At 38.4% G+C, this 109,401-nt stretch overlaps 3 protein-coding genes, 2 long non-coding RNA genes and 1 pseudogene across 16 annotated transcripts; 3 read left to right on the top strand and 3 right to left on the bottom strand.

Moving 5' to 3' along the window:
• Positions 1-878: 878 nt before the first annotated feature.
• LOC139979763 (uncharacterized) lies at positions 879-21,046 on the top strand. Of its 4 annotated transcripts, none has more exons than XM_071990848.1 (7): positions 879-1,109; positions 2,504-2,643; positions 14,200-14,321; positions 15,618-15,749; positions 16,986-17,070; positions 17,692-17,812; positions 20,403-21,046. In XM_071990848.1, the coding sequence occupies exons 5-7, from the start codon at positions 16,993-16,995 to the stop codon at positions 20,852-20,854; spliced, it is 651 nt and encodes a 216-aa protein (XP_071846949.1). In that variant the 5' UTR covers positions 879-1,109; positions 2,504-2,643; positions 14,200-14,321; positions 15,618-15,749; positions 16,986-16,992; the 3' UTR covers positions 20,855-21,046. The 4 variants fall into 4 exon arrangements, with proteins under 4 accessions (XP_071846949.1, XP_071846951.1, XP_071846950.1 ...); XM_071990850.1 differs by having other exon boundaries at positions 16,942-17,070; XM_071990849.1 differs by lacking the exon at positions 14,200-14,321.
• On the top strand, positions 5,785-8,319 carry LOC139979762 (uncharacterized). Its single transcript, XM_071990846.1, has 2 exons — positions 5,785-5,938; positions 6,648-8,319. Exon 2 carries the CDS (start codon positions 6,790-6,792, stop codon positions 7,852-7,854), a length of 1,065 nt encoding a protein of 354 aa, XP_071846947.1. The 5' UTR covers positions 5,785-5,938; positions 6,648-6,789; the 3' UTR covers positions 7,855-8,319.
• Positions 21,047-24,486: 3,440 nt separating the features above from the next.
• LOC139979810 (uncharacterized) lies at positions 24,487-28,926 on the top strand. Its single transcript, XM_071990936.1, has 3 exons — positions 24,487-25,091; positions 27,465-27,565; positions 28,424-28,926. The coding sequence occupies exons 1-3, from the start codon at positions 25,000-25,002 to the stop codon at positions 28,624-28,626; spliced, it is 396 nt and encodes a 131-aa protein (XP_071847037.1). The 5' UTR covers positions 24,487-24,999; the 3' UTR covers positions 28,627-28,926.
• Positions 28,927-39,965: 11,039 nt separating this feature from the next.
• LOC139979828 (uncharacterized) lies at positions 39,966-56,759 on the bottom strand. Of its 5 annotated transcripts, none has more exons than XR_011797350.1 (7): positions 55,556-56,759; positions 54,345-54,448; positions 53,920-54,088; positions 52,358-52,508; positions 51,386-51,599; positions 41,978-42,056; positions 39,966-40,778 (listed from the first exon to the last, which is right to left on the bottom strand). It is a non-coding gene; the product is annotated as an uncharacterized lncRNA (long non-coding RNA). The 5 variants fall into 5 exon arrangements; XR_011797346.1 differs by having other exon boundaries at positions 53,894-54,088; positions 55,556-56,755; XR_011797347.1 differs by having other exon boundaries at positions 53,894-54,088; positions 55,939-56,755.
• A 117-nt stretch (positions 56,760-56,876) lies between these two features.
• LOC139980040 (uncharacterized) lies at positions 56,877-61,601 on the bottom strand. Of its 5 annotated transcripts, XR_011797435.1 has the most exons (4): positions 59,745-60,551; positions 59,281-59,341; positions 57,687-57,790; positions 56,877-57,430 (listed from the first exon to the last, which is right to left on the bottom strand). It is a non-coding gene; the product is annotated as an uncharacterized lncRNA (long non-coding RNA). The 5 variants fall into 5 exon arrangements; XR_011797437.1 differs by lacking the exons at positions 59,281-59,341; positions 59,745-60,551 and adding an exon at positions 60,558-61,601; XR_011797434.1 differs by lacking the exons at positions 59,281-59,341; positions 59,745-60,551 and adding an exon at positions 60,616-61,601.
• Positions 61,602-62,525: 924 nt separating this feature from the next.
• LOC139980037 (uncharacterized) lies at positions 62,526-98,154 on the bottom strand (annotated as a pseudogene).
• Between the last annotated feature and the right edge of the window lie 11,247 nt (positions 98,155-109,401).

The following is a 109,401-nucleotide window of genomic DNA, read 5'->3' as shown; positions in this document are numbered from 1 at the left end:
ATTCGGTGACGAAATAGCTTTACCCAATGGCAATGCCTGAATAGTTCATGATATTTGGCCACTCCTACGACGTTCTAATGTTTTTTGGAATATCCGCCAGTTTGAGCACTTTGGGCGGTCATAACTTTCGATTGTGGGGTTGTACTTTGACTATGAATCCTGGGATGAATCCTGGGTGAATCCTGGATGAATCTGAATCCTGTGATGAATCTGAATACTGGAATGAATCTTGTGATGAATCCTGGGATAGCTTCAGGTTGGTGCCAAAAGTTTTTGATTTAGGGTGGCATACTCCTAATAGAATCAATATCCATCCGCCCGATTGTTATTCTATCTCAGGAAAAGTTCCAAAAAGCAGCAGGAGAATATTCTTTTTGACCCGTTATCAATCATGATCTGGGTTTTTCTGTGGCTTGCATGTTGAAGAGCATAAATGAAGATACATATGGAGCCAAAATTGGGTCAATTTAAAGGCATTGAAGAGTCGCCCCAAACCGCGTGCGGCCATCTGAAAAAGTTAACTTTCCGTGGCTTGCAAGTGACGATTTGTTCGTGTCGCTACAAAGAGCAGACAGTACAGTAATGAACGTGATACTTTGTTACCTTTAGCTGGACCTGAGATGTCCATCGTTGTATTGTCTGTACACTGTGCTGTAGGTATTGACCGCAGCTGTACAGTTATCCAAACTTTCTTAAACACACGGCGATACACTGTGTCAGCATCCTTCATATACCAATTTCTATGCACGAAGTAGGAAGAATGACGTCATACGACATCGACTGAAGCCACTCATCAAACTGGTGGCGCTTTGCTTGTACGACAAGCAGAGCCGTATATCTCTATATACGGCTCTGACGACAAGCAGAGACCCTCTCTAACGACAAGAAAGTACCAGCGCGAAGTACAAACACTATGTCTTAATTTGACATAACTAAAGTGATAAAGTTTACATAAATCACTCCAAATGGTGATATCGTGTGCCGCATTTCGCCAGAAATGTGGCAGTGGACTACAGCTTCCACAGGCAATTCTTAAGAAGCGATAGCAGAAGCATTTACATATGAATAAAATTACTTAAGTGTCGTCTGCCAATGCATCTAATGATCTAGTGAGTATATTGTGCTGTATTGTTATTCACTGGACCTAGTTGGAGAGTTGGATGTAGGCTAGTATTAGTAGCCTACTGTAGGCCCCTAGGCCTAGACCTGCTATACGGCTGTCCTTTTGGATGCGAAATGACTTAAGCCTAATGACAGCAATTACCACCACCTCATTTTACTTAAAACGTTATCCCTAACGATAGATTCACATGCCAGAATAACTGAAGATGACATTTACATAGCCTACCTTGCCCTTGGTCTACTGAAGAGTAAGACTCTAACGTATAGGTTCGCCTAGGCCTAGGTCATAACAAAGCCTACAATATTTCAGTCTTTTAATATATCTACCAGAATTGTACAAATATTCGAACACATTCTCCATTTGCAACATATTCCCAACAATGTTCAAGTAAGTGTGGCAAAAGGGTATATGGCCTACTGTAAGCAGTAAGGCAGGCTAAAGGCCTAGCCAGTAGCCTAATCTGAGTCTTGAGGTAGGCTAGGCCAAAGCCTATAGCCAGGTATGTTCTAATTACAGGCAATTTGCATAAATTTACTCAACTATGATTTAAAGGCCTAATGATATTCACTTACCATGTTTGGACAAAGCTTTGTAGGCAATACAACACACTCAAGCCACTACTCGTGATAACATCTCATCAATTGATGACAATATGTGACTGAATGTAGATATGCATCAAACTGTTTGCACTCTCATTCATAAGGTGGGATCTGTTATCCTGCATAATCTACTACCCACTTTGTAACATTAACATTTAACTGAAAGCTGAATGCACAGACTAATATGGAAATATTACACAAAAGTAGGTGTGTGGAAAGGGGGAGGGGAGTGGGGTGGAAGGTGGAGAGAGGGTTGCTTCTTCACTGCATTTCCCTGGGACAACTATGACACTATCTAAGTGGAGCACTAATATAATAAAAGCAAGAAAATGTTTGCCATACTGTATGTTTCTCTGATACCGGAAATGACACTTTCCAGACATTAAAAGTTGCATAAAGCACTTCACTTGCTCATAAGAGGCAAGAAAATGTTTCAAAGTTGGTTCTCATAAGTCAGAAGTATAGTACTTACTACTCTGATCTGGTCACCATAACATGTCTCTCTTGTGAAAAGTACACCTACTCTTTTGGAAAAATGGGTAAAATCAAATTCCGTTTTCAAAGTCGAATGGACAATGTATGTATGACGACTTATAAATGATCTGGCTCTTTGCCTCACTTTTCTCAAGGCTTCACGGCTTCAACACACGATTACTTAATTTATGTCACATTGAGATACTTTTCTTGACTCACAGGCAAAATGTTTATGGATCCTTTCATACAGAATCTCATATAATCTTTGATACAGCAATCTTTTTTATTCTCGTATATTCTCCTATAGGCAAATATGGAGAATAGATGTGCAATACAGTGTGTCAGTTGTGAGAAGCATGTCCTGTACCTTGCACACCATGTAGCCAGGCAACACCAGGTGAAGGACAAAGGCCAAAGATTGCGGCTTAAGTACTAGTGAGGACAAATGTAAGTAGCAAATGTTTGTGTAAAGTATCATATTCACACAATGAAATAGAAGTAAATTTCTAATATTTTGACAAGTAAAATTACTGCCTTGTTTTATGAAGGAACTCACATTCTTCTTCCAATTTGAATGACAGCATCTAGCTCTCTCCTTTTCTGCTCGATCAGCATGAAATTGTATTAGCATCCTGTACTTCTGCCCTTAATCAAAAGTACTTTTATTCCAAGGTACTTTCAGATATAAACCTTCACGGTTCAAAAGGTCTCATGTTAGAAATAACCCTTCACAGTTCACAAGGTCTCTCCTGTTAGATCTAAATATGCAGTACTTTAAGTGGCTAGACCATGTTTCATATTGTGTGATGTGACTCCAGTCAGTCAGTAACTTTATTCGGCAGTGGATAACTTTGATTTGTCCAGTGGAAAATCCTGGAAAAGTAAAGAAATTTCAGTTTCAACCCTGATAGTTATTAAAATCTTTGATAGCCAAGTACTGTAACAAATTTGTGTTGAGATAATACTAATAGTATGAAATGTTATAAAAAGGTGAAGCTAATATGTATAAGGGTCAGATCCAAACCTCTGCCAATGTTATGGACGGAATTTACAGAGATAAAGTCCCATCAAAAATAGTGTGAGAGTTAGTATTTGGTGAGGTATGCATGATTGATCTAAGTTGGGATACCTCTAACATATAATGGAAAAAAAATTAATTGGGTGGTGCAACATTAGTCTGAATATGCAAATTAGGTGTTCGTTATGGATGGAATCAGAAAAATGATCAATTCCCACCAACCTTCATAGTAGGTCAAAACTCTGTGAAGTTTTCAGGATTTCAAAGTATAAGGTACTGTACATCACAGGCCTGGTACCTAAGCTTTATCATACTCCCACTCATACCCACTTGTACCTCCATTAACCCACTACCCCAAGCCAAAATTCTGTGTTATGGACGGAATGTACAATGTTATGGACGGAATGTTTCGTCCTGATTTAGGATCAACTCTTGAATTGTGAAGTGTGTGTTATAAGTTAATACTTATGGCTAACATGTGTAATAATATCAAATAAAATTGAATTTATTATAAGAAGGGAAAGAGCTAGTCCTGAAATAGGAATTGATATGGATGGAATGTTATGGACGGAAAGTATTGAATTAGCCTAAAATGAATTGCTATTGCTATTGTTGCAATTCCCACTTTGCTACTTGAAATTTGAAGGACAGGCTGTTCTAGTTTCCCCATGATATTTCCTAGTGGGATCCAAGATTTGACTTCAGGTGATGGCCAGAAGAAAGTATTGGTAGGGCCCTTAGGGTGTAGGAAGGAGACATAGACATCATTATTGTCAACTGATATTTTGTCCACCTTTGCCAACCACCAGTCTCCTTCATACACAACAACCACATTGCATGAGGATGACAACTTGGATATATCAGAAATTGCTGTTAGAAGTGTAGGTTCATTTCATTCATGAAGTCAAACCTCATCAGTCAGGTCAGTTGCAACTGTTTGCTTTTTGCTGACTGTGCCACTGTCATACATCAACTACCGGAATGTTCTGTCACGTTCTGCACCATACTGGCTATTTTTGTAGAAATTTAAAGTAGTTTCTGACTTTTCTGTGGGCTGCACTAGGTGTTCTACTTAATGAACCTGCTGAGTGCCTGAGACTCCTTTACTGTCACTTATGTCAAGTGCAGGCAGTGCTTCCTTCCCAAGGTAAAGTACTTGATATTTCAGATTGTTTGGTCAGCATATTCAGCAAAATGCTTGGCATCTCTGATAACAACTTTGCTTGCCTTCACATCCCTGTAAACACTCATTTCACATGACCCCCCACACCATCCACAGGGCCCTTCCCATGATGAGACTCAAAGTAATTCCATATCACCTTTAGGTCTGATGGATACATTGTAAGTAGGTAGAAACAGTATTGACTTTTTAACTGCTTAGCACATCCGTCAGACCAAAAGTTAACAGTATGCAACTCAGGGACATGATGTCTAAGAAGAAGCACCTTCCATATCATGAATAAAACTAACTACTGTAAGTGGGACAAAGTATCCCTGTTCTACGGTACAGTTTAGTTTAAATCCTATATGTTACTAGTAGTATGCATACTTATGATGTGTACCAGTTCCACTACTGTTGCTCTTGATTGTAGTTTTGGTGAACTGGTTCCCCATCAAACTGACTCTTTAGCTACGTGTATGATTTTTTTTTTGTCTCTCCTGCAACAAACTCAACTAAAATACACCACATTGCTCCAAAATAGAAAACAGATTCAAGCATGTCTTGCTCTGTGTTCACCAGGACATGACACACTGCACAAGGCATTTAACGATGACTCATCACAGTGGATGGACCAGTGCACTTTGCAGTATGAAAAGGCACACATGAAAAAAAAACGTTTCTCAGACGGGTAGGGTAGAGGTTAGGGTGGGGTGAGGGTGGGGTTAGGGTTGAAGTTAGGGTGGGGGTTAGGTTAGGGGTTAGTTTAAGGCAGCGATAATTTCTTCTTTTCTTTTCTTTTTAATTTAGGGTAAACATCACCTGAAAGCCTAGAAAAATACTGTAATATACATGTAAAAAAAAGGTTTTCCATCCTAAATAGTATTCATTCACATTTGATGTCTTTGGGGCAACATATTAAAAAACATTCTGCATAGTTTTTCCAAATATAGTAATTTCCATCCATAACATTCACATTCCGTCTAAAATGTTTTCCTAATTCCATCCATAACACAGATGTTTCATTGAACCCCAGTTATCTATGTGCAAGAATCTGGTAATTTTTCACATCATCCTTAATGGCATTGATAACCTTTAGAAGATTACATGCAAGTTTTATCACTGAAGTGAACTTTAAAATTGCCAGGAGATTAATGACATCAGGTAGCGTTATGGACGGAATTAATGATTTTCTTCTCGATTAGCATCTTAATTAGGGATGCCCTACTTAATTTTTCAGTAAGATCAGTTAAGATCAGTACCATAAACAATTATTCAGGTGCAGATTCATGTGAATTCCATCATTCCTTGCAGTCCAGTGGCACAAATCACTGTTTCCGTCAATATATAATGCTGGCTTAAGTGCATTGTCGATATAATTGTAACAGTGGTAACCCTTACCGAAGGACTTGGTAAAAGGCGACGAGCGCCATCTATTTTACTTTACTACTTTTTATGAGAATCATTTGTTACGACTACTACTACTATTACAACTTTTTGTGAATGGTCTTCTTTCCATTTTGCGGAGCCATTCTTTTACATGACAAGATTATATTATATTCAGGGTAAGCTTTAATTCATGATTGTGTGATAGGATTTAATTGCAGAGTGATGAAGAGTGTATTTGATTTCGAAATTGCTGTCAATTAAATAACTTAAGTAACTTAGCTGTCACGGTAGATCGCTGTACACCACCGTGCTATCCTAACGCACGTGTGTTGTGGGGCCTTGGCCTTGACATTATAAGATCTTTGTCACAATGTGCGCTACCTCATGTTATTGCTAAGTTGTATACTATTAAGCTTATACTTATCCCTTTCGTCATTATCATAATCAGTGATGGATGATCAAACTTATAATTAGTAACCATGTTTCCTGGAGATTGGTGAAGCTGTAAATTAGTATTAAAATGTAACATCAGACCTCACATCATCATCAGAGAGTTCCATAATCTCCTTAGCAACCCAATTGTTTAAATGAAGTTGGTCACATGACATGTCACCTGATATATTATTCTTTTTATTTCTAAAGTGATTTGTTTTAATTCTTTTTGTTGAAGTAATTGAGATTGTTGGATTCATTTAGTGCTTTGCTATGACCAACATCTGAGAAAATAATGAAACAATATTCAATTAAGTAAGAACAATACTCAATGTTTATGACTCCTCGTCACTCATGTATTGGTTCTCAGTGCACAATTAATTTACATTAATTATCCATGATAAGTAATTACCTTAATCTTGTATTTATGATCCTTTTGTTTTGTCTTTGCAGGGTTTTTCATTGCTTATTGTTGTTGAATAAATACCATACAGTAGCAACATGAACCTGTGTTTCGGTCATTACAAATTGGCGTAGTCGGCAGGATAATGGAAACCCCAGAATATTAGAGACCAAAACCCCTGAATATAATACAATGTCTGAAGTGGAAGAGATGCGGCTTGAGCTGAAGTCCTTGCGGGATGCACTGGAAAGGGAGAAGCTGGTTTCGAAGAAGGCTAAAGCTGACATCGAGGCACTCCAGAAGTTATCTGTTGGGTCTGAAGCTGACTCAGATAAGGAAGGTGATGAAGATGTCCATAGTACCGGTGAGGAGGGTGAGAAGCAGCCGTCTGTAGTATACCTCTCACAGGGTCAACGAATTGATCGATTTTGTGACCGACCTACAAAGCCAGGAGATCCGTCTGTACAGGAATGGATCAGAGACGTAAGGAGTCAACTGGAGGTCCGACGACTAGGACCTAAGGACCAAGCCAGTCTTATTCTCAACCATCTAGGTGGGAAGGCGAGGAAGGAGATAGCAGGAAGAGGGGATGAAGTTCAGAGGGACCCCAGTAAGATTTTTGCTATTTTGAGTAAAGTCTTTGGTGACGGTGACACTCTCTCACAACTACAACAACGTTTCTTCTCTTATAGACAGAGGGATGGTGAAGATCTTGTAGCTTGCTCCTTAGAACTGGTTGATCTCTTTGACCGTATTTGTCAATTAGACTCATCGTTTCAGTCATGCAGAGAGAAAAGTTTAAGGGGAAGACTGGCAGAGGCGGCGAAAGATGAGGGGGTACGGAGAGAGTTACGAAGGCTGAACTTGGAGAATCCAAACATGACGTTCTTCGATGCACGAGATCAAGTGATGGAGTGGATTGGGGTACCAAAGAGCCTGACACAAGGAAAATTCACTGTTCATAAACTTGAGGCAGACAGTGAATACCATCACCTAATTAAACAACAGGGCGACCAGATAAAGGCACAACAACAACAGATTGATGACCTAATTCAAGCTCTGAAGACTAATGCTGAGAAGTCCTCAAGGCCCAATTACACTCATGGAGGAAAACCATCTGGTACTAGACGATGTTACCAGTGTGACTCTAAGTTTCATTTCAAGCGAGATTGTCCTGACAATCCTATGAATAGGCAACCACAGAGTGGGGCAAGCACAGAAACCGTCTTTACAACCACCAAGGAACCTTTAAACTAGGGAAGCCTGTCGTTGGCAACCAGGAATCGACAGGTGTAGTTTTGAATAACCCTGGTCATGACACTCTTGTAACCAAAGCAGTAGGAGAATGCCCGAAGATTACAGTTCAGTCTGGATCACTGAGTATCAGGTGCCTTCTTGATACAGGTGCCGAGGTTTCTACGATCACTGAGTCGTTTTTCCTAGAGCACATTACCCAGAGTGGCGAGCTGGTAGATGTAAGTGCTTTTCTGAAGATATCTGGTGCTACTGGTGTAAATGTCCCATACATTGGATATGTGGAGTTACCCATTACTGTGTTGGGTTATGTGTTTCCAGGCATGGGTTTCTTGGTAGTCAAAGACTCTTGTGACCCCCAGTTTGTAGAAAAGAAGAGGATGGTGCCTGGTGTTCTTGGATGTAATATTTTCAGAGCAATGCAGAGGTTGCTGGAGAACAAATGGGGAAGTGATTTTCAAGATAAACTTGTTCTGAAATCTGGCACCATAGAAGACCAGAGGTTGGCTCATGTTATTGCTGCCTTTCAGGATAAGGAGGAAGATTTGAATAACCGAGGTGTGGATCATAGTATTGCTCGTGTATGTGCTGAAAAATTGGTACTGGTGGCTGCAAACACCATTACGTCCATACAGGTATCAGTCCAACCCTCGACTGGTTCAAAACCATATGTTGCCATGATTGCACAGTTGAATGCTGAGGACAGGACACACCTACCCACTGGCTTGCAGGTTGCACCAACACTTGTTTCTGTTGATCGAAGTGGTGTTGCTCCGTTGCAGGTAGCTAATTTTTCGAATCATGACATTTATCTCCAACCAAGGGCTCCTGTTGGGATTGCTGAAGGTGCATCATTAGGGTCGATGGTCCAGGTGAAACAAGTTGATGTCAATGAAATACAAGTGCAGACAGTTGATGCGAATGAACTCCAGACTGTATCAGAACCACCTGAACAAGTATCAACAAGGGCTATTCCACTGGAATCCAAGATGACTATTGGTGACAAGTTAAATGTATCTCAAAGGGAGGAGCTAAGAGCTCTGCTCCACAGGTATGATGATGTTTTCAGCCAGCACGAGGATGACCTTGGCTTCTGCGATAAGGTGGAACACCGCATTATCCTATTGGACGATAAACCAGTTAAGGTACCACATAGGAGAATTCCACCTCACCGATGGAAGGAAGTTCGTGACCACCTGCAACAACTTTTGTCTCGACAGATTATCAGAGAATCATCTAGCCCATATGCGTCACCAGTGGTACTAGTTCAAAAGAAGGATAACAGCCTGAGAATGTGCGTAGACTACAGAGCTCTCAACGCAAAGACACACCGTGATGCCTACCCCATTCCCAGAATTGAGGAAGCCTTAGATGCACTTAAAGGAGCTAACTACTTCTGTAGTCTTGATTTAGCTCACGGTTACCACCAGGTCCCGGTTTCTGAGAGTGATATAGAAAAGACCGCTTTCCGAGTTGGTACAGGAGGTCTCTACGAGTTCACACGAATGCCGTTTGGACTAACAAACGCCCCAGCGACATTCATGCGATTGATGGATAAAGTTTTTGGTGATGAGAACTTCCAAACAGTCCTTATCTATTTGGACGATATTTTAGTATTTGGGCGAACTTTCCAGGAAACACAACAACGTTTAGAGATGGTTCTGAGTAGGCTGCGATCATACAATTTGAAAGTCAAGCCAGAGAAGTGTTACTTGTATGAGGAACGATTGAGATACCTTGGCCATATTGTTAGCAAGGATGGTATTCTCCCTGATCCTGAGAAAACGAGAGCCATTCAGAATTGGAAAAGACCTGAAACTGAAAGAGAGTTGCGGAGCTTTATGGGGCTCGCAAGTTATTACCGACGTTTTGTTGCAAACTTTTCCAAGATAGCAGCACCCCTCCATGCTCTGACAGGTGGCCAGAGATGTAAAGCAAAACGTCCTCACAACCCAACCAGATCAGTTGCAGACAGATGGGAGGCAAAACATGAGGAAGCTTTCCTTGAGCTGAAATCAAAGCTTACCACCGCACCGGTATTGGGCTACCCTGACTTTCAGCGCCCATACATTCTTGAAGTAGACGCAAGCTTACTTGGTTTCGGAGCAGTACTCTCCCAACAACAGGAGACTGGACGAGTTGTTATAGCTTATGCAAGCCGAGGACTGAAGCTCGATGAGAAGCAGATGAGTAACTACAGTAGTATGAAGCTTGAACTGATGGCGCTTCACTGGGCCATCACAGTGAAGTTCAGAGATTTACTGCTGGGGGCAGAATTTGTCGTATACACTGACAATAACCCATTGAGCTATTTAAAGACATCTGCCAAGTTGGGGGCAGTGGAAACACGTTGGGCAGCTGAGTTGTCCCAGTTCCATTTTGACATTGCATACCGATCAGGGAAGTCCAATGTGAATGCTGACTCATTGAGCAGAAAGGAATTCCATGGCGAAGAACCCGTCTCTGCTCGATTTGGGGAAATTGTTGCTGTTGCTGGTGACCTTCACACAATGTCCACTTCGGGCATAACTCTTCCAAATGAGGTGAAAGAAAGGATACAGGAACGTACCCAGGAGGTGTGGCAGCAAGAATTACATAGTCTGCCAGAGAGAGTTCAACCATCGTCCACCTTTCCTCTACCCTCCATGTCCACTGAAGGGATAGCTCGACTGCAGTCTACTGATCCAGTTGTAAGTAGATTACGACATTACTGGGATCTGAAACAGAAACCAACTATCTGTAAACTAATGAAGGAATCCAGAGAAGCACGAAAATTGCTTCGAGAATGGGAGCGTATATCAGAGAAAGATGGTATACTGTACCGTACAATCACTTTAAAGGGACAGAGGGTACAGCAGATTTGCCTACCATTGCAACTAAAAGATACCGTCCTCAACTGTGTTCACGACCAGACTGGTCACCAGGGATCAGAGAAAACGTTTAAATTGGCAAGGTTAAGATGTCATTGGATTGGCATGGCTAATGACATTGTGGAGTACTGTAGGAGATGTCCGAGGTGTACACTTGCCAAAAGTGGACCAAAGATCAAGACATCCATGGGTTCAGTGGTTGCCAAAAGGCCACTGGAAATTGTAGCAATTGACTTTACAATGTTAGAGCCCAGTTGTGGAGGTGTAGAAAATGTGCTAGTCCTTACAGACGTGTTTACAAAATTTACGCAGGCTGTTCCTACAAGAGATCAGAAAGCATCAACAGTAGCTCAGGTTCTATTCAGAGAGTGGTTCATCAAGTTTGGTATCCCAGAGAGAATCCACAGCGACCAAGGTCGGAACTTCGAGAGCCGATTAGTCCAGGAGTTGTGTAATTTGTACAACATCAAGAAAACACACACCACCCCCTACCACCCGGAGGGCAATGCACAATGCGAACGTTTTAACAGGACAATGCATGACCGCTTGAGAACATTGTCTATGGATAAGAAGAGAAAATGGCATAAGTATCTTCCTGAATTGGTGTATGCATATAATATTACACCACATACCACCACTGGATACTCCCCTCATTATCTATTTTTTGGAAGAGAACCAACATTACCCATTGATCATTTGTTGGGTATTGAGAGTGACGAGACGTGGATGGCAGATCACCACCAGAGGCTAAGGACAGCTCTTGATATTGCTGCATCCAATATTGAGAAGGAAGCACAACGACGTCAGGAAAAACATGGCCAGCCAGCTCCCAATACTAGTTTACCAATTGGCGCCAGAGTATATACCAGGAACAGGAAAGTAAAGGGTAGAAACAAGATACAAGATTTCTGGGACGATATCCCACATAAAGTTATTTACCGTCCCTATCCTGATGGTAACGTTTATGTCATTGAACCCCTTAACGGAAATGGCACAACAAAGACATTGCACCGAAGAGACATACTTGATTCAAAGGAATTGGTTCAAACTTTGGAACCTGCAGGGCCAAGTGAGGAAGTACCTGCTGTTGAAGCCCTAAGCCAGAACTCAGATGACGAAGTAATCGACTCAGCTTGGTGGGTAGAGAATGTCAACCCCGACGCCCAACAGCCTTGCAGCCGTAACGATAGCAATAAGTCAATTGAAATTGCTACAGCGCCTATGCCCGATGCTGATGAAGCTAACACTACAGCAGACGTAGACCATGAAGTTCCCAGTGACTCTGTTGATATGAACTCATACGTAAACGAAAAGGATTTAGGGAACAACACCTTGAGGCGTTCATCCCGAAGTAATGCTGGTGTGCACTCGAACCCTAGTAAACTTCCCAGGTCTGCAATTCAGCAAGAGGTTCGAACTAGTTTTGTTGACCCAACTGTTTTAGCTAATATATCTCAAACTCAGCTCCTGTTGGCACAGATGCTTGCCAAGTGTTAGTGTTGATTCCTACAGTTATATGCTTCTGTGTGTTCGTTAGATTTAGGTTGGTTTGGAAAGAATTCTTTTCAATTTAATTTTATTGTATATATGTTGTTGTCACCACTCAAGCGCTGCGTAGATGTTTTAGCAAATGTATATGTATTCAACCTTCCAGGTAATGCCTATACTTAGCAGAGCTTCGTCTATCACATTCTGCATGCAGCATTGTGCAGAATAATTCATTCGGATTATGTATTATTGCTGGGATATATTTCAAGATTTGCATGTAACTGTATTATCTCGATCAGTGGTAGTCAGTCTATCTTGTCATTTTGTAACATTTGCTCATTGGTACTCAGTTTAAGAAAGGGTTAGCAATTGCAATTATGTATTTTGTCTTGAAATACTTGGTTAGAGTACATGAGAGTGTTGAAATGTAGAATGATATGTTACAACCAATCTTATAGTTTTAAGTCACACCGACTACCATATGTATTGGACTTACTGGACAGCTTACTGAAGCAGGTTAGAAAGGCTTGCTTGTTTTTTTTGTAAATATGTTGAAGTTTTATTTTTCTGTCTTGTTCTTCTGATTAATGTCAGGGACGACATTGTTTAAAGGAAGGGGAGGTGTAACAGTGGTAACCCTTACCGAAGGACTTGGTAAAAGGCGACGAGCGCCATCTATTTTACTTTACTACTTTTTATGAGAATCATTTGTTACGACTACTACTACTATTACAACTTTTTGTGAATGGTCTTCTTTCCATTTTGCGGAGCCATTCTTTTACATGACAAGATTATATTATATTCAGGGTAAGCTTTAATTCATGATTGTGTGATAGGATTTAATTGCAGAGTGATGAAGAGTGTATTTGATTTCGAAATTGCTGTCAATTAAATAACTTAAGTAACTTAGCTGTCACGGTAGATCGCTGTACACCACCGTGCTATCCTAACGCACGTGTGTTGTGGGGCCTTGGCCTTGACATTATAAGATCTTTGTCACAATGTGCGCTACCTCATGTTATTGCTAAGTTGTATACTATTAAGCTTATACTTATCCCTTTCGTCATTATCATAATCAGTGATGGATGATCAAACTTATAATTAGTAACCATGTTTCCTGGAGATTGGTGAAGCTGTAAATTAGTATTAAAATGTAACATCAGACCTCACATCATCATCAGAGAGTTCCATAATCTCCTTAGCAACCCAATTGTTTAAATGAAGTTGGTCACATGACATGTCACCTGATATATTATTCTTTTTATTTCTAAAGTGATTTGTTTTAATTCTTTTTGTTGAAGTAATTGAGATTGTTGGATTCATTTAGTGCTTTGCTATGACCAACATCTGAGAAAATAATGAAACAATATTCAATTAAGTAAGAACAATACTCAATGTTTATGACTCCTCGTCACTCATGTATTGGTTCTCAGTGCACAATTAATTTACATTAATTATCCATGATAAGTAATTACCTTAATCTTGTATTTATGATCCTTTTGTTTTGTCTTTGCAGGGTTTTTCATTGCTTATTGTTGTTGAATAAATACCATACAGTAGCAACATGAACCTGTGTTTCGGTCATTACATAATTAAGCAGTACTCGTAACAAAGAAACATACATATTTAATTTATTTGCCAAGCAAGCTTAAATTGTTCTTGTTTTGGACAAAACTATCAAAATTGATAATTATGATCATCTAAATGTTAGCCCTGAGGTTGACAGGTTTTGGATCTTAGTAATAATCAAACCAGGTTTTGAGACTGAAGACTTTTATTAACTTGGAGATAGTGAGCTTGGTGTCTTGGTAGCACATGCAATAAAAATACTATTTTTGTGTCATAATATTTAATCACAGTACTTTTGTTAAATTTTGAAAGTAAATATTTTATCAAAATGCCACACTTTTGGACCCATAATGTATTGAATAACCCATCATGTAAGTTTCTAAGATAGTAACCATGTTTTAATTTATTTGTATCTTCACAGAGGGGCAATCCTATACTGTACACAGTGTACAGTAGTTACTCAGATTTTGATGGCAACTAGAGTAAAGAATTTAAGTGATGACACACTGGAAGGAAAACCTGCAACGATAGAAATAGATGGAAGTATGTTGAAATAAAGTATTCAGAGAATGAATTGTGACCTGAATATATGGCATATTGCAGTGATTTTGTCATGGACAGGAGAGTTTGCAGCTAATCAATTCATTTTGCTGCCATCTTAAAGTGTTTAAATGATTACCTGCTTAAATATTGATATCGTACAACATGGTGGATACCAAATCAAATTCATCAGTTGCGCTATTATGCCTTGGTTAAATATTTTGTAAAAAGTGTCATGAATGTTGACATAATTTTCAAATTCATCTTCGTCTGGACAAACATCATATTTCTTTCCGCAGGTAGGCGTAGTCCCTCCATATATGATGGGCTGTAATTGTTGTACTCCCTAATCCTTACTCCTGTGAGTCCTGTCACTGTACCTATCCCAAATCCCTACTGTACCTTTCTCACCCCTCTGGAATCCATTTAACATAACATTCAACTGTTAGACCACACTGCTTCTACTGTAGTTGAACATTATGGTGGAGTAATCGCACACAAGAATAATCAAAACAGAATATTTTGGAAAACAAAAGTCGATAATAAGTAGTTTATTATATAAACAGTATCAGTAAATGGAGCAACAATAAGCTGTTACAGAAACCAACAGGGTAGGATGCAGAGATATTTATATATTGAAAGCTTTTATTTAATGCAGTTTGGTGCCTTGAATCAGCAATTGTAGTTTTTACCTAAGTACCCAGTTTATTAATGTACTCTCATTAAGAATCCGGAGGGGCACAGCCACTATTTCGAGGGAGAAAATTAGAAATTGTCTTTGATTTTCATTGAGATAGCAGGGGCACTACGGCAACTTTGTAGTTTTAGTAGGAAAACAAGGCTATTTACATACACTTGTGAAAAGGCACCAAGGGGCATGGTTTCCAGAGTGAGAAAAAACATATAGAATTGACAGAATTTTAAGAGCAACTTTTTTTTCAGTGGTTTTTTGAAAACTGTACATCAAAACCTTAACATTTCCTGCAGCTGCTCAATATTTACTGGCTCTTGGCACAAATTTCGCTGGAGTTTTGGACAATCTTAGAGCCCTGACTTAGATGATAAAGTTGTAGGATGATCAACAGGACACCTAGGGATTGAAAGGGTTAAAAGGCATACCGCAGTTGTTGCTATCATTGATGGATGATTTTTAAGCTCATTACCGCAAGAGGTATTTTGCCATCGACCTGCTTCCTGACGTACATATTCTTACGTTCATTGAGTGTGTTTTGTTTTTTCTTCTTTCACCCTCTGTCTGTCTACATTGTTGGTTCTCTTTTCTTTCATCTTCCGCTGCAGTTTATTCTCCCCACAAAAGGTCGCTATAGAAAATTTAGGAGATACGGCTCAGTCCGAGTACAAGCATGGCTCATCTCTGAACACGGAGTCCAGTGGTAGCGATAGCTACAGGGACATTTTAACCAGTCATAAGTAAGTTTCACTCTCTAAACATGTTTTATTTGAAGCAAGGTTTTGTCAGCTGGCAACATATTATCTATGTTTTATGTTTTTTGTAAAACAATTCAAAAATAAGAAACTGACTGGGAAAAGTAAATGCAATGTATTGAGACAATTGTAGTTATTGGATAATCCCAAACTGAATGTTTACTTACCATAAATGTAACTGGTTGAAAGGTAACGATGTGTCTTGGTAACAACATTTTAAACTATCTCAAGTTGTAAAGGATTGGGAAGGTAAATAGAAGTCTATTTGGGGTGGGGGTGAGTGGAGGAGGGGTGGGCGGCTAAAATAAGCTGCTTAAACAATATGATTTTTAAATTTACACTCTAAACAGTTGACTGTACTGAAAACTGCACAGTGCATTTTAACGTAGACCACTATCTATTTCTTGCTGTAAAGCAGAACTGTTTGTGACCTTGTGTTGAGTTTGTTTTGATCTCATCTCCCTTCATGTAATGAATAGGGAGATGAGATATTGTACTTCACCCTACATCAAAAATGTGAGTGCGTGTGCGTGGGTGTGTGCGTGAGTGAGTGAGCAAAATTAAGTATGTCGCAAACTCCTCCTAGACCCCAAGTCCTGTCGAGTTCAAGCTTGGTGAGTGGGTGCCTGACCATGTTAACTCATGCCTGCGTGATTGATGACGTCAAAGAGGTCGAAGGTCAAGAAATCTAAAAATAGGTTTTTAGCCATTTTCTGCATACCAACTTGTTGGACAAAGGCATTAAACCACATTATATGTAGAGAATGAAGAGACAAAGTTTAAAACAAGACAGATTTAGCTGTTTAGGCTTGTAGTTAACAGGTCAATTAGTTAAAATTGGTCTAAATTGTGCAAAAGAGTGTGTCCTAGACTGTTAGTCCGATCATGGTTAAAACTTGGTGGGTAGGTGCCTGACCATGTACTTTAAACTTGATCTTGGGTGATTGTCTAAATGTCATAGGTTAAATACCCAGAAAGTGTAGCTATTTTCTGCTCGTCAATATGTTGGAAAAAGTCATTAAACCACAAAATATGTAGACTATAATGGGACAAATTTTAAATTAGAACTTATACAGTTGTTAAGGGTCAAGGTCAAAGTTCATTGTAGATCCATTCCATCATAAAAGAGATGAGTACCATAGATTGCCATCTTTGTCTTATGTTTTTATCGTAATAGATGCTAAGATCCCATAACAAGGGAGTGTATTAGGCAAGTTTCAGGAGAGATATGATTGATAAAGATGGCTACCTTCAAGGTATGCAAGGAATTAAGATGACTAATGAAGCAATCCATGACAGAATGAAGGTGAGATGACAAAACTATTACTTAATGGATCATTCAACTGTCAATTTGAGTATAGTTTCATTAGTTTAATGTATGTTTAATTGCTTTGTTCAAGGGCTGTCTTAACATGTTAGTGTTTAATATCATCAGATGCAAGGTTAAATTGCGACTAACATGCAGCATCATGTAACATGTTGAAAATTTCAAGTTTCGTTGCTTACACTACATTTCGTGTTTAATAGAATGCTGAGTGAAACTACCCACTGCTGTAGGTGATGAAACATTTGGTGTTTAATCCACAAGCTCCAGCTCATCTATTGGGACTTAAATTCAACTCCTACCCAGATCTCAACGAAGAGAGTAAGTGACGTCTGCTCCTGTAACGCGACAATAGCATAAGAGACGGTGGTATGAACAGACCTTATGGGGAAAAAGTTAACACGTCATTTAATGAAAGTGAAGATATTCCCATCTTGGTGGGGTGGAATTCATTTACCCTGTGGGTTGTATTACAAAAGAGAAATCTGTAAGCAACAATGATTATTAATGCATCTTTGCGTGATTGATTACTAATCCATCTTTGCGTGATTGACTATTAATCCATATTTGCATGATTGATTATTAATCCATCTTTCTGCTTAGACGTTGAAGGACAGCGTAGTAAACTCAGAGGATTCCGTGAAGAGACTAGTAGCAGAGATCAAGATGCTAGGTCAAAGGGTCGTTCAATCTCATAAAGCCGTACAGAAGGAGGAAGAGCCAGGTACATTTTCAAGTTTCTTCCATTTGGGTTTGGTACGTTGAGAGTACAAGATGGATATGATGCTCGCATTGTATAAAATTATTGGTAGCAGTATGCTGGAAAAAGGTTGTAGGACTATTGTTTGTGAGCGGGTCACAGATATGGTCATGTGGGAAGAAAGTTGGAATGAATTTCAAAACTAACCAATGAGTCTGTCTTGCGTACAAAGATTTACTTCGCTGCTAAATAAACCCGAGCGCGTTTAGCAGGAGTGTCAAGCATGGTAGTTCGCAAGCGAAGATGTTACCTAACTTATTTGGAATTTATACCAAGTTTTTGTATTGAATGAGTGCAGTTGTTAAATTTGTTTTCCAGCCAACCCCACCCCACCCCTGGAAAGAAGTATCCCTAACTGTGATGGAATATTACTTAGTAATATTCAGTCTTACCGAAGGCGATGGAGTACAACAGAGTTGAGGAGAGTGGAATTTTCCGAACATTAAAGAATTCATCAAGTTTATTTCCTTCGTCCTCAGATTTAGTGTAAAGTATTTTTTTTTGGTGAATATTGTAAGGATAACAAGCTCGTTCCTTTTTTCCTAGAACTGAATAAGTATTCAAGCAAAGCAAATTGCTCTTTTTACCCATCATCAAAGTAGTGTGCAGTTACTAGTGTATTGGAAACAATATTATACCTGCCATTAGTTTTGCCATATGCAACTGTGCATTATTTTTTGGGGGGAGGGGGTTTCCCTTAAATTGTATGTGCATTGTGTCATGTTTGTTTTGACAAATAAGGCTTTGTTCTGTGCAGTGATAATCTTTTCCTATAATCCCAGAGATATAAATATAAATATATTTAGAGGAAAATCTTGAATAGGATGTAACAAAATTAACGCCGGGTCAGGTCAGATCTTTCTGGAAACCCTACATGTAGTGAGACTAGGAGAGAATTGATCTGGGAGGATGGGAGGGGGGGGTAGGTCTTAGTGGAATATTTAGGAACATTGCAGTTATTGTGTGTTGTTCTCCATAAAGACCTGTTATTTATGTGTAAATTAACACCTAGTTACTTAGTATTTTGCTGTTTGGATGCAGCCAGGGGTGGGACCTAGATTCCCCATCTCTTAGATTTTGTCTGTAACCCCACCAAAACACATATCCAGTACCACTAAACCCACTCCGAACTCTGTTGCTCCATTTACCCGAGAGAATCTAGCTATGAAATTGGCTGACTTGTTACACAAGTGCAAAGATACTGTTCTTTTTTTTCCATTAACAGAAACTCTAGTGTTATCATCAATATAATGATAAACAAAATGGAGAAACTTTCAGCACATGTATTCAAAATAGTAAACACTTACTTATTGCCTCCACTCCACCCTCCACTTTAATATTCTGGCTTTGCTTTCTGATTATGTGCAGGTTTGAGATGTAGTACATTTCTCCATCCATGTTATTGTCAGATAATGAAATGAGAATAAGAATTAATAAAATTGTAAAAGATATGTTTCCTTCCTCGACAGCATGACTTCATATCCGCCACTTCTTCAGTATCTACCTAAATGACAAATGTAGGCTGAATTTAGGCACAATAATGTCGTAGTCCACCAGAACAAGGTCAATTTGAGATTTTACACTCACACACTGCTGATCCAGTTCCAAGCTATTCACCGTTAAAATATGCTAAACCTCAGGTATGTTCCTTTAAAGGCTAACTTGATGATGTTATCAGCTCTTCTAGTACGGGCTTTAATGTTAATGTTAACCCATTGCTTTACATAAATTCTAATAACTCACTCAACCAAAGCATGTTCCTTTAACTTGATATTAAAACAACAACACCCTTGCACCCATTGAATGAAAATTAAATATCTATCCAAAAGTTGACAAATTTGTACTACCACTGTAAACATGTCATTTGAGACAGGTAAATATCTTTTTGTAATTTTTTGTTGGATCTGAGGAACTCAGCTAAATGGTTAAAGTATTAGACTAAATAGTCTTGTCACTCTAAACCGATGAACCTCGGCAAATTAATGGGTCGTTCCCTTACAAATTAAAAGTGGCATAAAAAATCCAGCCTGGCCTGATAGCGCTGTTTTTCAACCGTTCACAACAAATTAACTGAGGTTTGTTAAACTTTGTTTCTAAAGTCATCTTTTTTATGAATTTTTCCTTATGTCTTTCCATTGTAATATAGCTTGTAAATCTATTGCAATCAAAAACTTTTACGTTTTTTTTACATTTTATAATAATATTCTGTAACTACTGTAGTTGATACAACAATACTATACATTTTACTAGTAGATGGGTTATAAATGAAAAAAAATATTTGACATTTCTGACATTACGTAAGTTAGGGAAATCATTAAATGTTCTTAGATCTCTGTCTGTGGCTCGGACTCCCTCCCACCAAGAAAGTGTTAATCCCCCACCCTCTCCTATCACCCAAAGCAATCCGTTTTCGCCCTTAAAATTATTGGCTTTCGTTGACTCATTTGAGTCTTCAAATGTAACATGCATGATCTACACTTTATGCAGAGTTCTTACGTCTACATGGCTTGTGTATTCCTATCTAGTAATTTTTTTCATACTCTTTTATGGACAGAACCACCTATGGTGTCCACCATGGAACAGCTCCCCAAGAGACCTTCAGAAGACTTAAATTTGGAAGAGACTTGGGAAGATGACGAAACATCAGACAGAGACAATAAATTGGAATCCCAAGCCCCTGTAGCCGATTCAGATCCCTTCTCTAGTCTCATTATGGACATGAAAGCCTCCATCTCATCTCCGAGTAAAGTACGGTCTAACTTAGACCAGATCAGGAAAGGCTTACAAGACAATAACCTCCTGAAGGCAGAAGAAGACAGAAAAGTTTGTTCCAATTCTGGTAGCGACGTGCCGAACGCTTCATCAATCCAAAGAGACAAGCTGATGGAAGTTTCCCCCGAAGGGATTAGAAATATTACTAAAGTTGAAGAAGAATCGGAAAGTGATTTGATCCTGCTACCAGATAGTCCTGCCTGTCTCGAACTTTCAGGATCACAAACTTTTTGAGCCACCGATGTTGCAGCTTGTTAAAAGATATATTTATTATTATTATTTGTTTCATCACATAGTATTACAAGGTGAACAAGACAATATAAGTACAAATAAGTAAAAAATGTGAAAGGAAGTCAACTAAGAAACCCTTTTGGGCTTAATCGAATAGAGTACTCCCTATCTATATGTACATATATATATATGTATATATATATATATATATATATATATGTACTGTATATATATATGTATATATACATATGTACTGTATATGTATATATATATATATATATGTACTGTATATATATATATACATATATATACATATGTACTGTATATATATATATGTACTGTATATATATATATATATATATATATATATATATATATATATATATGTACTGTATGTATATGTAAGCTTTGTAACTGTATATATGTAACTATATATATATATGTAAGCTTTTCTACTTCTTTTTTTTGTATCACCATGTGTGTAAATATTGAAGCACTAAGATATGCAGTTTTTTTTTCCTTGAAATAGCAAGAGATATAATGGAGAACACTGTTATGAAAGCTCTACTTAAAACACTTGAAAAAACTGCTCTCCTAAATTTTAAGGAACAGTTTGGCAGAATTTTTTTATGGGGAAATCTATCTTAATATCATGCATAGTCTTGAATACTTCTGCAATACCATAAGACCATCTCTGCCCTGCACCTAAAAATACTGGGTTTTTTTTTCTCTCTTGCATGTTTTCAAAGGTGCCCTTCTCAAGGGTATCATGTTGAAATTTTCTCAGATTTACAGATGGAAATTATGAAATTATGTCAATTGAGGTCATCAAAATACAAAAACCTTGTAGTCTAGTTTAGTGAATATCTATAGCATCGGTAAAATGTCATAATTAGGTGGTAGGTCCCCCTCACTGAGCATTACACTCTGAGCAGTTCTGTTAAGAGGTCAAATGTAAATTGGAGTCATCAGCTGCCAAAAGCCTGAAATCCTTGTCGACATCAAAATCAAAGCTGCGATTATCCTCATGCTCAGAAATGTACAAGAACTGAATGTTCTATGAAGAGGTCAAAGGTCACTTAGGGTCAAATTCTGACCACCTTGATCAGGCGCGTATCCAGGGGGGGTGTTGGGGGCGCGCGTATCCAGGGGGGCGTTGGGGGCGTGCGCCCCCCAGGTAAGAAATAGAGGAGAGAAAAAAAAGAGAAGAAAAAAGGGGAAAAAGAGGGGAAAGAAGGGGAGGAAGGAAGGGAAAAGAAAAAGAAGAAATAGAGGAAGTGGAGGAAAGGAGGGAGTAGAAAAAAGAGCAAGCAACTGGGAAGAGAAAAAAGAACAGTGACATAATTACAGGGCTGATCCCTATTATACACTTAGGTTAGCCAGTGACGGATCGATGATTTTGGAAGGGGTGTGCTCCTCACCCTACCCCTTACACCGACAACTCCATTTTGACGTTTTCATATTTCCTCTCTCACTAATATATATATATATAAACAATTGTACAATTGTGCTATGAAACCAACTGTGGCTGGTCTCGAACTCGACCGAGTCGTCGGGAACATGATGCATTTCGGTATTAGACCAGGATCTATATGCGAACTGCACTAGACATATGTCCTTCGATGCAACACTGCCATCCAGAGATAAAATGTTATACTCCGACCTGAATGCTAATTGTTACCCTAAACCTTGTACCGTAACTCATACAATGAATCTAAAAATAAATTCCGCATGTGATTGGAGAATTGAGCACATCTCCTGTGAATATCATGTAGTGCATGGGGGGGGGGGGCAGGCCGACGCACCTATCACTTCTTGAGATTGTTCCAATCTGCGTGAAAACGCCCCACCACCCACCCCCCACAACCCCTACGCCCCACCCCTCTTATCGCTTCCCGATGGGTTACAAAACTTAAACAATAACCTTCGCCCGTAGTACCAAAACCTTGACAAAATCCGGCAACACACCACTTCATCGATAGATAACGAGTCTAGTGATCGGGCTGTGTATTAGTGATGCTAGAGGTCGTGCATATGGCAAGCCCTATTAACATTTACCTCGCAATTAGACCTCGCAATTAGACCTCGCAATTAGACAAAGTCGAATACATTTCACTTAAGTGGAATACATTCTACTTAAGTGAAATGTTATTCCACTTAAGTAAAATGTATTCCACTTAAGTGGAATTCCATATCCCTTAAGTTGAATTCCATTTCTCTTAAGTGGAAATGGACATTTCTATTTCACTGAAGTGGAAATGCCTCCCACTTAAGTGGAATTGTATTTCACTTTAGTGGAAATGCATTCCACGTAAGTGGAATTGTATTTCACTTAAGTGGAATACATTTCCACTTAAGTGGAATAACATTTCACTTAAGCTAAATAGCCCATCTATTTCACTTAAGTGGAATACAATTCCACTTAAGTGAAATGCATTTCCACTTAAGTGAAATACAATTCCACTTAAGTGGAATTGTATTCCACTTTAGTGGAATACAATTTCACTTAAGTGGAATAATATCTTTTTGGCGTCAATTTCACTTAAGTGGAATTCTATTCTGCTTAAGTAAAATACAATTCCACTTAAGTGGAAGTGTTGATATGTGGCTTATATATAAATACAATTTAGGGTAATGTTCGTCATAACGCATTCAATTGCTCATCACATATGATGATGTAGTCGATCCTCGTTGCACGTGTACATCATGGCTATGGCTAATCATTCACATCTAACATTGCTGGAATGCGATCAAATAATTGTTGTTGTTAGAGACAATTCGAAGTGTTGTTTCCTCACTTGCACAGGGGAACAATCAGTATGATGCACAACAGAGGCGACTTACATCTTGTTAAAGTAACATAGGCAGTATTCGTAACTTTTTAGATAGTGAAACTTTTGACGAAATAAAAGATTCCATCCAAAATCCAAAAAAAGTAATACGTTCTCTTGCCCTTGTCAATGCGTTTTCGGCTGTAGCTCCAACCACTTGTAATGTATTTGCCATGGCTTTATTTTGGTAATGGTATTCGTCAGGTACCAGGTCAGGTACATACGTACTCACCTTGCACGGATGTTGCTTGCTAGCTGGATCCCGATGGACAGCCGATATTGTTCACATATCGACACCACGTACGTACACGTATCGCGGCAAGTTGTTTATAATGGCGCGCAAAGGCATGGGCAAAGTTTGGCGTTGAATGTACTAGCCAATCACATTCCACTTAAGTGGAATAGACTAGCCAATCACATTCCACTTAAGTGAAATAGACTATCCAATCACATTTCACTTAAATGGAATGCATTTCCACTTAAGTGTAATTGCATTCCACTTAAGTGTAATTGTATTCCACTTAAGTGAAATAGACAGGACATTCCACTTAAGTGGAATTGAATTCCACTTAAGTAGAATACAATTCCACTTAAGTGAAATGCATTTCCACTTAAGTGAAATACAATTCCACTTAAGTGAAATAGATTTAGCTTAAGTAAAATGCAGTGACAAGTTGATGAATTCAGCTTAAGTAAAATACAATTAAGCTTAATTGGAATGGTATTCCAATTAAGTGAAATAGAATTCCACGTAAGTTAAATAGTATTCTGCTTAAGTGATATTGAATTCCACTTAAGTGAAATGTATTCGACTTAAAGGCGATATCGCTCGTAGACTTTTTTTTGAGGGCGCTGGCATTATCGAGGTTTCAGCGAGGTTTAATGGGACCCCTAAAACTCACGTGACCTCGGTGGCAAATTTAGATCAGTGAATAGCACAGGCAAGCGTATGCGTAACAAGCCCGTACCCATGCACACATAATGTTATAGCACAGCATTTCAGATTATTGTACTGTTTACCGCAAAGGATTTTTGCACGCGATAGTGTTGTTTGTGTGCCTTTTGAGTAAAGAATACTGTACGATTTTCGTACAAATACATTCGATTAGACTAGAGTATAGTGACAATCATGGAAAAGGGATCAGGGCAAGGAGAATCGGGCGAAAGAAAACGACCTTATCCTGGAACGAGCGTATAGGTTCAAGTGGAGGAAAGCCATTGTTGCATGGACCTGACAAAAACAGCAGTGCAAAGGAACAACAGCGACGAAGAGATGCCACGAAGATCTATCTTCTACGTTCCTACGTAAACTGGCAAATGGAGAAAGAACTCTACAAACATGTCCACGATTTGACTTCTGTTAGCAACGCAGATTTCGCAGAACATTTGCTTCAGGATCACACAAAAAGGTAATGATTTGCTAAGCTAGGCTAAAACTGTATAGGGTAATACTAGTACATAGTAGTACTACAGGGTATTGTCCTAGGTAACTGTCAGTATTGCGAAGTACAGAAAACTGCAAAGTTCGGACACCCCTAAGAAATACACGATTTCACCATGATAACCTACAAGCGAAAGCCAATATCACTAAAAACTAGGAAGCTACAGTTATTTCCTCTCCAAAATGACCCGTGCGCAAGTATGTACGTACATATCTGTCAATAAAATGAAGATAGTTTTGGGGGTATTTTAAGGCTTAGGTGTTCGAACTTCGCAGTGTCTATGCTATTGTATTTGTAACATACATGATTTGATGAGCCTAGGCTTTGTAACTAGGCCTATCATTCATTATTTTTCCAATGGACCTAGCGTATGCTAACCTTATCATACTTATCCTAGCACAAAATAGCAGTAAGTTGTATTACTGAGTCATCATCATCACTGTTTGTGAATGCTTGTCATGAGGATACTGTATAGGCCGTTTCTTACGACTAGTCGTAACAATTATAAACTATTCTTACGACAAAGGCAAATTCAAGTGCAGTAAATAAAGCAACTGCGCATGTAGTAGAGGTAACCCTAAACATAACCCTAACCGGAAGTTATTGTTACTCATCGTCGTAAAATTAGTACTCCTAACCATAAAAATAGCAACTGCCCATGCGTAGTCGGAAATTATTCTTACGACTAGTTGTAAGAATAGCCACTTTGTACTGTATACAGTTAAAAATTAAAATATCCTTCCTAAAGAAGACTGACAGGGACTGGGGGTCTTTAGTTTCACTCCTCATATTTATGCCATGGAAAGCTGGGCCTTCTCATCACCAAAAAGTAAACTGTTTTTGCCTCAACAAATTGATGGAAATATATTTTCTAACCACTAGGCCTAGGTGATCTGTTCATCCCCACCCCCTCCAGGTTCTAAATTGTTATCAGCTGTCCTTGTTTGAAGAATAATTCTTGTGAATGAGCATTTGAAAGAAAAGCCTCACCTATGCCCAGTCATAATTAACTGGGCATACTGTATAACATAGGACTAAGGCCTATAGTATTAGTAATAAGTATCAGAATTTAGTGTTCATAGTAACTGTATTCCCTAATTTTGTAATATACACCAGTGAGGAAGGCCTACTGTGCTGTACAAGTACAACCACATGGACCTGCAATTTTTCCTATAAAAATAATGCATCTACATAAATAATTTAGAATCACTCCTAACTGATTCACATGTTTTCACACCGCTGCGTATGCAACTAGACCTTAGGTTTTTCTAAGGTCAGCCACAGCCAGCATATATGCAATCAAGTTTTAATGGTTCATTTGGGCAACAGGGTGTTATACTGTTATCTACTGACTGTCTGTCCAATATTCCAGCAATCATGTGTACATGTCTGTGTTTGGGATTTTTGAAGGAACCCAACTGCTCTGCAAGAAGTTAGGCAAATTAGCCTCACAAATTGAGGGACCATAGTACATATAGCTATACCTATATAAACCTTTATATAGCCATGCCTGGGGGTAAGAAAGTACCAGTGTTTTTTTGCGTGTAGGCCTGATGCTCATACTTTATGATGCTGTGCTAAGTTATCATATTTTTTATATATAGTCAGTATATACTATGCTTGTTTTTGTTCAGCTTCTTGTGAATGATCTGATGTTTAGTGTTCAAAAATTATAATATCTATTAAATTTGGTGGCCGAAACTATCTCTTGTGGAGAGTAATCTAGCGTTAAATTAATGGTAGTCTGAAATCAAGCTATTCATGTAAACAGGAATTTTTCACAATGGTGGGCTTATGTCATGGTGTAAGCTACAGTAGCATCTCAATTCTCACTCATGAAACCAACTGCTCACATAAACAGGAAGTTTACACAGTAGGTAAATAATGAGTGTACATCAAACTCTCATCAAAAGACTGGACATCTTTTAGCGATATGAAACCAATCAGTTCACTAAGACAGGAAGTTTACATAGTAAATTTTACATTGACATGTGAGCTCAAGTTGTTGGGCAAGCAGTTGGGCAACACAAAATTATCCTTACAATTCTTGAAAGGTACCGCGGTTTATGGATATGTTGAAGAAGAGTATGAAAGAATATCTCATCCTTATCTGGGTTTAAATCAATGTGGGTTAACAATATGTTATTATTGAAATAAGTGTTTGTTTGTTACTTTTCTCTTTCATATTTTTTCTTGGGTAGGTATGATAAAAACATGTATGTTTGTAATGATTTGGTCATTACCAGATTCATTATGCATACAATTAAGCTTGGGGTGTACAGTAAAATTACTATTTCAGTTATATGATTTACGAACAATTTTTTTGGTTTCATTGTATAGGTTTCAAATGCATCTTTTCCGGAAAGATGCTGAAAGTCAAACAGAGGCATTCTCAGCAGCTGTCACCACAGAAAGATCAGTTGACACTCAGAAAGGAGAAGGTAAATTTATATGTTTATCCTTGCATGAATTACAGACTGGAAGAGCAGTGCTAATCTTATCTGATCTGATCAGAAAAATAATACAATTTCATTCTCATTTAATTCCAAAAGAAAAGAAAAAATGGTAGCATATTGCTCATCCACTAAAAAGCATACATGTGTATGAAAATTTATAAAAGTAAGTGGGCCTGATATTATCAGGATCTTCTTTAGAGGCAAACTGACTAGTAACAGTAAATTCAAGAGACACAATAGAGCCTGGAACAGAGAGGACATGGTGAACACAAAGAAAGAAGTTAATGGTGTATTGAACAAAAGGAGTCAGTGAAAGCAGAGGTATTTAGATAAACTGTGGAGTACAAAGCGAGGATTAAGTAAGGAGAGAGGGCGAATAAACTATAGCAGAATACAGAGATGGAGCAGGATAAAGTTAGGCATGTCCTTCCTGTATATTGAGCCTATTCAGTTGAATGGTGCTAGGGCATTCCGTCCGCTCTCTCTATCTCTGCTGTGGTGTACTATGTCTGAGATGGTTAGTCTACGAATTCAGTTACCTGTTGGGACATGTCTTTAATGGTATGATTGGGCAGCTGAAAGTGTTCCCCTACTGGAGTCTCCATTTTCATGGTATTGACTTGTGACTAGAACTGCTTCTTGAGGGTGGTCTTGGTTTCACCAACATACTTGTAACTTCAATGTCCTCTAAACTCAATGACACCATTTAAATTGAAATATCAGTTTCCAGTGCTGCATAAGTGTGATAAGTTCTAAACAAAAGGTATATTTTTAGTCACAGCCATAGAAGCTATAGCAGGATACTTGCAATCTAGTAACTCTTGTTTTATGTAATCTCTACAGATACTCCTGATCCAGTTACTTCAACACCTCTCAAGAAGCCATCTGCCAATGTTCTGTCCAATGTTACCAGTAGGATAAGATATGGAGCAGCATGGGAGAAAAACCTCAGACTATACGAATACACATTGCCACATTTACATGATCCTGAACAAAAGAGATCATACATATGGCAGGGGCAAGCACTTTTCCCAGACTTTTGTTGACAGGTTGTGCGACATTCACAAACGTTGGATTAGCAGCTAATGATACATCTGCATCACCAGATTGAGATAAATTGCTTTCGTCCATTTTGTTCGATAGTAGCTATGACTGTGAATCAGGAGCTTGGCCACCCTCTAAGTCAAGGTGGGCAAGGTTGGGGAAATTCAATCAAGGAGTAACAACCAGAGAATGGCCAGCTTTATATTATTGTATATAGGCCTACACGCACAGCGTGTATAAAAATCTGTATCGGTTTATTTATACTGGTGTTCATTTCCGTTGCCAGGAGGGGATATGATTTGAACGTGGGGGAGGGTGTGGGGGGGGGGGGGTGGGGAGGGGGTCCCATTTGAAGTGTCCAAACGATGCTAATCTTTACATCTATCTTCTTGAATCACATGTACCCCTATCGACACGACCAATCAGTCCTGTCTCTCACCTCCTCTCATGCACTGGTGTATTTATTTCCTGGCAAGATAACAGTTAGGCATAGTAAGGGTCAGAGGTCATCACAACTTAAAGAGTTGTGCGAGTCCCTGTGGTCTCTTACATCCTGGTAGCAGTAGAGAGAAGAAGCCTAATAGATCAGAAACCATAATCATCTTCTGTTGTGTCTTATTTTCCAGCATCCTTGAAACATTATATCCTTCCCCTTTGATTTGTTGATGTCATAAAGCTGTATTTATGTTGTGCATTATTTAATTCCAGTATTTAGATTGTATATTCTTCTTGTGTATTTGACAGTATCCCAGTGATCTCCATTTTTCTGCTCTTGGTTTTTTTCTCTCTGTACTTTCATATCATATCTATCTCTACCCCTAGCCTCCATCTCCACATTTTCTTTACTTTCTTCCTCCATCCCTTCATCTGTCTTTCACGCTTTCTTTCTTGACCTCTTTCCTCCCCTCTGTTTACCCTGTATGTTTTAGTTTGCCGACTCCCCCCCCCCCCCCCGCATCTCACCCCCAAAAAAGTTCACAAGGTTGACAAGTCTCCCCGTGCTAGTCCCAAGCTATACACCCTTGTTGTGGTGACCTTTCAATATACTTGCGGATCAAATGGAAAGCCCCACCCCCCCCCCACCCCTTACTTCCCAGTGTCATGAATCGGCAAATGGAAGATTATTCGGAGTTGTTCGTGATGGTTCAATGATCTTATAGTCAGGCATAGGCCTATATGGTTCTCTTTGTCCTTCATTGCCGTCGAAGTTTGAAATGAATTAATCGTGCTAGGAACTTCCGGGCAATGTTTAATTTTCTGTGGCAAGAAAAAAAGCTTCCCCCCAGTCTCTCCTGGTTGACTATATAGAGCCCGTACGCCTATATGGTCACACAATAGTATAGATAAGTATGATCCATGCAGACATCTAGTATATATTTTTTTAAATTCAATCCAATTTCAGTTAAAGTTTCGAGTTGTAATTCGAGTCAGTCGTGATGAGGTGCCCCATGGTGGAGCTGGGTAACCCACCCCAACCCCGTTGCCGACTTTTTGGCATTTCGTTGGGAGCCGTTCGGAACAAGAAACAGGATAGTCAATTCTGGGAGTACAGTACGCTGGAAAGCAATACACTGACGTGATTTAGAAAAAAAAAGTTTTTTGCTTTGACGGCCGATGCTCAGCGAGACACTTTTCAATGGAAATAACTATTAGTTTATTGTTCATGTACTTATTCCCTTTTTGCCAATCCTTTCTAAAGAGGGTGGAGCCGCCCCTTATGGCAACGTATTTTCCTTTCCTTTTCCGTTCAAGTTTCGTTATTTTTTAATTCGGGTCAAAGGGGTGCAAGGACAGGGTTTACGTGCACCGGTTAGGAGGACGGGGTGCAGCTAGGGCAAGTGCTCTGTGATCGCCTAAAGGGCCCGTTGCCAGGAGTCCAAAAATAATTAAATATACATATTTATCTGTATATGGTATATGACATAAAATGCTTTGTCTTTCCCTCCTGATATATAACTAAAATTAATATATAAAATACAATGTAAGCTGTGACTCAGTCTATGTATAATTAATACCTAAATTGGCTGAAATACCAATTGTTCACACATGACGGACTTGACTTTACGTTTGATACCCAATAGTTTGTAATCACTTCAGTCAATTTTTTCACTCATTCGCGTTTGTCTTTTTGTGACACCAGTCAGCGTGAATCAGACATAAAGTTCATAACTATTAGTTTCTTGAGCTGTTTCTTGACTTCGACTGCTCACCATGTAGGCCTAAAAGAGTAAAAGCAGGGAACTGCTAGAGTAGCAGCTCCCTGGTCGAACTATTACGCCTGATGCAAAGCTCGACCGTAACCTATACTGTACAGCCCATTAGTTGTGAAAAGTTCTGAACGTAAAACAAAGCACTGAGTTTTGTATCACACAACACACACGAAAACGCGGCGTAATACCGCATACTACTGACCAGGGAGTTGTTCCATAACAACTCCCTGTACTGCCACAGACAAACTATGCAGGAATTTCGCCAAGGCCACCGTTCAAGTAACCGAACCCGTTTATTGCTTACTAGCCGTAAATACGGGATTGCTGAGAAATTACGAGACAACAGCGACGATCCGATAGAGGGTAGTATTGATATTATTTTTGAATCGGGTGGTGTGAAGGACAGAATTTACGAGGAAATTACGAGCGATCCCACCTTTAAGTCGAATTGCGAGGTAAATGTTAAAACGGCTTGCCATACGTGCACTGACCTAAATGGAGTGTAACCACTCCCGATTTTGCAATTTCCCAAGATCAGGCCCGAAAAATCCCAAGAAATACCAAGAAGACTGTGCTGTATGGATTTCTAGCAATATCCAGCGATATCTAGGGATGAATATCCCAAGATCTTACCTAAACTGAAGGCAGATAGAGAATCGAAACCTTCAGTGTACTGAACTTGAAACTGTGCGTCTTTCGAAATGAAAAGAATGTGGGGAATTGCACAATAAACAGATCAAAGTTATTTATTTCAGTCTCATTTCAATTATTTGAATTTGTTAAGCAAACAGCAGATATCATATCATATAAGTGAGCATGAAAATGGCGTTCCAGGATGAACAGCCTTCAAACCATGGGCGCAGATCCTGGTGCGGACAGCGGGACGCGTCCCCATCAACTTTTTCAGTAGTGGGGACATGATATACCGTGTCCCCACCAATTTGTCTTGACCAATAGCTGCATTTCAAGTTCCCCTGTATTGAACTTTGGCGCAGTTAGATCCAGCCCAGCCCCTCGGTTCCTACGCCCTTGCTAACCACTGCGTCACAGCAACTGTTGAGAAATAATGCTAATTTTTTCTTCAAAATGGAACGGAGGGTGATGTTCAAAATGCTGTACTTGTAAACAGGATAACTCAACACGAACACCTTTATTGAACTTCATATTTCAAATGGTCTTAAAATTGGCATTATTTTCAGTGATTAATACTACATGACTCTAGGTTTGGCAGTAACTTGTGAAAATGTTTCATAGTGAAAATAAAACAATGTCATGTAACTCATTATTAAAGGGGTGGCAGAGCTGCTTTTCTTGCTCAAATTGATCAAAGAATATGTCCATGTGCTCATACATAGAGCATCTGTATGTCTTTATATCACACAGGAAGACTGTTCTCTCTGGGTATTGAAACATTTTGGAATATAAATTCTACATTTTGAGTCCTTAAAAGATCTTAATTCTTTTGATTGCCTTGTTGCTAAGGTAATGGTCAAGGCAACGTTTCCTGAATCTGCATAGCTCATGTCGCGGAGCGGTTGAAAACTATTAATATACAACAACCAGTTAAAACAACAGTATGGCAGTATTTTATCACCCTCCGTTCCATTTTTGAAGAAAAAATTCCGATTAAAACATTGAACACTTCAATCGCTTAGCATACAATTTCCGAGGAAACAACACCCTGAAACTGGAGAACATTTATGAATAAGAAAGGTTTGATTTGACTGCTTTGAAATAACTTATGACTGGTAAGATGCGTCGAGCGCTCTCTATCGGCCTCTTTTTTGGTCAATTTGCAACTTCAGAGGAACAATAGAAACCCGAAAAAACTTTTAGAACGAACAAAGGATTCTCAAACCTTTGTTCTGCCTAAAAGATAAGCAGAATGAAAATAAAACTGCTAGCAAACTGCTTATCCATTAGAGAGCCTGTGTAATAGAATGTGTAAAAGTAGGTTGGCCTGACGTTTCGATCCTAGCAGGATCTTCTTCAGAGGCTAAAAAAATAAGATAAGCAGAAAGTTTGGTTTATTGTAGATTTGTGTGCCCGGAATTAGCCCGATTGATTCGGGGAAAGGTGATTAATTTGCTCTAGGTGGGCTCTGGTGCTGTTATCTATAATTCTTTCGAAAATCTTACCTAAGGCTGGGAGGAGACTTTTGACTTGGTGCGGTCTTTACTTAGTTTCGGTATTAAAATCTTTTTGGCGGATTTCCATGGGGTTGGGAAATAACCCAGTCTAAGGAGTTCGTTAAATAGTGGGAAAATATGAGAGTTAATGAATATCGGAGGGGAGTTTTTAAGCAGTTGGTCATTTATGTCGTCAGGACCAGTGGAGGATGCATGTTTAGTGGCACTTTACCAATTGTTTATATCTATTTTATTGAGCAGAGGGATGTTTTTGTTGAGATATCCTAGGGTTGGTGTTAAAGCTGGTTGCATTACTGATAATTGTACGGTCTATTTCGTGTTTACAGCTGATATCGTATGGGGGGCCATCGTAGATATTGAATATACTTTTAAAGTACGATTCAATTAGCTTTTTTTGGTCTTGAGTTTTTGTGATGAGGTTACCTACGTTATCTCTAAGGCCTTGGACTGTTTTACCCAGTGGCGTAGGAAGGTACTTTTGAGTGGGGGGCTGAAGACTGATGGCCGGCCTGGGGGAGGGGTCTAAGGGGAGGGGGTGTCCCCCTCCTCTTTGGAATTTTTTGCATTTCCAGGTAGCCTCAGATGCAATTTGGTGCAATATAGCACACTTCAACCCACCCACTCCATTTTGTAAACTTAATTTTGTATTTTCACCAGGCCTTAGATGCAATTTGGTGCTCCAAATGAGATTTTTTTTTCATTTGGAAATGAAAAAGGGGTTTTCTGACCTGCGAAGCGGGGGGGGGGGGCGGAATGATACTTCCGCCCCTCCACATTTTTCACTGGGGGGGCTGGCGCCCCCCAGCCCCCCGGTTCCTACGCCCTTGGTTTTACCTGTGTTTGGGGTTATAATGGGGTTAATGATTTTTTTTTTTAATTTTCCAAAAGTGTTTCGGGTTTTTATCATTAATGATTAAATCGCAGTTGTTTTGGACGCGGTTTTGTTCATCCGCCAATATTTGTCTGTTTATTGCTATTTAAATTGGTTAATTTGGGTTTTTATAGTTGGGTCTCGGGAGATGATATAAGTTATACGTAGGCGACGTCTGAGTTTCATAAGTGTAAGAATATTCTTATTTAGTTTTCGTTTTCTGTTTTGTTTTTAAGGGACAGTGTCTTTTGAAAGTATAGAAGATATGATGGGCAACGCTGTCACAGTAATTGTCGATGTGATTTAGCTCGTTGTTTTGGTTGTTGTATTTTGGGAGTCTGTTTTATTGTAATTATACGTCAATTCGTTATTTGGTATGCAGTTGAGGTTTATGTCTAGCTCAAAAACGAGTGGAAAATGGTCACTGATTTAGTCATCTTCTAGGATTTGTATCGAATGTGTTTTAGTTGCGAGGTGATTTGAGGTTATATGGGTAGTCAAGTAGTTCTGTAATATTGTTTATTGGGTTCATCCTAGGTTTGGTATTTTGGTTAATTATCGTTAAGTTGCATTTATGACATATTTCTAAGAGAGACTTGCCTTTTTCAGAAAAAATAATGTGGTGGGCATTTACTAGGAGTTTTTTATTTTTATTAGAACATTTTTTTTATTATATCGGTGGATATGGACTCATTTGGGGGACTATAATCATACCACGAAAGTGTCCATTAGCTATAGGTTGCAATGAGGGTGTGTTATTCTTGCGTCAAATGGCGTACCATGGAGGGGGGGGGGGTTGGGGTGGTCTATCTGGCAGTGGCGGAGCGTCTATACAGTCAGGGGGCGGATGCCCCCCCCCCCCTGACGGACTCAAATGGACTGCTGGCGCCCTTTTCACCTTTTTACCACTTTTTATTTATATGCGATTATTGACGTTTTTAATGCGCTCTCATCTACCTATTGACATTTGTCACATTTTTTTGGCGATGACACCTATTTATTCTTCATTTATCTGCATATTAGCAAGGCCCGAAAAGGGTCATTTCCGGCAATCTAGGGAGCATCTTTATTCAAATATTTCTGTACGCTCCGCGCCAACCCGTGGTGGCGCTCCGCTTAGAAAGTGTCGAAAGCGCCCCTACAGACCATCCTCGCCCCCCTCGACCAATACCCCTAGCTCCGACACTGCAAAAGACCCCGATAGAAATACGTATTCTTTATAAGTGCACAATTTTGAAAAACCCCTCTTTTCAGCCCCCTCTCTTGTCCTCTCTGAAACACCCATCAACATTGAAATAAGACGTGGAGTAGAAGACACCCTTGTCTTTGTTATACACAAATTTCGTGTAATTATCTGACCGGGAAAGTCTTGTTGTTTATAGGCCTATGATTTATATTTTTTTCATAAATGATATATCAGGTTTTTTTTGCCCCCCCCCCCCGCACGCCCCCACACAACACCCAATTCCAAAATAAACTTCAGATTCGTAATCAGCGTGTCGCGAACTACCAGAAAAGATACACATTTATCGCCTTTGCGACAAAAAGTTTTTTCACCTAAAAAACCGTACCTCTTGCATTTTTTTGCCAAAATTGACCCATTTATTCATAAATGTCAAAATAAAACTCAAGATAACAAACAAAGGTTTGATTTGACTGCTTTGAAATCACGTATCACTGGCAAGATGCGTCGAGCACCCTCTTATGACACTTATTTCGCTCAGTTTGCAACTTCAGGGGAACAATAGAAAACCGAAAAACTTTTAAGGACAACAAAAGGTTTGCTAACCTTTGTTCGTCGTAAAAGTTTTTTGGTGTCTTACTTTTCTTTGAGGTGAAATTTTTTTGGTCGCAAAAGCAATAAATGTGTATCTTTTCTGGTAGTTCGCGACACGCTGATTACGAATCTGAAGTTTATTTTGGAATTAGGTGTTGTGTGGGGGCATGGGGGGCAAAAAACCTGATTTGCAGTTTTGCCAAAACTGACCAAAAATCGATCCAAAATCGATTTCGCCCAAATGACGTAACAGGGGGTAACCGATGCTCAGGAGCCCAAATTTGCAACTCCCAGGTCCATATCTGCTTCCGTGCGGGAGATACGTGGTCCCAAAGGAATCTGCATAGCCCTCCAAAAGATTTTATTGATAAGATCCAAAGTACTTTTTTGATTTATTTCGAACGGGAAAACTGATAAAGTAAGGAAAATTACTATGTATAACCCCATGGAAAAGGGGGGGTTTAAAAATAATAGTATATGTTCACAGCTTTGTTGGTGCTCTCAAAACCTCTTGGGTCAAGCATTATTGTAATAATGCCAACACGGGGTATTGGAAGCTCTTTTATTTCGCCGTCCGGTAAAGAGTTACTTTTTAATTATAATTTTCATGACCAGGATATTTCCTGTATTTAAAAATACCTTCATTGGACAAATTTGTATGGTTTTGAGTAAGCTTAGCTACCTTTAAGAAACCATCGGAAATTGGGTGTGCAAATCCCTAATAATTTTATTGGAATTGATAATACCATTGTTTATGAAAAAAAGCTTTTACGACGCCGGTTTACTGTTTGTTAGGGATATGTTTTTGCTAGATGGGAAGCAATTGTCCAAATAATGCTTTTCTGACCAGTCTTCTACATTGTTAAGCTATTGTATGCTTTATAGAAGACTTCCTTTCACATTTTATATTTGCACGTGAAAAAACAAAATAAATCAAATCAAATAACTAATAATTATTTCTAAACAGTTACAGTTACAGTGGTTAGTGTTATGTATTTAGAAAGTAAGACAAACTCTCTGTCTAGAATTCAACTCCCAGAGGATGTATTGTTTTGGTATTTCTTTTCCTCATTTTGCAGTTAAAATATTAGAAAGCCTATCATTTCTCAATTAACAGTTACTGTGGCGAAGTTGTTATGTTGTATAATTTTGCATATTTATTATTGTTTTGTACAATGAAATTGTCAATAAACTGAGAAAAATGAGACATACTCCTTGTCTTGAATTCAAACACCAGAGGATGCATTTGATTTTCTATTTATTTGCCTTCTAATGTTGTGAAGATTAAATATTAGAAACGAGTATTAAATCTCAACAGTTCTCGTGGCGCAGTTGGTAGTGCTCTGGACTGGAGAGACAGACAAATTCCATGTCTCCGGTTCGAACCCCAGACAGAGTATTTTATATTTTTGCTCTTTTACTGATTCCATTCTGGACTCTGAAGTTTAAATATTAGAAACGAGCATTAATTCTCAACAGTTCTCGTGGCGCAGTTGGTAGTGCTCTGGACTGGAGAGACAGACAAACTCCATGTCTCCGGTTCGAACCCCAGACAGAGCATTTTATATTTTTGCTCTTGTACTGATTCCATTCTGGACTATGAAGTTTAAATATTAGAAACGAGCATTAATTCTCAACAGTTCTAGTGGCGCAGTTGGTAGTGCTCTGGACTGGAGAGACAGACAAACTCCATGTCTCCGGTTCGAACCCCAGACAGAGCATTTTATATTTTTGCTCTTTTACTGATTCCATTCTGGACTCTGAAGTTTAAGTATTAGAAACGAGCATTAATTCTCAACAGTTCTAGTGGCGCAGTTGGTAGTGCTCTGGACTGGAGAGACAGACAAACTCCATGTCTCCGGTTCGAACCCCAGACAGAGCATTTTATATTTTGCTCTTTTACTGATTCCATTCTGGACTCTGAAGTTTAAATATTAGAAACGAGCATTAATTCTCAACAGTTCTAGTGGCGCAGTTGGTAGTGCTCTGGACTGGAGAGACAGACAAACTCCATGTCTCCGGTTCGAACCCCAGACAGAGCATTTTATATTTTTGCTCTTTTACTGATTCCATTCTGGACTCTGAAGTTTAAGTATTAGAAACGAGCATTAATTCTCAACAGTTCTAGTGGCGCAGTTGGTAGTGCTCTGGACTGGAGAGACAGACAAACTCCATGTCTCTGGTTCGAACCCCAGACAGAGCATTATATATTTTTGCTCTTTTACTGATTCCATTCTGGACTCTGAAGTTTAAGTATTAGAAACGAGCATTAATTCTCAACAGTTCTAGTGGCGCAGTTGGTAGTGCTCTGGACTGGAGAGACAGACAAACTCCATGTCTCCGGTTCGAACCCCAGACAGAGCATTTTATATTTTTGCTCTTTTACTGATTCCATTCTGGACTCTGAAGTTTAAGTATTAGAAACGAGCATTAATTCTCAACAGTTCTAGTGGCGCAGTTGGTAGTGCTCTGGACTGGAGAGACAGACAAACTCCATGTCTCCGGTTCGAACCCCAGACAGAGCATTTTATATTTTTGCTCTTTTACTGATTCCATTCTGGACACTGAAGTTTAAATATTAGAAACGAGCATTAATTCTCAACAGTTCTAGTGGCGCAGTTGGTAGTGCTCTGGACTGGAGAGACAGACAAACTCCATGTCTCCGGTTCGATTCCCAGACAGAGCATCATGTCTGCGGTTCATGTCCAGACAGAGCCTTTTACTTTTCTACCCTCTGGAGGGAGTGGAAGTATAAATATAAGAAACGAAGTTTCTCCAGAGGGAACCGAAATGGTGTAATTGGTTATTCCATCGTTCAGTAAGCGATTGGTTTGGATTGCATCGGTTCAAGTCCCAGGTGAGTATTTGCAAAAGGAGTTCTGACAAGTGGATAAGGCGAATCCCGAAGGCGGGCGGCCCCCCTCCTTCTGACAGGTGGGTAAGGTGAGTACCAAGGTGAGAGGGTGAGAGGGGGTGAAGGTGCGGACAAGGTGAGGTCGCCGCCCCCTCCCCCTGACAAGGTAAAGGCGCGGACAAGTGGAGTTCGCCGCCACCCCTCCCCCTGACAAGGTTCACGCGCGGACAAGTGGAGTTCGCCGCCACCCCTCCCCCCTGACTAGCTAGTCGGGGGAGGAGTAGTGGAGAAAATGTTTTATAAAAACGACTAAGTCCAAACAGCAGGATCTTTAAATATTTGTAAAGACTTAGAAACCAGAGGCCCACCTAATGGTCTAGTGGTAAAGACTTTTGCTTTTGCATCTCAAGGTACCTGGCTCAAATTCAACCTCTGCTTTTCCTTTTACAATACTCATGTAAAAGGAAGAGAAGAAAGGAAAAAAAAATAAGAAAAAAGTGTGATACTTTGAAATGACTTCTTTTTTTTAATTAAAAATCAGTTCATGGACAGGATATACCTTCATCCCTCCCACCACAGTTAATACCCTTCAACTACCTGTCCAGAAACAGGTTATCCCTTATCAAATTATTATGCAAATACTAATCAAAACATGCAATACATATTTCATAAACATTCTTAGTGATACCTGCATCTACTATTGAGATGGTTGGGTGACAACAGACAGTTATTTTCTATATTGTTTCTATTATTTATAATATCAGCCTGGAGGGCAGTTATTTAATGATACTAAGCAGTCACATGTACATATGGGATAAGCCTATGGCCTTTTTACTTCACACTAGGTGGCTATCCAATTCACACCAGTACATTCTTTTTGGACATTTTTTTTAAAAACATTTGGAAGACCATTTCAACATGAGGGGAAAAAGAATTGATTTCTCCTAGATAAAAATAATAACCCCATCTTACTTTAGCCAGACAGGGCTTGAATCCATAGGTTTGCTTGAAGACAAGTTCCCAACAAAAAGGAGTTGACCTTCCATGGCTGATTGATGATTCAGTTTACAATAATACAATGGCACCCCTGCTACCATCAATAAAATTGTCTTTAACTTTCATTTATTAACTAAACCTGATTTTGAATTAATTTTAGATAACTTAATTTTTACATTTTTTGCCCTCCAGTTTGAAAAAGGAAACGATACTACCATAGCACAAACAACATATATGTGGAAAGGTTGCTCCGTTTCATTGCTGTCTTAATCACCCCCCCCCCCCCCCCGGCTCCGACTACCACACCCCAAATTATATACACGAAGAGTGCATTATTGAAAGTTTCTTTAAATATAGCCTTATCATGCAGTAAACCTGTGCTACTGCAAACTGAAAATGCAATTCAAAGATTCTCCCTCTTCACTTTCAACACTTTCATTTCTCCTTCTCTATCCTTCGCCTCACCACCCACCCACCCCCCCCACCCCTGGTCCTTCCAACTATCATCCATAACTCCTGCCAATATCAAATTCAGTCACCTTAACATCCCCCCATAAAGTGTCAGTCAGTCAAGCACCACAATGTTTGTAGACCAAGAAATCAACAACCGAAACCCATTTTTAAAACTTTAAAGCCCCATCAAATAAAGATGCTGTTTTTTTCTTCTTTTTCTCTTAACAAGATAAACACACAAACACCAAATCCAAAATATACAAATTCCAATTCCCATTTTGAATATTCTTCAAATTTTGTTTGCCAAGCCACATTAAAAAAGGGAGTGTTATTCTTTTTGGCCTTCCCCCATCTTTGTGTTTGCATTGCAACAAGGTGTAGTTTTCTATACTAAAAAAACCAAATGAAATCAAATAAAACTTAAATAAAAGATGATTACAGCACATGCAGGAGAAGAGTGAGAGCCCTCCCAAATACTACCGGCTTATGTATACAAAAGACTTTTTTTCCGAAATCCTTTTTCCGACATCGTGGCAAATCGAGAGTTACTTTTCACCCCCGCTCCACCATCCACGCAGGAACCCACCCAGACCCCCCTGCGGGGACGATTTATTCTGTTCCAGTTTCTCGTCCAAGGAGGGTAACTCTATATGGTTCAGAGCTATGTCAAAGAAGAGCGGTTTGCACGGTGACGGCTTAAAGTCCAGTGGAAATGTGGTGAAGTTGGGCTTGGCGGCCAGGTCCTGCTGGTTGGCGTTGTACTAGCTAAGCCATTCCGCCAGCGGTCGATTGTCCTTCAGACCGAGTTGCGCCATTCTTTGCTGATGGAAGGTTCATTGGAATCTGAAAAATGAACGCAGAGAGGTTCTTGGTAAGCCATGTTTTTTTTTTAAGTATTCTTGGGTGGAGGGTATTTTCTATGGGTGAGGATAATCCGGAGGGTGGGGGAAGTCAATTCAATTAACTGTGAGAAACGTCATTGAATTAGGAACCACCTAAGGCCTATTCTCATCTTTGTAGTAAGTTTGTCACCTTGAGCTACGTGACAGTTCATAAGTAGGGGGGGTATATTCGAGTGGAATTTGGGATTCGAATCCCTGAATAGAGAAAGTTTACAAAAACTTGTTAATTTGCAGTCATTTTTTGTTATTGCTGTCACAAACAGAAATGGATACCCACTTTCTATTATTTGTAGATGACAGAGACTGGTTCAATCACAGTCTACAAGGCCAGATAAACTCTTTATATTTTGGCTTTCAATTTCTTTATTCTGACAAATTTCGATAGTACAAAAAACGGCAGTTTTGATCGGGCTTTTGATACTTCCTTGTGATCCCTGGACATCATACATTCAGCTACAAGCAAAAATAACTGTTGTCTGTCCTGTCCACCAAAATAATCCTATTGTAATATTTTCAGACCCTAAGGGCTAATAGGTCTCTTCCCCCCCCCCCCCAAAAAAAAAGGTGTGAAAAGGGGCGGTGCTGCTTCCAACCGAATGAATCTTTTCACTCATTGTTTAACCAAAGAGAAAAATTTGGGAAAGAAAACAACAGATTATTAATATAAAGGCTATACTTCTCTGAATCATTGTCTATGCTCTGATGGAATACATTTGTTCCAGTAGCAGGGTTCAATTCCAAGGTTCCAAATGGACACGGCAGTTTAATCTGCATTTTCCTGACGATCAGACCCAAAAGAGAACATCAATATGTCTTTCCACCGTTATCCCAAAGAAGAAACCTTTCAGAAACTCAAGGGTACTAAAGGGATTTCTTCCTTTTAAATTAACCAGGGTCCTACACAAAATTAACAGGGTAGTAACATGATGGTCTCTGCCTGATTCCCCCTCCCCCCCATCCAATTTCTTTTCTTAATTTTTTGGTATTCATCCTTTCATATATAGTCCATCTTGCATTTTGCCTTTTGAAAAACAAGAATCCTTAATCTTCATCCAAAGCAGCAAAAAGTTTCTTTCCAAACACAGTAAATTGATTATTATTATTATTATGATTATTATTATATTATTATTAAGTACATACCTAGAATGGAGGCCACCTGAGCAGAGTACTTCAAGCCGTTGATATCTTGTGCAAGAGTGTCCAATTTCTCTACCTCCACCTATTGATTAAATGAAACCAAAATCTAATCATGATGTCTTCCACATCATTTAGGGAGTGTCACTACCCGACAAGCCCTATAGGGTTTTTTAGTACACTTCCTTTCACAAGTTTTGTTTCTTATCTCCTTCTATGTCATATGTCATACTTATGTTAAAATAGAACAAAAATAAATAAATGAAATGAAATAAATGAAATTAGTTACCTTTTTTTTAATTTGAGAAAAAGTTTTGTTTTTGTTGTTGTTGATATCATATCAAAAGGAGTTTAACCCCTGGTCGACCTGGCGAGAGGTCCTTACGGGGGATAATAAGTTTGTTTTTATAGAATAGACATTTTTTTCTTTTTTCTTGGAAAGGTTGTCTATGTTCAGTCAGGGAATTGCTGGTAAATGAAGTCTTATATATTTACATTGGACAGGATAGAGCCATAATCATACACGAGGTCAGAGTCGAAGAGCCAATTAGGGAGGGATTTCTAAAGGAGAGGAATTTTTTTAAGTACTGAGAATTGTGCAGACGGAGTGGTTTCTATTGTTTGGGTAGGGAGTGGCTGTGGTTTCTATTGTTTGGTAACAATATAATCTGTATATATAAGTATACTTGGGCCTAGACCCATTTAGGAAAGGATTTTTTTAATGGAATGAGACTTTAAGTAGTAACAATTGTGAATACAGAAATGGTTTGGTTTTTGGGTAGTGAGTTGTTGCGACTTTGTATTTCAGGGGGAGGTCTTCAATCAAAGGGTCGTTCTCGAGGTTGCTTTTGTATAACTTGGTGTTGAATTCTTCAAGTCGGGTGAAAGTAGATTTTGTGTTTCCTGCACGGAGAACGTACAAAGTAGCAATATAGGTAAGGATTTTGAGTGCGAGTCGATAAGCTGTGGTGTGGATTCTGTTTAAAATTTGTTTATTGGGATTAGAAATTGTTATATATCAGTATCACGCCATCTATTTTGGTAAAGTTGTTGTGACCTGCATGTGACCTGATGAAAATAAACAGTTCAATATGGCCGCATGTGCTGTAAACACTTAGCATTTGTCTTCTTGTTATATCGCTAGGAATCAGGATAATCCTCCATTAATCCAGGGTATAACAAACTGGCGACGAACTAAGGAAGAACCTATAATTTAACCCAGAATATTTCTGTATTGTAAACATGGCAGTTTACGGGAATATCGGGCCGTTTGACAACACAGTCGAAAGCTTCGAAGATTACGCAGATCGCTGCGATGCCTTTATAGTGGCAAACGATATTGCCGAGGCGAGACAGGCTAATTTTTTTCTCGCTATGGTGGGCGCTGACACTTTCAAGCTCTTGAAAACGGTATGTAGCCCAGACAAGCCGTGTACACAGACGTACGCGCATCTGAAAACCATCCTGAAAGGACATTTTTCACCGAAACCGATCGTGATCGCTGAACGTTTTAAATTTTGGGCTGCTTCACAGTCTGAAACCGAGTCAGTTGCAGACTTTATTGTTCGCTTGAAGAACTTAGCAACCCATTGCGATTTCAACGCATTTCTACTGGAGGCACTGCGAGACAGACTGGTCTCGGGGCTGCACACAAGATTTGTGAAAACTCAAACGCAGCTACTCTCAACCGCTGATCTGACGTTTGAAAAAGCTAAAACCAAGTGTCTTGCAGACGAAATGGCTGGCATAGCAACAAGGGAACATATCGATGCAGGAAGTTCTGTGAGTACAAACAGATTGAATTGGCGGAGCCCTCAAGGTCAAGGACGAAGGGGTCAGGGGACTAGAAACAACAACAAGCACAATAGGCCTAATCAGCAACCCTGGCAAGCTAACAGTGCACAATCATGCTATCGCTGCGGGGGAAGCAACCACAAGCCCGATGATTGCAGGTTTCGCGAGGTAAACTGTCATTCGTGCGGGAAGAAGGGTCATATTCAAAGAGCTTGCCGATCTGGGGCTAAGGGACCTCAAAGCCAGAACAGTTCGCAGAATCAGACGAGGACAGGGGGTCACCGCAACCACTCCATCTCAACTAGCTATAGGCCTATGGAGGATGGTGAGCCTAACGTTAGTTCTAGTAATAAGGACACTAATGAACAGTATGTAGATAGTGTTAATACTGATGAAAGTGATTTACATTATGGTTTATATCATACATTATCAGGTGTAAAGACCAATAAGCCGTATTTGATTACGTTAGTGGTAGGGGACACTAATGTTCCAATAACCATGGAAATTGACACCGGTGCGGCTCGTTCCACCATTTCGGAGCATGTGTACAAGTCCAGTTTGGCCCATTACCCCATAAAGGATACCAATATAACCCTACGTGGCTATTCAGGTGAAAAGGTGCCTGTGATAGGGAGTATTGTAGTCACGACAAAGTATGGAGATTCTAGTTGTAGGATGGATTTATTGGTTGTCAAGGGAAGCCGTCCATCCCTTTTCGGCAGAGACCACTTGAGTAAAATCAAACTAGACTGGGAGAATATTTTTGTGGTATCTGAGCCAAAACCAGCAAAGGTTGGAATCCAAAATTTGGGGAATCCTGTGTCACCAACCTTGGAAAATTTGTTGAGTCATAATCAGAAAATATTCTCATCAAGGGAAATGGGTATTAAGGGATTCTCTGCTAGGTTGAGGGTGAAAGCAAAAAGTAGACCCAAATACCAAAAGAGTAGGCCAGTGCCTTACTCATTGTTGTCAAAGGTGGAAAATGAATATGAGAAACTTATCAAGAATGATATAGTTACCCAAATCAACTATAGTGAATGGGCCTCACCAGTTGTGCATGTACAGAAGGGAAACGGTGAAATAAGAGTATGTGGAGACTACAAAGCTTTGAATGATTGTATTGAAGATGAGGGATACAAATTACCAAATACTAATGATTTATTTGCAAAACTGGCACAGGGAGGTACACACCCTAAGGTATTTTCAGTGCTTGATTTATCTGGTGCTTTCAATCAGCTGTTTCTTGATGACGAATCAGCTAGGCTCCTAGTAATGAATACACATAAGGGGTTACTGTCACCAAAACGTTTGTGTTATGGGGTGAAAACTGCACCAGCTATTTTCCAGGAAACGATGGACAAAATATTATCTGGATTAGACAATGTATTTTGTTACATAGATGATATCTTGATTGCAACTGAGAATGAGAATAGTCACCTTAAGGCCCTCGAAGCAGTGTTTGCGAGGTTAAACATGCACAATGTTCGGCTGAATGGCACAAAATGTCAATTCATGAAATCAAAGATAAGGTATCTTGGTCATGAGCTCACCAGTGAAGGTGTGAGCCCTTTGCAGGACAAAATCGAGGCCATACAAAAGGCACCTCGACCAACCAATGTATCTGAATTGAAGTCCTTTCTGGGCATGGTGAACTATTATGGCAAATTTGTAAGGAATCTCTCTTCTCAGATGCAACCATTGTATGCCCTACTGCAACACAACATTAATTGGGTCTGGAGTGATGACTGTGAGCAAGCTTTTGTTAATGCAAAGAATGCTTTAGCTAGTAATCAGGTGCTCACCCATTTTGATCCAAATAAACCTCTAGTGTTGAGTGTGGATGCTAGTCCATGTGGACTTGGAGCTGTTTTGGGCCATCGATATCCAGATGGTTCAGATCGCCCCATAGCATATGCCTCTAGGACATTGAGTCAGACCGAGAAGAATTATGCCCAAATCGAAAAAGAGGCGCTTGCCATTATTTTTGGGATCAAGAAATTCCACTTGTATTTGTATGGCACTAATTTCACACTTATCACAGATCACCAACCGTTGACTAAGATCTTCGGACCAAAACATGGCATCCCGGCTTTGGCGGCAGCTCGGATGCAGAGATGGGCAGTGTTATTGTCCGCATATCAGTACAATATTGAGTACCGCTCTTCCGCAAAGAATGCAAATGCAGATTTGCTCAGCAGACTCCCAGTTGGGGAAGCCTCTAGTGGTGACCCAGAGGAGTATTTTGTTTTTGAGACAGTCCTAATGGAAACCCCTATTACTGCGACTGAAATTTCAAAACATACAGACAAGGACCCAGTTTTAGCCAAAGTTTTAGAGTTTACTCTATCTGGCTGGCCAAATCATTGTGTGGACCCTGCCATACAACCATACTTCACACGCAGAGATGAGCTATCCCTGGAGGATGGATGCCTTATTTGGGGGCGTAGAGTAATTATTCCATCCAAATTGCATGAGATTATCCTGAGTGAACTTCATGAATGTCATCCGGGCATGAGTCGGATGAAGGCACTTGCTAGGTGTTATGTATGGTGGCCAGGTTTAGATAAGGATATTGAGGATAAAGTTAGGCTGTGCACGCAATGTATACAAGTGCAGAAGGCGCCTAACCCTGAACCATTGCTGTTATGGCCATGGGCCACACAGCCGTGGCAGCGGGTTCACATAGACTATGCAGAGGTCAAAGGTCAGAATTTCTTGCTAGTGGTGGATAGCCATTCAAGGTGGTTGGAGGTATTACCAATGAATACCACAACAAGTACTGCCACGATTAATGTGTTGAGAACACTTTTTGCATGTTATGGGTTACCCATTCAGCTAGTAAGTGATAATGGTCCTCAGTTTAGATCTGAGGAATTTCAGAACTTTCTGAAGTCCAATGGTGTGGACCATACTCTCACTCCTCCATACCATCCAGCTACGAATGGGCTTGCAGAACGCAATGTTCAAACTTTCAAGAATGCTTTTGCTAAGTCAAGTGGGGAGACATTGGGTCACAAGGTAGCTAATGTTTTATTTAGTCTTAGAAATACCCCGAACACAACTACCGGGAAAACTCCATCAGAGTTATTTCTTAAAAGATCCCCAAGGACTAGGCTCTCTTTAGTGAAACCTAGCCTGCAGAGGAAGGTGGAAAAGAGACAGGATGCTGCAAAACAGCAAAGGGACCGCAGTTCATCAGTGCGGCAGTTCGACCTTTATCAACCAGTGAGGGTGCGAAATGTTAGAGGGAGGAAGGATCGATGGATTCCTGGTACCATAGTGAAAGTCAAGGGGCCTCGTACATATATTGTTAGGATCCCTGGCAATAACCGTAGGTTTGTACACTCAGATCATCTTATCCCTGACGATACTGGTGCAAATGCTATGGCTGGAAAACCAAACATCAACTCCCCTATGGATGATGATGTTGTGCCAGTTCCAGTTAATGTACCTCAGACAACTAGGGAATTAGGGCAGAGCTCTAACTTGGATCAGCCAGGACCTTCCACCACATCCCCAGTAGTATCTGGTAGTCCTGTCCACACAGGTCAAACCCCAGTTGTGGTAGCAGAGTCACCTGCACCATCAGCTACAGTAACCAGGTCAGGCAGAGTTGTCAGACCACCCAAGAGGTTAGAGATCTAATTATACCCTCAAGTTGTTAGTTTTGTTTGTTTGATTTGATAAAAGATTGATTGATTTAATAAAAGTTGGGTTGTTTAATGAGGAAAAATATTTGATTGTTTCATCATCTGGTAGGAAGGAGTGTTATATATCAGTATCACGCCATCTATTTTGGTAAAGTTGTTGTGACCTGCATGTGACCTGATGAAAATAAACAGTTCAATATGGCCGCATGTGCTGTAAACACTTAGCATTTGTCTTCTTGTTATATCGCTAGGAATCAGGATAATCCTCCATTAATCCAGGGTATAACAGAAATGGTAAGCAGGGAGATGCTCCCGTAACTGAGAATCATTTTTACTTTGGATTTATAGATTTGGATAATTGTTTTCGGAGGGAAGTTATATTTGTGTGAGAGGATTTGAATGGATTTAAGGTGGAACCAGCAGCGTGATGCAGTTCTGTTACAAAGTAGATTAAACGATAATTTGCTATCGAAAGTGGTACCGAGGAAGGTTGCATTAGGAGTAGCTGTGATTGAGGTGTTGAAAGATTAATTTTGGAAATATGGTTATGGTATTTTGAGTTTATTATGGAGAAATTGGCTAGGTTAGATTTTGAGGGATATATTTTTGTTCTCCACATCGACCACCAATTTTCGAGATGTGTAATTGCTCTTTTAATATTAGTTCCGTCATATAGATATTTTTACTGGTGCTCCAAATGGCTATGTTGTCAGTGTACTGACTATAGTTGCATTTAGATATAGGGGGGATGTTCAAATCATTAACAAATAGGGTGCAGGGGAGGGGGCTGAGAACAGCGCCCTGTGGAGTACCTGCACCAAGTGGAATAGGTTTTGATTGTTGGTTGTTTTAGCATATTTTGGCATTGCGCTCACTAAGGAAAGAGGAAAGAAGTCTGGTGTAACTGGAGGGGAGATTAAAGTTAAGTAGTTAAATTCTTATGCCGTTGTGCCAAGTTTTGTCGAACGCCTTTTCGGCATCAAGGAAGAGGGCAGTGGTATCATGTTTTTTTATGAAGCCGATGCGAATTTCTTTGGAAAGGTGGAAAGTTTGGTTTATTGTAGATTCGTGTGCGCAGAATTAGCCTGATTGATACGGGCAAAGTGATTAATTTGCTCAAGGTGGTTTCTGGTGCGGTTATCTATAATTCTTTTGAAAATCTTACCTAAGGCTGGTAGGAGACTAATTGGTTGATAGTTTTGAATTTTGGTGTGTCTTTACTTAGTTTCGGTATTAAAATCATTTTGGCAGATTTCCACAGGGTTGGGAAATGACCCAGTCTAAGGAGTTCGTTAAATAATGGGAAAATATGAGAGTTAATGAATATCGGAGGCCCACGGAGGGGAATCTTTTAGCATTAGGTCATTTATGTTGTCAATGACAAGACCAGGGGAGGAGGCATTTTTGCATATTTAGTAGCACTATACCAATCGTTTATATCTATTTCTTTGAGTAGAGGGATGTTTTGTTGAGACATCCATAGAAGTCGGGGATAAAGCTGGTTGCATTACAGATAATTGTACGGTCTATTTTGTGTTGGAATCTGTTATCGTAGGGAGGGCCATCTAAGATATTGAATATAGTTTTCAAGTATGATTCAATAAGCTTTATTTGGTCTTGAGTTTTTGTGATCAGGTTACCTACTTTATCTCTAAGGCATTGGTCTGTATTACCTGTGTTTGGGTTGTAATGGGTTTATGATATTTTTTTAATTTTTCCAAAAGTGTTTTGGGTTTTTGTCATTAATGATTGAATCGCATTTGTTTCGGATTCGGTTTTGGTCGACCGCCGATATTTGTCTATTTATTTGTTTTTTAGGTTGGTTAATTTAGGTTTTTAGAGTTGGATCTGGGGAGATCATATAGGTTCTATGTAGGCGACGTCTGAGTTATTTAGTGTAAGAATATTCCTATTTAGTTTTGGATTTCTGTTTTGTTTTTAAGGGGCAGTGTTTTTTGAAGGTATTAAAGATATGTTGGGCAATGCTGTCACAATATATGCCGATGTAATTTAGCTTGTTGTTGTGGTAATTGGCAATAGTGTTGTTTGTTATGATCCCTTTTTAAATGATGTCCAGTCTGTTTTATTGTTATTATACGTTAATTCGTTATTTTGGATGCGACTGAGGTTTATGTCTAGCTCAAAAAGGAGTGGAAAATGGTCACTGATTAGGTCATCTTCTAGGATTTGAATCGAATGAGTTTTAGTTGCAAGGTGGTTTGAGGTTATGGCATAGTCAAGTAGTTCAGTATTATTGTTTATTGGGTTTATCCTAGTTTTGGTATTTTGGTTAATTATTGTTAAGTTGTGTTTATCACATATTTCTAAGAGGAATATGCCTTTTGCAGATATTTTGGTGCTACCAAAAATGATGTGGTGGGCATTTAAATCTCCTAGTAGTATTGTATTTTTATTAGAACTTTTTTATTGTGGATATGGGCTCATTTGGGGACTATAATAGCTAATAATGTGGAGAGGTTTATTGTCTCTTTCGAGTACAATTTCAATTGTTTGATTGGGTTGGGTTTGGGAGGAGGGTGGCTTTGAGGTTGTTTTTTTCAGCAATAAGTACTCCTCCCATAGAGCGAGAGATATCGTGTCTGAAAGTTTAGTAACCAGGGATGCTAAGGTGGGAATTTGTATTTAGTTTAGTTTAACAAAATGATATCCGGGGAGTGGTTGGCGAATATACTAAGTAGGAGGCTTAATTTTGGAAGGATACTGTTGATGTTTAGGTGGAGGAACTTGACCGAAGGAGGGAGTGTGCTTGTCATGTAGGTGATTGAGGAGGGCTAAATATTGAAGGTTGGTGGAGACGTTCCATAATTACAGTTTCTGGGATATTTAAGTTTAGGTGTTTTAGTGCTAACACGGTGGCGTAACTGGCAAGGTCGTCAGATTTAATATTAATGTCGGCTTTTTGGAAGGTTTATTGTACTAATTCAATTACAAAGGTTGCGATATTAAGTTTTTCTTCAGTGACGATTTTATTCGTTATTTCAATTTTAGGGGTAAAATTGGTTACATTCGCGTAGGTTCTTTGTTCTTGTTGTTTGTTATTAGCTTCAGTTTTAGCTTCTTTAAATTTTGGGCATCCTTTGTAAAGGGCGGCATGAGTCCCTGAGCAATTGGCACATTTTGGGTTTTCTTTTGGTTTGGGACAGTCTTTAACTCTGTGGTTTTCGCCACATCTGAGACATCTGGTTTGATTTTTGCAAGTATGGTGGGTGTGTTCAAAAAGTTGACATTTGAAACATTGAGTGATTTGTGGGGGTTCGTGGTATTCTTCTGTTTTGTGTTTAGAGTATCCTAAGTAGAAAACTTGTTTGATTAGGGATTGTTGAGGCTCTTGTTCTTCAAATGTCATTTTTACTTTCCAAGTTGTATTGTTTGTGGCATGACTAATGAGTCTTTTAGTTTGTATTGGGGTGTATTCTTGGTCTTTGAGTTCTTGTTCAATATCTTTGATTTGAATTTCAGGGTTTATGCCACAGGCTACTATGGAGAAGTTTCTTTGTCATACTTTTTGGGGGATCCTTGGTTTCAGGAGGATATTTGCAGATTTAGGGTCATGGGGGTGATTAGGATGTCGTTGCTACGAAGACGGTTTATATTTGAGATCATGGCATTTGGTTTTTCTTCATTGATTAGTTTAGCAAGGGTTATTGGGTTTTTTGATAGTTCTGGTAAGATTCCTGATACAATAATTGTTTGAGCGGACTTTTTGGTGGTTGGTTTGGAGTTAGGAGATGGGTTTATTTCAACGTAGATTGGACGTTGTCTTTTTCTGCTATTTTTGTACAGGGATCCAGTCATTAATGTCTATGTCAAAATCAGAGAGGTTTAGGTTTTCGACTAGGGGGGCGGTTATAGGTGGGTAAGGGGTTGTCATATTGGCAAAACAGCCCTCTCCCTACGGGTTTTAAATGGCTTCTATACAATGAAATTGATCATAAACTTCACTTACCAGAAAGAATTAGCCTCCAGCCTAAGACGGCGGACGTAAAGAATAGGAACTCCTTTTGAAGAGACACACTATGAATAGAACGTGTACTCGACAGCGTTGTGTTGGTATCCTTGACGCGTACGTTTTGTAAATGGCGGGTAAGTCATAGAGTGAAGGATGATGGGGTGGTGCTATGTCAAAAAGCTAACTGTTGACCAACATAATCCTCAGATCCCTAATGAAAGGAGAGGAATGCAAAAGAAATTAGCCAGTTTTCTTCAAAGTAAGTTTCGTACACTTAGCACAAAACACTAATTAGCAAGTAATTCCAACAAACATAATTAAATATATATAACATTTTTATGAACCTTTCTTTCTTATGACTAACCTTGACTGTATATTGCAGCTTTCCAGCTTAGCTGGTGTTTTTCCATCAAATCAGCTCATCTTTGAGTTTTCTGATCTTGACAACAATCAACTGTCTTTTTAATTTACCACAACCCAGACCACACTAATTGGCAACTCTTTCCAACAATCTAAGGCAACAATCATCAATTTAAGACAACCAAATTACTAATTACAAAATGATTCCAACAAACTAAGGCACCGGGTCTCACTAATTTAGCACAAAACAGACCACACTAGTTAGCAACTCATATCAATAAACTAAGGCAAAACTTATAAATTTAATACAAACACACCACACTAACTACCAACAAATTATCACAGTACTCCTCTTCAATTTAGCACAAACAGACCACACTAATTAGCTACTCATTCCACCAAACTAAGGCACAATGTCTCTTTAATTTATCACGAAACAGACCACACCAAAGTACCGACTGGTTCCAACAGGCTAAGGCACCGTGTCTCGTACATTTAGCACTGATCTTGACAAGCAACTGTTGAGAGGACAAGACTGATGTTCATGATACTGGCTTACACTGATGTTTCCCTTGAAACTTAATTTTTCTCCAATTTCTGTTAAATCACCTCCAGATAACACTTCCAGATCTTTCTGTAGAGGACAGGCTTGAAGGATCTTCTCATATTTGGTGGAGTTGAGATCTTTACCAAACAGAACGTTTCCTCTCACAGTATCATTTTGGATCCAAGCTTGTTGAGCAACATAGGCCAGAGATCTCTGATGAAAGGAGAGGAATACAAAACAAATTAGTCACTTTTCTTCAAAGTAACAGCAAAAGTAAAAAAGTCAAACCCTGTTAACAACCAAACTGTCAGCCGTGAGACAAAACATGTATACTCTTCTAGAGGGGCAATTTGTGAAAGAAATGGAATTTTATGGTCAGATCAAAGTTATTGGACACTGGTTTGAACAACTCTCAAAAAAGACCTCACTAAATACCAACTCGTTCCATCAAACTAGGTACAATGTCTTATTAATTTTAGACAACCAAAATACTTATTACAAATTCATTCCAACAAACTAAGGCAACGGGTTTCATTAATTTAGCACAAACCAGACCACACTAATTAGCAACTCATATCAATAAACTAAGGCAGAACTTATCAATTTAATACAAACACACCACACCAATTACCGACTGGTTCCAATAGGCTAAGGCTGAGGTCTTATACATTTAGCACAAAAATGTCTCCTACATTTCTAATTAAAAACTAATACCAATAAACTAAGGCACCATGTCTCAATAATTTAGCACAAAAACAGACTACATTAATTAGCATCTCATGCCAATAAACTAAGAAACCAGTTAGCTTCATTTTGATGTTGTCATGGTTGCTTGGAATGAGTGGAATGTGTCACTCTGTACAAACTATATCATGGAACTTGTTCAGCCTTTCTGTAAGAATAGTAGTTTAGCACAAAAAAAACAACATCAAATACCGACTGGTTCCAACAGGCTAAGGCACCATGTCTCATACATTTAGTACAAAAACAAGAACACACCAAATACCCACTGGTTCCAACAGGCTAAGGCACTGTGTCTCGTACACTTAGCACAAAAACAGACAACACCAAATACCGACTGGTTCCAACAGGCTAAGGCACCGTGTCTCCTACATTAAGCACACCAAATACCCACTGGTTCCAACACGCAAAGGAACCATGTCTCGTACATTTAGCACAAAAACAGACCACACCAAATACCAACTGGTTCCAACAGGCTAAGGCACCGTGTCTCCTACATTTAGCACAAAAACTGACCACACCAAATACCAACTGGTTCCAACAGGCTAAGGCACTGTGTCTCATACGATTAGCACAAAAACACACCAATTACCGACTTTTTTCAATAGGCTAAGGCACCGTGTCTCGTACATTTAGCACAAAAACAGACCACACCAAATACCGACTGGTTCCAACAGGCTAAGGCACCGTGTCTCATTCAATTAGCACAAAAACAGACCACACCAAATACCGACTGGTTCCAACAGGCTAAGGCACCGTGTCTCCTACATTTAGCAATGATCTTGACAACAATCAACTGTTGAGAGGACAAGATGTTCATGATACTGGCTCACACTGATGTTTTCCTTGAATCTTACTTTTTCTCCAATTTCTGTTAAATCACCTCCAGATAGCACTTCCAGATATCTCTGTAGAGGACAGGCTTGAAGGATCTTCTCGTATTTGGTGGAGTTTATGATCTTTCAACCACTTGTTCTAAACCTGATCCAGCTTCATTACAGACATCCAAGACTCACAATTTTCCTTCAATTTTCCTCATCTTCTTCTTTCACCTGAGACAGTATTGTAAAAGATAAGAAGATTTCATATATTGGAAAGCAGATAGACATTGCAACTAGACTCATTTTTATACACTCCCTCCCTCCCTTCCTCCCCTCCCTCCCCCTGACTACCTAAACAACCCTGACTGCTGCCTCATTGATATAACTATGTATAAACAAATGTATATGATTGTGGTTTAATGGCAGAAATAAACGAAACAAATACCAGAGCTTAAATATTTCTGTGTTACTATAGTAAACTGCATACCCAAACGGAAGCATTACAGAATCTTCAATGTCTCAGACCTCCAGCAGGATGTTACAGTCACAGTTCATGGAGTCTCCTTGTGAATCAGTGTGGCCAATGCAATGCTGTAAAGACAAATATCAAAGCAATATGTATATATATACCTTTGGTGTGAATTAAATTTTAGTATTTTTTTTTTAAGTAGTTTTACATAAGATCATCTTCCAGTTTGCGTATGCAGATACCTTTTTGATGAATGTTTACAAACATGAATAAACTGTACCTCTTTTTGTTACTAAGTGCCTGTTTATTTTTAATACTTGCAATATGACTCTTTAATGAACCTTACTAGACATTGCTATCAAACCTATGGAGTACTTTGTAAAATGCCAAAACTTCCTTTGATGTATATTGTTCACTATAATGGTCAAGCTGATTGAAAGGAATGAATTCAATACAATTTGAGAACATTTCATCAGCCAAACAATTTGGAGAGCATGTACTAGTTTAAACAAACTTAGCAAGCACATTTCAAGAGGAACTGGAAAATTGAAAAATGTCTGAAATAAACATCATTCTTGAAACGAGAAATTTGACAAGTGAAATAAGGACCGACACTTAAGCTACAACATGTACACTTAGCAAAGATGAAAACTGGCTTTTCAGCCATTACACAAGTACCAACAACATATTAGTATATTCATGGTAAACCCTCATGTGCTCCCATGACTTCTAGCACCTGTGTAATAATATTCTATATCAACAAGGACAGAGATACTATATATTGTACTTATCTCTCAATACTATTAATATGTGTTTACCATGAGTTGTGTTCCTCACAACTTTCAATCAATGTTTTCAAATTAAAAACCAAATTAAAGACAATTACTCAACAATGAGAGGTCGACTTAGCAAAGTTTGAATTTGGTTTAAAAATAATCAAAGTTTCAGTGAAACAGTTCTGCAGACCATAAAATCATGCCTTAGGCATCAAAAGAAGGCTATGATCTGATAAAGATATGCCGAGAGTCGGACCAATACTGTTAAGCCTAGCTTCAGGTCAAAATTATGCTAGTTGATCAAATTAATACATGTATATCAATTTAGTTGCCTACGCTAGGTAACATCAGCTTGCATGGAGAGTTTTCTCCATACTTGAACCATCACTAACATTTAACAACTAGACCACAGAGCTAGGCCTAATTGCTTGAGAATTTCATTTTACAAAGTACCGTTGCTTGTATAAGAAGCCTAGGATAGGCTAGTTCGTCCTCATCTCTATCTAGCCTTCGCTTTGGTAGGCTAGCCTAGGTTTCCCATTTATATTTGGTGGTAGGCCTAGCCTGGGGCCATTTGTTCCCTCCCCTAACAACATTATTTTCCTCCCACTTAAAAGTTGAGTAACTTACCTCCCCTACATCATAGGGGAGTCAAGTACGTTTTCAATGGAAACTAACATTTTCAGGGGAGTTAACTAAGGTTTTTCATGTTGGCATATTGGCTAGGCTATGTGGAAAGAATAGATGTTGTAAGTGGAATAACTGTAAGAAAAGATTTAAAGGGAGAAAGGTAAAGTTAAGGTTGAAAAATAACATGGTTAAGGAAACTAACATACTATTTTCAAGGGAGGAGACTGTTGTTCTGTAGGCTCTGACTGCATATTCTTGTAGAGTAAGCTAAAGAAAATTGTGATAGTATGAAAATAGAAAATGTGACCAGGTATCTTCCTTGTGTAACTGTTCAGTGATTGGAAGATAAAAAGTGTTTGTGAATAGGCCGGATTGTTTGCATAGGATTGTATGCGAACATGGGGTAATTTACATGCGTGGAATTCATAGTGGTAATGGGTCGTTTGCTTGTAATGGCATTCATTGTGGGAATGAAATAACATAGACAATTTAGCCTATAGGTATGCCCTCCTTGGTTCCTCTCCTTGTTTTCCTATTTACCAGTTTCTTCAATTACTACAAGTACAAGTGTCTCTTTGAAATATGTTCCTTTCTTTCACCAAACTCTCCTAAATCACAAGACACATTTACTACGTACAGTTGCTTCACTACCTAAATTCTGCTTCACTACCTAATGGTTAACGCCGGCGTCTCCCAGTCATGAGATCCCCGGTTCGATTCCCCGCCGACAGCAATGTGTGTCGTCTGGCAAGGGTGTTGTTCAATAACAACTTCCTGACATGGACGTTAAATGGATGTGTGCCGAGAGATTGGCTTCGGTCAGCTTGCGAGTCTACAAGCCTCCATGGCTTCTTTCGCGAGTTCCTGCTTGCGGGAAGATCACATATACATACATACATACAAATTAATTCTTTCCACAGCCAAGCCGTCTTTCTTTCCTCCCCTGAAAAACGTTGGTTTCAACCCCGAAATATAATTTCAGGGAGGAAACTATTGTTTTTATTCTTGGAAGTTGGAGAAGAAACCAACGGCCTTGCCAGTCATGATGGAAAAAAAAAGGAAAGAGACTCGTACATTTAGCACAAAAACAGACCACACCAAATACCAACTGGTTCCAACAGGCTAAGGCACCGTGTCTCCTACATTTAGCACAAAAACTGACCACACCAAATACCAACTGGTTCCAACAGGCTAAGGCACTGTGTCTCATACGATTAGCACAAAAACACACCAATTACCGACTTTTTTCAATAGGCTAAGGCACCGTGTCTCGTACATTTAGCACAAAAACAGACCACACCAAATACCGACTGGTTCCAACAGGCTAAGGCACCGTGTCTCATTCAATTAGCACAAAAACAGACCACACCAAATACCGACTGGTTCCAACAGGCTAAGGCACCGTGTCTCCTACATTTAGCAATGATCTTGACAACAATCAACTGTTGAGAGGACAAGATGTTCATGATACTGGCTCACACTGATGTTTTCCTTGAATCTTACTTTTTCTCCAATTTCTGTTAAATCACCTCCAGATAGCACTTCCAGATATCTCTGTAGAGGACAGGCTTGAAGGATCTTCTCGTATTTGGTGGAGTTTATGATCTTTCAACCACTTGTTCTAAACCTGATCCAGCTTCATTACAGACATCCAAGACTCACAATTTTCCTTCAATTTTCCTCATCTTCTTCTTTCACCTGAGACAGTATTGTAAAAGATAAGAAGATTTCATATATTGGAAAGCAGATAGACATTGCAACTAGACTCATTTTTATACACTCCCTCCCTCCCTTCCTCCCCTCCCTCCCCCTGACTACCTAAACAACCCTGACTGCTGCCTCATTGATATAACTATGTATAAACAAATGTATATGATTGTGGTTTAATGGCAGAAATAAACGAAACAAATACCAGAGCTTAAATATTTCTGTGTTACTATAGTAAACTGCATACCCAAACGGAAGCATTACAGAATCTTCAATGTCTCAGACCTCCAGCAGGATGTTACAGTCACAGTTCATGGAGTCTCCTTGTGAATCAGTGTGGCCAATGCAATGCTGTAAAGACAAATATCAAAGCAATATGTATATATATACCTTTGGTGTGAATTAAATTTTAGTATTTTTTTTTTAAGTAGTTTTACATAAGATCATCTTCCAGTTTGCGTATGCAGATACCTTTTTGATGAATGTTTACAAACATGAATAAACTGTACCTCTTTTTGTTACTAAGTGCCTGTTTATTTTTAATACTTGCAATATGACTCTTTAATGAACCTTACTAGACATTGCTATCAAACCTATGGAGTACTTTGTAAAATGCCAAAACTTCCTTTGATGTATATTGTTCACTATAATGGTCAAGCTGATTGAAAGGAATGAATTCAATACAATTTGAGAACATTTCATCAGCCAAACAATTTGGAGAGCATGTACTAGTTTAAACAAACTTAGCAAGCACATTTCAAGAGGAACTGGAAAATTGAAAAATGTCTGAAATAAACATCATTCTTGAAACGAGAAATTTGACAAGTGAAATAAGGACCGACACTTAAGCTACAACATGTACACTTAGCAAAGATGAAAACTGGCTTTTCAGCCATTACACAAGTACCAACAACATATTAGTATATTCATGGTAAACCCTCATGTGCTCCCATGACTTCTAGCACCTGTGTAATAATATTCTATATCAACAAGGACAGAGATACTATATATTGTACTTATCTCTCAATACTATTAATATGTGTTTACCATGAGTTGTGTTCCTCACAACTTTCAATCAATGTTTTCAAATTAAAAACCAAATTAAAGACAATTACTCAACAATGAGAGGTCGACTTAGCAAAGTTTGAATTTGGTTTAAAAATAATCAAAGTTTCAGTGAAACAGTTCTGCAGACCATAAAATCATGCCTTAGGCATCAAAAGAAGGCTATGATCTGATAAAGATATGCCGAGAGTCGGACCAATACTGTTAAGCCTAGCTTCAGGTCAAAATTATGCTAGTTGATCAAATTAATACATGTATATCAATTTAGTTGCCTACGCTAGGTAACATCAGCTTGCATGGAGAGTTTTCTCCATACTTGAACCATCACTAACATTTAACAACTAGACCACAGAGCTAGGCCTAATTGCTTGAGAATTTCATTTTACAAAGTACCGTTGCTTGTATAAGAAGCCTAGGATAGGCTAGTTCGTCCTCATCTCTATCTAGCCTTCGCTTTGGTAGGCTAGCCTAGGTTTCCCATTTATATTTGGTGGTAGGCCTAGCCTGGGGCCATTTGTTCCCTCCCCTAACAACATTATTTTCCTCCCACTTAAAAGTTGAGTAACTTACCTCCCCTACATCATAGGGGAGTCAAGTACGTTTTCAATGGAAACTAACATTTTCAGGGGAGTTAACTAAGGTTTTTCATGTTGGCATATTGGCTAGGCTATGTGGAAAGAATAGATGTTGTAAGTGGAATAACTGTAAGAAAAGATTTAAAGGGAGAAAGGTAAAGTTAAGGTTGAAAAATAACATGGTTAAGGAAACTAACATACTATTTTCAAGGGAGGAGACTGTTGTTCTGTAGGCTCTGACTGCATATTCTTGTAGAGTAAGCTAAAGAAAATTGTGATAGTATGAAAATAGAAAATGTGACCAGGTATCTTCCTTGTGTAACTGTTCAGTGATTGGAAGATAAAAAGTGTTTGTGAATAGGCCGGATTGTTTGCATAGGATTGTATGCGAACATGGGGTAATTTACATGCGTGGAATTCATAGTGGTAATGGGTCGTTTGCTTGTAATGGCATTCATTGTGGGAATGAAATAACATAGACAATTTAGCCTATAGGTATGCCCTCCTTGGTTCCTCTCCTTGTTTTCCTATTTACCAGTTTCTTCAATTACTACAAGTACAAGTGTCTCTTTGAAATATGTTCCTTTCTTTCACCAAACTCTCCTAAATCACAAGACACATTTACTACGTACAGTTGCTTCACTACCTAAATTCTGCTTCACTACCTAATGGTTAACGCCGGCGTCTCCCAGTCATGAGATCCCCGGTTCGATTCCCCGCCGACAGCAATGTGTGTCGTCTGGCAAGGGTGTTGTTCAATAACAACTTCCTGACATGGACGTTAAATGGATGTGTGCCGAGAGATTGGCTTCGGTCAGCTTGCGAGTCTACAAGCCTCCATGGCTTCTTTCGCGAGTTCCTGCTTGCGGGAAGATCACATATACATACATACATACAAATTAATTCTTTCCACAGCCAAGCCGTCTTTCTTTCCTCCCCTGAAAAACGTTGGTTTCAACCCCGAAATATAATTTCAGGGAGGAAACTATTGTTTTTATTCTTGGAAGTTGGAGAAGAAACCAACGGCCTTGCCAGTCATGATGGAAAAAAAAAGGAAAGAGAGAGAGCTTTCATCCTAAGCTAATTTGTCCGGCTGCAAGTTAGATTCTTGAGGATGTGTTACTGTTAGTGTTAAGTGCTAGATGGCATAGCCTAGGCTACAGTATGGTAGGCTACTCTGGTAGGAATTTAAAGACATTTAGGCTAATTAAGTTAGGTCTAGCCTAACTGTACTAGGCCTAGCCTTAACCAGAAAGTATTTATGCCTTAACCAGAAAGTAATTAGGCCCAACCAGCTAGGTCTAGTATTTTGTCGGAAGATATAAAGTGACTTACTTTACTTACGTTAATTGTCTAGTGAATATCATATTAGGCCTAGATTAGCATTCCAACTAGTATAGACGCCAGTGCCTACGTGAGCTAGCCTATCGTTAGGCCTAAGCGATACTATTATATGATAGGCTAGCGTAATTTCTCACGCTCGCTGACTCAAAACAATGTGAAGTACTATCTTGCTCCACAAAACTAATACACAACCTTCGAGCTGGCGAATATATCTGCCATTCACATTCTTTGGCAGTTACCCCCCATACAGAATAGGCTACAAATTACAATTACGTATGAATTGTTAGCCAACGGCTGCCAGGAAGCGTGCTGCACTGCTCGTGTAACCTTTCGTGAGCTTTATATACAGATCATAATTCGCGCTCCGTTGCTTAACCTTTGACCACGACCGTGTGCGTCTATGGCAAGCCATGTGGGACAAACACCGCATAATATATCAACGTATTAATTGAAAAAAAAAAAAATAAACTAGCAATGACATGCTAGATGCATATCCATTTGAAATCATTACATTTACAACGAAACAATTCAACTGGTCTCATAACATAGGCCTAAGGTCATTAAACATGTTGGTCTAAATTATCTTGAGTTCGCTGCGAATCTCGTCACAAAAGTTGTTTTAATGACCAATATATCATTACCCGAATGGGTTGGTCTGGCATTAGGCCTAGGCGGGACAGTAGGCCTACTGTCATGATCAACCCGGGGGGGCCGGGGGGGGGGCGATGGTGTAGGTCTGGCGTATCCATGGGACAGACATTCTAAAGATAATAATTTACAATTTTTGAGGGGGCCGGACTCTTGACATAAAAATGTCAGCCTAAAATTGTTTAGCTAGCTGCATGAACATTTTCAGATACAACGAATTTTGGCAAAAACTGCTGGAATTTTGTGATAAAATGTCACATTTGAGATTTTTTAGATAAATTGTCTGAATTTTTAACCCATTCCCCAATATAAATGAAGGTATTAAATGAAATTCACTGTTTCTCTGATCCATGTAGAGGTTTTGTTCTTAAAGTACAGTCTTACCTTTTTGTGCAGAGTTCTAGAGCATCTGTTCCTTATGCATGTCTTGAAGTAGAGGTTGGGTAAAGTAGAGGTTTGCTAAATTTTAATAGAATCAATAGTTATATCTACTTCAGTTGCTGTAACTGTATCTTAGGTGTCCCCCCCCCCCCCCGCCCTCTGCCAGGTTTCATCTAGGATGAACCACTGGTGCTGTGATCGAGTGGATAAAGGCAATGGCATTTGAAGCAATGAGGTTTGGCAATCAGGAGGTTCTATGTAAGGTGGGTTTATCATCTAAGAGCAGTCTACAGTTTTCCCATCTGAAATGAGTTTCTAAATTTTATATAAAATGTTGAATTGGAAGCCACCCGTAGTGTAAGTTGTGATCCATACGCCTGTGCGGGCTTCTCCCACATTTGTGTTTGGTTAAGCTTTGTAAAAATAACTGCTCATTATTATTATTACAAGGGCCGTGTAACCCCATTCTTATCTTTGGAGTGGGGGGAGGGGGTATCTGCACTTGTTGGATGTGTAGTGCAATTGGACGCCAAGATTAAGAAACAGAAAACCACATATACATAATGTTACAGCTCTGATATAAATCTTAGCTTTATAAGAAACTCAAAGGACAGCCATTTATTTTACCACTCCGTGGAAGCTGGAATCCTTTTTATTTCAACAGTATATATACACACCATAATTGAATGATAATTAAACAGTAACATGAAAGATAAAAGTACTAAAACTGAAAACATGATAAGAAAATGACATCCCTTGATGAAAGTACGGTGAACTGGAGCCTCTGGAGAGAGATGTATACTAATACAAGCCTTTTAATTAGGTTGTGATATTGTGTGTACAATCACATCTATAATAATCAACAATGTGGGTAATCATTAATAAGTACTCATTTGAGTGTGAAAATAAAGCCTACAGGTTGTCAAATAATTCATTGTTAACAGTTAGATCATATAGCAAACATAACAAGCTCTACAAAGGAACGTACTTCCTTCATAAAATATCGCCCCAAGTGTCTTGCAGCATATATTATGTAACTTAATTATACTCAACTATCAGAGTGAACAATAGAGTAAACAACTCTACAGTAAAGGCCACCATTTGAATACTGCACTATCTTCTAAATGAATGGAAACAGTTAAAAAGATAGTTCATACTGTTCCAGTCTTTGATACACTGTGTATGAAACAGGCACGTAGCCAAGGGGGGGGGCGAAGGGGGCAGCCGCCCCCCTTGAGCATATTTTTTACAAAATTTTTAAAGGTTTTTATGATATCGCTAGTATTTTCAAACGAGAAAATGCTAAGATGCAACTTACAAGGCATGGGAAGTGCCATTTCCGGCGATCTGGGAGGCATTTACAGCCAAAATTTTCTTGTACGCTTCGCGCCAACCATGGTGGCGCTATAGTTTGCAATGCCGAATCTACAGTTTCGCCCCTCCCTTGGCAAATTCCTGGCTACGCGCCTGATATGAAACCGGTGGGGATTATAAAGGTAGGTTTTACACGCTTCACCATGATATAAGAAATATAAGGGTAATAAAAGGAATATCATACCATCAAAGAATATATAACATTAACTCAAAGGTCACTGTACATCTTGTCCTTTGATGTTAAAGTCTCACTATGCATTCCATCCGGACGGTCTGAATAATAATGTTTTGGAGGTTTCTATTTTTGCTCGTTCTCTCAGATTCGGCCAAAATATTTGGCAAACGATGCACCTACAAGATTGTCTGCTTATTAACTACACAATGGTACCAAAATAGGGTTAGGGAACAGTTTGTTCGTGTTTATAATGGAAAGCATAATGGGGCTTTATACCTAAATATCACATGAAAATAAGTACAAACAATGAAGGATATTCATAAGAGCACAACTACGAGGCAAGATATAAAACCAACCAATTTACTCAGTTTTGAAATGTAAGTAAAAACAGAGGAGCTGTGTGCTATTCATGACCAACATTTTTGTTAGTGTTTATACTTCATATGAAAAACTCAAAATACCCATATCTGAATGGATTTAAAGAAAAAATTGAAACCATAGAAAATAAGTTGACAGTTAAAGACATACAAAAGTTGAAAATGAATATTGGGACAAAAATATAAAAGCAAAGTTTAAAAAACAAAATAGGTTTAAAAAACATAGAAAGACAAACCCTAACCCTAACCTGCAATCAGTAGAGTGGCTGGTAGCAATTCACTACTTGTTTAAATAACCTGTATTGGGTCAAGTAGCTACTGGATAGTTCCCTAAAAACACTTTAATGAGTTTTACTTCAGCACCGTCGAAATGGGTGCAATAAGTCCGTAAATATATGATGCTTGGCATGGCAAAACATGGATGGGACAGATATTGAGACTTTCATATTTAGAGAGGACAGAAACAAACAAACAAGCAGAGACTTAAAGTTGAATCCAGATGTCCTTTTATCACTGAATGGAGAATCGGTTGAGAGAGCATTTCAGAGACGAAGCCTGAATTGAAAGCTAAAAGATCAATCAATTTTGTGAAGTAGCATTTAACGTACGACACTTTTTATTCAATTCCAATTACCACCAGGTGAAGGCAATATTATGCAATATTTCTGTACGAAACCCTTGGTGTATTTCTCCCCCTCCAACCCACGCCCAAAGAGGTGCAACTTCACATGGCTAATTAGCCTGATCACCTCTGTCCCTTCTGCTATATGAAAAGTAAAGTAAGACATCTTGATCCTCTCTTACATTTGATCTTTCTGTGGTTTTAAGAATTTTGCATATTTTAAATATTCAGGGTGGAATTTAACCCACCACTTCCCCAAACCCATCACCCATCACCACCAAGAAAAATGAAAATGGATGAAGTAAACAGGGTGAGAGAGAACTTCAGTTTCTACTGATGTTTGTTCTAATCATGTCCTCATAGATAATACAGAAACCTCAAGTCTGCAATATAAATCCACCGTGACAAAATGATGATATTTCGGTTGCTTTTATTCCCAAGATGCGCTTTTGTTTTAGTTTTGTTATTTAATTTATTTCCTATACCTGTTGGCCCGGTTCCATACCGTCACGAGAATCCGACAGCGGTGCATCCTGGTCGACCGAGTGGGGAAGAAAAACCAAAACTTGCAACAACATCAACGACAACGACAGAGTAAATACAGACTTGTGACACGTTGTGACAAGTTACTCCCTCTGCCTAATACAAATACCAAGGTATTTAATTTAAAAAATAGTGAATTGCACATAAAGCACCTAAGGCGACATCTTTGTGAGTTGTAAATTTAACTCTTTTCACAACACTTAGGACGACATAGCATAAACTGACCACTTAGGGCGACAATGGTGATTTAGTGTAATTTTGTCACACTGGACCATTGTTCTCCAGTATGTGCACTATTTATGATAATCCCTTTGCAAAGTACATATAGCAAAGAATTCAAACTCGTTAATTAATTACATGAAAATACATGAAGCAAGGAATTTAATAAACTAATTAATAAAATTAATTCCACATATACATGTTGCCCTATATGAATTTAACTCTTTCCACAACACTTAGGGCGACATTTGGGACTTAATGTGATTACGTCGCACTTCTTATTTATATTAACTACTTTGCTTTCTAACTTGTCAATTCTGTCAGCTTCCCCAAGTGGAAGCTGACAGAAATGACAAGTTAGGAAGCAAAGTAGTTACTATAAATATGTAAAGGCAAGTAGGCCATGTAAGAAATGTTATACTATTGCAAAAGGAAAGGAAAATATGAAATTTCAACAACAAAAAAAAGGATGAAATGGAAGAATTGTTATAATACAATATAATGTATGGCTCTTGTTATACTGTTGTCTGGGAAATATTTTAATTTTAGTGCATGTTTCCCTCAGTTCTATATAGATTTCTATGAAATTTTGAAAACTTATTGAATAAACATAAAGATTGTAAAGGGTATGAGGGAGTAATGCAATTATTTCATGCAGACAGAAATGAATATGTTATGAGTTATCGTAACTGATATGATTTAATGCATAGTAGTTTGGCAATGGCGAAAGTTGTAATTGCTTTTCTGTGTATATTAAATATTTGTTGTAATGTAACGGATGGTGGCCTTTTGGACAATGTTTGAACTTTGAAGGCTAGAGGTGCATATATTTTTGTTGGTTTTTAGGTTAAAGACAATAAAAAGTGTAAAAAGAATGAATAATGAAGCATTATTTCAAAAAGTGTTGGTGTTGTGTAATGAGTTAATTTTCTGTTTACTAGGGGAGAAATATAATTTCTTACAATTGCAGATATTATAAAGAAATAAAAAAGTTTAATAAAGAAGTAAAAAATATGGAAAATGCCGACAAGTACACAAAAAATTGCAAGAAATGTAGAAAATATGGAGAAAATATCAATGTAGAAAAATATAGTTAGAACAGGTTTTTTGGTCAAGGTCAAGGTTTTGGGTGAAAGGTTTTAGGGCTGTTCTTTTTGTTATTTATATTTCCTTGACTGAAGTAATTTTGTTGTTTTTAAGTTTTAGTTTGCACATTATTGGAAGGTTTGCACTTAGGTAGTTGGGCAGGTCTTCTGAACAGATGTCCAAACTGGTAGACATCACTGTGGCACTCACTTCACACGTACGGTATGTAGGGTTCTCATCACATGTAAGAAGAAAAGTACCATCTTCTTGCATCTCTTCATAGCCGATAATTGCTGTTGTTTTTGTAGTCTCTGGCAGTTCTCTTGGCTGAATTTGAAAAAAGAATACCAGGTGATTTATCATTGCTTTTTAATAGGGAATAATTTCAAGTATTAAATAAGTCAGTGGCAAAATACTGTTACATAACCAGTGATGTAACATTACTGAACCAATAATCCATAGCAGCAAAAACCAATAATTATAATGCATAATTTTTGTCAAGATTGATTTACAAGAGTGGGAGAAAACTTTCTTTAGATGGTCTCAAGTATCCCATACAGTAAATGCTTTTTTCGCTCCTGGAGTAAGGATGATTGCATTAATTTTACACTAAATAATGTATCACTTGGTTAAAATAGCCCACTTTTGAAAGGTAGACCTTCCAGTAATACGAAAGTTGCATTTTTTTAATGACAAAACCCAAAGTGTTTAGTGATTTGTTGCTTAATTCCTAGCTATTGAATTACTTTCAGTTCATGGAATGATTATTCATGATCAAGGCTAACAGAAAGAATACACAAATTGGGTTAGTTTGCATAATGAAATGAATTTACTTGTTGCAAAATCACTAACATGTTTCAGTATTGATAAGTGAAGTGTCAGGTGTGTTTATGACAGAGTCACTTTCCTAGTTTCATATGATATAATAATTTTTGTGAAAGACCTGGATAATGCATATATACAAATTGTACTTAAACATGTTAACAAAATGGAAGGTAATATATATTGGGAAAAAACACTTAAAACATTTAAAGAAATGCAAATGACATTTATAATTGCAAAGTTTATTTGTACATTTTGCATTGTTTTAATATGTGCAATGTATTATTTTGTTTTATGTATTCTTTTGATACTTTTAATTGTAGTTTTATGACTATTTGGACATATGGTTGTCAAATTTTGCAACATTGTGTGCACTTTGGCAAGATATGTGAATGTATTATTAACATATATGTGGGCGGCCTGAGATGTGGGAGGTTGGGAGTGTGGGAGGCAAGATCTGATTAGAGTGTGGTAAATGGCTGAATGTGGTAACAAATGGTTTGAAATGAATTTATGCTACTTATCACTCACCACCAATGCAGTTTGTTTTGGTGAAATAACATTATGGAAATAACATTATGATAAACACCATAATAAATTTATAGTAACATAATTATATATCCAATTTTAATTTGATGGGATATCCAATTATTAACTTACAGAAATCGTTGTTCTTGATGTTGTGGAAAGTTTCCCCCTGGAAGTAGTGACTGCATTGTTATTTCTATGTAGTCTCCTACATACAATTTCTTTCTGCCTGGTCTCTCCAAAGTGTAACCCTGCAAGTCCCAGTTGCATGTTGCAGAGAATTATTTCTTATTTTAACAGGCGATGCTTTGACTTGCACAGTGCGTACAAGTTCTTGCTGTATTGGGAAATGTAAAAAAAGGTTAAGCATTTTTACTGAATTAAATTTTTTTTGGGGGGGGGGCGGTGAGAGATAGTAATGTGGAAATTAGAGAAGTTAAAGTGTGTATCACTTTATTATACTATTTTATTTTTTTGTAGAATATAATGTAAAAAATGATATAACAAATTTAATATGATTGGTGGTAATGGAAAGCAGATTTAGAACTCAGGGTTATAGGTCAAGTTAGGATAGGTGGTTACACCTATTTAGTAATGCAAAATTTAGGGGATTTTAAAGGAATTGGATTTACTTGAATGTATCTGTTTTCCATTTGATAAGAGTGGTATTGATAATATACAATTTGAATTTCCTATTGAAATTGGTGTGCTCAAGTTTTTTTGTATGAATCAAGGTATCTTTGCAATTGTAATGGTTGGGAAATTGTTGGGGGGCAATTGTTGTACACCAAGCTTGGCATGCTAGGTTTATAACAGGGCAATTCCATGATAACAGTGTGACAAAAATGACACATTTAGTCAGTTTATTTTGTTTTTCTCAGAATATTTAAGGAATCACTTCAGAATAGGTTATCAGTGAAAAAGTGTTAACAATGACACTTTTGAAACATGCACAATTTGGGGGATAGTTCAAATAAATAATGGGGGATGGTAACAGTGTGACGACACTGTTACCGAAGCATATTTTCAAGGTATTTTTCATGTCAACATGAAAAAATTCCTTAGTTTTTTACCCTATACCTATTCTCAAAACTCTCTGAAATTAAAAGTTTGCCACATTTTATCCAACATAGTGTTAACTCTCATGTGGAAATAAACAAATTGACTGACAAAACCATTACAACCTGAAATATTATTTCATAACTATAACAATGCATGGTAACAGTGTGACAGTAACATTGTGACGGTAACAGTGTGACGGTAACAGTGTGACAGAAGTTGCAATCCAATGTGTATGACACAAAGGTATGCAACATCAAGTTATATCTTCCCTAGCAACAAATGTGAGGTTGTAACAATGATTAAATTGAAAGATAACCTAAAGTTTGTTCAATAAAGAAGTACTACTAATATTAATTTTAAGAAAAAACAACAAGAAATGTGAACCATTAAAAACAATGAACGTAAGCTTGAGCAGCAATTTGTCCTCAATATTGGGTGGGGGGCATGACCAAGTCAATGGGGACATTCTCTGATATTGGGGAGGGGGGTATGTCCTATGGTCACTCTATGATTGCTGCCCATTCCCATGAAGTTTATAACATTTTTGTAGATGTATTTTACCAATGATCAATTAATATTAACATTTAGCAATTTGAAGTCAAAGTAAAGAATTGAAGGGAAATTCCTTTAACGTGGATGAGATATCCTCTTTTTCAAATTACCTAACATGTAATTTTTTATGATGACAGATTCTTTTAGTCTTTTTTATAGTTTGTCTACTTGTTGCCTTTTTTTATCTTATGTGATAGACATGTTGTTTTTAATAAGAAATTGCATTACAAATTGCGTGTTATTTTCAAGATTGCAATGTTGTAATGGTAGAAATAACCAAATTATTGAAATAATTTGATACAATCTAGATATGAAAAAAAAAAAAAAATTACAAATGGATTTTTATTTATTGTTGCTCATAAGGGTTATTTGAAGAAAAAAAATGTTTTGAAATGATGATATTCTATTTATAACTTACTGAAATGATTTGTCCCTCTACACTGACAATTTTCTTTGCTGGAGAGATGTGTTTTTTTTGTAGATTCACATGTTCAGCTGGTGGTGGATTAGCAAGTCGCTCTGCCTGGGGTTATAATTCTTCATCTACCGAAATTGATGAAGTTTTTATTACTTTGGTTTGCTTTGTAATAACAATGCACTTGTCAGTTTGGGTTTTTATACCTTGATTAATGATGAGAATATTGCTTCCCACTATGAAGTTGACAAGTTTTTCGTCGTCGTACACCAGCGCTTTGGCCGCTGACGAATTGTCAGCAACTTCAAACTCTGTCAATTTGGAAGAACTTCCAGAGTCTGTATTTAAGTTGCTCTGAAATTGAGCTTTGGCACAGACTTTCAGTGGTTTGGAATATGGCCCAGTTCGCCCTTTCTGTGCAAAGATTTCTTTGAGGTTGGCCATCTGAAAATAGAGAAGTGTTGAAAGACAATTAATGAACAAATTTGGGTGTGTTATTTATATAGTACTTGTAATTGTTTAGTAGCAAATAAAAGGGTGTTTTATTTGTTGATATTTTACTGTTGAATAGGTTGATCTGCTCAGTGCCAGTTTACCTCCAAATATTTACCAGTGAAATAAGAAAACTTGTGTAGCAATTTCTTGTGAACATACTATTGGGTAAAAGAGCAAATTCCACTAACTGCATAGTGTTAATTAAATATAGGTTTTTGGCACTTAAATAGCTGTTTTAAATCAGGAAGGTTCTTGTTTATTTATTAGGTTTTCAGTATATATTTATTTCTTCCATTATATTTAAACGGGAATTTCTTTAGAATGGTAGGTTTCTACAATCCAATGTGACTAACCTATGACTTGTCACAACGGTCGTGACCAAATAATAAAGAGACAGAAGTGATGTTATAGTGTTTTTTTCAGATATATTGTCAGGTTTCCAAGCTCTGAGGCAACTACTGAACATTACTTAAAATTCTTCATACTTAACATAATACTAAACATTCACCTTAAATACTTGAAACCTGTGTTGACCTCCCTCAGAGATTCGCCCAAAAAAGCAATGGTGCACGATCTTTTGCCTATTTTGCACCTGAGCTATGGAATTCACTCCCCAATGACATCAGGGCAGCTCCATCATTAAATGTTTTTAAGGCAATCCTTAAAACTTACCTTTTTCAAAAGTATTTTTCTTTTAAACCTCCAGACATATTGTTTGTGTTACCATCTTGCCATCTTTTGATTGTTGTATATTAAGATATATTTTCTATTTATATTTTGATAGTCTTATTGTTTACTAATTTTCGGCTGTAATAGTTTAGTATATTAGTTTATTGTATGCTGTCATATTTTATTGCTTCGTCTTTAATTTCTGAATTTTTATTGTTTTTAATCATTACTGTTCAGTTATTTATTTCTGTAATTCTTAGGATGCAATATTTTTAGGCTGTAATATTTTTAAGCTGTAATATTTTAAGTTGTATTATTTTATTCTGTGAAGTGCTTTGAGATCATTCTTTTGATGTAAAGCGCTATATAAGAATAAATTATTTATTATTTATTTATTTATTTATTTATTTATTTATTTATTTATTTATTTATTTATTTATTTATTTATTTATTTATTTATTTATTTATTTATTTATGTATAAGCACCAGTATACCTCTTTTAGCCCTAATTTAAAACATCAAGAACATGAAAACCACTCCAACTGGTCCCAATTACAAACAGAAATACCTGTATAAATCTAACCATTTCACAAGATACAAGTAATTTCAGAAGCACTTAATATCTGGCATGTAAAATATACTACGTAACCAACGCCAGTAGTCCTTTTTTCGTGTGTGCCCAATTTATGAACACTGGAAAGGACTAATTACGTAACACAAATCACAAGGGTTCAACAAGCCAATCACGTAAGGATGTCGTTCAGACGTGGACGAATAAATAAGTAGCTGAAGCTGAACAATTTGAAGTATGGCAAAACAAAGTTACACCAAATATTATGTAATAGATAATACCACTGAAACTCATAAAGTACATTTTACTAGAAGTGATACAATAACAATTTTAAGGAACCAAACATAGGTTTTTTTCGGTAATATATACATATAGTTTCAGGTTAAAGAATGACAACATATAATCATGGGAATCAACTTTACTCTTTGTCCAAATCTTTCACACATGCCACCAGATAATAACTATAGTATAGGGAATGTTTGGGATCTGGATTCTCAGCCACTTATGATACATAAAGGCCTATGTACTCACCAAACCAACAAGACCATTACAGCAGCAAATCCTGTACCTGGGATGACAGTGGACCACAGTACCAAGTGAAATGACACAGAACCTATAATAATAATAATAATAATAATACCAATCCACCTTCAATTGGCAGCAAAGAACCTTGGCAGACATTACTGACATAATAGTCATACTGGTTACACATGATAGTATAATATGAAACAATGTACAGTGCATGTTCTTCTGTAGAGTAAACTTCCATAACAAATTATGCAACAGAATAAATCAAACTGGAAACAACATTAATAATCAGTAATTAAATCCTCAACTCCATTATAACTCTTAACATTGGAAGAGTATGCAGCTAAGTTCTTCATATTAATACAATCATTTGTTCCTATTTTAGAGGACCTGAGAACTTCCTCCTTTTAGTAGAAACTCCAACCATATAACCCAGCAAATGACCTGAGTGTGTGAGCAACCAGTTTCACTACCCATGCTGCTGCAGCTCCCTATATGTACCAGAGCATGTGCATCAGTTCAGTTGCGGGCTTAAAGGGTGTGAAGACTCGCAAACAAAGACCATCCCATGCCGGTAATCTGACCTAGTTTCGATTGAGGTGTAACAGAAAAGTTAGACACCACCATCGATCCCAGAGAATACACACACAGCTTGCTACCGTCGGTAATTAGACACTAGTGTACAGTCAATATATACAGCTACGGTCAATACCCACAACACAGTGTACATAGCAGCGATGGACATCTCAGGTCAAGATAAAAGATAACAAGGTATCACGTTTCAATATTGTCTGCATTTTGTAGCGACAAGAAAACTTCACTTTCAAGCAACGGAAAGTTAACTTTTTCAGAGCGTGGCATGCGGTTTATTTTTTCAATGCCTTTAAACTATTCAGTATTGGCCCCAAATTATAGCATGTTATAATTGTTAGAAGTTTTTAAAAAAGTACTTTGCTGAAATTCGTAATTTCCAAATTAACCTCAAAATGTGTACATGAGCACATGAGACGAGGTAAATTTCTCTCAGGGTGGTTAGAAAAACATTTTAAATATTATAAAAAAAATCTGGCATATTTGGGGCTAATACAGCATAAATTTAATTGTACCAATCCAGCAGACCGTTTGTTTAGAATAATTTGCCAAATATCGTTTTAAATACTCAGCAACATGATATCCACAACAATCAATACAGGCCTGCTCATGGACAGGGTGATTATACCATCTTTGTGCCGTATTTTTTTTTTCTTTTTTTGCAGCCAAGTTAAATACTATGTATGACCATGGCAGCCATCTTAGAAAGAATTTGAATTAGGTCTCTGCGTGGATTTCTGAGGATACAAGTTTCAACTAATAGCCTTATCTGAAAGGCCTATCATAATAAGTAACACATACAGGCCATTTCTTAGAATATGTGTGGTCTTGGTCAAGATGTTTGTAATATTCTTTTCTCATGTGGGTACAATATATGCCTCAGAGTCCATCTATGCCCATCACGAAAGTCATCCACTGAATTTTGCATGCCTGAGGACCTGTCTGTTATCAATTGCAAGCGTTGCCGGGGACGTTCTCTGGACAGTACAGCATAATAGTTATATAGGGAAATAGATGTGCGAAGGAAGGTGCACTAGGCTACAGGTTAGGGTCTTAACAAGACTATCGTACGATGTAAAGTAAGCAGATGTTCAATGAATTGTACAAACTTTCTAGAACTTTACAAAGCAACATGACCTTGAAGGCTAATTTCTCCCCTAGTTGTCCAGTTGACATGTATGGCTACATCATTTAAGATTAATTCTTGCAGTATCCTCCTTACTGCAACAGACAAGAGCTGCCCACACATTGATGACAGGGTCAAAATCTGGATGTAAACAGTTGTGAATTTATGATCTTTTGCATTTCATGGAAGCCAGCATTTCAGCATGTCATAGAGAATCTAACCTGAATACTGTGATGAATTTTTCAGGCAATTGGTAAATAATTGACATCATGCATGCCCTCATGAAAACAATCAATTGCCCTGTCTATAACTCTTTAGAGGTCAATCAAAAGAACAGTACTGAAAAAAACTATTATACAATGTTTTTCTTTTTCTATTTACGTTTTCTAACATAGCAGATAACAGCTCTGCACTAACTTTGATCTAAAGTTTCTGCAAGTTAGCTATTTTACAGTACTGTAATCTGTAGCGTGAAGAGTAAAGTACCGAAAAACCATACAGTACTGGTCAGTTCTACTTTCATAAAGTAAAACCTACCTAGCTGCTTATAGTGTATGTCATATTTTTACTTACATACGACAAAGTATGAGCATTTACCAAACGTTTCTCCACATTTACATCAGTCCGGGCACGTTCATCCAGAGCAGTGAGAAAAGGAACTGATGCAAGTGGCTAGTGAATGTCATCTGGCAGCTCTTCCAAATCCAAGCCAGAGATCTAAAGGAAAGGGAGTGTATAAGATGGGAATTTAAGACTGTTTGTCCGGGGCTCCAGGCCTTATTCCTATGTGTATTTTGCGGTCCATGACAGAGGTTGTGTGATAATAATGATAGAATTAGGGATAAATTTACATTATTGGTAGTCTGTATTTTGCCCCGAATTATTGCATGCTAATTGATGGCAGTTTTCAGAAAGGGTTCTTTCCTTGAGGGCTTTATTTTCAAATTGTTCTCAGACATTCTCAATGAACACACACGATGAATGGTTACGATCACCATGTTCTTGTAAACAACTCACTGTAATAAACACTGCTACGAATCAACCAATATTCTCCGTGTACTTTTACTTCAGCATCTGCTCTTCAAAGTATTGTGCAAAGAAATTAACTTCTAAGTATCAAATCATTTCACATCTCCCACATATGTGTGGAGGTGTCACATCTCTCAGCAGCATCTTGCCGTGTTAACAACAGCAGAAGGCCTTGCAAGTTCGATGGCACTTGTCGAGGTCATGGTCATCAGCTTAATTGCTTGCTTCCCTGACTGAGTGATACTGTTTTAACTCATCACAGTGAGTGTGGATAGACTCATATAGGTGTACGAGGCGGGGGGGCAGACTGCCCCCCCAAATTTCCAGAGGACAAGAAATTCGGGCAAAAGTCCTGAAAAATTCGGGTAGCCTAAGAGGAATATATATATATATATATATATATATATAAATATATATTTTTTTTTAGGCTGCCCGAATTTTTCAGGACTTTTGCCCAAATTTCTTGTCATCTGGAAATATATATATATAAATATGCAGTAGCTTGCCCGAATCTTTTTCAAATTTTTGCCCGACAATTCCATGATTTTCTTTATTTAGCATCATGATGCCCGAATATTTCTGTGTAGCACCACCGTAAGCGCAGTTTATCTGGGCTACCACGCTTTTTGCATGATCAATTTTTTATTAACTAATCAATTGTATCCCTGGACCAAGGGCGGCGAAACCGGGGGAGGCACAGGGGGCACGTGCCCCCCACTTTTCCTCAAGTTAAAAATGTGCCTTTTTTCTACATAAAAATTGAGGTGCCTCAAGTTAGCAAGAGGCCAGGGAACCAGAATGAACACTCGGGAAGGGCCGTTTCCGGCCATCTGAGGGGTTTGTAAAACCAAAAACTTTATAGTACGCTCCGCGCCAACCAATGGTGGCGCTCCGCTCAGATAGTCGTGCATACAACTTTGCAAATCCTGGCTAAGCCTGTGACTTTTAATGAATGTGGGTCAAACTCAAAGCTATTTCGAATGGAAAAAATTTGTTAAGATATTAACAAGAAAAAACTCTAATTTGGAAGATTCCTACATTAGCAACTAGCATGATTTCACCTCATTTTGTCTCAAAAGAAAAATTGTTCCTTGTTTCCCAATTTGTGCATTGGATATTGCAATGTTAGTATGCATATTTTCCTTTAGGGGGGGGGGGGGCGTTGATGGAATGATGTGTTTACACAAATAAGATAATACAATAAGAGTTATAAAGGGTACTGAATATAAGGCTGCATCAGTCCAATCGAATTTCTGCAAAGTGCCCTTTGATGTCGGTGCCCCCCCCCCAGATTAAAAGTGCTTCCGCCGCCCTTGACCTGGACATCCCCAACATGAGTGTATATAAGAAACATTTTCTTTTTCATGGATAGTGGGGGGGGGGTGGGGAGTGCCTACAAGCCTAGAAGTACAGGTTTATCATATTCTTTGTGATATTTTATACATTTTTGTGAGACAAATTGCAGTCTCACCCGGCACAGCGACATTATCCCGCCTACGTGTCGTTGAACAATGTATGTTTTTCTGGAGGGTAGCTGAGTACTGTGTTAAAATAATAAATAAGGTAACTAAGTAGGAGCTTAAAAAATATACTGTCCCATTTTTCCCCTTCAAAGTGATGTTACTATTTTTTCTTCTTCTTATTTACCAAATTTTTGGGGAAGTGTAAATTTTAAAACGTGTGATTATAAAATAAAGAATGTTCAGATGCAACTTGCAAGGCCTCAGAAGTGCCGTTTCCGGCAATCTGAGAGGCATTGTTTGCCAAAAATTTTCTTGTACGCTACGCGCCAACCGATGGTGGTGCTCCGCTTAGATAGTGTCACAGGAACTTTTAGGCACAAAAAGTTCTGCCCCCCCAAACTGAAATGCTCCCGTACGCCTATGTTGTTCTCCCATCCTATGCAGTAAGGAGGATTAGAGAAGCTTTACCATCTGAACAGTATGAAGGATTTAAACTATCAAGACTGTGAGAATGTGGACTGTTTATGCCAAGTCATAGTATCATTTCTGCAAAGGTTTATAGAAACAGGGTTCAGTCATGTCTGTTTTGTGGCTGAATGGTGAACATTTTGGAATTCCAGCATACATTTTCCTGGTTCATGGTATTAACTTCAATCTTGGATGAAATTTTACATTGTTCGATTGACCTCGATGCTAATACAATATCTGTTCATAATTTTTCAAAAGCCTTCAGTACCCCTTCAAGATTGGGAAGTACATGACAGTAATAAATAATAAAACTCACGATAATTTTTTGTATGTATTCTCTCTTGTAAGCAAAGCTGTCACTTCTAGTAGCCTGCCAACAAAATCTGGATGATTGAAATGTCAAATATACTAGGTTAAAATAGAAGAATAGTTTGAATAAAGTAGCCTAAACCACTCTGTCAATGGGATCTGGAGAGCTTAGGCTTTCATTTTAATAAAACTGTAATGAAAATAAATCTGAAATTGTTCATTAATCCATGGAATATCAAGGTTACTTGATCATAAATGGGATAAAAAAAATCACATTTTATCCCATGCGGGGAACAAACAGCAAATTCTGTCAATTTATTTCGAGAAAAACAAAAAATTGGCAACATGTTTGAAACACCAAATTCGCATAGAAGTATTAAGTCAGCATGAAATTGATATTTATGAAGTCTGAGCTCTCTAGATAGGAATACTTGTCATTGGAACTTTTGTTCCAATATAATGTTATAATTCAGTTAGTTACAATGGAAACCAGATGTAAGTAAAACTTTAATGTAAGACTTTAGCAACTTCCCTAAAGGATTGTAGTGACCTGTTAATTAACACTGCTCTGCAGCTGTGCCATACACCATGTGAACAGACAATTCACAGAGTCGATTGCTCCCCACTACAATGAAACAAAATTAGAAATTGGGAGGCCATCAACCACTTCAGCAAAGCTTTTGAAATCTGCTTCGGTGTTGTTTTATGGCATCCTCATTGTTCGGATGAACATAGGAGCTTGCAAGTGGTGGTGGCTCTTCTCTGACAGGAACAGGACACTCCTCTCCCAGAGTTCCACTTCTGCAGAAGTTGTGCAAGCAGTCAAAAAGTTCCCATATGTAATCTGTAGAATAGTAAAGATATGAAGAATAATATAATAATAGTTCATAAAAACATACCAATTAGATAGAGGCATTCCAATCACTCCATTTCGGTCAATAGTCATGGCACAATGCACAGTTGTCAGTGAAGTCTTTGGATGCCCAACTAAGGCGAGAGCTGATACACCTCGATTGGTGTGGAAACATGGGTCAGGTTTTACCTGACAACTTGTGCCTGAACAATTCCAATATATTTTTTACTGATTACAACAAAAACCATACACCTGTTTGTGCACCAAATATTATGGATTATGTAATTTTCAGCAGGATGTGTGGTCATTGTCTCAGTAGCTTAACCACTGTTTATGTAGTAAAGTAAACAGGTGGACAGAGTAACATCCTGTCCCATTCCCTTGTAATGCATGGTAAAAGAGTGTATAAGATGCAACTTTCACCATTTGTATTCAGTAGCAGATATCCAGCCAAGTGAAGATATAATATACTCTGTTAAATCCAACTACTTGTTTGTGCCTTTATTTCTTGTTCAGATACCCCAGTGACAACTCTAACAGATACAGTATGTATACGCTAATTGAAGTAAAGACTGATAGCCTCACTACACATTCCAGACTGCCCCACATTGTTGGTGTCAAAATTAATAATGATCTTTCCAGAAAGTGATAGCACCAATTGATTTTCCAGACTAATCTACTATCAATCTTGAAAATTACCTTGAAGCATCATCTTTGTCATGTTCAGATTCATCAGATGAGTGAACTGATGGAGTGTAGTCCGGACTACCTGGCGGTTTTTCGGTGTATTCCGATGAGGATGCCACAGCTAGCAGCAGACGGACTATCATCACCACTGTGAGATGGCCCTGGTTGCTTTGATGGTGTTCTTGTCTCTGTTGGTCCAGTCAGCAACTTCAATGGTGGTAGGGGGACCAGTGAACACTGGACTTCTACATGTGTGACATTCACTGAAAATTAGAATAAACACTTATTATACCACACACATACAGTAGGCTGCTCTTGGACAGGGGTCAGCTGCCTAGCTGGCTCACTTATCTTTCCTCAAGGAGAGCATATCCTCCTAATTTATGTGGCTGCAAAAATATGAGCCATTCACACCATGAGCATTGCAAATGACTTCAGCTTGGTTTCATATAGTATAACTACAATGTTATCTCCCTTCTCTCAGTAACTATAGATGTAGCCTATATATTTTCCTGTGAAGTCATCAGGTATAGCCTCCTCAACCACTCTCGTCAGGCAGGCGGATATGATGAATAAAATACAATGTATGTTATCCCCTAGTCAGCCTGCCCTGATGTGCAGTTTTAATTGCTATTTTGCTTTCAACAAGTAGTTTCTAAAATTTTGGCCCCTGTGCTCACTTCTGCTATAGAATACTCTATAGATGAATGAAAGTTTTCCATTCTTCCTTGTATTACCCTAGCTTACACTTCTCCACCACATTTCCTCCTCCCACCCCCCCCCCCATCCATCACTCTATTTATGGGGACCTTTGGGGCATCATACTGCTGCCTCCCTTTTGTCTGGTAGCTTGCCCCCCCCATATATATGCCTCGATATTTTACTGGTGGATTTTCTTGTATCCCGTTCAAAACTGACTACTTAAATCTTTAATGCCTGTCACCACCCTCCCCTATTTCCCAACTGTTTTTGGGTAATTACAAGCACATGTCTATAAGATCATGCTACCTTTAGATGGAGATGTACATTCTACAGAATCCATGCCTTTGTATTTTCACTGCAGTTGGCCGGGGAACAGCTTCTAGATTAATCTAAGTAGTGAAAATTGGGAAAGAAAATAACAAGGAAGTTATGAAAGTTCATTTAAGAATGCAGTTTGATTTGTTTGAAAGCACCTGTCACAAGTGTTTTCTCTTGTTACAAAAATTGCAGCCCTACCACCCAAAAATGGCAAAATATAAGGATGTCATTTACTGTGCAACCTATGAGCTATGACTCTGAGTATGAAGATAGGTGGGAGCACATTATTGGGCAAAATGACATGAAAACATCTGATGCTTGTTATTCTGGATTTTTCATGATGTACCACTGATCAAATGCTTTAGTTAGCCCTAGCCTACGCCTAACTTTATCGCGCCATATCTAATTTAGGGCCTAACTAACTGAACGAAATTATAAGAATTAGCCTACTGTAAGTTAGTAATAATACTAAGTTAGTCCTTGTAGTAGGCCTAGGCCAGAAAATACACTTACTCTTTTCCGATCCAACTACTGGTCTACTTGTTTCTGTATCTCCTCGAGATTTGAAGATACTTTCTCCAAATAGAGAAGGAACAGCATTGTCTTGTAGACGGCGATTTGTTGGTGTTCCAAGTCCAAGTTGCACGGATAGGCGATAGGAAACGAAACTTTAACTAGTGAAGTAAGCACTGCACACATAAGATTCGCTCGAAGGTCCAAGCCAATCTTTACTTAGGCAGCTAGGCTGGCTGAGTGCAGTGTATACAGTGTTTGACGAACACGAAACTTTCTTGTACTGTTGTGCACCCATTCTCATATGATATTTTGTTTACTGTCTGTGACGTATTGTTTACACCTTTGATCTCGGTTAGCATATTAGGCCTACTAAGTTTTGGTAACGTTGGCAGTTCCCCCCGTGATGTCATTATCTTATGGATGAGCTTGGTTATTAACTTAATTAAAACAGCAGAGAAACAATCGTGGAACTCCAAATTTGGAGTATGGGGTTTTGATATGTAGCTTCTCAATTTGTGCAAGTTTGAAGGGAATCTGTTACGTGTCACTTGACCTTTAATGCAGCCTGAGGCTCAACGCTGCTGATTAGTAAACCACATTAAGTATTAATAACTATGAAACTTTAAAAGTTGCTAACTCTTCCAACTCAAAGGTTTATTTGCGATCTTTAAAGGTAATGTGATAGATAGCCAATGTGTTCATAGCCAATGAGTTCATGAATACTATGTTTGAGGACAATACTTCTACTTTGCACTAAGTTCTAAAAATCCAGTAAAACATTTTGGAGAAGCCTTTCAAAGAGTTAAATATATCTGCATTTTACCTTTCAACAAACAACCATTACGCCCAGTTTTTCTTTGCTGAACTTCACAAGTACAAAGATAATGCAAGAGCCATCATTGAATAAAGTTGTAGGGTCTGGCATAATTATTATTGTGTTACAAGGCTGGCTGCTCTAGACGCTGTACAGTCTGATGAAAAGGAAAATGAATGAGACTACAGCACTTTGTAATAAACCGTTGTGATCTTCACTGCACATGCTACTTGTAATGGTGTTGTTTGGACAACAAAGTTGATTTTATCAATATCTATAGACATCTACAGCTGAAAATACTCTTCATGATCCTTACACTTGATCACTGCATTAGCTCTTAGCATCAACTTTGTATAATCGCAAAGTACAGTGATCAACAAAACTCTGGCTTTATTACAATCACTGTTTAATTTGAAGGTCTACAACAACTTATGCATGACAATCTCTATCAAAATGATCAGTGTCCATTTCTTGGACAATGAAGTGGCACTTGGAAAGGTGAAAACAAATATATCAGTATAGAATAAATAAGCAGTACAAGAAGTTCAGAAAGCCATTAAAAAATTCAAAAGAATGCTCCAAAAATTGAATTATATCGAATACATTATTATCCCACAGGAAGAAATATAGCAAGTTAGGCACATTTTGATTAATGAAACTTGCACACATAGTTTTAAAACATTTAAGAGAAGGAAAGTTTGGGAATTTTTATGTGGAAGACTCTGAAGGGTCTGGCTACAATGTACTGGAAGGAATCCTGGTGGACCCTTTCTATATGGACATCTGATTTGGTGGAAGGGCATGTACAAATACCATGTGGGGCTACTTCTCTGGTTTGGTGGTACAGTAAATATGACACATTTTGCCATGACTCAAAATGACTTCAATTCATTAAGGGTATTTAAACTATTACGCTTGCACAGTAAACCGGTGTTAGTACCGAAACCTTTTTTTTTTCGTCCAAATTTCGGTACTATTTTTTATTTTAAGAAAAACAAAATACGGAAATGTGAATTGCAAATACTGAAAAAAACAAAGGTTAAGCTTCCATGATTCCTTCCATCATTTGTTGACTTTGGTTTCCCCTATTTACTGTTCTTTTTGCAATATGAAAGTAAATTGCAACAAGAGAAACCTTTTTTGCTAAACGACATTGTCAGCTACGATCGGCACACATCATTACCAGTGCTTGAGGGTGGATAGCTAGGTCTAACATTAGGCTATGCAGCCCTTTTATGTGTGAATCAGTTGACCTTGTAGTATTGAACTGACCTTGGTGGCCAACATTAGTAGTTGTGAGAAGTACACACCCAAATGACAAGATGCAGTTCAAAATAAATTGTTATATCCAACGTGTTTGTCCTCTTTGTGTTGTTCTTATTATTTAACTTCAATGTAACAGCAAAGGATATGGAGAAAATCTTTTCAAACACATTGAGCAAAGTTTGTATTCAAGAAATGATTGTTAAAACTTGAAAGGAACATTGCACAATCCACAATACCATACGACATGTACAGCCGCGTACGCAGCTGGTGTGACAGTACAGATTGTCCCCCTGTACAAAGTGTCCGCAGGGACAGCAACTCTGTACCAGCACATTTAGTCCGGTCGGACATTATCTTCTGAAAATTGTGTCCCACCCTCACATCAAATATAGTCCGACTGGACAAAATGCCCTGGTACAAAATCTCTGCAAATACTTCATAGTATATTTTGTCCCGCATAAAATTTTGTAAATGTCTTTAATTTCTTAATCAAAGGGAACCTATGTAGTCACTCAAACAGCGCAGCAATAACTAATTTTTTACTTGGCGGTTGGATGGCCCATAATGAGGAGACATGCCTTATAGATTTTGGTATGTGACTACAGCAGAGATAAAAATCAAATTTCTTCAAATAGTTATACTGTAGCTCATTGTTGAATGATCTACATTAACTGTGGTATAATGTTAGATATATCAGGTGTGACTACACAGGTTCCTTTTGCTATTAAAAGGTACAAAAAATATGTGACTTACTCAAAATTACACTGCAAAGGATGGTGTCTTTGAACGACCTCTTCCCACCCTTTTGCCCTGTTGCACTGAATTTTGACATGATGCCATTTGTCATGACTGCTCTCATCATGGCCCTGGCAACTTTCCCTGGTACTCCCTTTTCAATGGAAGCTAATATCAAAACCTGTAAATAAAAGTTTCATTTTAGTAGCCGCAAGCTTGCACAATATTGTTTGTATTGTGCATGTGCAACTTGTGGGATATCTCTTTTCTTATATCCATAATTATTAATTCAATTCTTTACATGAACAATTTCATTTAATAATAATGAACATTTATAATGTGTTATATTGTGGTCATAACTTGTCTGACCCACACATACGTAGGTACGAGGCAGCAGCTTACTTTGCGTCATTTGGCAAGTCAACCTCCCAGGTACCCACTTTTACCTGAGTAGAGTGAAGTAATCAAGAAGAAGTGTCTTGCCCAAAGACACAGATGCAATGAACATAGGGTTGAACCTGCAATCATCGAATCACATCCATAACCACTCAGTCACATCTCTCTAAATTGTATTATATTTATCTCTCTCATTTATGTTTTTATATAAAAAAAATTCTATCAAAAATACCAATTTGTGTTATCAAAGTAATTTTCAAACATCAGAATTGGAAACATTAAGAGTTTTCATTTTCAATTTTTTGGATCCAATATTTCATTAACTCCTTTTTGTACAAAAACACAATTGAGAGAGATATCAATAATACAATTCGGACAGGGGAAAAATAACATGTTGGGGCACTTTGATTATTACTTTCTTCCAAGGTCTGGCGGTACACTGATATACTCAGTATTTTACTTTTACCCATACCGACGGAATTTTGCCTCAAACCGATATATAGAAAATACCAGATATTCTGGCATACCAAGTATAAAATAGAATATCTTCTCATATTGACTAATACCTGATATTCCCAGTACCCATTTACCTTTTCATTTTCAGCTCAAATTCAATTAGTATCACTGAAAAGTCACGTTATTGGGCATAAGTACATGCATAAATTCCCCTGTTGCTGAGTTAAGTTAAACATGTGACACTGAATGTGTGCTTTACAGTTCATGTCTACATAGGCCTTAACTGAATTTATGTAGTCGGCACCATCAATATGCCTAGGCCAACCTTTTTTTAGATTTATGATTTAGTCAAACGCCTTGAATATTGTAGTTAAAATCAAATTTAGACCTCAGCTTGCACATTTATGCCCTCAGATTTAGTTTTGTTTTAGAATTAGTCGTTTCAGAATTAGTTTCGTTAATGAACAGGTCTAAATAAAAATGGCAAAGTTTATCCTATCGCCACACTAATTTGATGAATTCATTGAATTGGTGTGGTGATGAGGCAATTTCAAATCGGGTAACGTTTTTAGAGAACTGATTGCAAATCATCAAAAATTAAGGGTGTTGTTGAAGGTGCATGTACATTTTACAGTGAATTCTGTAGAATTAAAGACAATATTGTGTGTACGATCAAATATGATATTGTTCAAATTTTATTGCGGCAAAGTTACGATCTGTTTTCTACCACCCCTAACACTCAGTGAGTCAGTAACAGACTAACGTTTTATGGTTTTTATTCTACTTACTATATAGTCAATCTCGAAATGTCACAAAACTTAACAGAAGTTGCAAACGTTTTTAATGCATAAGGCCTACTACAGGAAAAATATTGATGCTAAGTTATGATAACAGAAAAGGGAGATTTTTACTCTGCTCTTTGAGAAATTGTCTTACAAAATTTACCCGGCACCAAAAATTGCAAATATGTTTAGTCACATGGCTAGTGTAGTATAGTTTGTGTGCGGTGTACAGCAGAACTAAGTCTGCAGGTGTGGTGATTGGAAATACTATTCAATCACGGGGGATTAAATCATCGTGAAATGAATTCCCAAACAACCAACAAAAACGATTTATATTCGGAAAAAAATAAACATTTGAACACCCGGAGGGATGTAGAAATTGGTATATAATCTTCTCAATGAACTAACCAATTTCTTCCTCTTTCATTCATCCTCGCCTAATACTAGCTCAAATTCTTCCAAGGCCTCTTCACTATCAATCCTGGTCTTCAACACGGTATCCAAGGATTCCATGTCCAGGTCCTCCTCCCCAACATTACTGAGGAACTTTGCCGCCACCGTCTCCAAAGCTGTTAGCCAAGATGTAACTAGTGAAATAAGAAAACACACAACAAATCATAATAAACAAACATTTATTTATGATGCCCATATGTCTTCGTTAGACAGTCAGCTCGGGCTATAAAAACCCTAGTATTACCTCAATTCGGTGAAAAACTTGGGAAACCTGAACTTTCAGTGGGTAAAAACATTAAGAACACTGAGGTCCGAAAGGGGAAATAATGACTACTTTTTGGGACCAGTCTAGTGGTGTGTACTTCGAATCTCATCGTAGAGCTAGAGAAAGATGATTGACAGTTGTCTGGGGCAGTGCGTGGTCGAGCATCCTAGTTATGATGCAACGTTGTTGTAATTCGAGATGTATCTGGTCTGGTGCCAGATTGCATTTAAAGTATGGAAGGTGAGGTATACTTTGAAGTAAATATATATCTCTCTATATCATAATGAAACATGGCATGTCACAACAAAATAAAGTAGTGATACATTAAAAGTTGGGATCTTGTGATGGACAGATTCAAACAAATATTACATCTTTTAGCAAACTATCACTATAATTACCTTGCTTTAAGCTGGATGACAGCTGCTGGAGCATTGCCATAATGTCCTCACCATCAGTAGGCCCACCTATACATTAATTGAAAAGAAAACCGAAATAGGAATTTTACTGACAATAACCACATAATTGAGCTAATTTTGCTCTTGATATAATTACTGTTACATGATTTAGCTGAATATAAGATATAGATAGATTAGGGCTGTCAGTTTCCGTTTAATTTGCTAAACGTTTAAACGGTCGGAATAAACGTTCGTTTACTGTTTAAACGGTTTTAGCTATGTTTTTGAATTTTGCTGTTCCCACGAAATTTGGTAAATTTCGCGGTCTCCACTAAAATGATGGTATTTCATCTCCATCAAGTGAATTTCAGCTCTATTTTTCATTAAAATTGCTTTCTTTGGCTTTCTTGAAAACTCCGATAGTATATTAAATTTCTAAGTCGATATTTGAAGAAATTCGCCAAATGTTCCATAGTAGCCTAGATATATTATGGCAACACCCCGGTTTGCACACTTAGTGATAGACTAACTATTACAATAAAAATATTACAAAGCCTAATAATATCGTTAGGAAATTAGGTATTGTAATTAATTAATGCAGCCCCCAGCTTATCATACGGCGAGCTAGCCTTCTGTTTTAGCCGAAGGCTACCGTTATGAATAACGCAATTGTCACCGGTAAGGCCTATAGACCCACAGTCGTAATGCTGTATGCTCCTGAAAACATCACTAATTATATCATGTTCAATATTCTCTAAAAAAGGCCATCGCCCATTAAATTGAACAAAAACAATTTTCTTAGAGATTGATCTTTTCGATTATAGCAATATTTATCAGTTATTTCAGGCAATATTATTAATATAAGCCAACAAACATTTAATGTTCCACCTAAAATTGTAGTGGCTGCATGTCATTGTATTCCCTAGTAGATTTTACACGATGCCACGAGGATCGTAAAACAAAGAATAGCTTTCGAGAGCAGCACACAGTAAGCCAATTAGTGGCTATTGTTTTCATGATTGTGAATTGTTATTGCCACGTTTCAAGTCTAATCGACATATCTTGGTTTGCGTTCTTTAGGATTCAAAAGAATAATATTCCACGTGATCATTGCCTCTTTTGATATATTTGATATGGGCGAATGTCTTGTTTGCCATGTCCTAGTCAGGACATGGTAAAATTCAGTTTGGTTATTGCAGCTAGGAACCTGGTGTAGGACTCAGTCCTGTGATATATTTATTGCCTATTGTAAATTTACAGGTAGACTATAGGTTAGGCTACATGTGTCTTGAGGTAGAGGAGTTGTGAAGTAAATTTAGGTAACACAGTCATAACTTACTTTCAAGCATTGCATTTCGGCTTTGTGTTTGGCTTGGTGTTTGTGTTGGCTTGGTGTTTGGCTTGGTGTTCGGCTTAGTGTTTGGCTTGGTGTTTGGCTTGGTGTTCGTGTTTGGCTTGGTGTTCGGCTTGGTGTTTGGCTTGGTGATGCACGGCCTGCAGGATTAGGTTGCATTCTCTGTGGGGTCATACCTGAAACAACAACAATTTTACAATAGTTTGAAATGAATAATAATTATTTCAAACTTTTGTTCAAAATCAATTCACACATATATTAGCCTACAACATAATGTAGGATTGATAAGGTTGCACTCTCTGTGGGGTCATACCTGAAACTACAACAATTCTTGCTATATTCTGAAATGAATAGTATTTATTTTGAAGATATTGTTAGAAATCAATACATGAGGCTACAGGCTTCAACATATACTTTCAGACTATGGAAAAGGGGAATGCCTAATAAGCATTAAGGTCTAGTACACTACTGAAATGTTAAATAAAGCAAGTGGAGTTGAATGCATGGTCTTCACTGATTACACTCGGTTTCAACATTTTACATGGTAACATCCCACACGTCACACCATTAATTTTACTTTTACCAACGTTTTGAGGTGGGACAATCCTCACACTTTGAGGGGGTAGGGGTAGAGCCGACTCCACAGGAGAGGGTGATGGTAGGGCCAACTCCACAGGTGAAATTGCATCCACTGAAAACAAAGTATAGCATACCTTTCTTTAAAACAACTAGCTAGATTAATAATTAAGAGAGATGAAATCGAATTCAAGGAATGAATTGCAGTTGGTCTACTATGTTTGGTGAATTTGGCTACATAACGGGTACCGACGGCACCGATGGCCATCGTGCCCTTGACGATGTGCCTCATTAAAAATCCTTCAAAGTTAACAAAAACCTCTCCATTTGGCCGTGCCCTTTACTCATGCTATTTCGAGCCCTACAGGTGTGTATGTGTACTTCTTAGAATGGGAGGGTGAAGTAGATAGATAGACAGTTCAATGCTCAGTGTTCTCCACAGGTTTTTTTTTGGGGGGGGGGGCAGCCCGCCCTCCTCACCATTAAAGCCACCCTTCACATTTACCGCCCCCCCTTAAATATTTACCGCCCCCCTTAGATGACCCCGAAAAAGAAAATTCTGCTTGTTATACTGCACTGTGACTGCCTCAGGTGACTGTGAACATGCATGAACATATACACTCATAGACACATCAACCAATTAATGTTGAGAAAGGTACAGGAAAAATTAGATATACTAATATTACATTTCCTTTTTATATGTGTGTATTGGTCGGAAATCATTTTTTTTTGGATGGGGGTTTGGGCAGGATTGTAACAGCCGACGCTACCGCCACCTTACACGTGGAGAACACTGATGCTACTTAATACCAAGTCTATATTTCAACATCACAGCTCGTATGGTTGGAAAAAGGTTTTATATTCATTAATTCATAAATTATGCTAGGCTGTAACCGAAGCAATTAGCATACTTCAATGTATTAATCAGTTCAAAACCCCTGGGTCCGATACATACTGCACACCATGTTTCATCATCAGAACATATACTGTAGCCTACAGTTTGGGAGATGATTCGTTAGCTTTTAATTTGTTAGTAACTAATTATGCTAATTTTGATTGCCTTTCTAACAGCTACAGTACCGCCCATAAGTAACTTGGTAAACCGCGCTCTTTTATTGCGCTCTGTGCGTTTAAACCTCGCTCTATCTTTTGTTAAAACCAGCAATAAAATGCAGTTAATTGCGGGGAACTGTTTATCAGACGCAGATTTTGTCGGAAGGCTTCCATACTTCTATTCATGCCCGCTAGAAGTGTGAAGTTCATTGTTACTGTCAGACGGTCAATGGCTGTAATCCTACTTAATTCCCTCCAATCCGGTAACAAAAGAATATCGATCGTCGCCAGTAGAAGGAAGACCGAAAGTTTATACTCGCTCAAGAGAAGGGATAGTGTTAAGCAGGAATCTTGCACTGTTTAAATTCAGTGTGCGCAAATCAGTTGGATTGATGAGTTAAACGTTAGCATAAAAACTTCCCGCGAACAATAAAAATTGCTGGTTAATATTCAAACAGTTCTCAAAGTCCGATCGGGAAAAACAATATTCCCGAAAGTTCTTACATTCGCGAAAGTTTATACTCAATGCACTAATTCACTTGACTGTATACAGAGAGGGGGAAAAAATGAAAATCAGAAGAGAAATTACCAATTGTGTACGAAAATTAAGGTGGTACTGGTAGGCCAACACCTTTCAAATTTTACAAAAGATCGACCAAAACAATTTCGACAAATTCACGCGAAACTGGCATATCTTGCTAAATGCAACTAATGTCATGTAAACAAGGCTCTAGTACACCCATTAAGGAATATAAGACCACATCTTGTGTAAATCGGGGAGAAAAGAAAGTCTTTTCTAGAATTTCCAAAAATACGGAAAATTAATATCGTAACATAGTTAAGTGTATAGCAAATAGCCTAACCATCTCGGTAGTTATGGATCTCACGTAACTTCTAAAACACATCTAATTGTATTTTGTGGAGTTGACGTTTTTACAAAAACATGGAAACAATATAAAGCATTTAGTCAATCATGCCAAGTGGCCTAAAAAATGTGATCACAAGGGTTACTTTCATAAAGATGGCCATAGCTAGGGGCCTTAATCGTGCTATGCGTGTATGGTAAAGACTGTGCCTCGTGTTTCATGGGGGAATAGCTTGTTTTGTTCATGCGGAAGAGTCTGTTGGATTGAAATGTGTGTTTTACTTGCCTATATGTAACGGGGATATTTTACCTATCTTCTTGAACGTTTAAGACAATATTTCTCATAACTTTACCGATCTTTTCTTATCTGACTGACTTAATTAATTCTAGAGTGGAGCCAAACATTTTACTCCATGTACAACGTTTTTTGGAAACGTGCCAAAAATGTTATCAAACAGGTGTTAAACAGGGGATGAGCTCACAGTTGTTTGGCAAGGAACCTGGGAAAACTTGCAGCACATGTACAGAGTATTTGGGTAGGGTTAAACAACTGTAGTATAGTGCATGCTATTCATTGTTATGCAGTCTAGAAACGGGGCTTTGCCGAATGTTGTTTGTTTCATAATATCAGAAATTTTGTAAGTTAAACTTTTTAAAGATTGTTAGACAGACTAAATTTTTTTTCATTTATAACATAATACAGCTACTCTAACTAGTCATTTTGAAATTTCCATCAGTTTCCTTCTTGCTTTTGATTACTTCTGGTAACCAAAACATATCGGGAAATAAAATAAACATGTATAAAAAAGGTCTTGCCATTCAACACGAAACTTTTCTTGTTTAAATCTTTCTTTCAGTCAAAGTAGTGAACTTCGTACTAGTACACTGGCCTAATGTGCCTAAATGCCACACAAACACTAGGCCTAATGTTACTACAAAAAAATGGTCTGTTAGTGTCATGGCGAAAGGATAAGGCACAAAGTTTCCTTCTTGCTTTTTATTACTTCTGTCTTCTGGTAACCAGAACATATCGGGGAATAAAATAAACACGTTTAAAAAGGTTTTGCCCTTCAACACGAAAATATTTTTGTTTAAAACTTTCTTTCAGTCAAAGTTCGTAAACTTCGTAATCGTAGGCCTACTCTGGGTATTAACAATTGTGCTGCATATAACGTGTGCTGATTGTTACAAGCGATCGGTTTACACTACCTCCACGCTATGAATAGCGTTGTATCGATCGGTTCACTCCCATTCTTTCGGTGGTGAATAGCAAGCATGGGTGTTTCGCGTTCCTTTATTTGGAACGCGGGAAAGTAGCGTTCCTTTATTTGGAGCGCGGTTAATTACAGTTAAGCCGCATTTTGCGCTGAATCGCGCTTATCTTTTCCAAGTCACTTATGGGCGGTACTGTAAGGTCGTAAAGAGATCATCCTCAGACTCCACTGTCGAGGTCTCCTCTGCCCTCTTAGCAATTCGACATGCAAACTCATAATCTTTGTATTCTGTCAAGAAAAAAAGACATAATTAACAGTAGTACAGTAGCCTACACTGTGCATCTACAGGCATCTAAGTAGCTTACGGTACATATTCAGTTCATCAAGGTTTTCATGTCCCAAAAGCATTTATTTGTCTGGACATTTTATTAAAAAGCCACAACAATTTGATATACCAGTTATGAAACACGTACTGATTGCAGACCTATCGGGAATCAGACCAAGGGCGCCAGCATAAGAGACGAGTGCTCTAATCATTAAGCTATGATGGGCATGCTTGGGGTCATATTAATATTTGACGTTGTCAATTTTCTGTATCATTCATAAATGACGGTTTATATTTTCTGCAGAACTTTTCCAACCCATGTTCGAATGCCATTCGAAACATGGCTAAAGATTACTTAGGATAATTGTAATTTTTTAGCATCTAGATTCAATGTGTATTGCATTGTTCGCATGTGGCCTACAGCAGAGTATGGTAATTTTCAAAACAGTGGGAAGTTGACTAGAGTATGACATCAATTTATGTTTAAGTAAGGCCTATTTAAGGAATGGCCCCAATTTTTTGTCATTGATTGCACACTAATTCATGGAAGCCTTCATATTCATCCCATAATCATATAACCTACCTGGTTTGCCAACTAATTTGACAGGATAAGCATCCCACAGGTCTTTGTCAGGAATTTCTTGTTTGAGGATTTTCCTTTTCAGGTCCTTACCAGATGGCCAGTAACACACAAGCTATAATAAAGAACAAATACAAACAATTAAATCAACTAATTTTTGTATGATAGCTAATGTGGAAGTGTGGCACACCTGGCTGCAAAGTGAGTGAGCTGGTTGTTGAGTTTATAGAGGTCTTGGAATTCAATTCTCCACTAGAATGCAAGAGTCCTTTTCCAAAGTGGCTATATTGTAGAACTACACTGGGCTAGTTCTTGGACCTAAGGGAGTGCATTAGCTCAGTAGTAAGAAGTCGAACTTGAGATCTGAAAGTCCTGGTTGATTCGCGACTTGGGAACTGTGATGTGTTGTTAAGCAAAACACTTACCAATTGTTTCAGTTCACTTAGCTGTGAAATGAGTTAACCAGTGTAACAGGGGCCTTAACCTGCGATAGACTGGCGTTCTGTTCAGGGGAGTCACTGACTCTCATCTGCTAATTACGCTATGAAAACCAGAGATACGCACCGGCCCAGCTATTAGCCTACTGTAAATTGGCTAGGATGGATTTGGTGTTTGAAGTTTTTTGCACTTGGCCTCTCTGCTGCCATGTTGCCATGTAGTGCAGTTCTGCTAGCTACAGTACCTTACTTCAACTAGCTCCTCCAGACCTATGAGAGTGGTCAAAGTCTGTGGTTCTCTCATATATCTGTTGTTTGGGGTCGTAAAATGGAGGTCCATGGAGCAGGATTTGTCCTAAAAGCCCCCCTCATTGTCAATGGAGCACTATATTTGATAAGACAACCTGGGAAGTTTGCTGGTGCTGCATCCAATATGACAGATCCAGGATCAATTCATATAAATTAATGAGGAAAGTGTCATTCCTGATTAAAGTGAGCTTAACTTAACTAGTCTGCCAGTAAGTATTCTCATGGATGTAAGTGCAGCCCCCCAAAAAATACGGAAACTATTCGGAGACCCCGGTTGAATGCCGTCCTAACACATCCTACTCCTAGCTCTGACTACTTACACTCTATTGTTATGTTAGGCTAGCTCAAAAGTATTAGCGCTAACACATCCTACTCCCAGTTCTGACTACTTACACACTATCATTATGTTAGGCTAGCTCAAAGTTACGAATACGTCACAGCGAACTCAGAAATAAAAAAAACAGTCTCACATTCGAATGCGATCACGAATATCAACTATCATATGCGTTTCCCGTAGAATTCCGCAGCTCAAAAATATCACAAGCGTTAATTCCGAAACTTATGTCGAGCACCAGCAGTTAAGAAGATGTGAATTAGGCAAGGTTTTTCAACGACAGAAATGTGTATGGCGATTTGAAGTTCGCACGTACGCAACGATGTTCACATGGCACAATGTTGTACATTGCAATGCGATGCGTAACAGGAAATGGTATTATGGTTGATCGATGAGTGAAAATTGAAGTTAGCTTTCTGCAACGGGCCAGGCATTTTTGCCGCGTTGTATCTTTGATATTCGTACAATTTTGTGGAAACTTTAATGGAATTTAAAACTAGAGCACCAATGGTGCAGAAGCTCATACCTTTTCGAGCTGAAAAATGTAGGGCCCACAAAACCAATTTTGGGCCCATGAGGGATACCCCCCCCCCTCCGTTAGCAGAATCCTGGCCACACCACTGGCTATAATTCCTATTTTCCCCCTTTAAATCCTATTTTACCCACTCTCTCAAACAATACCATGCACTGACCTACCCTATTAAACTTTCTCCCCTCTACCTTAGCAGACATAACTTCACAAGCACTCCCTACAAGACATAACTTCACAAGCTGCCTACATACCTCAGGCTCAAAGACTTCTAAGAATCCGCAAGTGCTGATTGGCTATAGGGCTCTCATGCTTACAGTTCAACAGTTAATAACAACTCCCAGTCCTGCTTTAATTCCACTAACAGCCTCTGCAGAGCTTAACCACAAATGTAAACAAACACTGCAGAAACTGGGAGACAAATTAAAGGAGCTTTGGCAAAAAGTGAAGGCTCAGATTTTTTTAAACAATGGGGATTAATTGTAATAAATTAACTTTGGACCAAATTTTTTTAGGCATCACCTTATTCATACACAATCCAACAATCATCAGTTCAACTTTGAATATGATCCATCAAAATCTTGAGGAGATTGAGATATTTGAAAATATTACAAAGAATGACCCCCGATGACCCCCTAAATGACATTTGACCTCAAGTTTCCGAACACCCCTCGTAACTCTCATCCCGAGGAACATTGTGACCAAGTTTCATTATAATTGGCCATACACTGTACGAACAGGAGCAATTTGAAAATATAGGGCCGCGGCCCGGGCCACAAAAGACCCCTAGTTGATCTTTGATCTCAAATTCATGAACACCCTGAAGGTAAAACTACCATAGTACTATCGTGACAAACCCTCAACATTGTACCATGGAATCTGTAGGAGAAGAAGCATTTTGCGTATTTCCACAAAATGGCCCATTACGGCCCACAGGTGACCTTTCACCCCAAATTTTGGACCATCTCTGATGGCCCTATACCCAATGGTCCTTGTGTCCAAGTTTCATGAAATTCCATCAAACACTGTGCGAGTGGGAGCGGTTTTACCAATTGTTGACGGATAGAGTGATAGACGCCGCACTGTAACAATAGCTCACACCAGCATGCTGGTATGAGCTAAAAATACAGATTTCCGTAAAAATACGGAAGACTTACATTGAACACTGTATTTTTCTTACACACTTGTAATTATTCACAATTGTAAACTATATCAATACAACGTACCTTATTGGTGCTCTTCTCAATCCAAGAGCTTGGCACGCACTCTACGATGTTATCTTTAAGAAAGATGACTACGGAGTACTGGATGCCATTGTTCTGAAAAGAAACAGTACATAATACAGGATGAAATAATTGAGAATTCATGGACTGAAATGAATACTTGATACTAACAGTTTGTGGCACGTGGTGGCTACAAATTCGCCCAACCAAGTCTCAACATTAGGAATAATTACTTTATGTACAGTACTGCAAATCACTTGTTTATAAAGTAACAGTATCGTGGATAGCCTACATGCAGTCTATTTCTGTTTGCAATTCAAAGTGCGAACAATTTCTTTAGTGGTGGTCAGCAGGAGAATTTTCTATTGTTCAAATTTGAAAACAGAATTTACATTAAAAATGTATTATGAGAGGAGGACCCCTTGTGATACTTTGCATAACCATAAGGATATAGGCCCTATTGTTTTGGTAACGAAGAATAATAATGAAAAATCATAATAAAACCCAGTACTTAAAATATACACTGTATTGCCTTATCACAGCCAAAATCGAATAATTTTACAAATGACAAGGAATAAAGGTAAACGATGAAAAAGTACTGTAGGTGAATCAGAAACACTAAACACTGAAAATGCTATGCAATGGCACACAGTTAAAAGTCAACCTTAAAAAAATAAGCCTTTTCAATGTTTTTGAAATACATTGATGTAGGAACTGTCATAAATAGCACTGTTCCCAGAGGGGTTTATTTGGGTTCAGGTTTATAACTTTCCTAACAAACTTTACTTTTCTTTAAATCATGGAACTTCTCTTACAAAATGTCATATACTCATTATACTGTACATGTACAGCCACCCAAGGACATTTTAATATAGGGACACTGGATATTTTTATCATCACTTTGGAATCAAACCAGAAATTGCTTTGGATTCAAACCTCTTACAAATGGCCCATGTAAATAATATCAAATTTCCTACCCTTGTATGGTATTGTTGCTACTCAGCTAATTAGGACTTGGGTAATTAAAATGACAGAACTTAGTTATTTACCTAATGTTGGTGGAGTAGAGGCATGAAAGTGACATGATGGTCATTTTCAATCAGGAAGCATCTGGCCCTGAGATCACTGTAATGCAGGATCAACATTTCATAGCTATGATTGGGCATTTTGCAAAATCCCAACAAACGAGAATCGCATGGATGGTCATGAATTGGTTGCGCTGCTTTGTATACTCTGCACAAATAAGTGTGATGGGTGTATCTCTCAACTCGGACCACCGAACAGTATTTGTTGCATTTTGTGACATAGGCATTGTTAGGCCTTCTACAATAAATAGTTAAAGATTCAGAGTTTACTACACGTACTCTATCGGTTTCCTCGTAGATTCTCTTTACAAGTTGAGCTGCAGGATTTTTCCCGGATCTAACCTTTTTCTTCAATTCGTTCATGTAATTCTCAAATCTCCACGCAGAACAGTTGTCGAGGCAGCCAAATTTAATAACGTCATCGGCAATGTGGAGGAGGCCATGTACGTTGTAAACAGCAAATTCCTGACCATAAAGTTCACATGCCCACTTAATGAAGTATTTCAACAATTGGTGAGCATAGTTAACATGTTCAGCTGCCAGCTTGGTAGACACCAGGATACAGATTGCAGTGCTCAATACCAAGAAAAGATTATAGTGATCACAAGCTAGGATATTCTTCAAAACAAACCGCCCAGTATACAATAAAAATTGTCTAAATTCGGTGGCTTTCCAACGATCAACTTCATCTAGGCCCCTTGGTTTTCTAGCAAAATCATTAGGCACATTACCCTGCATATTGACCAACCGAGCACTAATTTGTGTAATTTGTATAGCTGATAGTCTCCCTTCCCGCCATGGGCCTCTCATCCATATCAGCAGCAATTTTCTCACCACACCCAAACATACCAAATGCATGTACGTCTAGTGGAAAGTCTGATATCATGTCTAGTTCCAACAATTCAATAAAAAGGGCGAAACTCCAAGGTGGTGTTCTTCCTGCTGATGAGATCGAAATGTTTCATTAGTCCGCAAGATCAAATTGTCAATCAAGGGATATATGACCCTCCCAACATATACCCATTTTTGAGTACATCAATCACACCCAAAATACCCAGAATACTGTTTCACACATTTTACCATTGCCCTTGCTGGTGCATCACAAACCACACATTGCAGTGCTACCTGGAAATGCTTCCCCTGGTATGTAATTCCCTCTTTTAAGGCGTGGTTGATCTCTGCTATGGAATCTGCCAAGAAATCCAAATTAGATGGCTTGGATTGCCCTATCCCCACACTAATAGGGAATACATTAACCGGATTTAAGTTTACAATACTACACAAAACTGGCCAGCCACTGCGTTTGCTGCTTTTGAACAATGGAAATCCATCGATATTAATATGCAACTTGAGTTGGTCAATCTGATCAAAGACTGCAACCGAATAACCCATTAGCGTTTTAGTAACCATTTCGTGCAAACCGAAGTTGAAATATTGCATGTTTGAAATAGACCGAATAATAACTTCTCACAGTGTCTTCAACAAAGTGCGAGAAGAAAGTGGAACTTCTGGATGGCCATTCTCGTTCAATATCTTAAGTATACCATCAACTGTAGTACCTTTAACATTACACGAGGTTGCCCACACACGCACTTTATCAACAAAAGACTCTTTGGTATCAGATTCACTACATGATGGTGTATCAGAATATGGTTCACTATGACTATCCGACTCAATATTGAGATTGACATGATCAGGGACCACTTCTTCATGTAGGCTTACTGGTACGTCATCATTGTTATTTACTACTTCTAGAGGTGTGTGTTGAGATGATGAGCAGGCCACATCATTGTAGTGATTATTAAGGTCTGAAGCTTCATTGAGAACGTGACAGATGTCATCATCTTGGGTAGGCCCATTGCCATAGCTTAGTTCACTAGAATCAGTGCTGTCATCATTTTGCATCCTTTTCATACTCATCCATAGTTTACTGTAATTCCTACGGTTTTCTCTCTTGCGCTTTGTGCTCATGATGTGAATGTAGCTGGGCCAACCGTACATTCAAAAAAATTTTTTAAGGTTAAGAATCTTTGCACCAATTAGCAGAGCTGTCCTAATTTGTAATTTACTCAGCTGGGAATTGAACGCTATATAGGCTTGAAAACGATATTCTGAAATGGATAGAGAATGATATAGTGTAACAATATTGCCATTGGATACAAACAAATGGTTCCAAATTTTGCTTTGTCTCATCATTTTCACTTTTAAAACCTTCTCAAAGGGCAATTCCATGGCAATTTTGTAACAGTGTGACAGTTGGAGAGGGAATAATGCCCCTTACCAACATTTGGTGAATGCATTTATTGGGTATATATGCATTCACCAAGATTTAGGTAAGCCCTCCATAGAGTCTAGAGAAAATATATTTTTGAATGCATTCGTTCACATGAATGCATTCGCTCAGCCCTCTAATCTATAGAGACAAAATTCTAAATTGGCTAAGCCTTTCAATGGAAAGAATTTAAGCATTTAAATGCTAAAATTAGCATATTAATGAATGCATCCATTGTGGAAGTTAAAATTTCGTCAGTACCTATATAGGCCTCAACCCACACAGCTATCGTTACGTAACTGCTTCGTTAAGTAGTCCATTCTACAAAGTGCCAAGAATGCCAAGCAGAAAAATGATTTCTTATATATATGCAACCAAATATTAGTTTGTAGCCTTACATCTTGTCAGTATACTATATAGATTTTGCATGATCTGTTTAGGCATGAATGCATTAGGCTAGTCATTATTTAACCTCCATTGTCCAGGTATCTAAAAGAAAAACACAGATTATGTGGCTCAGAACAGGGCTCGAAATAACCAGAGGCACCGGAGGCCATGGCCTCTGTGCCCTTCTGTTTGGCCTTGGTGCCCTTGAAAACTAAAATTGCCATTGTACTTCAGAGGTGGATGGCCTTGGTGCCCTGGTTCAAATATGAAATGGCCTCAGGCTCAGTGCCCTTCAATTTATTGAACATTCATTTCAAGCCCAGTCAGTATAATCATTTAACATGATGATATTGCTAATAACATGTCCCTATGGATTCAACTAGTGTTTATCAGAGTTGTAGTACCCGTACTCTTACTCTAGTACCAATTTCAGTACTCGTACCCATACCCATGCTCTGGAACCGATACCGTACCCATACTCATGAGTCGGTACTGGTACCCATACTCACAGTTCCTTTACAGTATAGGCCGGTACCCATACCCATACCCGTACTCATGAGCCTGTACCCATGGGTCCAGCACTTGTAGTGCTTTGTTAAATATGTATGGAATACACATAAATATACTCAGTGACAGATCGATATATTTTTGTTTGTACATGTAAACCTGGGGACACTATGGTATATACACAGTTGGATGACTTTTTCAGGTTAATTTCGAAACTTGCCATTGGGAGAATATTGGGCAACCTGGAACCAGGGTTGCTGATTTTTTTTTTTTAAACCAGATTTTTTTTTTATTTAAATCAGATTTTTTTAAATTTTGCAATCATCAAAAGTTCAATTTCCTCTCAAATGTTACCTAAATCTTCCAAAAACACCTATACCCACCCATATTACATACGAGCAGTCAGCCCAATGCTTTAATTTGATTTCCAGCCAATCAACCGAAGTCATGCTGTCTTGTATATATTATTTCACAATTAGGCCCTATATCCCCCACTAGGGGGCCAATGATACCAATTTCCCTTTGTTGAACACAGACACTTGTTTGTACCCAATGAGCTACTTCACAACCATAGTTTATGCAATCTACTGTCTATACACAGGAAGTTAATTTATTCATGATACTCCACCCCAGTAAGGTTTGATTGGGGGATTATAGGGAATTGTATTCTATTTGGTAGTTGACACTTCACTCTGAATAGGGAGTACCACAGAAGAAGTGTGCATGGGCTCATACTAGGCTATATATCTTTAAGTGCACCCAATTCAGTATTATCCAATCTCACACACTTCATTGAGTCTCTATCAAACAGGTCAACTAGAGGGGATTGTTGCAGGCAATTTCTAGAATTGTTCAATTTGTTTTAGTACGATGGGACACATGCCATACCAGTGAGACAGGATTTTTCTCACTGAAAATACCCCCCACCCCCGAGGGGGAATAAAACAGGTTTAATACAAGTTCATTTGTTTGATAAAACTTTGAATAAAGTTCCACTAAAGCAAGAGACTCGGTTCTTTCCTTTCTACAATCAAGAATATTTGCTTTGGTATTAATACGAGTTTCATTATTGCAGTTAAATCAGTGCCATGGGCTATATATTACATACATGGGACAGATATTACTGGGATTTACTGAAGTTGCTTTGATACTTGATTGAGACTCTACTTTAATACGAATTGTTTGATTTCAGAGATTAAGCTGACCACAATTCAACTTTTCCTGCCAAGAATTAGAAAATTGATATCTTCCTTGGCTGGATATATGCTACTGAATACAAATGGTGAAAGTTGCATCTTATACTGTATACTCTTTTACAATGGATTACAAGAGGATAGGACAGGATGTTACTCTGTCTACATAAACAGTGGTTAAGCTGCTGCGAAGCTGACCACACATCCTGCTGAAGATTACATAATAATAGGTGCACAAACAAGTGTAGGGTTTTGGTTGTAGAAAGTTACTCTAGAGGTTACAGTGTGGATGATCTCCGGGAACTACTGTAATAAGTTGGAGGTTTCTGAGAGGTGTGATGTAAGAACTTCCTGTCTGTGCTACTAGCTAAGATATTGTAAATATGTTCCTAGGGTAAGGGGAAGGTGAGATAACAGTAAAATGCTCTCTGTTACAATTGTTAAAGGAAACTCAGTTAGATGATGCTCCTGTTTGGAAACAATTATATCGATGTCAAAGCAGGTATGTCTTGAGAAAATTTGTACCTTTGAACCAAGAAAATTATGTTCAAACTCATTCAATTTATCTGCAAATGTTCTGGTTAAAAATAAAAGGGCTGGGACCATTTAAAAAAAAAAAAAAAAAATTAGCTTCTTCTATACTGTATTATTCAATAGGAAATTAGTGTTACATGTCACTGGAACATTTTAAGCTACGCCTGACATGGACCAATTTCTTGACAAATCTTGTACCGATGCCCCAAAAAAGTTATAAACAAACTCAAACAAGTCATCTACACATGAATGTTCTGATTGCAAATAAAGGGTCCGAACCATTTTCAGAAAGGTAAAAAACAGAAAACTGACAAAGAAATATGCACATTATTAAATCAAGCCCTAACTTTTGGCGGCCATTTAAGTCAGCTGTCTGAACTTCGCAACAATGGACGTTGTTGGCTGGATGTATTAAATAATGCGTGCACCTGTTTCCAACAACATGTTAAGTACTGTACCTCTAACCAATAACACTAAAACCAACTTTTTTGTTTATTTTCTGTACTAATAATCAAATCAAACAGTTAAAAAAGGATTAAAAATAGTGTGAAATATATCTAAACCCTAACCTGTAACATAATCACCCACATTTTCTTTGCAAGGTTTAACCAAAAACAGGTAGCCTATGCCTGGCCTACACATTATTAAATATAAACAAGCCCCAATCTCTTTGGTTTTCCTGTACAAAAAGTAGCCCTAGCCTAGGCCTATATACATTTTCCTAAAATGTTGAAACTTTCACAATTAATGTCTGCTAAGCTGATCTATAAAAGGGTGAACTTTGTTTCATACAGGTATTTTTTAAGCTTGAAAATTCCCTCTGATCCTCTTACGTGTCCGAACTTAGAAGGGTCCATCGTACAACATACGTTATAACGTGCATATCGTGGTAGGATAGGCTAGGCCTAACGTTAGTGGTACACCTTACGTAAATGCTATAAGCTTATACTATAGTACGGTAGGCTGATTTTGCATTATTTATGAAAAATAAAATAAACTTACCTAATTATTCTTGTTTTCGATAGACTTACTCCTAACTCCTGATGAAAAGTATCAAAGAATCTGGATAATTTACAGACTTGAATGAGTAATTCTTACTGCAGTAACTAGAGCAGTACGGGCTTGAAGTTGAACTGTGAAGTTTAGATACTTATTCCCCGTTCCTCGTTCGACATTCGCGAATGAGTAACTGCTACCTGTTCAGTTACGTATTCAACAATGGTATCGACGTATAGTAACACCTCTGGCATGACGAAAAGTTTCTTACAAGATGTTCAACATTTGGTCGTGGTAAGAGGTTTATCTATGTGTCATATACTCTAATGAATATTTAGAAGGGTACCATAATGCATCTTGTCCGGTCCGAATAGTTCTTGACCAACTAAAATGACCACTACTTCATAAAGTTCTTAAATTAATGTAACGGGACCTGAAAAAAAAAATCACTTTAGGCCCTAATCAAGACTAGCACGCCTCGGACCACCTAACCAATGGGTCATAGGAATTCTTAACACATTGTACAAGGATACCATAATGCGTCTTGCCCTGTCCAAAGAGTGCTTGACCAATTAAAATGACCACTAAATCAACAATTTAAAAAAAAATGTAACAGTAACTGAAATAAAAACATTTGGGCCCTAATCAAAACCAGTACGCCTTGGACCACCCAACCAATGTGTTGTATGATATCTAAAATCATTGTAGAAGGGTACCATAATGCGTCTTGCCCGGTCCAAAGAGTGCTTGACCAATTTAAATGACCACTAAATCATTACTTCTTTCATGAGTGTAACTGGACCACGAAAAAGCTTTGGGCCCTAGCCAATGCAGCATGCCTTGGATCACCAAACCGATGTTTAACATGATATCCAAGGACATTGTAGAAGAGTACCACAAGCGTCTTGCCCGGTCCAAAGAGTGCTTGACCAATTAAAATGGCCACTACATCATCACTACGTTAATGTATGTAAATGGACCTGCAAAAATCTTTAGGCCCCAGTCAGGACCAGCACGCCTTGGACCACCTAACCAATGGGTCATAAGAAGTCCAAGGACACTGTAGAAGGGTACCATAATGCGTCTGGCCCGGTCCAAAGAGTGCTTGACCAATTTAAATGACCATTAAATCATTACTTTTTTAATGACTGAAACGGGACCACGAAAAAGCTTTGGGCCCTAATCCATGCACGCCTTGGACTACCCAACCAATGCGTCATATGAACGCTAATGACAATAAAGAAGGGATCCATAATGCGCCTTGCCCGGTCAAAAGAGTGCTTGAACAATTTAATTGACCACTAAATAATTACTTCTTCAATGAGTGTAATGGGACCACAAACATGCTTTGGGCCCTAATCCATGCAGCACGCCCTGGATCACCAAACCGATGGTTAACATGAACTCTAAGGACATTGTAGAAGATTATCATAATGCGTCTGGGCCCTAATCCATGCAGCACGCCTTGGATCACCAAACCGATGTGTAACATGAACTTTAAGGACATTGTAGAAGAGTATCATAATGCGTCTTGTCCGGTCCAAAGAGTGCTTGACCAATTTAAATGACCATTAAATCATTACTTCTTTAATGAGTGAAATGAGTCCGTGAAGAAGCTTTGGGCCCTAAAGAAGAGTATCATAATGCGTCTTGTCCGGTCCAAAGAGTGCTTGACCAATTTAAATGACCATTAAATCATTACTTTTTTAATGACTGAAACGGGGCCACGAAAAAGCTTTGGGCCCTAATCCATGCAGCATGCCTTGGTTCACTCATCCAATGGGTGATATGAACGCTAATGACAATGTAGAAGGGTTCCATAATGCACGCCCTGGATCACCAAACCGATGGTTAACATGAACTCTAAGGACATTGTAGAAGATTACCATAATGCGTCTGGCCCGGTCCAAGAGTGCTTGCCCAATTAAAATGACCACTAAATAATTACTTCTTTAATGAGTGTAACTGGACCACTTTAGGCACTTATCAAGACTAGTACGCCTTGGACCACCCAACCATTGGGTCATATGAATTCTTATTCATGGCCGCATGCAGGGACGTAGCTAAGGCCTGATAATTGGGGTGGGGGTGTAGTGGCTGAGATTCCAACTGGATGGGTTTGGAGCCGGAAAATTCCGACTGCTGCCTTGTACCCCCACTCCCCCCCCCCCCCTCCCCAGCACTACTCATCAACGATACGGTCAGTGTCAGTCAGACACCCTATCTTTCGCGACTGCACTTTTGTTCCGAACTTTTTTCGGTACTGTTTTACCCCTTGCCCTCTCTTCACAAACTTATTAATCACTCTGGTTAAGCGAGTAAGCAACTGAGTATAAGTTATCTGCTTGATAGGCTACATTGACTACTAACTACAAAAGCTAACAAAGAGGAAAACAACAAATTTTCAACAAATTATATTCGACGACATAGTGAAATTACCCCAAAATACAGTGCTTTATCCCAGCGCGCTTAATATTATTTTCTTAGGGTGGGGGGGGGGGAGGGGTGAGACTATTTATCACTCACATGAAAAAAGGATTTGGAATTTGGAGCATTTGGAATGAAATGAACGATTAAAAATTTTGCAGAAAAATGTTGAGTTGACGAGATACGATAAGTTGTCAATTATACATTTTGCCCCAAAATATTTCAATTGCTCAGTATTTCAATTGCTCAGTTGAAATGAAGTGAACAATTGAACATTTTGCCAAAAAATGTCCATTTGACGACTTTAGGTAAGTTGTCAATTAAACATTTTGGAGAACATTTTTCAGTTGCTCAGATAAAATGAAGTGAACAGTTGAACATTTTGCAGCAAAACGTCCAATACACGAGATATGATAAGTTGTCAATCAAACATTTTTCAGAAAGTTGTTCAATTGCTCAGTTAAAGAAACTGAGCAATCCAACATTTTTCTGTTTTTTGCTAAGATTTTATCTTGTACTCTAAACAATTTACTGAAAAATTTCACCTTATAGGGCAAAGTGTTTCTTATGTTGATGGCTCTTTTAAGCTTCCGTAGATTAGCATTGAGCGTTTCAATTGTATACGATGTACAGTAATTCTAGTAGGCATTTTTTTACAGCATTCAAAATCATACGAAGTTGTGTAAGGTGGAGTATAAAGACCACGAGATACAATTTTTCAATTTGACAAGGAAAACGTAGTAATCATGACTGATTAAAGGTCAAGTTTGACCGAAAGTTTTAGGTCACTCACAAATTACAAGAATATATGAAAATTAGAGTACGACAGTCGGAAAAATTAGAGTGCGACGGTAGGAAATTCCGACTGTCGCACTCAAATTTTCCAACTATCAAGATTTTACCAAGATTGGGGGGGGGTGTGAGACACCCCCTACACTCCCCCTCTATCGACGTCCCTGGCCGCATGTCTATATAGGCCAAATTCTGTAGGAAAGCTTTTACAATTTTAAAACGTTACCTCTAAATGACTTCCGAATTCATTGATATGTCAGCATATATAACACTTTAACTTGCGCAAATAACTTACGAAGTTTCAGGCCTAATCAGAGAGGAAAATTGCATTGTGGGAGTTATTTGAACACAGTGGCATAAAGCGACAGCATCTTACCAGGGCTAAAGCAAGGCTGTAACAGGCTTGTAGCAGGCTTGTGGCAGGCTTGTGGCAGGCTTGTAGCAGGCATGCACTGTCATAAAAGCTCAACTGAAGCTTAAGCCTGACAAACAATCAAAGTAATGAACAATCCCCTAGGCACATGCAGTAACGTTCAAACAAGGAACGAAGAAAATTGTGACTATTTCCGATTTTTAATTTATTTGGGAATACAAATGAGAAAATGCAGTTAAACTTTCATCATGCTGCAGGTTCTTTCCATTTATCTATCACTTAAGAATGTATAGGTTAGACACAAGGGAGCAATCACGCTATGATAAATATGAACTCTCAGTCTTTTAAAGGTAATTCCATGGACAAGGTAGGCAGTCAGTTCGTACATCGGTATCAATTAGTTCGAGCCTAATGGTCAAGCGCTCTTCATCAAGAGAAAACTTCTAGGAAACATCTTGAATGAATCCCGTAACACTCATTAAAGAAGTAATTATTTAGTGGTCATTTAAATTGGTCAAGCACTCTTTGGACCGGGCAAGACGCATTATTGTACTCTTCTACAATGTCCTTGGACTTCCTATGACCCATTGGTTAGGTGGTCCAAGGCGTGCTGGTCTTGACTGGGCCTAAAGATTTTTGCAGGTCCATTTACATTCATTAACGAAGTGATGATGCAGTGGTCAGTTTAATTGGTCAAGCACCCTTTGGACCGGGCAAGACGCATTATGGTACTCTTCTACAATGTCCTTAGTGTTAATGTTAACCATCGGTTTGGTGATCCAAGGCGTGCTGCATGGATAAGGGCCCAAAGCTTTTTCGTGGTCCCGTTTCACTCATTGGAGAAGTAATGATTTAATGGTCATTTAAATTGGTCAAGCACTCTTTGGACCGGACAAGACGCATTATGGTACTCTTCTACAATGTCCTTAGAGTTCATGTTAACCATCGGTTTGGTGATCCAAGGCGTGCTGCATGGATAAGGGCCCAAAGCTTTTTCGTGGTCCCGTTTCAGTCATTGAAGAAGTAATGATTTAGTGGTCATTTTAATTGGTCAAGCACTCTCTGGACCGGGCAAGACGCATTATGATACTCTTCTGCAATGTCCTTAGAGTACATGTTACCCATCGGTTTGGTGATCCAAGGCGTGCTGCATGGATTAGGGCCCAAAGCTTTTTCGTGATCCAGTTACACTCATTAAAGAAGTAATGATTTAATGGTCAGTTTAATTGGTCAAGCACTCTTTGGACCGGGCAAGACGCATTATGGTACTCTTCTACAATGTTCTTAGAGTTCATATGACCCATTGGATTGGTGGTCCAAGGCGTGCTGCATGGATTAGGGCCCAAAGCTTTTTCGTGGTCCTGTTACACACATTAAAAAGTAATGATTTAGTGGTCATTTAAATTGGTCAAGCACTCTTTGGACCGGGCAAGACGCATTATGGTACTCTTCTACAATGTTCTTAGAGTTCATATGACCCATTGGATTGGTGGTCCAAGGCGTGCTGCATGGATAAGGGCTCACAGCTTTTTCGTGGTCCCGTTTCACTCATTAAATAAGTAATGATTTAATGGTCATTTTAATTGGTCAAGCACTCTTTGGACCGGGCAAGACGCATTATGTTACCCTTCTACAATGTCCTTAGACTTCCTATGACCCATTGGTTGGGCGGTCCAAGGCGTGCTGGTTTTGATTAGGGCCCAAATGTTTTTATTTCAGTTCCCGTTACATTTATTTTAAAAAATGTTGATTTAATGGTCATTTTAATTGGTCAAGCCCTCTTTGGACTGGGCAAGACGCATTATGGTACGCTTCTACAATGTGTTAAGAATTCATATGACCCATTGGCAAGGCGGTCCAAGGTGTGCTAGTCTTGATTAGGGCCTAAAGTAATTTTTTACATTAATTTAAGAACTGATGAAGTACTGGTCATTTTAGTTGGCCAAGAACTATTTCGATCGGGCAAGATGCATAAAGGCCCGGTCACACTACAGCGATATTTTATCGGAATACGGTCCGATTTTTCCGATTTTAGGCCGAAGAGTGAGGTTTGTGGTAGTGAATGTAATGAATGTTGTGGAATATTCGAATACCTACTCCAAATCTGAGGGGTTCTGGAACGGACTACATTCTGAAGTGACGTCACATCGAAAAACGATAAAAATCGGAAGAGAAATCGGATAGCTATCCGATAAAAGGAAACTGAGTCAATATCAAAGAGGGCTATTCCACATCGAAATGGCTCAACAGATTGCTAAACAGGTCCTTTATCAATGTGGCTAGAAGACCCGAACGAAAAACTGACTGTTTCGATTCCTCAGGGAAAATCGGATAGTATTCCGATAAGAATTCGGTATAGTGTGACCGGGCATTTATGGTACCCTTCTACATATGTCATTAGAGTTCATATGATCCATGGGCCATAGATAAACCTCTTTCCACGACCAAATGTTGAACATCTTGTAAGAAAGCTCTTGTCTTGCCAGAGGTGTTACGTCGATACCATTGTTGAATACGTAACTGCATAGGTAGCTCAGTTACTCATTCGCGAATATCGAACGAGGAACGGGGAATAAGTATCTAACTTCACACCGGTCATGCAGTGGACGTGTGGTAATCAGCGTTACCAGCGGCACATGCCGAAAAACGCTAGATTTGCAAAAGTAAAACCCCAGAAAACGCTAGATATAAATATTAATGCACATATGTAATGTAGCCTATTACCTCAGGCTTCCATCACAAGTTGCACTTACTTATATGATAGACATTGTTATGAATATGATTATTTTAAACAAACTTAAAGTCATTATGGCCCAGAATCATAACAAAACAACTGAAGAATCAACAAAAATACAACTAATTCAGACGATTCTCGTTTCAGTCCGCGGTAAGGCTGTGTACGTAGTGTATACATAAACTTACACAATGGCCCACAGTTCCGCTCCTCACGTTTACTACATGCAAACGTACGCCTCAGCTGTACGTACGTTCTGCATTATTCATTTTAAATATATCGACCGCGATAACATTGTGTAAAAGTAACATATAAATAGCGGTTCAAATGTGTTGCCAAGCGGTAATTTCACCTCGAATGTTTCGGATACGGTCAATTTTTTGGGAACCATCAATTTTGATACGAAAAAACGTACGCTAGGCACTGGCGGATCCAGGGCCTTTGTTTGGGAGGGGCCAAAGTGGCATTAGAGTGATATGGGGAGGGGTCTAAGGGGAGGGGGTGCCCCCTCCCTTTTGGAAAATTTTCTATTGCTGAATGCCCTCAGATGCAAGTTGGTGCGACAAAAGTGTACAATGGTGATGTTAATTTACTTCTAAAAAAATGTTTCCCAGGTGTAATTTTCTTAAATATTTATAAAACAAAGTTGGGATCATCTTTCTCAAGAAATTTTATTTCTCATAGGTTATAAATTTCTTACAACCAGCCTGTAACTGCAAAATAGTGTTAAACTGTAAATCCTCATGCTCATACATTTACATAGCTCCCAACTCTTGAGAAGGCAAATGCTGGTCCATGCCACGAATCGCCGTCCTGGGGGAGGGTAGAAGGGGAGGGGGTGTCCCCCTCCCCTTTTGAATATTTTTGGAATCCTGGTGATGCCTACATGTAAAATGGTGGCACTTAGAAAGGCTTTTGTCACCCAAAATTTTATGAGAAATATGGATTTTTTTGTGTGTAACATCAATAAATTGAATAGTAGGTGATAATTGATTCTTTCCCGTGGCATGAAAATGTTCGCTGCTCGCCCCAATGAAAAGAAATATAGGCTAATCTGAGGTTCAAATGATGCTGTAAAGGAGGTTTTATACTCTATTATGCTAAATGCTAAAGAAATGATGGTTGCTAAGTCAAAATTTGATGCAATTTTTTTTATGTATACTTGACAATTACAATGCGGTTTTTTCGGACGCTTGTGCGGGTCAGCGGGTTTGGGTGTTAGAATGCGGGTCTAATTCCCGCGAATTGCGGGTCAGTTGGGAGCTCTGCATTTAATTTTAAACCAGAAAACGAAAAGGTTTAGACTAGTCTACCACTGCTATTCCTCTCGATTTTTTTAATTTCCAATCATATGATTTAGCGGATGTTCGGAAACACTTTTTGGCTCACCTTTGGGGGGGGGGGCATGGCCCCCCTTGGCCCCCCTTGGATCCGCCAGTGACGCTAGGACACCAGAAAAGTCTAAAACACGCTAAATCTAGTGTAAAAACGCTAACACTGGTAACACTGGTGGTAATGGCTTTAAATTTAGCGCGTATACGTCGTACGTACGAGATTTTTTTCCTGGAATTCATACATGCGACACTAAGTTTGAAACTAAGTTTGAAACTTTTTATTTCTATTTCGGGATTATGAAAGACATGACATGCATGCTCCATTAATATTAACCCTTGGGAACCTAACCGAAACCTATAATTATAACTTATTTTAAACGTATCTGTGATTAACCACGGTAGTCTAATTATTATAAACGTATCTATGATTAAACACGACTGCAAACCGCGGCCGCTTCAAGTGATGCTCAGTGGAGCGTGACCTGACGGCCTGACGTCACTCCCTAATGCGGATAAGGGTCATTATAAATGTATCTGTGATTAATCACTATCACGTGATCTACCACAGATACGTTTATAATAATTAGACTACCGTGATTAATAACGATGATTATGATATAACGTTTAAAGAAAACATTATTGAAACATTTTAAAGATATTTTGTAATGCAAAACACATTATAAAAATGTTTTTAAAACGTTTTTAATATAAAAGTTTGTGAACCTATTTGAGGATGCAGGCAATGTTTGTTTTTAGTCTTTTTTTATAATTTGATTGCGTATAAACCAACAACGCATAATTTTATCTGACTTCATTAGGAAACTAGATATTTGAACAACATTTTGATATAATGC

This window comes from Apostichopus japonicus, chromosome 14 (assembly GCF_037975245.1).
Source record: "Apostichopus japonicus isolate 1M-3 chromosome 14, ASM3797524v1, whole genome shotgun sequence".
In the NCBI taxonomy this organism is placed as follows: domain Eukaryota; kingdom Metazoa; phylum Echinodermata; class Holothuroidea; order Aspidochirotida; family Stichopodidae; genus Apostichopus; species Apostichopus japonicus.
The sequence above is the reverse complement of the archived record's forward strand: the minus strand, read 5'-3'. Positions and strand labels throughout refer to the sequence as shown.

Excerpts from the sequence above, each read along its gene's own strand:
- LOC139979810 (XM_071990936.1), top strand. The coding sequence starts at position 25,000 with ATGGAGAAAGAACTCTACAAACATGTCCACGATTTGACTTCTGTTAGC. Across the intron at positions 25,092-27,464 it reads CTTCAGGATCACACAAAAAG|GTTTCAAATGCATCTTTTCC; the intron begins GTAATGATTTGC and ends TTCATTGTATAG. Across the intron at positions 27,566-28,423 it reads TGACACTCAGAAAGGAGAAG|ATACTCCTGATCCAGTTACT; the intron begins GTAAATTTATAT and ends TAATCTCTACAG.
- LOC139979763 (XM_071990847.1), top strand. Across the intron at positions 15,750-16,985 it reads GACATTTTAACCAGTCATAA|GAGAGATATGATTGATAAAG; the intron begins GTAAGTTTCACT and ends GGCAAGTTTCAG. Across the intron at positions 17,813-20,402 it reads ACAGAAGGAGGAAGAGCCAG|AACCACCTATGGTGTCCACC; the intron begins GTACATTTTCAA and ends TTTTATGGACAG.
- LOC139979762 (XM_071990846.1), top strand. The coding sequence starts at position 6,790 with ATGTCTGAAGTGGAAGAGATGCGGCTTGAGCTGAAGTCCTTGCGGGAT.